At 41.4% G+C, this 144,179-nt stretch overlaps 1 protein-coding gene across 1 annotated transcript; it reads right to left on the bottom strand.

Annotated features, from left to right (window-relative positions):
* Nucleotides 1–4,779: 4,779 nt before the first annotated feature.
* fzd8a (frizzled class receptor 8a) lies at nt 4,780–7,441 on the bottom strand. Its single transcript, XM_074694008.1, has one exon. The coding sequence runs from the start codon at nt 7,051–7,053 to the stop codon at nt 5,308–5,310; it is 1,746 nt and encodes a 581-aa protein (XP_074550109.1). The 5' UTR covers nt 7,054–7,441; the 3' UTR covers nt 4,780–5,307.
* Between the last annotated feature and the right edge of the window lie 136,738 nt (nt 7,442–144,179).

The raw sequence follows: 144,179 nt of genomic DNA, 5'->3' as shown, positions 1-144,179 counted from the left end.
AACTGAGGAAAGTAAAAATAATAAAGACAAAAGGTGATTATTTTCTTTTTTCTTTCTTTCTTTCTTTCGTTCTTTTTTTTTTTTTTTTTTTTTTTTTTTCATTTTAAACAACTCTCAGTACTCCAGTCCTTTGCCCAGTCTCTATAATCAACAGTAAACAGAGGAAAAGGGTGTATGGCCTATTAACATGTAAGCAGTATGATGGAAGAATAAAGGACATGGCTCCATCTAGTGGACATAGTTTAGTACTGCATGTGATAAAGTTTTATTTCTGAATATGAAGACATGCATTTGTCCCGGGAAATTATACATTAGGTAAATATTGAAGAAAAATAAGTCTGAGAGTGACTAAAAGCCGATATGTGACTAATGGATTGACTGTGGTATGGACAGATGATACATAATGTGAGACATTCATCTTCCTCCACAGTGAGAAAATACATTATAGAACCTAAACATGAAAACTTACAAGATAACTTAAAATTGGAAATCTTAACAGACATTTTTTATTCTGAAAATGCTGTTTTTCTGTTTAAACTAATAAATGATTAAATGGTGCTAAGTTTTGCATTTTAATCAAATTAGTGATTACAAAACCTATGAAATGTATACAAAAACATGTGCAAAATCTGAAATTTGATTCCTTTGTGCATTTTCTTCTGAGCACAACGTCAGTCAGATCAAATCCAGCCTTTTATTTGAAACCTTCAGATCTAAATTTTAGATTAAAAAAACAAAACAGTGTTTACTACATAAAAATGAATTTGTGCTTCAATCTTATCCATTAAATAAAATAAAGAGGATGGGTTACCTTATTGTCATACATTATGACATTCATTGGGCTCAAAGAAACATGATGCAATAAGTCTCCGTGCATTTCTAGAGTCACCAACAGTTTGTATAAATGTAGACATCCTGGAAAAGTACAGCACATACACTCTGAATGCTGATCAAAGAAGAACACGTCCAACACTTGGTTGAAAATCAGAGTTCTTTATTTCAGTTTCCACTGAGCTACAAGCTTCTGCATCCATTCACTGGTTCAGAAATGATCACAAAGGTTTCAAACCAGAGTGACGTCATAAAGGCTTCATATATACTTCTTTCACAGATCTTTGCATCTCGACTATTTTTCATCCTGGGTGGGAGCTGATGTGCTGCGTGATGGCCTCACCTCATGAGACCGAACACAGAGAGGATCAGGGGAAAAGCATTCAGGGCTCCAGATGAAAGGAGTTTTCCTTTTGTGTACATGTCAGTCAGTGAAGAACTGAGAGGACACAGTGTTCTGATGCAGTGTGTGTGTGTTTGTGTGTGTGTGTGTGTGTGTGTGTGTGTGTGTGTGTGTGTGTGTGTGTGTGTGTGTGTGTAAGGAGGTGGGGGTTCCTTGGATTGGAGGAGGCAGCAGGGGTGCACTGTAAGGACTACTAAACCACTGAGGTATTGTTACTCCGCCAACAGGGGGCAGCCATCTTTGTTAAGCTCAGTCTAAAGTGAAGCTTTTCCTGATTTATACATGACATTTTTGTGTGTATCTCGCCTAAAACATCTTCCCAGATTCCCTTTTTTAAATGCATAAACCAAACTGTAACAGCTTCATGATGTCCTCGTCCCTCAGAAACTATAACCTTCAGCTTGAGCGATGAACTCGTCTATTTTCCAACATCTGTGTCTGTACGGGCCTGCTGGGAGTAATGTGGCTGAGCTGGAGGTCAGGAGCTGCAACATTAATCTAAAATGGGTCACAGAAAGTGGAGGTCACTGTTATGCTTTATGCAAGGAGGAATACACCCATGGAAACTCTGGTTTTATTATTCATCGTCCTCTGACTGATACAACCTGCAGAGTAAGAAGCCTGAGCAGAGGCCTTCTAACACGCATGTTTGAGCTTTTAAACTTCAGTTTGGATTAAAACCTTCAGGTAAGAGTCGACAAGTATTAACAAAATGACTCAAACTAAACATGTGTGTGTGTTTATGCTCATTTAATTCATCATTTATTTGTTTTAAAGCTCTCATCAAAAATATCTCTCCCTTCATCTTTATTACAAAACACGCCCTGCTGTCCACATCTGCTACATCTCCTCTCTTGCATTAAGATGTAGACAGAATAAAAACCTTTTCCCAGGTGAATCCAGAGGATCAATAGTATTAAGAAGCATGACCTGCCCCTCACCTCTCCTCTCTCCTCTTCGTCTGCCTCTCATCAAACACCGACATCAATATTTTATAGACATCCATGTCAGAATGATCCTCCTACACCTGAGTGCAGAGAGGGAGCTGAGACAATTCAATCAGAGGAGACGAGGAAAGGTTCTGGATGCGTGAGTGAGTGGGTGACTTCTTGATTATTGGATGAGTTTACCTCTCCATCCCGCTGAAACACCTGAACATTCATTTTCTTGTGGAAACAGAACAAGCTCCGACAGGATCAGTGGAGCAGCACGTCCATAAAACACTTCCTAATAAAACTGAACCTGGACTAAAAGCACCGTGAGAGCCGAGCCCTTTCTGTGTGAAGCTGCTCTTAATGACTCTCTCAGACTTTCTCCTTCGTGTTAATCACAGTGTGTGTGCTCCAGGTCCAGGCTGGGACATGCTGCTTTAATGGCGTGGACAGTTGGTTTAAGGAGCCACATCAGTGGGTTCAGTCAGAGCGGTTCAGTCAGGTCTTTATAATCCAGGTGAACATCTTTAAATATGACTTGTTTTATACACAATAATCACCAAAGGAAGTGTAGAAGCCAAGAATTTCTGTTAAGTGGGTCAATTCTTTGAGATGTATATATTAGACTACAGGTTTTACATAATACTTTAATGAATCTCCATCATGCAGCCACTTTTAGTTCAGATATTATTCACAAAATATTATCATAGAGGCTTAAATAACGTGAATCTCTAGAGGCTAAATAACCACTCTTTGAAAACCGATTCTGTATTGATTATTCCAAATTACGGTTTTATGGCAGAGTCAAAGGTATGGAGGCAAAGGAGATTAGTTTTTGGTGCATTTTGAAAGAAAAAAGTAAAAATATTCAGATTCAACTGGAGTAGTCCAAACTTCACATATTTTTCTTTTTGTTCCCTTTTAACTGATCCTTGAATATCAACTTTATTCTTGTTCCCTTAACTTTGTTCTGAAAGTGCCAAATGATAATCACATCTCTCCTCTCATTTTGCTCAAACTATCTTGGACTAAATGAAAAAAGAGAGATGAAATGTTAATAAAAATGTCTTTAAACCTTACTGACAAGTATCTGGTTAACTTTAAAGATGAAAAGCTGAAACATAAGAGTGGAAACAACAATAATTTTCCCATCAGCACCTCAACTGGTGTAAAAAATAGTTCACATTTCCCCTCACACTGTAGACTTTTTCATTCCCTTAGGGACCACTAAAAAGTCCTGTGAGATTTATATTGATTTAAATATTCTAATTTTTAATATTTGTGCAAATGTTGAATTGAGGTGTGCAATGCTGCTTCTACCACTAGGTGGGGCTGTGTGTTAATGTCTGTAGACTGTTCAGGCTGGCAGTGAGCTGAAGCTGCACACTGACAGACTGACTGACTGAGGTTTCTGAGGTAAACACCAGAAAAACAAACTTCATGCCTGAGAGCAACAGAGGCTACTGATGGAAAATAAATCAGAGCATTAACATGTGTGCAACATCTTTCCCAAACAGACAGACGAGCAACAGTTTTGACTCACAAACTTGTTCTGAACTTTTACAAATCTGTAAAACTTCTCAGAGGTGTAGATGAGCTCCATGGAAGCAACATGCTGTTGAAGAAAAGTAGATTTTATTATTTCAATCTGAGCTGCTGATGCTTCTGTCTGTAGGTCTAAGATTGGTGTGTCCGATTTACTCTCACAACAGATGCATGCCTTCTCCGCACTAAAAAAAAAAAAAAACAACACATTTAGGGTTGACGTCTTCAGAATGAGCGTGAAGCAGGAACAAAGCCATCAGAACAAAGCTCTCTGTCAGCATTGAGCAGTAAATCAAAGACATTTCTACCCTGGGTTACACTGTATCATCCCCTGCCAGAGCTCTGGGTTAATTGGGACTAAAGCAGATACATTTGTAGCAAAAAACCCTCCTCGATTAGGGCCCCTAAGATGTGAGATCATGTGAACAGACCACCTGTGGGGCTTTCATTGCTTTTTCAATATCATTCATGTCAAGGCCCCTGCACTCGCTGACACAGCTTGAGCTGAGGGAGAAGATGTTTCAATTCAGGCAGCGAGCAAAAAAACTCAAACACAAGACGCAGGGGGCTCTGGCAGGTTTCAGCTCTGACAAACCCCAGAAAAGAGAGCTCCAAAACGCTCTGTGAATAGCAGGACGTCCATCAAAGCATCCAAATGGGGACATTTAGGGGGAACCTTGGCACATCAGACAGACACTCCTAATACACACCACCTTTCTTCTGGGCTGCTAAAAAAGAGAGATCAAAGTTTGTGCAGATGAAAAGGGTCTGTTCCCTGCATTTATACCTCCCCATTCAAACACTCCCTCTTTTTACTAAATTAAGAAAGCGGGCTTCGGCAGGCATGTGAAGAGGACTTTAACAATTATGGAGATGCTCCAACTCAACCCCTGCCTCTAATTACCGGTCTCTGATGGTTAAAAGGGCTTCCTCTGTGGAGCCGGGACTCTTAAAAAGCTGTTTCTGCCGTCCTGAACACCACAAAAATCTGAGCCCTGCACAGGGAAAACACTGCACCAGAAGAGAGTTCAGATTTATCAAATGTTTTATTGTCAAAATAAAGGTCGTATTTGCTTTCTCTCACAAAAAAGAGACATCTACACTTTGTACAAATTTACAGTTTAGCTTATAAAGTTTTCTTTTATACACAAATGTACACGTTTTTACATAACTTTTGTATAAATACATTTGAAATTACAAAAAAGTGAAGACCCGTAAAATAGTTGGGCGCTTTTAAGGCTTAATTTAAACCATCTTTGATGTGATTGAATTGTACAATGTTGTCTGACACTGAGTCAGACTTTAAAACTCTTGGTATGAAGCCAGCAGGAGTCACAGTCTCTCTGCCTAAAACAGGTAATGCCCAGATTGTGTGTGTGTGTGTGTACCTCTAACACATCTACTCAGAGAGGTGTGTGTAAGTGTGATCACCAGGTACATTGTTTCAGCCAGCTCTCCCTGCAGAGGTGAGTTTTGGGGGAGTAAAGGGGGGGACACCTCAGCAGCAGTTCATTACAATGCAAATTGCTTCAGACAGGGAGTGATGGGTTATCTCCCAAACAATTAGCAGTCCTCATAAGCTGCTTTTTCTCTTATTCAAACCTGGGACAATGGCATCTGCTTGGGGCAGGACACGGAGCTGGCCGTGCCTGACCTCCACGTCAGTCCGGTGCTCACGTCACTGTACATGGAGCCGCTCGTGCCTTTGCTCCCCCAGCAGCAGCGCGTGCAGAAAGTCCTCCATGAGTCCAAAGTTTTGCCGGACCAGATCCACACTCCGGACGTGATGCCCACCAGAAGGCACATAAAGTACTTCAACATAAAAACTGCATAGTCCGGACTCCTGCGGTCCCTCTCCAGCAGACAGTTGGAGCAGTTGTGTGTGATCTCCCAACTCTGCCTGTTGTGCTGCTCGTAAAAGTAACACGCCACAATAATAGTGGCTGGCACAGTGTAGAGCACCGTGAAGATGCCGATTCTGATCATAAGTTTCTCCAGTTTGTCTGTTTTTGTGCCCCCTTGTTTGATGACGCTGCGGATCCGAAACAGAGACACAAATCCGGCCAAGAGGAACATAGTGCCTATGAATAAATAAATCACCAAGGGAGCCAAAACAAAGCCCCGCAAGTTGTCCAAGTTTTGGTTCCCCACGTAGCAGATCCCAGCCACAGAGTCTCCGTCCACGGAGCTCAGCGCCAGCACCGCGATGGACTTCATGCTGGGGATGAGCCAGGCAGCCAGGTGGAAGTACTGTGAGTAACTAGCGATAGCCTCGTTGCCCCACTTCATCCCGGCCGCAAGGAACCAGGTCAGGGATAAAATGACCCACCAGATGGAGCTGGCCATGCCGAAGAAGTAGATGAGGAGGAAGACCACCGTGCAGAGCGCGGGGCCGGTGGTCTCATAGTGGATGTGCTCCAGGTCGAACTCCCGGTTGCAGGCAACTTTCTCATGTCCGGCGATCAGCCTGACAATGTAGCCGATAGACACGAACATGTAGCAGGCAGACAGGAAGATGATGGGTCTCTCTGGGTACTTGAAGCGCTCCATGTCGATGAGGAAAGTAGCAACAGTAGCAAAAGTTGACACAAAGCACAACACAGACCAAAGTCCGATCCAGAAAGCGGTGAAAGCTCGCTCGTCATGCGTAAAGTAAGGGTTATGGCACGGCATGGCACAGTTCGATATCTGACCCGTCTTGACGCGGTTGTACAGCGGGTGTCTGTCGGTGTTCACAGGCACCATGGGCTCCAAACACTTGCAGCCCGGCTCACACGGCGCACCAGGCGGCTTGTATTTCCCAGGCGCGCCGGGGCGACTCGGCTTATTTTTAGGGGGACTGAACCCCTTCCCGGGGTGGTTGGTGGGTTTGGAGAGAACAGGGGACACTGTTGTGGAGTCAGTTCTGTTGTAGTCCATACAAAGGGTGTCGGGGTTCCCCTGCACAGGCAGCAGGTCACACTTCATCCTGTCCGGCCAGGGGAAGCCGTACTGCCTCATGAGAGGCGCACAGCCGGCCCGGGCTCGCTCACACACGCTCCGGCACGGGGGGAGAGGTTTCTTATAGTCCTCCAGGCAGATCGGAGTGTACATGCTGCACAGGAAGAACTTCAGGTCTGGGGAACACTGGATCTCAACCAGAGGCCAGAACTGGTGCACCTCCAGTCCCGCCTCGTCCTGCGTGTCGTGATTGAACTGGTTGGGCATGTAGGTGTAGTTGTAGCCGATCCCCTTACACAGCGGCACGGCGATCTCCTGGCAGGTGATCTCCTTAGCTGTAGTGCAGCTGGATCGGGGCAAAAGAGCCAGAGAGAGAAGCAGGTAAATCCCAAACAGGTCCATCGCTCCGGCGCGGCGCGTCCTCCTCTTCTGATATCAAACAGAAATAGATCCTCTGCGTTCTCCTCCGCTCCGCTCAGACGTCGCACCGCGAGCCCATCTCGCTTCTCTCGGGGTCTTGCACGGAGTTGCAAGCAATGTGCAAGCCGTGTTTACTTTCAGCTGAGGAGGAGGAGAGAAAGCAGCCTTCAGGGCGGCGAGCAGCAGGCAAGATGGCTGAGAGGAGAGTCCACCTCCTTCTGGAAAAGCTCCTAGTATCCTCTCAGAGATGGAGCAGAAATAACAAAAATAAAAGATGCAGTCCACTGGTACAAAACAGAGAATATGGGCCTCTTTCTGTCTCTGAAACACAGCGGCTACATTCAGTCGGTTCGTCCCACCTCGGTCCCGGTTCCCATACAAATCAACGGCTGGGAGACGACGCGGAGACAATATATACAAGAGCCATGCAGGCGACACCCCCGGCGTCTCTCCTCCAATCACAGAGCAGCGGGGGCGGTGCTTTGCAGCTGTCCATCAAGTTTTTTACCTACATGTTTTGTTATATAGCTTATGATCATACTGGTCTTGCCAGTGTCAGTGGCACAGGGGTGCAGGGAGGATGAGGATTCCACTTTCCACCTGCTGTCACACAGACTGGAAAGAGTCACAGTGACGCAGGTAGAAGCTCAGGTGATAGTCTAGACTGAAATAAACAGTAGGAAACACATAATAAAACCTCCCCAAAAGCATTTAAGGAGAGCAAACCACCATTTAAAGCGTAATAATCATAATCAAGTAATTATAGCGCAGGTTTGAAGCCCTGACGCGCAGTTTGCAGGAGTAACAACCTCTCCTTCACTGAATGAACTCTGTGGCTCCTCTTTACACACCATCTCTGATAGTGTAACAACAACAATAGTTAGAGGCAGGATGTGTCTACATCTCCAGATGATTGTTTCTGTTTCTGAGAGTGACTCAGTGAATGTGTGTGAGCGAGAGGCCAGTTTGGTAAATTGGCTAATTTGCGCATGATAAGACTTCCCGGGGAGCTGTCTGTCCTTGTGAAAAGCTGTTTTATTTTTTAAATGAGGTGCTAATGTTTCGTTTAACGCTTGCATAGAGCTCCGCGGGAGGCGTAATTGCGCGAGGCAAAGAGCGAGCAGCAGCAGCAGAGACAGGGCTGCTATCAGTGAGTGTGTCCGAGGAGCCCTGTGGTCGTCTGACAGTAATCTTATGCTGCTAAATTGTATTTTTCATGTCTGATATTGTCCTCATACTTCTGTTTAAAGACCTGATGGAGCGTGTCTTTGTCAAGCTCTGAGTATTCTTATCTCTCCTGCTGTTACAGTACTCAGTGTTTCACTGGGTGCTTCAGATGACTGTGAGACACTGAGAGGAAAAAGGGAAATACACTATATGAGTTCTCTACTTTACAATTACTACACCCCCCTCTGGGAAAAAATACTCATACTGCTGCTATTTATACTTTTGACCCACTACACATGTCTTTTTACACTGCTATTACTTTCTATTATTACACACTAGGGTTTCAACACCATATCAAAACAAAGCAAACAACAAAAAAAGAAGTTTTAACTTGTTTCATGTGCTTTTTTTATCCGGAGCTGTATAAAATCAACCTTGAATCCTGTGACTTATGACATGTGAAACAACATGTTATTGGAACTGGAAGATGAAAAGTACCCGTGTGTCATTCAGCAGCAATGACTGTAAAAACAAATGTTTTTAGAACCTGCACAGAAACTGAGCTTTTTCATCCACAGATCTTCTGCACATGCATTGAATATAATCACTGACTTCTTCACACACATGCAGCATCTATGGTTACTGATCTTTGCTTTTATTGAAAAAATATTAAATAATCTATGCAAATTATTTGACTTGAGCTAAGCTAACTGTGTGATCTTGCTTCGTGTTTTCATCTCCTCATGGAGTCTGCAGGTGTGGTATATGTTTTTATTCCCAAACTTCTTACTTTCTGGAAAGTTTGTAAGAGCCACACAGAGAAGTGTTTTCACTCTTTGTAATCAATAGAACAAATAGCTGGTGTATTGCTCTCCTGTGAAATAATATGTTATAGTTGATCATCCCATTAACGCAGTCTGTTTGATCTTTTCTTTGAATTAAAGACATTGTGATGTCTTTGTTTGTGGAGCAGCTGTGAAACTGACATTTCCTCCTCAGGTAGTTTCACTAAAGTCTCCTTCTCTTGTCCAGTGAGACTATCCCGTGATGAGTTTTTTTCTTAAATTATTATTAAAATTATTGAAGGGCAACAGCATTGGATCACTTATATCTTAAAGCAGTTGATATTTCTCTGTTTAGAAAACACATTTTTGACATGTTTTTATTCCAAGATCTAAATCCAAAATCTGGCTTAAAGTCACGCAGAGTTTGCCTCTATGCTTTGGTGCAGGCCTGCATCATAAGAATCAGATATAAATTGAAGGAGATGAAAAAAGGCATTTCAAACCTTTTGTGGAACAAGAAAAACTTTGGTATGAGAGCTAAAACTTCCTAAAAGTTACAGCTATCAGAGTTTGTAGAAAACAAATCATCTGAAAAATTGTTTCAAAGCTTCTAAGCTGAAGCTCATACAGAGTCAAACACCAGTCCCTCAGTTGTCTCATAACTCCTAATTGTCTCCTCCTAAGATCTCCTCACAGACCTAACAGCTCAGTAAACATATTACATGTTGTATAATAGAGACTTTAAGGACACACAATCTTGCAGCTTCTGGTAAAATGAGGCCACAGAGGCCAGCCATGTGATCACGCATCTGTTCGAAACTTGATATTCATTTTACAACAAAAGGGATGTTTGTGAATAGACATTTTGTCCTCCTCTCACACGCTCTCACGCACAGTTTCTGCAGTTTGGAAGTTAGAAAGCCATCATGTGGTCTCACAATGAAACAGACTGAAATAATCTTTACCCTACACTCACATTTGATGCATAGTGTCACTTTGTGTGCAGTCGCCGGGGTGTGGTGCTGCTTTTATTGTGTTTGGATTGAGGCCAGGTCTTCAGACAGAGCTTTGACCCTCAGACGAGTAAAATAACCCGGTCTGAGCCGAGCAACAGGAGGTTGATGAAGTGATTCACGTCTGTGAGATAAGAAGGACAGAGCTCCTAAATGGATGTTTGCTGACACATGAGTGTCGTCTCTTGTTTCTGGATTTTAAGGAGTGCAGCGCATGCATGAAGGGGGCTCTGTGCACACATTATATGTTGTGATGTTTTCTTTATATGAAACCCTGTTGTGGGAAATGGAACCAGCAGAGAAAAGAAATGAGGGTTCAGTCAGCAGTCACAGTGTGGGAGAGTGATGGAGGGAGCGGAGAGGACATCCAGTCGAAGGAAATCCACTCGACTCTGAGCTGCACACTGAGAGAAAATATCTCAGAGCCTTAAAGAAACACTCAGCCACCAATGAATAAAATCATGTTACATCAGGACCCGAAGTTAAAGTCTTCAGTTTTAAGCCCCTTTCTGTCGGTCAGAATCAAGTGCTCCTGCTGAAGAAAAGGAAGCCCCGTCGAGTGTGACTCTCTGCCAGATCCTGGACTTACCTCTGAGATGGCGAGACTGAGATATGCTAATGCAACTTTATCTTGTAAAGGAAAGCTTGGAGGAGATTTAGCCAATCTGCTGGACACAATTCCAAGAGCCTCGGTGGCATTTAGCGGGCTCGCGCTAACCCGGGGCTGCTTGTTAAGACTTCATTAGCTGTGTTTGCTCAGGCCTCCTCTCTCCAAAGAGGTGGAGGAGGGCTCCCGGGGCTCCAGCCTCAGCCCCACTATCCACTCTCCATATGGGGCTTGTTTGCTCATGGCTGGCCTGGTAATCACTTTCAGGTGGAGCTGGAGGAGAAGGAGCAGGGCTGAGGGGATTTTAAGGAGTGCTACAAACCTCCCTCCCTTCCCCTCAAGCCCCGACCCCCACTGATCACCTCCTCCTCCTCCGGTGGGGTGCTCCTGAGGTGACAGAGCATGGAGCGTGTACCCTGTGAATTAGCTCACCTAGGGCCCATTACCTTAACAAACACAGCCAGCCCCTCCAATCAGCCTACTGCTGGGAGGACAGGCAGCCCCCGTAAATCCTCACAGCCTCCGCCCCTCTTTGTCAGGCTGGGAAGGGGGACCTGTTTGTGTGTTTCTGTGTGTTTGATTAGAGACATGAAGCAAAAAAACTATTGTCAATGTGGGAGAAAAAAATCGTGAATCTGCACAAGTCTGCTCTCATGCCAAGAAGCAGATCAGTGTGTGATTCCAGAAACGAAGGGGACAGGAAGTGCTCAAGGCTCAAACCTGAATATCCACACAACCCTGTCCGGTCCTGTCTGTTGTCATTTTGAATATGTCTTATCTAGTTTTTAGACTTCTTTTAACTGAAATAGAGCCAGCAACTGCATCAAGACTTATTTCCCTGCCGTGAAAATAAGATCCATCTTAGCATATCGTATCACATCATATTCTATCATATTGTCTTTTATCATCATAAACTGTATAGTTAATAGATGTAGTCTCCCGACATCACCTGTCTGTTTCTGAAACAGACTTTTGAACCAAATTGGCTATCGCAGCCATATTGGAAGTGACAAGGGCTTTGAGGAAAGCTACACTCTAAACTCCAAAGGTCAAATTACTCCATTGGGTTAAGCTATGAAAACTTAAAATCTGTTTGTATGTTCAATTTACTCAAATGTCAGAGTTAAAAATTGTGATTTCTGAGTAGATTTAACTTTTGTTACTGTTAAAGTAAGCACAACTTCAAATCCTTTGTTTGTTACTGTGTTTTGTAACCGTGAGTGAGGTGGGGACACCGTTGATATGAGACCCTGCTGTACATCTAGGTGTGTAGCAGTGGCACAAGTTCTCTGTGCTTTACATCATACACACTGTTTGTCTGTGCGTCGCAGCGTGGACCAGTCTGTACTCCACATGGTGTGAACTGACTGTGGAAAAAATGAATAAATATATGTTTTTACACTTAATTTCAAAATTGGCCAAAATAGCATGGTCGTCCGGTCATACAATTTATCTATAAATATATAAACCATTGGAAACACACTGCAAAGTCAACAGGTAGAAGACACTGTGCCATGGAGCACAGACCACCAGTTGGTGCCGCGGGAGATCTCAGACAACCTGTGCCCCTTGAAGAACAATATTTCAGTGAACAGCAGGTTTTCATATTATAGAATGATTTTCTATAATAATTATAACTACTAAAGATGTTGAGTTAAATTAACTTATTTCATTACTTAGTTTGTTAAAGTACAATCATTTTTCAAGTAAACTCAACCTATCCTGTGTATGGGGGCCCGTCAGTCATGTAAGCTGAGCTGTGCCTCTGATTGGGCAATCAAATCTTATTAAATCATATCCTGTATTATCATATGGCAGTGAATAGGAACTAAATATCATATTGAATCGTAACATATTGTATTATATCACATCACATTATCTCATTGTAGTGAATGGCATGCCAATTATCCAAAGGACAGTGTTTTCAAACTGACCTTCTTTCCATCTCCCATGCAGATTTTGAGACATCCACAAACTGAGAGTTGAAACAACAACAAAAAATCATCCTAGATGAAAACAAATACCTATTGGAGTAGAATTTGCACTGCTTAGGGGATATTAATGTTGAGTTTCTAAACAAAAACTCAATTAACCTAAAGAAAATTGGATACCGCTTTAGGATCAGGCAGTATTCATATAGGTTGTAGTTTGATACTTTGGTAATGGTGAATAAATAACTGCAGTAGGCTGCCACTGTCCTTGGTTTCCTAGCTATGAAATATTTAGGGGCTATGTTTGTGATAAAGATGCATCTTTGTGACTATTGTTTCTCAAAGCTGAATGGCTTGTAGGAAAGCAATGCAAATCCTCTGCATTTATCAACCTTTTCAAAACATTTTGTCACACTCCCAAAGCAAACCATGTCTCTAAATTTAAGGAAATCTTTGGAAAAAGAAATGTGTTCAGGAATTGTGTTGTTTTGGGTTAAATAAACTTTTCAAAAATATCATTGGATCTGAAAAGAAGGCAAAAGTTTCTCAGACCGTGCTTTGAGACAGTTTTAAGAAATCTTTCACTGTAGAGGTCTTGCTGCATGTCATGTCCCTCCTTCGCTGCCATCTTTGAGCCCTTAAAGAAGATACTCTACCAATGATGCTGACCAGGTTTCAGGTTGACATCTCTGGGGTTGTGTTGTAGAAACTCAGACCTTTGGAAACACACGTGCCTTTGTTTGCTGATCCAGTTATATCAGCCATAAGTCGTCCTTCTCTGATTACTCATTTATCTCAGGATCTTTGACCGGTTGAAAATGATCAGCTCAGATGAATGGGTCTTGGTACCCTGGTTGGTTTAAGAACTCACAACCACAGCAACCAGCATTCTCCAATAAAAATAAAGCAAAGAAAAGGAAATATCTGCTACTTTGTAACCTGTGTAACAAATTCTGCCCCTGATAAAAACTTAGACCTGATTGTTCAAGTAAATGCCATTTTTAAAGATAAATCCTGAGTTTCAAACTGACCACTAGCCCTTATTGAAACTGAATATAAGCAGCTAATCCTAAAGTGTCGCTTACATCTGCACAGGGGGGTTCAATGTGAAGAGAAGCAGATCCACTTTTCTCTCACACAGCTAATTAAAAACCAACTTCATGAGGAGAATCTGTACCGTTCTCCTGCAGCCAAAGAACTGACTGCTGTTGGCTGCCTTCCCTGAGCTAAGCGAGTGTGTGTGAGTGTGTGAGTGTGTGTTTTTGTGTGTTATGGTGTAATTGTTTGGAGTTTTCAGCTATCCGATGCCACAAGAATCTGGCTAGCCAGCAGAGGTCTGCTCTTGGCTGCGACGACGCCTGCTACTTGACACTCCTGTCAGATTTATCTCCTCTCTTGTAAAACAGCATGCAACTTGTTCTCTCTGTGCAGAAAGGTAAGTGAGCCCACAGAGAATCCAGTGACTCAGGAAACACACACACTCACACACGTACACACTCACAGGCCTGTATAATAGCAGGAGCAGATTTTTTAACCCCTGTGTGTAACCGGAGATGAGGCCTGCGTGCCTGGAACGACACATGGACGGCACTTCAGCAGGTAGACTTACCATCTGGTCTCCACACACAAGGAGGAACACTTGTCTTTGGATCCTGAAGGTTGCAGTGATTTAATTTTCATACTGAGTCCTGTCGCTGTTTCAGCACAGCAGTGGGATCCTGAGAAAGAGGTTGGCCTGTTTCTGACCAGACAGTGGAGGGGTCACGCTCATTTCTACAGGGAGGGAAGGAGAAGGTAGAGTCCTGCTAATTAACTCGTCTCATCACTATTCATGCCGTCTTTGAATGCATCCTTTTCCACCTCTACCTGTGCACCTTTAACCTCATGCCTCTCTGTGTCAACTGCTGTAAGCTAAAAACCTGGGTTCACATCTCGCCCTGTCAGCAGGAACTCTTGGGGTATGTTTTGCTTTCCTTTAATTGCTTTTTAACAAAGTGATGGAAAAATAGGTTCAGAGCTCACTGAGCTCATAATCCACGGGTTTCCTGAAAAGTCTCTCTTTCAGTGTTTGAAGATTCTGCTCAAACTTCGCTGTGAAACGATTTAATATCTAGTTTTCATTCAGGTGACACTATAATCAGATCTATAAAGGGAACAAGGTTTCTATAATAAGGAATTATTGTAAATAGTGAAGGCGTTTTCCAGGCTTGCAGCAGAGTACACTGTTTGATGACATGAACTAACATCCTATTGTCTCTTGACAAAAATTTGTAGAAAAATCTTCTTTAAAGCATTTTGAAACAAAAGTCTGAAGTTTTTCCACAAAATGTTTTTGTGTTTTCCCAGAAACAGCTAAAAAACCTGATCAAAACCATCCCTGAAAACATGTAATCTTCCATAGGATCTGGCTCACGGGGCAGCAGTGCCATCAGCGAAGACCAGTGGCCCCTGTCCTCGGCCACTTCTACCAGCTTCTCTGAGGGGATACCAAGGTGTTCCCAGGCCAGCTGAGAGATACAACGTCTTCACTGTGGAAGTCCGAATCACCTCCCCAGGGAGGCTTCTGGTAGGCATCCCCACAAGATGCCTGAACCACCTCAAATGGCTCCTCTTGATATGGAGTAGCAGTGGCTCTACGCTGAGATTCTCATGGATGTCCGAGCCCTGAACCCTGTCTCTAAGGCTGAGGCCAGACAACCTGCGGAGGAAGCTCATTTCAGCCGCTTGTATTTGCGGTCTTGTTCTTTTGGTCACTATCACCAGCTCGTGGCTATAGGTCTGAGGTTCTAATAAATGTACTATCATTTTCTTTTCTGGTCTGAGGTCATAGAAGTGTTTTGCGAGTGAGCACCAACTGTATGATCGCACAGTCTTAGGGATTGGGATGGGTTCTGGGGTCACAAATACAGTAAACAAGACAAAAGTGATGCTGATGTGTATGAGCTTTTGGCTGATGAGTAGTCCTTATAGTATTTTTTGTACTGAAGAAGCGTCTTATAGCAAAAAATTAAAAGCATGAAAAAGATTCTCTGAAAATATACTATCAGTATATCATGTTATGGTTTTACGAGACAACCCCTCAAACCAAATATAATCTAACCTTGTTTCTGTAACAGTTGTCAGGCATCAAACGGATTGAGAAGGCCCTGATTACAGAAAAGCTAATGATTATATTGAGCAAAAAATCTCAAAACACAAATAAAACTCAGGAAAACAAGCAACAAAAAAAAAAAAGCTAACTAACTAGCTAAGGAGTTACACATACCCAGAGGTAAACGGGCTACGAGACACAGGTGTGTCAAAGAGTTACAGGTGAAACTAATGAGCAAAATCAAAAAGTAAGGACAGACAAGAAGTTAAACTACACCATTCACACAGGGAGCAAAAACTACAAGATAAAACAGGAAACAGGTGAAAACACACAAGACACGGATAGCTAACAATAGCTAACAATAGGACATAAATAGTACCTATTAACACAAGAAACACAATAAATCCACAGAATACAGATAAACACAAGGAAAACACAACAAAAACAGCAACACATGACAATGTCCTTTATTTTTAACCATCAGCTCCCACTGTCATGGTCATCACTGTCATTGCTTTCACCTGAACCAATCCTTCACCTCCTCCTTTAGTTCCCAGCAGTTCTTCTCTATTAGCTCCAACAAGAGGAAAACAGAACTAGGTGTTACAAGTTGCAACCTTCTATGGGAAAAATACACAAGTGTATGTAACTGCAGTTCCTTGAGTGACCACTTGAGGCTGATCTCAAAAGCTAAGGAGCTCTCATCAAAATCAATAACAATATGCCCATTTATAACTTATCATTAAATAAGCTAACAGCTACTAAGGAAAATCAAACAGTTTTGGTCTAAAAAGATTTTTTCTCCATATTGCTTTAGTTTGGGTAATTAAATAAAACGACGTTTCATCCAAAAATGCAGCCACTTTTACTAGCTCTCCACCGAAGTAGAGTTGAGCTGATTATCTGGTGTATTGTTAAATACTAAGTGCAGAAGTGGAGCAATAGATCCACATTTTGGTCTGTGTCAGCAGATACAGCAGATTCAGCAGGTTGAGATACACAAGCACAACACGGTAATCTGACAATCCCAACAATGGTACTGTTGTACTGTTGTATGTGCTTGCGTGAAGCAGTGCGTGAAGCAGTGCATGACATCAGTGTTGCCACTTTTATATGGCAACAGTGGCAGCAGCGTTTCAGAAAAAATTCCACTCTGGAGGCTGTTTTCAAAAGTTTGCGTTTTAGGTTGGCTGACATACCTATTCGTAAATGCGAGGCTGAAATGTAACAAAACTTTTGCGTTTCACCCTAAAACAGATGTCGAGTTAACAGCCCCTTGATTGTGTGGCTGGGTTTACACTGGTTAGTTAGCTGAAATTAAAAGTCTTTCTGTAATTTTTTTATAATCTGCTTATGAAAACATGATGAATATGAAAAATCAAAACCTAAACTTAAAATAATAAAAAAACAACAACAAAAAAAAAACATATAAAATGTTTTTCTACCTCTATCAGTGACCAAAGTGGGACTTTTCCTTGATGCTCTAAATTTTGCTCATAGTAATGAATTGGTTTTTGTAGCAAAAAACCTTTGGCTGTGATCTGACACTTTAATTTGTCCAGAATTAACTGCCTGAGCAGTTCAAAATGGCCTTAGAGGAGGGGAGAAGGAGCCAGTTTTCTACAGCAGATAAAGTCAGATTTCAGTGATCGTCAGATGATATTTATCTGTGTAAAAATAGCTCCACAAAATGACCCCAGTGATTTCCAAAAAAGTCACTGTAAGCAAGTACAGTTTCCTTCATGTTTTCCTTCTTCACTTATCCTCTCTTCAGCACCGTCTCTCTCCTCCCCCGTCTCTGTGTGTGGCGTACTGTGAAACAGATGGCGAGGGCAAGGATGACCGCCAGACAGAAGGCGAGGCAGAAAACGACAAGGTAGGGAAGTGGGAAACCGTATCCAGAGGGCGAGAGACGGAGAAGCAGAGAGGTAGCAGATGTGTAAAACACAAACGACCTTGTGGATTCCACGTCTCGTTCTTGGCGGGCTCCGATCAAACCTTCGATGGCTCGGACTGTAGTCATCAGAGGCGGAGAGTCGTCCCTCGTGAGGTACCCAGAGCATTGTTATGATGCTCATTAGCAGTCTGATTAAGACGTGATTATTTACATAAACAGAGATTATATACAGTAATAATAATTGAGTTAAAACAAATGACTCTGACAGTTTGAGACAGAGAGATATTAGTTTGAGATCTTTGTCAAACATCCGTAACAAGCCAAAAAGACACCTGGGTGGGTGGTGCAGAAGTTAGTGACCGTGATTGAGATGAAAATTATTGTTTCTGGGTAGATTTAACTTTTGTTATTGTTTAAGTAAGCACAACTTAAAATCATTAGTTTGTGACTGTGTTTTGTAACCTCAAGTGAGGAGGGGATGCAGTCGATATGAGACCCTGATGTACATCTAGGTGTGTAGCAGTTGCATGGATTCACTGTGCTCCACATTATACAGGCTGTTTGTCTGTGTGCCATAGCATGGACCAGCTGTCTGTGCTTCTTGTGGCATTGATCACACTGTAAACCCAGATAGGCTGAGTTTTCTTAAAAAAAGGCTTGTACACCAGTTACCTTAAAAAAATCAAGTTATGAAATAACTTTCTTGATCATTATAGAAAAATGTTCCAATTTCTTTAATCAAATAAACCTGATGCCTATTTGTTACAAATGAAAATATTGAGTATTGTGAAAAAAAATGTTGCATATCACTGTAAAACATCACAAGTTCACCTTCCTCAAAAATGAAAGATATGATATCAATAAATTTGCCTTATGAATTAAGTAAATGTAATAATAAATAATTGAAGCCAATCTGAAAAACTAAACTAAATCACATTTCAAATAATTACATTTCATATCCACAGTGTTCCCTCCCCACTTATGGTTACAAACGCTGTCGCAACAAAAATCAGCTCCAGTTTCATAACTTTGGGAACCGTGAGTGATGAGGGAAGGCAGCAGATACGAGACCCAGCTGTACATCAAAATATTGTTCTTCGGGGGGCACAGGTTGTCTGAGCACCACGGCACTGACTGGTGGTCTGTGCTCCATGGCACAGGGTCAATCCTTTTTAAGTAAATTCAACCTGTCCGGGTTTACAGTGTATCTTTAAATAGTTACACCAGAAACGACTCCATGAATGACCAGATTTGATCACCAGGTTGTCCTTTTTTTGTGTGAAATCTTGAATATCGGTGTGAATCAACCCTCTTGCTCCACTTGATCCACATTAGATCAGGGGTTCCCAAACTTTTCAGCCCTCGAACCCGAAAATAGCGGTGCTAAAGACCGGGACCCCTGCTGTGGGAATACACTAATACAGCACACAAAAACAAAAAGCTGAAGATACTTAATTTAGCTGGTGGGTAGATAAATAGATTGCCTACATACACAAACTGATATGTTCCCGTAATGAATCTGTCACCACTGATGCTGCTGTTATCCTGGTTTAGTCACCTCTGGGGTTTTCAACAAAGAAATGAGGAAAACGGAGCAAACAATTTATGTTTGTATGGATTTATATCCATACAATATCCCCCCCCCCCCCCCCCCCCCACCCCCCCCCCCACACACACACACACACACATTTGTTTACATTTTTACAAAAATAGATGAAATATGTAAATGCAAATAGTTCTTGATTTTTGAAGGCATTTGAAGAGCTCCTTATCAGTGTTTGTTGTTAAGTTTGCTCGACTAAAGCAGCAGAAAAAAAAAAACACGTCTCCCTTTATTTAAAGCTTAATGAGACACTGTAAAAGTTTGTCAGAGAAAGATGGTAAAAGGTCACTTCTTTTTTTAAAGATAAGGAGAGGAATTATCAATTAAACGGTGTTGTATGGATGAGTAAATTCACAATGTGCTCATGTGAATGTGTGATTGATACTATATTTTCCCTCAAACTGAACAGTGATGAAGTTGAAAGAAACTTACAGCACTCTGAGTTTCAGGAGAGACGGGGAGGACTCTGCTGCTCGTGCTGGATTTATAGATGGAAACAAACATTGACACAGCAATTAAAACAAACATGCCATCTTTACTACTCAGGATGTGATGAGGTGTGACATATGCACTATAATAAGTAGTACAACATAAAGTCAAATGTCAAGAACCAGTAGCTCCACATAAAAGGATACACACAAATGTATGTATGTATATATATATATATATATATATATATATATATATATATATATATATGGAAGACAGACCATAGGAGAAGATAGTGACATCTAGGGTGACCAGGTGTCCCGCTTTGAGCGGGACTGCACAGCATTTTAACCTCTTTTCCCACGTCCCGCAAATTGAGACGATGTCCCGCATTTGATCGGCTCTTGCTCGAGTCTCCAAAGTGCGGCAGTCTCTTTTCTGAAATCATGATTTTCATCCAATAGCTGAAAGAGGACTATTGCCTTTACATTTGTCCTCTGTACATGTGTTGCAGGAGTTTATCGACCTTTCACCTGTGTCCTCTTTACCTCCGCTCACTGACAAGAAAACAAAGGTAGAAGCTACTAATGTGCAGATTTTTGGTTGAGATACAAGATTTCCTAGGAGAAAAAGGAGCTAGTAACATGTTTGTTTAAGGTTGAAACCAGTGCAGGGTGATTCACAGCGAGTGTTTAAGGATCTTGATTAGTTAGTAGTAGTTGAGGTGAGTATGATGTGAAGCGACACACGTTGTGATGTAAAACCTACAGAAACGGCCTGTTCTTTTATTGCACACAGACTAGTTGACCTTTGAGAGCTGCGAAAAGTTGATTTATTAATATTTTTTACGAGTATCATTTTCCTGTGACAAATGCATTTCCTTGTCTTTTGAAAAGGAAAAAAATCTTTTAAGGGAGAGAAAAAAACAAAACAAAAAAAACACAAATGTGCATACAGTGTGCAACCAAATCAAATTGTTGATATTTGTATCATATTTGTAAGCTTGATCTCATTAGAAATATTAATGTTTCAGGGTTAGATGGGCATTAATTAAAATTTTAGTCTATGTTTTTGAGTAGTAGCAACATGTCCCACATTGTCCTGCATTGTCCCCCACAAACACACTCCTTGTCCCACATGTGGCTTATAAGCACCTGGTCACCCTAGTGACATCCAGAGGGTCAAAGAATGGATACTGAAACAAAGACAGATGGTTAACTGTGTGACACAGAGTCTTTGTGCTGTAAATGCTGCTGTATGAATCTCTTCCCCGTCTTTAGGTCAATAACGTTTTAAATCAACGTTATGAGTATCCTCTCACTTCTTGTTGTGTTGTGCCTGCCCGATCAGAAAGCTGCGGCTCTTCATCCACTCCTGACTTAACTGCAAAAACACTGCCAGATAAAAGCTACCTCCTGACACTCTCCTCCACCTCTAACATCGCGGGGCGTCCACTCCAGCACACGGTAATTGGATCAATTGAAATAATCTAGTTGCTGAAATGAGGTTAGCGGGCTCGACTGAGCTCCTTTGAGGGCACTTTGTTTTATTTTCCCTGATTGCATCAGGCAGGTAAGGCTGGGTGTAATAATAATGCTTCCACTCTCACGCTGCTGATGTTATCTGGCACTCGTATAGACTGCCGACGTCTTTATCAGCTAGTGACACCATTAAGATTGGCATCTCCAGACAATGCAAGCGTGCTCAGTCGGCTGCTGCACTAATTGTGCAATCAGAGGGGATAAACACGAAGGCTGTGACTGCATTCCTGTTTTTAAAATGCTGCTAAGAGCTCAGGTTTAATGATTATAGGTTGTCTAGTCTCTGCTGTTATGTGTCATGTTTTGTTGTTGCACATCATCCTAACATGCTTAACTGTTGTCACAGGCCCTAAAACACACAGGACATTCTGGTATAACACTTTAAATGTTTGTGAGCAGGCTGCACAGCTCCATGAAAAATGATGAAAGATCAATTATGAATAAGAAGAAGAACTCTGAGTGTTTTTAATTCCCCACAAAAGACATTTATAGGTGGACAGAGCAGCTGAGGTTGAGGAAGGGGGGCAGTGAAGTGGAAGAGAGACCCTCCCCTGAGCTCAGCTGTATGATGTCTGATTGACAGGCTACACGCTAAGCTCACCTGAGCCTCTGACCTCTCTTTTTACATCTCCCTGTTGCCCCCCGCCCTCCCTCTCTTCTTCTTTTCCATTTTTCTGAGAGGCTGGAAACTTGAGGAGGGTCGCATCCAGGGTAGAATAGCTTCAGGCTGCGACCTGCTCTAAGGGGGGGTCACCGCAAAACAAAGGCCATTCAGGTAAACCTCTCTGAGCAGAGACAGGCTCCCAGCGCTGATAACACTGAGGCTAATGTACCTGCGTTTGCACAGTCAACGGCAGCAGACTGAGTGAGTGTGTGTGTGTTGTTTCAATCAGCAGGAGAAAAGAGAAAACAGACTGACAGGTGAGTAAACACTGCACTCGGAAAGCTCCGCTGAACATTCCTGAAATGACTACGCTAGTGTTGAAAATATCCCGTACAAAAGTCCTAATCCTCTTTATGGAGGCTAATCTTTTGCAAATTCAGAACTTACAAACCAACATAAGAGGACTTGAAAAGCTCTCCACACACTCACTCACTTCAAGCCGCATTTGTGGACCACACGACTCGGTGTGTGCGAGCAATCAATACGCTTTGTGTTTGATTAGCTCCTCGTCTGCAAAGAGCTGCAGACAGAATGTTGATGAGTGACGGAGACGCCCGATTTAATTGTAGCAGGAGAAAAGAACTGGTCCACTCCTGTTCACAACACTCAACAGCAGCTGAGACTGAAGGAGAATATTTACAGAGGCAGTGATAACAGACACGTCTGTGCCAAAGTCAGAACGTCCTGAGCCTCAGCAACACCAGGGGCATCTGATGTCTTTGGGTCTTCAGTCAGCATGTGGTCATTGCAGAGCAAAAACAGGAAACATTATCACCTACAAGTCACCATGCCATACTTCCATATTCTACTACGGCATCTTACAGACAGTTGGACAAGCGGCTATTATACGCCTAGGCAAGAGCAAGGCAGACCAGCTGCATCTTTTTTTTTTTTTTTTTTTTTTTTTAGTTAGATTTTTTGGGTCCTTTTCAGTTTTTATTGACAATTGAAGAGAGACATGAACAAGAAAGCATGAAGCAAATGTTCCTCACGGCACTACTTTTGATAGCTTCCCTCACTTTTCAAGTCATAACTCTGCAATTATGGTGTAAGGAAGCTGTCAAAAAGGACGTATGCGTAATTAATGATTCGTCAAAAAAGACGTATGCATAATTAATGATTCCTATTTTTAATTTCAAAAAATTCTGTGTCAATGAAGTTATTTCACACAAAAATCTGCTGTCATATACGTAAGTCTGTGAAACTGGGTTCAGGTTACAGTTGTTTTTATACGAGTGCAAAGTCTTATGAATACAACTCAACTTTCTACGACTACGAATTCTTCCCTACGAATACAAATCCAAGATTACAAGTACGAATCGAAAATGTGCTGAAATTACGTCACTGAGGTCACAGGTCACACGAAAAGCAATCGATCTCCAACCGCGCATGCCCAAGCCACAGAGGTAAACATGGAGCGGAATACGGACGGAGACAGCCTCCTGGGTGCCTCCAGCTCCAGAGAAACACAACAGGTAACGTTAATCATAAAGTTTAGATTGTATATAATATGTTACATAAAATATAAGTATCTTAGAGTCACAAACTTATTGCTTTAACGAGCAAGCTAAAGACTCGTCTTGTCTGCAAGAGATTGCGGGGCGGGGGACGTGGATCATTCAGCCCAGAGAGGTAACTGTGGAGAAAAGGGAGTTTGTACTCTCCATGTAACAACTAAAAAGTAATTTATCGCATATCCCAGCTGGTTAAATAAGGCAAAAATTATACCAGCATAGACCTCTTCGACAAACAAAAGCAGCGGTTTAGCAGTTAGAACAGAGATTTGGAGCTGGAGGCACCCAGGAGGCTAACTCCATCCGTATTCCGCTCCATGTTTACCTCTGCGGCTTGGGCATGCGCGGTTGGAGATCGATTGCTTTTCGTGTGACCTGTGACCTCAGTGATGTCATTTCAGCACTTTTTCGATTCATACTCTTAATCTTGGATTTGTAGGGAAGAATTTGTAGTCGTAGAAAGTTGAGTTGTATTCATAAGACTTTGCACTCGTATAGAAACAACTGTAACCTGAACCCAGTTTCACAGACGTACGTATATGACAGCAGATTTTTGTGTGAAATAACTTTATTGACACAGAATTTTTTGAAATTAAAAATACAAATCATTAATTATGCATACCTCTTTTTAAACTAATCATTAACTATGCATATGTCTTTTTTGACAACTTCCTTACACCATATGCAATTAGGTTAAATTTTGGGTTTAATTTTAAAACCCCTGTGAGGAGTTTCTGAAGCCCTGTTTCCAACATACAGTCCAGTTCAGGTCAGTATGGTTTGGTACCCTACCAGTTTTGTTTCCACAGCCAACCGTGCTCCCTCGTGGCGGGCGGCGTATAAGGTGGATGCTGACATAGGCATGTAGTGTGATGCCATAGCATCGCGACACAGTGTATGTGCTAATAAATCCAACAAAGAAGAAAAACGTGACACAGTAAACAAAGAGCAATGATGGAAGACATCCAGCATTTCGTTCTCTGTGATTGGCATATAGCTCTTTGTTATAAAGCCCAATCAACCTTTGTTTTAGAGGAGGCTGTGTGTCGTCAGGAGAAATGCAGTGACGATTCTACTGACCAATCAATGGTTTGCAGTGTTGTTGCTCCACCTACCGAGAGCGGATCGGTTCAGTCTGGCACCCATATGAAGGTGTCCCAAAAAGTGGGGTGGCTGGTCTCGGTTATTTGGGGATCTGTCCCGGTATAAGTCAGTGGAAATGCCACAAAATGCGCACCGTACCGGGAAGAACCAGACTGGACTGCAAGGTGAAAACGCAGCTTAAGTGATCTTGAAAAAGTCTCCCTTCAAGATATATGCCAGATAGTAATCCACACTTTAAAATGAGATTATTGGCGCCAAAATTGGTTATTATTAAATGCTATTTCTCAGCTTCCTAGTTGTGTTGGCAGGACCAGATTGATGTCTGGCTCGTAGAAGTCTCAATGACAACACCTAGCCACCTAACAAAGTTTAAGAGAAGAAATCAAAACAGGAGAGTGATAGGGCACGGGATAAAACATGGGCTTAGCTGTTGGTGATGATGTTCATTTCAACCCACAGTCAGCAGTTATTCTGCAGTGGTCTGTTCAAACTTGAGAGACTATCAATAAAATGAAGAGTGAGGTGAGTTGGTTGAGGGTTCACTAATGTTACAGGCTTAGGACATGTCTCAGTTTATAGAGTCTGATTATTGTCACCGTTTAAACAATAGCTCAAAGAAAAGTAGTTTCTAAAAGAAGATTTGATCTCCATATGTTTTCTCTAGACTGTAAAATGAATGGATATATTCTTGATGATGTCACCCATCTGATCATCACTACTGGCCATATTGGAAATGAGGTGGGCTTTGGGCCTCCTCGCTAACAGGTAAAGGATGCGTGCCTGTTAATCAGATGAGCTGTGGCACTGATCCGCCAAACTTGAGATCTTAATATCTCCTAAACTGATGATTTAGAATAAAAAATACCCATGTACTGTGTGTTCTGTTGGAGAAATTAGCTATTGAGAAGGGAGACATTTTTTTGTACCAAACATGTTTAGCTTTTTTGGCTTAGTGTGTGGTTTCAGGCTCTTCTGGAGCCTCAAGTGGACGCTGGATGAACAACAGTTTTGAGAACTTGACTCGCCTCATGTTTTTAGGCCACATCCTAAAAATAGTGCTTGTGCTCATGGGAAATGGAGTCTTTAACCTGGGTAAAAGGTAGCTTTCCTAATGTTCCTCAAGCACTTTTGACTTCTCAGCCTGACAGGAGAATCTCCACCAATTTATACTGCTTCAGAATTGCTGCATTTTAAAAGAATGAAGTGCTAAATCTTAAGAGTTAATCACAAAGGTAGGATGGTATACCCACAGCTTTGAATAAAGCCTGGAATCTGTACAAACAGGGTTTCTTTATTATACCGTTCATGTTAAAGAACACAACAGGACAGCATGTTCAGCATCTTCCATGAGTGTGACGTCAAAGGGGAAAAAAAGCCAACATTTGTCCTGTCACTTTCTCTTTACTCAGACACGCTGCTCTGTGTCTCAGTGTCTCTGAAGGTTATGAAACGTGAAGAGACTCCAGATCTGCTTCTTCTCTCTGAGACACCACAACCCGTGTTGGCCCCGGGCAATAACAATCTGCTCCCATGTGGATGAGACTCAGGAACCCACTGTCCTGTCCTGAAGCATCACCGCACAGCCTCAGCTTCAGACTGGGCGGCAAACCGATCCACACTGATCCACACTGATCCACTATGAGGTTTATCTGAAGCTAAACTTAAGGTTTGAATCTGACTCTCCTCTGCTCCCCTCCCCCACTCTCTCCCATCTTCCTCCTCATTTCTCCAAGCAGGTTTTACTCTTGCGCCTGTCATTCTTGCCCCTTTTGTATCTGTGGGCCTTTTTGCTATTGAATGCTGCTTTCTCTCCTTCCCCCTCCCCCTCTTTTCCTCCCTGCCCTCCCTCACTCACTCATTCACTCCAGGGCCTAATTATGAGATAGCTTCGAATAAATACATGTATTTTTTTCTCCTGTGAGGGGGGAAACCTTGTGTTCCACTTTTTTTGACAGTAGGGTGAATTCTAGTCTCAGGGAGCTTTTATTCAGCGGGTGCCCCTGCAGATCGGAGTGGTCGCTGGGACAGGAGATTTCCTGGGTGCAGTAATTGTGTCTCATTAATTCTTACAGTAATGCTGGGTAGCAAAACAGGCTACGCAATTAGGGGGCTGAGCCCTGAATAGGTTGGCTAATCAGGGGACAAAAGCTGTGGCTCAGAGGCCATTAGGCCTGGAGGAAGTGCTTCCATTGTGAGGAGTGGTCTGTGATGCCTTTATCTCCCTCCAAACCGGCTGGGGGAGAAACCTGGAGGAGTGAGTGTGCATGTGTTTGGTGGGGAGGGGGTTTGTCCACTTCTACATCTTGACTACTTATTCATAATAATGTGCCTGAAATACTTTCTACTTGAAGCACCAGGGTTGCATCACCAAGTTCAAACATGACCAACAGCAGATTTCTTGACAGCAGCTAAACAAAACTCTGATATACTGTAGGACCCAGAGTGTGTGCTTTTGGTGTCCTAACAAGAAAAAGATCAAAGTGTGATGCTTGGTCAAGAATTCTATTTTGCTCAGCAATTTGCAGTTTCTAAGCAGCTGTGAAGCTAATTCCAGGTACAGGATACGAGCTCAGGCTATGAAAGCATTGATGGATCCACTGTCTAATCTCTTCAGTTCATCCTGTACTTTCAAATACTGGACCCAAGGTTCTTAACTTTGTCAAGGCACAGCTCAGTCATCCCCTCGAAGCCTTGGCTTCTGAGATGGTCACAAATCTGACCAAACACCTCAGAACTCTTGTGGGTACTGTCCAATTGACTCTGGATATTTGAGTCTGCCCAAATTTCCAGGAGTGACTCCAGCTCTTCATGGCTCCAACGTGATCCTTTTGCTGCCATTGTTTGCAATGATTGTGGGGAAGAGCAGCCGTTTATACGTCACAGATCTTACATAATGTCCGCTTTGTGTCCGCGTGCTTGTACTTGTGCATGAAGGGAGCCAGGCTGATGCCTACTTCCCCAAAGCGTGCCAAAGCAGAGAACTCAATCATACTCAAGCACGGTACAGTTGCGGTCACACTGGCCTTTCTAAACATGCCTCAGGCCCGAAGTGTGCTTCAGCTCAGCATGGTTTGTCAGGGTGACTGTGTCCTTAGACACTGTTTTCACCAGATCAGAATCAGATTGGTTTCCAAGAATTTTTTTTTTTTTTTACATTACAAGGAATTTGTCTTGGTCTGTTTAAGTAAATAGTTTAAAACCAAATAAAAGAGCATAAATAAGGTAGTATTAACAATGTTAAAAAAACAAAAGTGATTGCATTCAAAAAGTGAAAAATGAAAATCAAAATATATACAAATATAAACAGTAAGAGAAATTTACATTAAAATTTGTAAAGTATGTAAATTTGCAAGATGTTTCACCTGAAAATGCAAGAAAGCTAGTGAATAAAATCTGTTCACACAGAAAGGCCGGCAAACTGAAAACTGTAGCATGCATGCATGTAGTTGACAATAGGCCATAAGTGGTAGCCCTTCTCTGTTGTAAAGGTGGGCTGATCATCTGGCGTATAAATTCAATGTGTCTTCACTGATTGCATAAGTGGTGCATCAGGTGCACATTTTGTTGGGTTCCCCGGGACCCAGTGGAGAGCAAGGTACGAGTGGGGTCAGTTCCCAGGAAGCAAGCAGTGATCCAGTGTGGGTTCAGGAGGTGCAGCAGTTTGGTTTTAAGGCGTCGGGAGGAGAACTCTATGGATTTGAAGGTTGAGAAGGTTTAGAGTGTAAGACACAGTCAGCAGATTCAGCATCACAAGCACAACACAGTAGTCTGCTCCTGTGATTGTTGTTCATGCATAGAAATTGTAGATGCCACCATGAAAGTGTAATGAGCAAAGCCCTCCACTGAAAACTCCAGCTTGCTGTTTACACTACAACGGTGGGCGCAGTGTTTCAAAATATTCCACCCTGGAGGCTGCTTCTAAAAGTTTCCCTAAAACACTGTTTTTCTGTGTAAACAAGAGGCCGAAACGCAGCAAGACCTTTGCATTTCATCCTAAAACTTGTTGTGTAAACAGACCCTAAAACTCATGCCAACCCCTCTGCTGGTCACTTCTTGTCTCAGATTTAAGATTTTTAAGCTAACAGAGCTTCTGTTTTCTTTGAGTGCACTATTATGACCTAGGATCTCTGTCTTTGAACAAAACTTTTTCATGAATCTTTTTCCAGAATCAGCCATGAGTATAAAACATTATGTCCAAAGAAAATCAGCCAAAGAAAAAAAATACTCTGCTTGATAAATTAGTTTTCACTGCCAAAACTTACTAGCAGAGCTCTGAACAGAGACTCTTCAGGGTGACAAATGCTGACTCAGCTTTTAATATGGAAAATCCATCCTGGACACAAGATGTAATGTGTAGGTCATGGTGGGGTTTCCATATTAGAGGGAAACTATTTCAAAATTAGATAAAATCTCCTCACATCGCTGATGAAAAGGCTAGAGTTTGGTTCCCTTTACAGGTTTGTGTTTGTGTCTAAACACTACAATCCAATAAGGAAAGATAGAACATTAAGTGTAAACATGTCTGTTTTCTATAAGGATGCTTTACTAACTGGTGCTCTCAGGGACGTCAAGTGCATCCAGACACACCCTCTCCCTCATTGTCCCTCCTCCACCTTCACTTCCTCCTCCTCCTCCTCCTCCTCCTCCTGCTTGGTATGTGCCCTGGCAGCCCACACGCTCCTCCAAACTGTCGACTCAGGAGTCTGTGAGACCTTTCTGCCATCTGGAGAGGGCGCAGAAAAGAAGAGACTAGAGGAATCCTTACATTATCTATCTCCTCTCCTTCTTTTTTTTCCATCCCCCCACCTCTCCCCCCGTCTCTCCCCTCAGCTTTATCTTTCATCCCTATTAATCACATCGTCAGGCTGCCTAGACGGAGAATAAATGAACTCTCCTGGTCATTAAAATTAAGCATTGAATTATTGACATGCAATTAGCCTGGCTTTTTTTTGTGCGGAGACACTGAAAACTTTCTCCTCGCGGCGGGAGGGAGAAATAATATGACTGCTGGAGTCATCAGAACTTAAAAAAAAAGGAAAAAGTGGAAGAAATGCCAGAAAATTCTAACTTGGAAAATCCTATTTATGGTATAATAAGAGCACTAAGCCTGGTTCCGTCTCATTTAGCTGAGGTTTATTCCCATAAGGAGTGCTGTCTCGTTATCTGCCTCGTTATGGAGAGGCCTCTGCTGCTGCCTCTGGATTATAATGTGGATTATGTTAATGTTGCACAGACACGTGGACACACTAACTTACATTTAGGTGATCTTACCCTTCTGTGTGTTTAACCTCTCATTTAAATATAATTATTACAAGTGAACAGACTAATCGACTGCTCTTAATCCTCCATCACTCAAAAATCACCAATTTAAAAAGGAAAAACACAACATTTCAGGGAGATTGGTTCGACATATTCTCACTTTTCAGTCACTTCCAATTATGGTGACAATTGGCTGGGTAATTTTCTGAAAAGTGGGAAACACTTGTGTTCGTGCTTGTTAGTCAAATACACATTCTGCAGCCTTTCAGAGCAGCAGAGCAGGAATTTGACAAGCTGTTTACGCTAAGCCTGAGTAAATCAAATTCGGAGTTTGCCTTCCCTCCCCAGTAATCTCATTTTGTTTACCGCTAACGCTAAGTACATTAGCATCTGCAAGGCCTGTCTGTATTTACTCTATTTACCCCTACTGTACTGGCTCTAAGCCAAACACACACCAATGTTACGAAATGAGGCTAACCAGCTGTATATTCATGAACAACTCGCTGTTAATCTGACACTGAGGCATGGATTGGGAGCTGCAGTCGAGAGCACAAACTGACAGGAGATGTAGTTTTTGCTTAAGTGAATGAATATTAACTGCTTTTAAAGCTGTAATGTTTTGGTCCCCTCCTCCTGGGTGTTTATACGGGGAAAGTGAGGCATGACAGGAAGGGAAATAGCAAGCCTCCCTTGCAGGAAACCAAAAGATACACAGAAGGAAGTGATGGTTTAGGTTAGATCATTCCTGAGGAGCTGAGGTTTACAGAGGATGGAAAGGTAATTTGAACTTTTAAGTTAAGTGACATCGGGGTCAGAGTCTGTCAGGTTTCCATGCCTCTGTAGCGTCCTCCTGAATGAGGCCAGTATCAGATCTCACCTGTTCTATGCGTCCTCCTATTTGTCCACAGTTCCAGGGTTTGACCACGGCCCCGGTTCCCATAACCTACAACCTGGCCTCCAAGGCTCATTAGGCAGCCGCGTCATGGGTGAACACTGGGCTGGGTCGCAATCAGATGCTGCATTTACTCAGAGGCCTAATGAGAAACCCAACATGAGACCTGGGTTCCAAAATTCTGACTGTATTTCTCACTACGATGAAACCAGACAGTGTCAGCTGAAAGACTATGGATAGGATGGCTGTTTGATAAAGAGGACATCTGTTTTCTCCTTTAATTTTATTAACAGTTAGGCTGACACTAGTTGGCAGGAGTATTTAGATGAATTTTGTGAGGTTGAGCCATCTTTAGTCAGAGATATAGACTCAAGTTTGCGACTAATTCAAGTCATGCACACAGAGACTTTAGACTTGACTTGGACTTATGCTCAAAAGACTTGAGACTATACTCTAAATCATGTTTTGGGACTCATGAATAAAAATGTTTTTCTTTTGGGGGAAACTCTGACGGGCTTAATGTAATCCCTCCCTTTCTTTCATGGAAACCATGGTAACCACTTCAAGCATTAGGTGTGTGCCTCGCAGCATCAAGTGGTATCACTTGTACAACAGATTATGACAATGGTGCCCAGTGGCAGACCTGTAGCTTTTTAAAGACCTGAGACTTGACTTCGACTCGTAAGCTAAGACTTGGCACTTGACTTGGACTTGCAAAAACAGACATGTGAACATCTCTGTCTTAAACTCAACAAAGGACCACAATGTCATGTTAATATCTAGTGACCTCTGTCTAAAATACACCAGTTAAATGGGACAAACAGAGAATAATAATACACAGAGGCAAAATCAGCACCCAAGAATGCGTGTAGCTTTTATACTTTTTAACACTCTGTGCAGCATCTGTTCCCAAACTGCAGAAAATGGAGCTCACCTACCCGATTACTGAACTGGGGTAGAAGTCTGCATTTACCATTTACAATATTCTTCTCGCACATTCCTCTTCAATGCTGAGTGTGGCTGCAAGGAGCTGCTCATCACGTGGTTATCACGGTGATCTTTGGGTGATGAATCATATAAATGCCTTTATTTCTTTACTCAAGACACTAGGGACCCTTGTTTGGCCGTGTGTGTCTGTCTGGCTGTTAGAAATTTTCGGATGTGCAAGATGCAGAAATTTTCCTCATGAAGAGGGCTGTGTGAGGGTGTGAGACTGCTGAAATGATGTCATTCGTGGCATGGAGCTGTGTCAACCTCACTAGACACACACTGCAAAACACTGAAATCTTATCAAATGTTTTTGTCTTATTTTTAATAGAAAATGAATTTTAAGACTTAATATGAGCCACATTCAGCTGACCAGCCCATATAATGTCTTATTTCAAGTAATTTAAAAACAAAAGTGAGATCTGAGTTGGTTAATCTGCCAATGAAGAAGAGTGAAGTTAACTGTTTAAAGTCTTCATTGGAGTTGGCAGATTTTTTGAAATTGTTCCAAGCAATTCAGACCTAATTTTTCTCTTTAAATTGTTTGAAATAAAACATTTTTTCTGGACTTTTTTGGTTGAATGTGGCTCATAACAAGTACAACAAGACCAGTGTTGGAAAGTAATGATTATTTTTCGTTACGTTACCTAACAAAACTACTTTTCTCTGTAACTTCTAATGTAACGCTTTACTTTTGTCATTCTGTAGTGTCGTTATAGTTCTTTTGAATTAAATAGGTGCGTTAGTCGCGTTATAATGAAGCACTCCCCGTTCCTCCTCCTCCTCTTACAAACGCATGGACGAGGAGTGGTGAGCTCTCACACTAACATGAACCTTGCTGCTGAGAAAGCGAGTGATAGTGATGATTGGTTAACACAGGGGAACTGCTGACGGTAAGCCAATCAGAAACAGAGTTGGGTGGGCCTATGCTGCTGCACACACACAGACATGAGTATGATGAAGCGCACACACAGTAAACAAACACGACAAGATGAGCAGCAGCAAGCTGACGAGTACCTCACAACCATCTACCATGGAAGGCAGCAGCGCCAGCTTTGCAGGATGGAAGTACAACCATTATTCTGAATTCGTGGAGGTAAAGGCAGACGACAAAAACATTGTTGTGAAATACAAACTCTGCCCAGGGCAGAAACGTTTATCCACGTCGAAACCCAGTAATGCCAATCTTTTAAAGCGCCTGGCCACGAAACACACGACAAAGAAAGTAGTCACTGTTACACAGCCAAATGAGAGCAATTCTGGTTTACAAAAATAAATATTCCCGTCAATATTTCTTAATCTATTGGTTGTGTTTTTTTGTTCCGCTACATGTCATAAAAATAGTAGCTATAATGATAAAGTTGACCTCTCTGTTACTGAGCCACCAACGTTTTTTTTCTTTTAAGTAAAGTAAAGTAACTAGTTACTTTTATAATTTAGGAACTAGTAAAGTAACTAATTACATTTTCTCAGCGCTAACTATAACTATAACTAGTTACTTTTTAAAAGTAACTTTCCCAACACTGAACAAGACAACTTTTACTTAAAATAAGACTTAAACAATTATTAACATTTTAGTTTTTCCTCAGTGCATCAACAATAAACCAAGCTTTAGGGAGCTAATAAATGTTAGCCCTTTTTTTTAAGTGGTTACTAAAGCCAAATCCACTGATTTAAAAGCCCAGAACATCTCAACACTAAAATCTGTGAAGTACAGCTTCAGTTAGAAGAGTGAAAACTGCTCAAGACGTCAGATACATTTATAAGCTATTTTTAGTTCCACAGGGCAGAAATAAAACCACAATCCAGTCGACTGCTGACATTTGAGTTTGATTTTAGAACAACAGGGTCAAGATAAGTTGATTTCAATAATTGCCTTAACCTCTGAGACAAGCAGCTTCAGCTCATCAGTTGTTGATTGTTTGACTTGTAATGCAAACAGATGATTAGCAGGAGCGCTAACGAAGTGCTTTATTTGACACTGCAGACATGAGCTATTGTCTTGCTAATGCAGCAGCCCAGTAAGAACACATCATTGTATTACAACTAACACAGGCTATACTGGTTGTTGACTATAGGAGTTACCCAGTTTTTTTAAATACCTTCTCTGTTTTTGAAGAGTTCATCATTTTCTCATAAGCCATGGGTCTCCTCATTCTCAGGGGTTTCGGTGGTTTTATATTAGCTCTGAGTTGAATTAAAGCAGGGTCCCTCCATGCTTTGGTATGTACACATGTTCCTCCAGCGTAAAAAGCTTGAATGGATTTCAACACTTCATGGCTCGGCTTGATTTTCTCCCATTTCATGAGGATCAAACACAGTCAGACTGTAGCCGCCGCACCAGGCTCATCGAGCTGCTGGAGCACTGAGAAGTTTCAGCGATGGGAGTATTTCCACCCCTTGGCAATGCAATCTCTATATCCCAATGTAATTATCAGGATAAGACATTCTCCCTCCGTGGTGGAGGCCAAAGTTTCCTGCTAGGGTGCATGGAGATTTGATTTGATTGAAAAGCCAGTCCTGCATGCTTCGTCCTCCCTGTAGAGCTCCAGGGGGCTTCTGCAGCTCATGCATAAAGCCACCGTGTCCACATACAATGGTTGTTAAATGCATGACTATTTCCTCTTTCTCTGAACTGCTATTGCAAAGGATTCAGAGAGGGAGTGGAGAGAAAAGTTTCATACAATTGCTGAAGAAGTGTCTTGAAAAATGTCCAATAAATCAAATGCACTGAATTGGATGGAAAGGAATAACTCTGACATTTATTGTGGAGCTTTTTATCTTACTACAGCCAGCCTGGATTACCTGCAGCTGCCTCCAATGACAACTTACTGAGGAGAGGCTCTTTGTGTGTGCTACAGGTATTTTACAATTAATGAATGTGGATTGTAGATGAGACAAACCATAGGCTGTATATGAGGCATTAGTGTAGTCACTGTTAGCAAGAGGTTTATTTCTTATTTAAGCAGATTTTTTTGTTTGTTATAACAATGCTTCTTGTCAATGTCAATGTAGAAAAGCCTGGTTATTTTCTTTTAGATGGACCCACATTTGTGAGGGACATGCATTTGTGGGACGAGCAGCAAAGCTGAGTAAGTAGGATGGGCCTACAAAAAATTAGCCTAAACTTTTTTTTAGACATCTCACAAGGAACTTAAACTGTAATTATGTAGTTACGCGTGCAGTTTTTCTTAATGGTGTAACTACAGTGACTCTGCATTTGTAGCACATTTGAACATCTTTCAGGTCGAGCCATGCAGAGGTGATAATAGCTCTGGAATATAATTCTATATAATACGTTTTTTAAATAAAGTATAAATATTTCATCTTGAACGCTTACTCAGTTTACCGCTTATCAACTTCATCCAGGCACCAATAATTTACTGTCCAGTCTTAGAAAGCCTGTTGAGAAAAGGAGTTTAACATTTATTTACTTTTTTAAGACTTGTTTTATATCCACACTTGGACTTTAGTAATGAAGCTGTGTACTTAATCCACCACTAGTCTTCAATCTGACTGTGCTTTAACATCTATTTAACTGTAAATGGAAACATGATTCAGGACATGGTCACTGGTCATCAGCACTGTGCCCAAGTATGCTTGAACCCCAAAGTCCAGAGACATGTGCTTAGGCATAGTACACTTAGTGCATGAGCACAGGCATGCACACCCAACTAGGAATTGACGTATAATGCCTCAAATACACCAGATAAGTCTGCAGACTGTCTCTCTTCCATTGCATATTATAAGCATTTTTAAACTCACCTGGTTGTGTGTTCAGTCCAACAAGCTGTATGACTAACAGAAAGCTGGAGTCACAGACTGAGAAGTTTCCCCACTTCCCACTCCATTGATAAGTCTCTCTTCATTCATGTTGGGCTGGACAACCTGTTGACCCTTGGTCTAACTTATTATGCCCATATGTCCTCATTGTCAAATAAAAATGAACTGATTTTAACACGGTTTGATTTATTTTGAAAGTCACTGGGTGTTTTTAGGTAGTTTCCTGTCAGGACTAACTGTCCCACATGATCTTACTCACGCTGAATTTATGCTTCACAGCTCTGTGTCTGGCAGAAATAGGGCAGCCGCGTATTGCCTGCAACATGACAGAGCAGCCACGCAGATGGACTGCAGTCGGGATGCACTGATCCAACATTTCTGGTTCTGATACCGATAATTGGGCTTTGGGTATCGACAGATACGGCTCCCATACCAGTGTTTAATAATAACCTGCACTGCCCACTGTGGGATAAGACTGGTAAAGTTTTGGGTAAAAGGCAAAAGATGAGTAGATGGAATCACTAAAGTGAATTTTTATTTACAGTATAAAACATTGAAATATTTCCCAGCAATTTGGTAAAAAAGACTGGTAATGCAGCAAAAAACATAGAAAGTGCTTCAAGGGTAACATTTCAAAGCAAGTATTCAATAGTGCCGCTAGAAAAAAAGGCATAGAGCTGGTTGCCTGGTTCAGCACCATGGATTGGCTGACACATCCCTAGACCTCAACGGACAGATCCAGAGTAAATTGACAGATTGACTTGAATGGAAACCTATCTGATCTGTTGCTGTGTAGAACTGCAGACTCATCTGGTGCATTTCAGCCATAATCCATAACATATAACCGCTGCCACTGCTCCTCTCAGCAACCCCTCAAAGGGGGGTGTTAGAGGGCTGGGTTGCACTATAATGACTTAAAGCCAAAAAGCAACTAAAGTTCTAGCCATTCTCTATTGTGCTGACTCTGCTTTGAAAAAGACACCTCATGAGAATGTAAGGGTCATGCGTGTGTAGTATTATGATGTAAGTCTGGTTCTCATTGGAGCGGTGTGACCGCGGGCTGTACTGGCCAGCAGGGTTATGGCACTGCGGAGGGTCTAATGTTGCTTGAGTACAGCATGGTATGCATGTGTGACCGTGCCCTTACTGTTGTTGCAATCGGTGGAGTTGCCACTGCTGGCCATGAAAAAGAAAGCAGCATTACCACCCTGGCACAGGCTACATTCACACCTTTTTCTGCCTGTCTTACAATCTGCTACAAGTGGGATGTAGTCACTGGGGTCTCTCTCTCACACACACACACACACGGCTCAGACAAACAAAAATCAGCACATGCTTTTGCCAAGTGTTGTGGTGATGCACTTTCTGCACACAGATCAGCTGCATTGTGCATCATGTCCACACTGACGTGTGATTAATTTTTAAACTCTCTGCTCTCACGCAGCATCCTCATTCTATATGCAAAACTGTTTCAGAAAACATCAGCAAACAGTCTGCTCAGCTGGTTAAAAATTAATGAGTGTGTCGATGCCTGAGCATTGTGTTACTTTTTAACTGTGTGCTTTGTTAAATGTTCACTCTCAGGAAGGCAGATATTACATTCCTTTACCTTTACTTGTGTCTTGTTGCTTCCCAGCTTCCCTCTCTTCTTCTTTGTCTCTTTCTCTCCTGTCGACTCTGATGCCCAGGCTTCCAATTAATTGATATTTCTGTTGAGCTTTTCTGAGTGAGAAACAACAGAGCCTCACACCTCAAATACAGTATTTATTCATTATTTTGCACACAGTTGTCTGACAGCAGGAAACCTTGTTAGCCAAGCTAATTTAAAAGGAGACTAGCAATCCAATTAGGTGTAATTGGAGGCTGATAGAACAGCCTTCAGAGGTAACCTGCACTGACTCTGACCACTGCTGCATCTTCACACCCTCCTCACATCTTCTGTCTCCCTGCAGGCTGCCTTCATGCAGAGCTCCAGGTCTTAAGTCGAAGTCCTGCGATCAAGTTATAATGAAATTGTCACATTATGCAAAATAACAATGAAGATCCATTCGTGGTGGTGTGGGGGAGCAGGGATGGTAGAGGCTAATTCAGTGAGGTCTCCTCACAAAGACCTGAACTATGTCCTGGTGGAGAGCTGTTGTCTCAGGGCTGAGACCACCCTTATGGACCCCTACCCCCCATACACTCGCTGGACACTGGTAGCCACTTTGGAAATCTGGATCAGATTTTCCTACAATGCCCCACTCACTGTATACATATTGTTTTAGTTAACAGACATCATTAAATGACATGCGCCTGTCTATTAGTGATTCCAGGAGCTCAGCACTAGCATGTAAACCTCTTTGAACTCGTAAAACTCACTTGTTTAAAGCGCTGCAGCGACAAACTGCTGCTTTAACATTGAACAGCCAGAGGTGACTGTTAGTTTTAACTGGCGAGCGAACATGTATTGTACTTCTAACTCGACTCCTCTGACAGTTTAAGTAAGCGCCAAACACATTCAGGCAGACGTTTGATTTATGACGGCTGTGTCGAACAGCTGTTCAGGATTCTGGCTCCTCTCCTCTATAATGTGTCATTGTTTTTCCAGTTTGTGCTAATTGGAAGCAGGGGAACTCCGCTCCCATCTGTTAGGGTTACTGTAACCTTTTTTTATGTCTTGTTATTTTATATTTTTTAATTGACTATTTTATCATTTCACCAAAGGCAGGCGTGTTGTTAGCACCACTGGAGCTGTTTCTGATGAAGAGCGCTGTTTTAAACTCCTGGAGTGGGGAAGCATGAGAGCATGAGAACTCCATGAGATCATGCGGGGGAATCAACTGAAGATCAGGCAAGAACAGGGAGAACACCATAGTTTTTTTTTCAGTTTTAAGCATGTAATGATTTAAGTAATGTTTTATTTGTTGAGCACATAAAGTTTACGGCTTACATTCCTGCTGTGATTGATGTAGATCAGATATTTGCAGCTGTGTTGTGGTTATTATCATTACAGCTGTCATCACAAAGCAAAAACTGAAATTGAAGCAAGATGTTATGACATGTCTTTAATAGAATTGTCGTTTTAGACTTGATATGGGCCATATTCATCTGAAAAGTCCAGAAAAAATCTTATTCCAAGACATTTAAAGAGGCTGTAAGGAATATTGTTTTAAAGTGGATTGCAGCGACATCTTTGGCTCGAGTTCTTCGCACACTGTGGCGTGTCTGTTTCAGAAATGAATAAAGATAGGATTTTTTTTTAAATCTACTTTTTTTTGTTCAAGACATATTTTTTTTTTTACCAAATTCAACACGACAAGGTAAGGTATTCATCAACAGTCACATAGTATTGTTGTTCAAAACGTGAGAACAAGAAAACTTTGTAAGTTTGTACCGCAGAGCTAACGTAACCTCACACTCAAGTGATCTGTGTTTTAGCCTTTAGATGGTGTTTTAGCTTGGGCTGTATCTCTCTCCTGTTTATCTTTCTTCTGCTCTTCAGTTTGGCTCCTGTGTCCACCATCACTACAAAATTAATCACAGAAGTTGTTTTCAGAGAAAAACACAGATCTTTCTTCGCATTACTACACTTCATTGGCAGGCGTGATGTTGTCATAGAAATTTAGACGTGCTGTCAGGTTCAATTTCTTAACGCAGCTTATGATAGCTGGAGACGATGAGTTTCATTCAGTATTTTGTTCGTACCTGTTTTGAGCATTGACTGGAAAAAAATGGATGTCCGCTTGCTCAGCTCGAAGTGAGGTCACCACAAAAACTGCTCCCCCTGGTGACTGACTGTAGTATAGGTCAAACTATCCAGCTCCCCAGTCATTCCAATTGGACTGTGATCAAACTTTAGAAAATGAATACACATCGTAGATGTGTTTCCCACGTCCGATTGATGTGGTGATTTGAAGATGTTATTTGGCTGTCTTGTATTCAAGTCTTCTTTTTCTAAAAAATTTCTTTTTCATTAGTTATGTGGGGTTAAAAACGAGGCTTTACATAACGTTTAACGATAATTGACAGCTGTCGTTCTTGTGTATTTTTTTCGGGGGCTGTAAAATATGTTTGGAGGTAGAGTCAAGAAGGGATTAGACTCTCGAAAGAAGAAATATAATTATTACTTTTGTCGCCCAGCAGCACTCAAATTCTCTTAGAATCCCTCATCGTCTCTACACTGCAGACTCTGGCTGCAAAACTGCTACAATTGGTGCGGCTGTGACTGAGGAATTTTGGCTTCAAAACTACAATGGTGAATGGCGGAGCCACACTGTCCACTCTATATAAAGTTTATGGTTTTGAGTTGGCGTGATCACGGCTGACAGTTTGACCAGTGAATATGGACATGAATCGGCATCATCATGAGTGCAGCGTCTGGATGGACATTATGTTTTACTTTACTCAAGTTGTGCGCAATTCTAGTTGTTATGGAAACACTGGCAAGGCGAATTTGTTCTTTATTAAAACTTCAGAAATATTGCTTTTATTTTGCGAAAAAGTGTAACGTAAACGCAACTAATGACACTTCAAAGTGCCGTAAATCAATCCGGTCCTGTCTGACCAGATGGGGAAGCTTAGAAATCGCTTTAAGAAATAACCTTTATTGGCACAGATAATGTCATTTGAAGTAATGGATTGAGATCAGGCATATGTCACTGAGAAACTCCTTAAGCCCCTTCACAGACAAATTCAATGCTTTGATCGTATGTAAAAGTCTGATTATGGGAAAGAAAATGCTTTCTTGAAATGAAGAGGATTTCTTATAAAGTAAACTAAAAAAGTACAATTTTTTTTTAGCCCCTGAATAGATTTTTTTTCTTTAAATATCTTGAAAAAGACTCACACTGTGGCTCCTGTTGAGTCTAATAAGACAAATTCTGTTGCATTGCTTTAACTTAATCTTATCTTCTTATTCTGATTTATGATCAGGGTCTACACATGCTGCTTTAATCTGAAACTGAATATAACTATGCCGTTGCTAGCTCATATTAAAAATGAATAATTCTTTCACAACATTACAGAGCAGTGAAACAAAACACCATGAGGACACGTTTAGAGGTTCCACTCATCCATACATTGCAGGAACAAAAGCAGATAAAAGCAGCTTTCTATACGAGACAGCATCAGCTCCCCAGGAAAATAAACATGTTTGAGTTCTTTACTGTCTCCACTGCTGGGGGATCCAATGAGTGCATGTGTGTGTGAGATCAAGAGGTTAATGAGAGGGGGTATCCCTTAATCTGATTGGCTGCAGGCTTGGTTTGGAACGTGATGCAAGTAAACAGAATCAGCCTTTGAAATACATAATGCTCCATTTGCAATTTACATTTAAGTTCTATCATTGTGTCCTGCAGGTTGTGTGTGTTTGCGTGTGTGTATTAGGTGGAGTGAAATCTATGAAAGCTTCACAATCAGGAACATGTATCTTACGCAGACCTGTCTGTTGTGTCGGGAAGAGAGAAGAGATGAGAAAGACAGACGCAGGATCTTTGCAGAAACGTGCTGCTTCAGGAGCTGTCATCATGATTCATCTCAGAGTATGAATTGACGGGAAGCTGTAGCACGTCGGATAATTCCCATGAATCAAAAGAGCCGTTGTAGTGAGTGCTCGCTGGATTTTACGACACAGAGGGTGGACACCTGTCATTCTCTAAGTATAGCTTTAACAGAGGAGGATTTCACCCGTGGCAACCTTACAGAATGATATAATGGAGAACAGGAATGTGGAAAGATGGATTTCCCATTCGTCACTCTCAGTTTAATTTTCAGATCCTAACTCAATCTGAGTTTGGGAACAATGAACCTCTGCCCAGATAGGACATCATCTGATTATGATTAGTGGAATGGGAATAGTTTGAGCTGTTTAGATTCATTAAGATGCCTTCTGGGGATGCAATTACCAATGCAAGCAGTCGTTGGACCAGGCTCATTGGAATTCCTGCCGTACAGACAACAAGCAGCTCCTTCTCACTTCAGCGGGCTTATAGCAGACAGACAAGCTGTCAGAATCGTTATCGTCGGGACTTCATCTCGTTAATTTGGAAGATGGGAGCGCGGGTATTTGCCCTGTGGAAAACTAAACACACTCACAGGGTTCCTCTCAAACCTCCCTCCTCTCCCTCACTCCTCCCCCACCCCCCACCCCCCCTTGCTTGTCCACGGTGAAGGCAGCCGTGCAGCCGGGCCCACACATAGCCTGCAGTCATATCAGACCCAACAGCCTGGCTGGAGTCAATATGACCGCGGGCGAAAAAGTGGTGAAGGAGCTGGTTCCCCCCTCAAACCGAGACATGGCTCAGTTTGCAAACAGCGAGCAGGGAGCTCATTCAATATGAGTGAGCCTCTCCTCACACCTCCTCACCTCCAAACCTCAGCTGTTCTCAGCCGCTTCCCCAACTCCAACTCTCCAGCTCTCTCAACCTCTGCAAGTTTTTTTTCTCGAAGTTTGAAACATGTTTTTTTATTTTGTGTGGCCGTGAGGTGTGTGTGTATGTGAGAGTGAGAGGTAGTGTGTGTGTGTTCTGACAACAGGGTTTGATTTGACAGCAGAAGGCTCCGTCTCCCCTCTCTGCTGACCCTGCAGGTCCGGCATGTGGAAAGGTTTGGAGCCGTGGTGGATTGAGGCTAAAAGTACCTTTTTTATTGACTGGAGTTTGGTTGGTGTTATTCACCTTGCTCCAAAGTTTACTTCTCTGTCTCTAGCTCTCAGTTTTTCTCTGTTTTAGAGCTGATCACACACACACCTTTTCTTTTCTCAACATAACAGGAGAAAACACAATCACCGTCTCATGCTTGTAAATTCCAGGGAGCAGATGAGTCATAGGTGACATAACAAAAAACTAACTGGCACAAACCCTGAATATTAAACCTGGCGCTCAATAATGAAACATACCAACCTTTATTTTGAAAAGGTCATCCTCAGGGTCAGACATCCTGTTTTCACATCTCTCTCTATTATTATTCAATTTGTCAGCTGAATATTTATGATCGAAACACACGTTTCAGGCAAAAGCGTGTGTATGCAAAAGCTCCCCACGTCGAGCTGTGCCTCGACATCTCAAAGAGAATACGCGAACACACGGAGCTTTATTGTGGTGTGTGTGAACAGCCCTGTCAAACGTCTGTTTACCGTATCACGTTCCCAGAGGCACAAACCTCTCGACAGAGGCTACATGTATTTTTCCTGCTGAAAGATGTCTTTAAACAGCAGCGATTTGCAGTTTGGAGGCAGGAACAATGTCAGTGTTGCAACCTCCGAGGACAAATTATCGTCAAAGAAACACGCCACGCAGGGGTTCTGTATATTTTATTTATTTGCAGAACTACAGCCGACCCCTTTAGGAAGCGAAGTAGAGCTGAGTTTAAATATTAAGATGTTTCCTGCAGAGTGTTTAGATTTGTTAAAAGAACACTTTGACCTTGGGGAAATACTCTTGAGCAAAACTATTCCAATCTCATATTTTCTCTTCAAAATAAAACTGTGTAGAAGAAAAGCGGCAACCTCCGATCAAAGAAAATGAGACAATGCAGAAGTGCTCAAATCTGCTGTTTCACGACTGTCCGCTTGAGGCAGACTCTGAAAGTACCGGAAGTCACATACACACCAAGCCAATAAAAGCCATTTTCAAAGCAGAAATTAACCTATTTACAGCCTGGTTTAAAAAAAAGTCTCCTGTCTGAATCGCTAATTTCATTATTGGCAACACTGTACAGGGTGATCTTTTTTTTTTTTCTAACTCTGCCGTTGAGGATATTAAGATCGTGAGCTCGCCCAATCAGAGGCACAGCTCAGCTCACATGACTGACAGGTGTCCTATAGCTCTACTCAAAGCAGCTGTCACTTCCAATTTGGCTGCTGTAGCCGATTTGTATCTTTTACTTTGTAGTAAAAACAAGTTATGATAAATGAAGGGTTGAATGTTGAACATAAACTATCAATGAAACAACAAATTGTGTTTTATTCCATTTGATAATCTGGAAAGTGTTTCTTCCTGAACTCTAAGTGAACACTGTGCTCATTATACGGTGTTTCAGTCTGCAGGTTGGTGACTGAAACCCATGCAGAAATATCTCTCCGTATTTACTGAAAAATCAAAGTGACTGTACATTATTTGAGTTTTTATTTCCAATTATTGACAGACTGATGTCTTAGTTTTGGGTAAGCAGCTTGTCAATTGATCCTTGATCAAACTCTCAACAGCTGTGGGTAATGAGATCAGACACAGGAGCAAAAGGTGACGTCAGAAGATGAAGGCCACCATGGGAATACAGGAGATAATTACACAGGATTAGTGTGATCTGAGCACTTTTAATTATTATTATTTTTTTTATATTTTTATGATTTTAGGTCACAAAATGTATTCCTAAAAAGTTAGTTGCCTTTCCTTTTTGTTTTTGGAAACAAATATTGAAAACAATTTTTATTTATTTATTTATTTTTTTTAGTTATTATTATTATTACTATTATTATTATTATTATTATTATTATTATTATTATTATTATTATTATTATTATTATTATTATTAATATTATTATTATTATTATTATTATTTATTTAATCTTAATCTTACTCAAATTGAGATTGGAATGAATTAATTATTCACAAATTATCTTTTCTTTGTCCACATAGGGGACAAAACTGACCGCCTCAAAGTTCCTCACTTGAGCTTTATATCAGTGATAGCTTCCCCCTTTCTCTTTAACAGTGACATGCTATCTTTTTCTCAAGCCTGATTCATTGGTCGAAACTGTCATGGCGCCTTCTCGACTCTATGGGAAGGTTTTAAATAACATAGAAAAATTAAACTGTTTCCTCATTTCCTTTGTTGCACATTTAATGGGAGGTAAAGTGCAGGTAACAGTGATTTAGTAGGTTGACATTCTTGGCTTGGATAGCTGTTTGTTGTCCCCTTTAGGAGCAGAGTAAACACAAGCAGATCACTGTTTCATAGCCCGGCGTCATAAATATAGATTTCACTGTCATCTTAAAGTATGAAAACGATCTGTCGGTGTGTCTGTAGATGGACGGCTCTTGGCTGCATTCCAGTCTCTCTTATTTTAATACCCAAACTGACGTTCTGCTCCGTCGTGCCTTTGTTACGGCTCCGCGCTGAGCCTCTCACCGGCCAGGAAAACAAAAAAGTCACTTAAACAGCAGCAATTGATGCGACAGGCATTTAGCAAGGCGATTTCTATGGTAACAATCCTCAGGAACATTTTCATTTCAGCATCAAATGGGTAAAAACGTGGCCGTGATAATTAGCACTGTGTGTACGGCTTATTGTGTGTGTGTGTGTGTAGCTGCATTAAAGGACTTCAAAAAGCCTGGAGGAAAACACAGTTTGGTGTTTTACCACATCTCAACACTCTCTCTGCTGTCACTCAGCATTAGGAGCTTTTTTCGCCTGTTGTATTTTTCTTTTGTAATCTAAAGCACCGTGCTTTTAAAACGACTTTGCTAATTACTTTGTTTAATCGGGTGCTGGCCAAGGAATTATTTTTGTGGCCGGAAGCTACTTTTGAACCTGTAACAATAGCTTTTGGAATATCAGTTTTAGATAAAAAGCTTTGGCAGTTAATCCCGCAGGCTGGTATATCTACATATTTTTGAGTCGCACTTTCATTTGAACTCTTAAAGATCATGAGAGCTCTGATTTAGTCGTATTGCACCTGAGGATAATCTGAAAAACCAATGCAATTAGTTTTACCGTGCAAAAAAACAAGAATGGTTTTATATTTCAGAAAACAAGAAGTATTTCGTCCTTTTGGATGAATTTTCATCTCTCTTTTCTGATCCACACCTGTTCCTTTTCTTGCAGCCCCTACCCTTTCTTTTTCCGTTTTGGACGAGAGAAACGAGCACAGGGCAGCAAATGGTGTTTGAAAGAGTGAAAAAAAAGACGACAGGGCGAGGGGGGCGTGGGTGGTGATGGAGGGGTTGGAGAAGAAAAAAATCAAAGCGAAATCGGCAGAATGCAAACTTTCAGAGGCTGCGGCACAGTTGAACTGAGCAGGCCCAAGACTTGTGAAAAGAAATGGAGACAGCCTGAATGCAAATTAAATCCCCCTCATTCCTGCAAATATTGTCTTAGCCATTAGTGCGGGCTTGACTAGAAAGGAGTGGTCCCACTCATTGTCGCTCGGCCAGGGAGAAGTCAGGGGAAGAATTCTATTCAGTGGCTGTCTTGGGGGCTCGGTGCACTTGGGCGCTTGTTTGGTACCATTCAAACGCCACAGACCGTGGCAACAAAGAGAGCTTTCAGCGTACCTCACTGTAAAAGCATGTGAAAAAGAAGAAAGGAGGAGAGAGAAGAAGGGTGGAAGGGGGGTGAAAGGGGGGAAGGCAGCGCTGGAAAAGTTTAGGTGAAGGTCCTGAGTGGAACCCGGTCTGTATGTTGTTTTTTAATCGCCCGGTTTATTTTGCTAGGTGGGATGTTAGAGCGCTTCATGAAGCTTGGCTCCACTGGGTGAGGAGATGTGGATCTTGCACACAAACACTCACATGCACACTCACACGCACACACACATGCACTGCCTTTGAGCAGCCTGCTTGGCTTGACGTCAAGTGGCACCCATGAGAGACAAGAAGAGCCATTTCAGCACAAAACCATACCTGTCCTGTCTCCTCTGGAGCTGTTTGTGTATATTTATGTATTTACAGACATTTTTACAGCTGCTCTCTGCTTTCTGCATCATCTCTTGTTGCATTTTTGCTCCAAACTTCATCATCAGGCACGTCTGAAGCGCTCTGTTGACCTGCAGTGGCTTTCATACTCGCAGCAGACAGGTAATTCTTTACGGCGGAGCACATTTATCAGAATGGAGAAATTCCTTAGCCCTCTGCTGTTTCCATCAGAGCTCAAACCAAACATGACTGTTCATGAACAGATTATTTGTGTTTGGATCCTCTCGAGAAAGTTCAATCTGCAGCGAGGAGGTTGATGAACACTCCATCATTCACCAAGGCTGGACTGTGCCACAGGCCTCACACACTTCAACAGGAGCATGCACACCAGAGGAGAAGAGGAAGAAGAAGAAGAAGAAGTGGGCAAAGAAATACCGCAGGTTTGTGTTTGTGTGCATAGGTGGAGCCGGGTGTGTGCAGAAAGCAGAATAGCCCTTGGCATCCCAGGTTTGTTTTGACTGGTGCGTTTACAGCTGCTGCGTAGCATGGGTGAGGAAGGGCCTGGCCGAAGTTAAACAACCAAATTCTAACTTTTCTTCATCTTCTTCCCCTCTCACTCCTCTCCTGTCTTTGGAGAGATGGCTCCTGGCCAGCCAGCTGTATAATCAAGCCCTTCACTTTCCTGCTTTATTGACAGATGCTACTTCCAGCCTCAGTTAAAGGGAATACGTTTGTTTTTCAAACCTCTGGGAAAGATTGAATTCCATGGCAGGGTGATATATGCCTCGGAAGGCTTTGTTAATGTTGGACTGCAGCAGCACGGTACGAGTGCTGGAATGCTTTCCTGCATTTCATCGAGGAGGGGGCTCAAACTTGGACTGAGGGGAGAATGGTATAGAAAGTAATGCAGACTTGGCAGTCAAAGGGCTGTTTCAACTTCACACCAGCACATACTGTACTGTTTCACTTCCAAAGACACCAGACGGCAAATTATAAGTTCATTAAGTCCATAACTCATTAGGCAAATATTTATTATTATTAATTCAGTCAAATAAGAAAACAAAGTTCTGCAAATCCTGACACAGTTACCACCAGAGCACATGTTCAATAGAGATGCTTCTGTTCTTTTTTTTTTTTTTTTTTTTTTTCTGAGGTACACCTGTCATTGACCTTACAAATAACATGTAAAATTTGCAGAACTAGCTGCTGGCTCCAAAACACTTATGTATTAACAACCATCACTGGTTAAAAAAATAAAAATAAAAATAAATAGAAAATAAAAAAAATGGGCTTTTAGCATTGATGCATTAATTGTGATAAAATCAAGGTGCATACATGCAACTATACTTATATACTATACTACTTTACTATATTTATTTATTTGTAAATTATGGTGGAAAATAAGTATGTGGTCACCCACAAACATACAAGATTTCTGGCTCTCCTTCTCCTTTAAGAAGCTCTCCTGTCCCCCACTTGTTACCTGCATTTATGACACTTGTTTGAACTGGTTATCTGGATAAATCACGCCTGTTCACAGCCTCAAACAGTCAGACTCCAAACTCAACCATGGACAAGACCAAAGAGCTGTCAAAAGACACCAGGAAGAAAACTGTAGACCTGCACCAGGCTGGAAAGAGTGAATCTACAATAGGCGCGCAGGTTGGTGTGAAGAAATCAACTGTGGGAACCATTGTAAGAAAATGGAAGAAATACTAGACCATTGATAATCTCCCTCCATCTGGGGCGCCACGCAGGATCTCATAGACAGACAGACAGATAGATAGATAGATAGATAGATAGATAGATAGATAGATAGATAGATAGATAGATAGATAGATAGATAGATAGATATAGATACTTTATTTATCCATGAGGGAAATTCAATTCAAGTTTTTTTTTTTCTTTTTTGTAGATAGATCATCCCATGTGGTCAAAATGATCATTAGAAAGGTGAGCAAAAATCCCGGAACTACACGGAAGGGCCTGGTAAGTGACCTGCAGAGAGCTGGTTCCAAAGTAACAAAGGCTACCATCTGTAACACACTACACTAAGGCCCCGTTTACATGACAATGTTTCATTTGAAAACACTAAAACGCTGTGAAAAAAATCTGCGTTTACATGAAAACGCTGATGGACTGAAAAACGATGTAGTAAGCATGCCAGGCCTGTAGGTGGCGCTATAACTGTCTTGTCCAGAAGCCGCTTTTTGGGAGATCTCCACCGAAGTAGAGTTGAGCTGATCATCTGGTGTACTGGGGAATACTAAGTTAAAAAGTGGAGCAAAAGATGCACATTTTATGGAAAGACAGTCAGCAGATTCAGTATATTGAGCAGCACAAGCACAACATGGTAGTTCACGAGGATCGTAACAACGGTACTGTTGTCCTGTTGTATGCGCCCGCGCGAGGCAGAGTGTGACGTCAGCGTTTCCACTGAAAATGCTGGCTTACTGTTTACACAGCAACGGTGTCGGGAGCGTTTCAGAAAAATCCAGCGGTCACACTACCCTGATATGAACCAGACTTTAGCAGGTATCACACTCGCGCAGGGCCCAACTCCGTCATTGTGAAGCGCCTGTTTACATGTAGCGTGATCTCATCAAAGTCAACACAATGAGACACAGAGAGCACTGCTACAACTTTAGAGACTTTTGGACCTTTGGTAAGTCATTTTGGTGTGACACAGCCTTCTAACAACCCTGCTTTGTTTTACATGACTGTTGAGAGATGCGCTCGCGGTGATCATACCTCATGGATAGCACGTGCTGTCCCCATGCTTGTGCTCGTGCATGAAGTAAACCGTGCTCAAGCATGGCACAGTTGCGGTCACAGCGGTCATTCAATCGTGCTTAACTTGGTGCTGAAGCATGCTTAAGCATGGCACAGTTTGCCAGTGTGACCGCGTCTTCAGCCAGTGCATGTCCAGGCCCGTCTCAAGTTTGCCATGATCAGAAGAGGACTGGAGAGAAAATCATGTGGTCAGATTAAACCAAAATATCACTTTTTGGTAAAAACTCAACACTTCTCTCTTCTCAAAAGCCAGCAAAGCTCTATTCATGACTTATGGAACCAGTGCAGACCTGCTGATGAAACCAAATTTAACTGCAATAAATTCTTTCTAATTACTGGCCAGTGTTATTCTTTAAAATAAAATAAGTATACAGTTTAACAGGAAAATTATACTCTGAAGCTGTAGTCATGATATCTGATCACAGTTGTGAAGCATAGCAGCATTGATAAGATAATAGATGTCATGTTGTCATGTTTTGTTTTATGCATTTGATTCCTGATTTAAGGCACTGGCAAAAAGTCACTCTAAGATGTTAATGTGTACTTAAATAACTGATTTGCAATGATTGATTAATATAAAAAAGCATTTAGAAAGCCCTTATGATTAATAGATGTTAGGTATGGTTTTCCAAAATATGTCTTCCAAGTTGCTTGTTATGTGTTTTTTTTTTTTTTCTAATCCCTGGACATTCAAAGGATGGCAAGATTTATTTCCCCTAACATAATCATGTTTAAGTTAAACATCAAAATAAGGCATGGACTGATGCAGAGCATGCAATTTCACAAACGTATGTATACATTTTAAAATATCAGTGAAACAGATTACACATTTTTTTCTGCCCTTTGAGCTCTTAATGTGTTTTCAGGGTTTGTATTAATTTTTTCCTCTTCAGTAAACACGACGTCATTAAATAATAATGAACAAGATTACACCTAAACCAGACAAATCATTTCTTCATCGTTTCAGCATAAAGTTGTATCAGTGTTTTTCCAGTTCATGATGTGTTTTCAGAAGGCAAAAATAAAAACGCTAACAAAACACCTTTTCCCTCTACAGAACAGGACACACATCTTTGTTTACTTTTTTTGTTCAGTGCTTATTTCATTATGTCACCAGACATTTTTTTCAAATTAAAAAAATGTATAGACATCCACTTTCAGAATTCACAAGTAATAAAAACAAACTCCCTTCCTCTTAAAAAGTGTATTGTCTTTCTTAGTCACAGCCTGTGTGAAATATCTCTATGTGCTGCCTCACTTTAAAAATCAAGGAGCACAGTCTGTCTCACTTCATGCGCTCTTTAGATTATTCTAACGTGTGCCAGCCCAGAATCCCTCGCTCTCACGCACAGAGGAAAGCAGAGGGTGCCAACACAATCTGAGGTGGAGGAGCCGGCAGGTTGGTGTCGGTGACAGATGGGACGGAGAGGCTGAAGTCTTTATTTTCAGGACGCTATCGTCTATCTCTTCCTGCCAGCCCGTCGGTTCCCTGAGCTATCAGAACCTCTGAGCGGCTCGGGCTGGGAAAATCTTTGACTCTGTGCAGACCCTGAAAGGACTGACACATGAGAACAACTCACACAGTGACAATACATTCAGAATGCAAACACAGTCATACGCACAGGGCTGCAATCTGTCATAAGGCTGTAAAGTCATTTGAGGTATAAAACCCCACAGTTCTGTTTCCTTTCACTTTTCACATCATGTCATTGAGTTGTTGAGACATGCCTTGAGTGTTTTTAACTGCATTTCCAGGCATTACCCTGTTCAGTGAGTTGCATAATTGGATCTTTTTATAGTTTTGAAAATGTCAGCAGTTTCAGGTATTAATGTGCCAGGTGAGTTTTGTTGTGTGTAATCCACAATTAATGTAAAATGACAGTCAGTTCATCAAATTAGTCCATTTGTTTCACTTGCTTTTGTTTTTGTCTTTCTTGAAGTAACAGTGTTAAACTTGTATCTTCCGCCTGTGTCTAAGGTTTCTGAGGGGCCGTTTCCATGACAGCGGTTTCAGGGTCAAACGCAAAAGTATCCTTGTGTTTCACTCTCGTGTTCACACAGAAACAATGTTTTAGTCGACCTAAAACGCAAGCTTTCATTGTGGACTACCATGTTGTGCTTGTGCTGCTCAATGCTGAATCTGCTGACTGTCTTTCAACAAAATGTGAATCTGTTGCTCCACTTCTCCACTTCGTATTCCCCGATACACCAGATGATCGGCCCAACCCTACTTCAGTGGAGATCTCCCTAAGGCGGCTTCTGGGCAAGACAGTTATAGCGCCAACTACAGGCCTAGCATGCTTACTACAGCGTTTTTAGTCCCTCATGATTCCGTGAAAACGCAGATTCTTTGTATCTGTGTTTTAGCGTTTATAGATGAAACATTGACGTGTAAACAGGGCCTGAGATGAAAAATGACTGTTGTGCTCAGTTTACCATGCAAAAACTTCATCATAGCCAACAGAAATTTACTGTGTAGCATGAGATAACATGTAGCAGTCTGTGGCTTAATATCTGTTTCAGTCCAGATGAAAACTTGACCTTCATATGTAAATGACCCACCGCTGATACCGCCCCGCTCTACTGTGTCACTGAGAGCGGCGCCACGAGCTCCGAGTGCACAATGTTTAGAAAACAGCAAAGCTCATTTACCGTAACATTACAGGCTAAAACAACAGGCTAACCGCAGCTAAAGTTAGCATCCTGAAGCTAACACAGAGACGGGGGGACACTGAGGGAAAGCTCTTACATCTGCTCCACAGCACACAGCATTTAAAATACTCACATTTCCAGGGTCTGAGGTTTGTTGGCGGATGGTTAGTAATGCCCCTAGACTCAGGACCAGTCTATTCGCTAGCCCTCTGTTGTACTGTCCAAAGTTGGAAAAGCAGTCGGCCATGAAGTGACCAGCACACACATGCACAGTTTTACTGAGTGAAGCTGGCACATTTCTTTGATAAATGAACTCTAGCCACTTAGTCTTGTCTTTTTCCAAGATGGGAAGCTTGTGCATGGAACTATGTGGCTGCTTACAGCCAAAAACAGAGCAGTGGTGGCTCTTCAACTTTGACACCCCCCCCCCACTCCTGGAGAGATTTCTCACCAGCAGCAGGTAGGGGGTTCGGGGGTATCTGCTCCGATGGACCAATCACGTCAGACTTGCTCCTGATTGGTCAAAAAGGGACTCGCCGAGGTAAATCTCCTAAATCCAAACAGCCTGTTTTAGGTCAGGATTTCACATTCACAAGCACTACTAAGTACAGGTTTTGTCATTAACTGTCACATTTTGTGGGCTGGGAGGAAAGCCGAAGACCCACAAATTTTACTAAAAGACTTAATAAAGTGATTTTTGCTCAACATAGGACCTTTAACACTGAAGTATTTCTACAAGTAAGTAACCGCAATCAAGTGATGGTTTGTTTGAGCGTCTTTCACCTGATTTGGAGAAATATCGGACCAGACGGATCAATACTTTGACTCAAGTCATGATGATGTGTTCTATGTCCAACACTGCTGTGCCCAAACATCAGGAATTGAATCACTCCACCAAAGGTCTCTTACATTGATGCTAACTGGAAGCTAAATAAAACACATATTACAAGAGGTAATGCAATTTTATGGTGGGCAGGTTTTTGTCAGTTATATGAACTCATAGTTTTCCTGAGCCCTGAGGGATTATTCCTGATACACAGGTGCAATAACTTTCTGTTTACCTCCAAACAAAGTGCATTATATAACCTGCTGGCATCTTTCCAACATCTCCTGTTATGTGGATACGCAACCAGTTCTCAGCTATGAATTAACTCTATCACCACTGAGAGAAATAATGTCCCAAACTAGCAGACTGTGATAGACGGACTGCTCCTTTAACTGCAGACCTGACGTGACTACACGAGTCTGGGTTTAAAATTAAAACCAAGGTTAGTGCGAAAAAAGGAATGAGGTGCAAGATTCCAGAAACAGCTTGTTGACATCTGTGTTTTTCCACTTAGTGGGAAACTCTGCCAAAACACAGGAACACCTCAAACCCACATCCACTATCCACTGCTACTGTGGCTTTGTGTTTTTAAAATACAGCTATAATTGCTCCATAAATGCTAGCTTTGGAGAGGATAATTCTGCTTATGTCTAAATCTGTCTGTAGCACAGGTGTGCTGGTGGAAACAACCACACCTGGACTTCTAACCTGTACTATTTATCCTCTTCTTACTGCTCTCTTCTCGCTCTGTCTCTCAGGCTTGCTCGCCAGCCGGCCTCGACTATTTCCCCTCCAGCAATGACAGGATTATGTCTGACATGTTTAAGGAAGTGGCTTTGGCAGGAGGTGCAGAGGAGGCAGGCAATGAAACACACGCATGTAAGCACACACACTCACACACACATGCAGGTGCACGCACATTCCTGATGCCAGCATTGACTCAGTAACCTTGTACAGCGGGGCAGGTTTCGACGATGTGTCTGTCTGTCAAGCTGAAGCTGAAATTAATCTGTGTGTAGAGGACAGGGAGATGAGGCAGGGAGGCTTTAGCATGAGCGCTGTTATCATTACAGATGTCAGGCAGGATGACAGCAGAGGGCTGACGCTGTTGGTAAACCGATAGCTGCTGCTTGATTCGAGTGGAGAATTATCCTCACTTCATTAACGGAAGTGTTGGGACAGGTGAGATATTTATTTACACCACTGCTCCCTTGACAAGGCCTTCACTTGTCTCCCATGGTGCTGCGTTTGTCTGCCAAGAACATGAAAAATGACACTTAGGAGGCAGAGGAGAGTAAAATACAGCCCAGCTCTGGCTCAGCGCAGCCCAACCAGACCGGCTCCACAACCACGCAGCCAAATTCCTGGAAAATGACTTAATTGCGGGGTAGGTTTCCAAATGATGATTTGAGGGTGAAATGACATAAAGAAAGGGAAAGGAGAAGCTGAGGGAGGCTGGGAGTCTCGTATGACTCTGCTCGATTTTCACTTCAGGTGGATTCACTGAGGACCAAGGCTGTAAGGGCTTAGGAAAGGGGAGATTGTGAGGAAGTCTTCACAGGTTCCCCACGCAAAAACTCAAGACGATAATTGTAGACAAACGCGTCCAAGACTGGCGTAGCCGTCTGCATCCGGCATCCTGTTCTTTCAGCTGGGTTTTTATCCCAGAGACGGAGAACAAATGGCAGGAACTGGAGTGCCAGGACGTGCTGAGGGGCTCCTTCTACCTGCTTTTAAGTCAACAAGTCTGAACTCGCCGTCCCTCCGTCACCCCGGAGGTTTGCTTTTTTCCACTGTTGGTGCAGACAGGACGCTCTCTATCTCCCTGTACCCATAACCCCTCCATTCATCAAGTTTTATATGAACTCACAGGCTGTAAATCAATGATCTGAGAGGGAGGAGACGCAGAGAAAGAGGGAGACGTTCAAAGAAGTTCAGAGGGTCTTTGAAAATCCTGCATCGTCACTAACAGGTGTTTTGATTCATGGTGTTTGTATTTAATTGAGGCGTTGCTCAGATTTGGATGAAAGGGAAGGTGAATTGATATTTTCAGGCTGGAGTCGGCTCAGTTTGGGCAAAGTGAAGACACAGTCGATGTTTTCTTGAAGATGCACCACCCCCACCCCCCACTGAGGACCTGGGCGAAAACATACTAAATGTTCCCTTGTGGTGTTTCAGGAGTTCAATCAATAGTGGCTTTACAAATAATGTCTGAGGGAGGAATTCAGCAAGGAGCCGAAGTTACCCTCAAGCTTTTTCTTCTCCGGGTGTTTTATTTACACAATGAGTGGGTCCACGAGACTGACCCCTTTTCTACAGATGCTAAACGCCTGTCACTAAATGGAAAACCCTTCACATTAATGATATTACAAAGTTAAATTTTCAACTTTCAATCTCTGTGAGCAAACAAACTATGACATGCTGTCTCTGGTTGGACATGATGAAGTTTGAGACGGTAGAGTAAAATGGTAAAAAATATTCCTTGTGTTAAAAACCTCAAACATGGGCTGAAGATACAACCTTGAGTGCCATCATCACTGTCATCTTCCTCTGTTGTAGACGCCATCATCATTAGTAAATGAATGCACTGGTCTGAGCGATATTTTCTCTGTGTTCAGACTGGGAGACATGTGACACTCAGGTACGGTAACATCAGTTTCACAAACTAAATGCAGAACTACTGACAGACTTTACTGTTTTTCAGGTTGGAGTTTAGAGACATGAAAATTCATCAGCTGACTTCAGTGGAAAGAAAGAAATGAGAACATTTATTGAAACATAGAGAGGTTAAAGGAATGGTATCTGTCCATCAGTGGAGAAAAATCATACACTTCAAATTAGTTTAGGTACAAACACCTAAAAACTTCGTAACTACCACACTTAACTAAACTTATGTATTGTATACTACACTGTCCACTGCTGGTTAAAGTTTTTAAATGATAGGGTCCATTCTCTAATATGACCTCACTCATAGTCCTGGACTGTGTAAATAGGGTAACCCAGCATAATTATTTTCATTAGAAACAGGACTAGTTTACTTGTTTGCATGAAATAAAACCCATCTCCACTTGTGTTTGAAAAGTATAAATTTTTCATTTATTCTCTGTCAACTTTTCTTCCCATTTCTGCTGACATAGTTCTGAGAAGAGACCTGAATATTTCAGTTAAAAGGTTTATGAATGTATGAATTAGGCATCCTGTGACTGAGGTAGATGATAACTTCAGACCACTTAGCCCAAGAGCTAGTATGGCTGCCTTCTTTACATTTCATTTGGCCTATGAAAAAATAAAATAAAATAAAAAAATTACTACCTTACACTGAAACAGACACCCCCCAATCTTGACAGTATTTCACTGAAATATCTGCAGTAACTTACTGGGAAAGATCTTTTCAGTATGTTGTACATTATGTGCTCTATTGTGGTTTAGATCCTACGTGTCTGATAGATGTTTCTCTGTCAGCCTTTGCGAGTCCTTTTCCTCCCATGCATCTCTCTCATTTGGAGTCCCTCAAGGTTCTGTTCTTGGGCCTATTCTCTTTGTGCCATTTCCTTCCATTTGGTGCTATTATTAAAGATATGGCATCTTGTTTCACTTTTATGCAGAGGACTCCCAAATATACCTCCTATTGAAACAAAATGCCCCCAACTCTCTTCATCCACTGTTGAAGTGTCGGGATGATTTCAAAGCTTGGGTGTCTTTGAACTTTTTACATTTTAATGACCATGGAACTGAGGTCATAATTTTTCAACCCGGTAGTGTCTGTCACACCACACTGGACCTCGGCTTCCTTGATCCGTATATCAACCCCACAGAAAGTAATCTAGGTGTGAAAATGGACAATGGTTTTAAAGGTGGGTAAACAAGTAAACTGCAGCAAAGTCAGGGTTCTTCCATCGGAGGCAACTGTGTAGAGCCTTAACTTACTTCTTCTTTAAACAGCAAAAGATTATGGGAAAAATATGATATTATAAATAAAGATACAGTTGTGGCACCAGGAATACTTTTACAGTAACTCAATGGTGCTTTGCTGCCAGTAATGTAAAATTTGCAGCGACCTTTTTTACAGTGTACTTTTTTCCACTGAACAACTAGAGATAATCATACTTAGGATATGTGTTGGTTACTGCAGGGGATTCATGGACAAGAGTCAATTATTTAGCACAAACATCCAACAAGCAATATGTCTCTTTTGTTGAATTCTTGTGACTTTAAAGTGATCCTCCGGGATGGAACAAGTTGGGTCCTATCACAAGGTTTAGGGCAGAAATGACCCCTACAGCAGTGTTTGAGTGCAGCAGAAGCCCAGGGCGCATGCACCAAACACCCCCTCCCTGCTCCTCTGTCGGTCTCCTCTGCAGTCAGACGGAGCCATTTTTTACTGGACCAACACAAAAACACAAATAAACAGACTCCCACCGAAAAAATCTGATATCAGTCTGCATTCACGCTTTATTTAGAGAATTTTCAGCGCGTTACTTTCACACAAAAACACCGCTAAATAAGGCTCTAGCTCTCATCGTGTCGTAAAATGGCGCTACCTCCGCTGCAGAGCCACAGCTGGCTATGAGACGATCGCCGCTTGGTGTATCAATCCGTGCACGCGTGGCGTGCCACATACAAACAAACACAGGTAGTATGCCAGGACGAAGAGACATGATGAGAACTAGAGCCTTATTTAGCGGTGTTTTTGTGTGAACGTAACGCGCTAAAAATTCTCTAAATAAAGCGTGAATGCAGACCGATATCAGATTTTTTCGGTGGGAGTCCGTTTATTTGTGGGTCGAGTAAAATATGGCCCCGTCTGAGTGCAGAGGAAACCGGCAGAGGAGCAGGGAGGGGGTGTTTGGTGCGAGCGCTCTGGGCTTCTGCTGCACAAAAACACTGCTGTAGGGGTAATTTCTGCCCTAAACCTTGTGATAGGACCAAACTTGTTCCATCCGGGAGTATCACTTTAATAGCCCGACTTTTCCAATCACAACATCAGTATTGGTTGGATCATCATAACATTTGCTCGAGTCATTCATGTTCCCCACAGAAGGAACCCGGTCCCTTCCAGTCAAGTAGTTCTTTCTCAACTCTGGACTCTTGTGACATCACAGCACAGTAACTTGAACCTTATCTATTCATTGCGGTCATTGCAGATTTCTCTTAAGACCAAAGGAGGTGGTGTAGAAGAAATTTCTGAACACTTGAGGTGGAGTTTCTTGCAATAAATGGATCAAGTGAGTCAGGCAAAGTTCAAGCCCTTCTCTGAGCTAGAAAAGCTTCAAACTCACTCTGTCATGTTTTGTTTCACCCAGAACTTTTTCTACTCAAACTGAAAGTTAGGAAAAAACAGATCTGTATCTACAACCGTCTGGTGCATTTGCGTGACATGAAAAATAGGGACTGTGACGGATTATTCAACAAGTTGGGGTGAGAGCAGGACATTTGTTGGTCATGCAGGAAAAAGTGAGTGTGACTCTGTGATGTCATACATCCTTTACACTGTACGGTGAATGATGAGCAGAAGGTGCCAGAAGAACTCCCCAAGGATGGCCTTGTTACTGTGACACATGTAAAACAGGACCTCACTGCCTCATACCGTCACACCACAGCAGCTCATACACTCAGGTCTCAGGGGACGATGACTCAGATGGAGGGACAGGTCAGTATGTCCAAAAATGTATGAATGTATGGCTGTAAGATGAGATCTAAATGAATAAGAAGCAACCTCAGACGTCCCACATGAGCGGTCTGCCCTGCCTGAGTTGCTTTTGAAAGTTTTCCCTCTCTGGCTCTGGTGAACGAACAGCACGCCATGTAAAATAAAACTAATGCATGCTCTCCAAGCACTCGGTGTTGTAACGGGTGATCTTTTTCTATTTTACGGCTGTTATTCTTGGCTTTGTCTTTTATTTTTGATTTATTGTCTAATGGTAATAGATTGTGGTTCTGGTAAATACCGCAGCTGTCCGCTCAGTGGAGTGTGTCCTCTCGACCGCTCACCAGCGAGGCTAAAATAAGTCTTGGTTTGTTATGCTTGTTTGAACAGAAGCTGTGGCCTCTTCATTTTGTGGTTTCCAGCAGAGCTCCCCCTTTTTCTCTCTCTAAATATAACCCTAAACACCACTACCTCATCTCACTCTCCTTGAGCCATTGTAAAGACTGACCAAACCAGACCCAGCCATTTTTACATTTTAATTCACTGTAAGGGGAAAAAGACCTCGGAAACTTCGACAGGACATTAGTAATTCTATTTTCTTAAAGCCAGACGCCAAGGAGCAAGTGGTGCAATTCATCATAAAAACGCACTCCTGCCAGGTTTTCACAAATGAGAGAATTGTCGAGTGTGTCAGCAATGTGTCACTAGCTCCGTGGCTGAGGTCATGAACATGGGGGAGACCTTTGGATGTGGCCAGAAACAACACGCATTGTTTTATTCCAGCACAGTTATGCAAGTCCTGCACGTGTTGAGATCGAGGAAACAGAGTGGAAAAAATCTGTCTCCTTAATGTTGAAATCCAGCAGCAGCTTCAGATGATATCTATCATCAAACATTGGAGTCAGTGTTGTATTTACTGACCTGAGGTGTGAGGTGTGTATAAGAAAGAAGAAAAAAAAAGCGAATCAGAAGCACCTGGTCTGTTTTCCACTCACACCCAGAAAGACAGATCTTCAGATTCATGTGTCTGTCGGTGCAGATTAAACTTGGCGGATGTGTGCGGTTGGGCCCCTGGAGGACCAAATAATGATTCCTAGTCGCCCCCTTACCCGCTCGGTGTGGGAGCGCAGCGCAGGAGGAGCCTGAATGGAAAATCTTCTGTCCGGCCTGCTGCTGTCTCCACCGCGCGCGCTCAGCGTCTGTCATCAGCCGTCCACATTGTTTTTGAACAATTGGCGCTAATTTGCCATCTGGTTGAGGGAGCCTTTGTTGAAGGGAAGGAAGCATTGTGTGGTTATCAATGGCAGGTCCACTTAGGGAGCCACCGGTGGACAGAGACAAATGAGGAGACAATGCTCTTTATCTCGGCTCCGCTCTGGTTCACTTTATAAGCATGACTGTGTATCAGACACATGGACCCAAAAAGAGTGTGTGTATTTTATCCAGAACAGACGATTTTACAAGCCTGTAAAATACTAAACCTTACATTATATTTAATTTGTAACTCATGGAGAAGAAAATACATGCAAACAAACAAAACACAGTCTGTCATAAATTGACTAAAACAGGAAGAAGCAGAAACATGGAAACACGACCTAAACTGGAATAATGCAAGAAAACAAGCTTTTTTGTTCACGTTTCCACAACGGGAACAAAAAAGTTTCAGGGGAAATAAAAAATGATCCAACTGATATCATCACGATCGTTTGTGTCTGGTGTAACTTGGTCAAAGATCACTATAAATTTTTTTGCAATTTCACAAATTTTGCAACTGAATGAATTTGATATTGAAATCAACATGTAAGTTTATTAATATGTGCAAAAAGATAAATAGGTTTTGAAATTCCTCTTCTGCTGTCAGATGTAAATTTGGCTTCAAGGGCTCAACGTAATGTTTCAGGGCAATGAGAGTAGTGACAGGAAAGAGCTTCATGTTTATGTCAGTTTATTCATTTTTGACGGATGCATTTCTCTCCACAACCTTCAGCGTCTGTTGTCCAAAACTGGATTATCACATTCACAAACTCCAAAAACTTTCAGAAATGCTCTGGGGGACTATGATAGTTGAAGAAAAAGCTAAAATGTTATTTCTCAGGTTGTAATCAAGCATTTTTTCAAGCCTCGGTGGAAAATTTCCAAATGTGTTTGGGTTGAGCTAATGTGAAAATGCTGCTGGATATTTTTAGAGAAGTTCCCAGAGGGCAGAAGGGCAGGGGTGATGGTATGTATATCAGAAAAGTAGTGCAAATTAGGGTCATCATATTGCATGATGAAGAAGAAAATCAAAAGCTGAACATGGGGCACCATTTTTAAGATGTGAATAGCAGAGATATCTGCACATCTGTTTGCTAACTTACAGCTTACACAGATATTACTGTGCTCTTGATACCATATCCTGCCTGAGTCTTGATTTTCCACCTCCTTTCAGAGACGTGTGAACCATCAAGTCTGGAATTTTTTTTTTTATTTCATTCATGAAAGAGTCTTCAAACTGTATTTTTAACCTTGTGAAACATGGGAGTTGCTGATTTTCCTTGTGACAAGCCTGATTAGATCAGAATGCATTGAACATATGTGTTAGAATCAGAAAAATCATTTGGACTCCCAAGTTTCATAATGACCTGCACTGTAAACCCAGATGAGTTGAGTTTACTTGAAAAATGCTTTTAAACTGGTTACCTTAAAAAAAAAAAAAAAAGAGTAATGAAATAATTTTATTTAATTCAACATCTTTAGTAGTTACAATAATTATGGAAAATCATTCTACTTTATACTATTCCCTTTAATCAAATAAACCTGATGCCTATTTGTTACAAATTAAAAAATTAAGTAATGTTAACAAAGTGTTGCATACCACTGTAAAACATATTGAGTTGACTTTCAGTTACTCAAAACTGAAAGATGTGATATTGATACATTTGCCTTATGACTCAAGTCAATGTAATAGTAAAAAATTAAAGCAGATCTGACCAACTAAATTAAATAACATTTTAAAGTACAGCTGGGTCTCGTATCCACAGCGTTCCCTCCTCACTCATGGTTACAAACGCTGTCACAACAAAAATCAGCTCCAGTTTCATAACTTTGGTAACCGTGAGTGATGAGGGAAGGCAGTAGATATGAGACCCTGCTATACATTGAAATATTGTTCTTCAGGGGGCACAGGTTGTCTGACCCCCACGGCACTGACAGGTTGTCTGTGCACCATGGCACAGGGTCTTCTACCTACTGACTTTTGCAGTGTGTACCTAATGGTTAATATATTTATAAATGAAGTGTTTGACTGGACAATCATGCTATTTACACCAATTTATTTATTTTTGACACAGTCAGTCCACAGACTGCGTCCCCTCCTCACTCACGGTTACAAAACGCAGTCACAAACCTATGATTTCCAGATGTGCTTACTTAAACAGTATTAAAAGTTAAATTTCCTCATAAATCATCATTTTCAACACCAAAAACTCAGACATTTGAGTAAATTAAACTTCAAAACAAATTTTAAGTTTATCTAGCTCAATCCAATGGAGTAACTGCAACTATGGGGTTTACATTGTAACCATTAGGGCACCCAGCAGCTCTCATAGCCAGAATGTCAGTTTTTGTGCAGTGAGCATTAAAAATGAGGAAAGTGCTGTTCTGCCTAAAAATACAAGTCAGTTTCTGCAGAGATCTTTAATGGGATGCTTTAACGAGGAAACAATTTGTGTATTTTGGTGGCTCAATCAATAACTTGTTATACCTGTGTTGTCATTTGTATTGAGAAGTTTTGACAGGCTTTAAAAGTTGTTCCTGTCACATAAGTTTTCTTACACTCCATAGCACTGAGCTCTCAGGGCCACCTGAGGTTGTCGTCAGGGAACATGTCGAGTAAGGAGAAAGAGTTTCTCTTTGGCTGAAGTTAGAATCTGCACTCTCTGGCTTATGTAGCACTATATTACAGAAATCATGGGTTAAACCTCCCTGTGACAGAATGCCCAAGAGGTTAAGAAGACCACGAAAGTTGCTTCTTAGAGCAACAGCCACTTCTGTCCTCGCCTCAGCTTTTCTATTTTTCTTCCCTCCCCTCTGCTCCATCCTCAGGGAAGCTGCGCAGTGATGTCACTGTGGCTGAAAGAGTAACAAAGCACCGATGTCTCTCTTGTTTTTCCAGTTTGTTTCCCCCACCCCCCTCCCCATATCGCCCCTCACTCTGCCCTCTCCATCTCCTCTTGTTTTGTTGTGTGCATCCCCCCTACCCCCCCTTCACCACTACCATCATCCTCCTCTTCCAAGAAAACAAGAAGTGCTGCTTTCTGTCCACAAATCAATAGACCTTACACACCTATGAGTAAGGCTGCAGAGGCATCATCATCATCATCATCATCATCATCATCATCATCATCATCATCATCACTGTATTTGGCTGTACAGTATGTGTAGGAAGGAGTGGGGGAGGGAGAGAAAGAGGGGGACCCAGGGGTGCTCGCCTGCCTGTCTAATGCATTATTGAGAAGTGCATCTCAGCCATCGGTTGCAGGTAGAGGGCTGAAATAGTCTTATTAGCTGCTGCAGACTGAAGTGTGCTGAAAAACACAGCTGACCGCAGCTGAAATCCAGAGTCTGTGAGGCAGAGGCTGATGTTTCTTTATGTGGGGAGATGTCTGGTGGGACTCCTGAAAACTTGACTTGCATTGAAATATTGCCTGTGAGTTATTTTGACTGACAAAAACAACCAGCTCTCATTAGGCTGCTACAGCTGATGAGGAGATACATCTTTGTCTAGCTGTCTTCTACTTTTACTGGAGAAAATCAGTCAATAAGATCTCCATTGTCTCACTGCGTATGGATCCATGTTTTATGAAGTGTAACAGTAGGTTCATATTAGAGTCTACTTAATTCATAATGTGTTGGAGGCTGTTTTGACTGTACGCACTGGACCTTTTCATTGAATTTTCAATAAACATCACACCCTGAGGTTGTGCTCTTGGAAAAAAATAATCTCTTCAGGCCCTGTCAGCAAGGAGATCCAACAGCATACTTAAATATTCCCAACCAAAAAAACCCAGAAAGCAAGTTTGATTTAAGTGAACTTGCACCCCAGTGGGTCTGTAAATGGTGTGATGAACCAATGAGCACTGACACGCCATAAAAAATGTATGTCCCCAACAGGAGCATTTGATTCAGACATCCAGGAGTGAAGTACAGACACTTTACTGCATGTCTGACTCATAAAACAGGGCGTCATTTTGCTCGGCTCGAAGTGAGATCGCCACAAAACTGCTCCCCCTGGTGGCTGCCTGCAGTGGAGGTCAAAAAGTCCATCTCCCCAGTCATTCCAGATGGGCTGTGGTCAAACTTAAAAAAAGTAATACGCCTTGTAGAAATGTTTCTCACGTCTGATTGTTGTGGTGATTTGAAGATATCATTTGGCTGCCTTGTAGTCAAGTCCTCTTTTGTTTCTGAAAACTTTCATTTTCATCAGTTATAAGAAGTTAATAACAAGGTTTTATGTCACGTTTAACATGATTGACAGCTGCAGGTTTTTTTTTTTTTTTTTTATATTTTTATTTTTCACGGATTGTAAAATATGTCAGAAGGTAGAGTCAAGAAGTGATCAGACTCCCCGGCTCCACTCAGATTCTCCCAGAATCCCTCACAGTCTCTACTGCGCAGACTCTGGCTGCACAACTGCTACAATGGCTGCACCTGTGACAGGAGAATTTTGGCTTCAAAACCGTACAATGATAAATGGCTGAACCACACTGTCCACTCTATATACAGTCTGTGGTCTGACTACTTCATGTTGTGAAGAGCAGAATCATGCTATCTCATGCTAATTTTTGCTAACATTGCAATGTAATATAATTTCAATTAAAAAAAAAAGAAATATCTGAGTGTAAGTTACAAGAAGCATTTGGTGGAGTACGAAAATGTAAACTCAAAGTTATAAGTGTCTTCCTGCTTCTCTCCTGAGTGTTACAGAAAACTAAATACAGCAAATATTTGACTCTACAGCCTTCTCCTCCATATTAATGGCTTACACTAGAAAAGCAAACACAGACACACTTTCTTTGGTAAAGTAATCCCATGCAAGAGTGTCTATGTGTGAGGGGGGGGGAAACTGACAAATCAGACCGGTTTGAACAATCCTGTCAATTTGGTTTAATTGGTTTGTGGAGTGTGTTGGAGCGTGTGTTGGAGCGTGTGTTGGAGCGTGTGACAGCGAATGGCAATCACAGATCTGAATCCTGACATTCCTCCATAGATAATGAACAGAGCTGCATGTGTTCGTACGAGCAGGTCCCCATTCGTCAAGGTGGGATGTGGTCCCTCTTTGTTAAAATTTGAGTGTGCAGTTTTGATCAGTAATAAAGGCGCAGGTGTTGCACTGTCTTCCTCGTCTACCTTATAGAGTATACAGTACAGTGAATGTTCAAAATCTTCACGCTGTGTGTATGTGTGTGTGTGTGTGTGTGTGTGTGTGTGTGTGTGTGTGTCCGTGGAGGAGCCTTAGTAATATGCAGCTGATACAGGAGGGAGCTGTTTTTGTCTAATTAGGAAGAGCAGAGAGGGAACTTAAACTGGGGCAAAGAGAAACCAGGCCAAACCCCATTATATTTAAAATACCTGATGCTGTGAGACAGCAGTGTGATTGCACCAGCTAGCGAGGTAGCCTCAGGACGTGCAGCTCTCACACACCTATCGCACTATCATCCGGATAGGTTTGGGGAGAGCAGGAGCACAGTGTTGTTTAATTACATCTCCAAGACTAACTTAATTAAACCTCCTCTGCCTCTCTTATATGTGGTGGTGGGGTATGGGAGATGAAGATCCAGGTCCAGGAAAGTGAGCACAACCCTCAGTAAATGGTACAAGACTGATATTTTCATCTCATTTCACAACTGGGATGGAGGGTATTTAAAACATCCTTTTTTTCATGATGAAGCAGAAATTGGCTCATACACTCTTCTCCCATTTAGCTCAAGTTAATCCTGCACACGTTAAAATACTTTAAATTGAAATGGTTGTCCACGACTGCAGTTAAACTGGCATAAGTCATGGACAAGCGAAGGAGGAAAGCAACGAGAATGGATCAAATACAGAAGTATTGAGCTTATAAATGATTAGATGGCTAAATGAATTATTAAATGATAAACACATGCAGTGAATGATTCATAATGTTAGCGAATAAACAGCTGGAATTGCTAAAAGTACCAGGTTAAAAGTTTAAAAGTTTAAAAGTTATAGCTGTTATAATTCTTAGCTCAAATTAATAGATACATCTTCCTCTACTACTTTTACACCATGTTAAACTCTTAAGCAAATAATTAAAAAAGGATGCTTTACCTATCTCTGCAACTAAGGTATAATGTATAGAGAGCAGGTGGTTATGCAAATTAGACTCTCAATAAGTGAAGTAGAACCCTGACGTGGTTCAGCAGCTCAGAGATAATCTCACCAGCTGTTGTGTCTGGATTACAGGACAGGATGTTACCCTACTTTTCTCTATCAGAGATGTTTAGGGTCCAGCAGTTCCTCAGGCTGCTTCCTCATCTGTGCCAACTACTGACTGTCATTATTTGTCTCCACTCTGAGACCATCTTGAGTTGACACTAATCTTTTTACCACAGTGTCAACAGGCAGAGTGGAAATTCGCAAGGTTGTCACTTTCATACAGATAGGTGAAAAAATAAACACTTCAAATCTTTCTTACAGATAACCTGATCTCAAACCATAGACAGTACATTATTAAGACAAAGTATGTATGATGTCATCCACATGTTTCTGAGTTTTGAAGCCCATCATTAATGAGGGTCAAGCTGAACTCAACCTTACTTTGTTAGACTTAGGATTAAGCAAAAAAGTGGACATTTAGCCTTTTTGCAGCTCTTTGCAGCCACAGGGTGTATGCCTGTCAGTCCAGTCAGCCATGCCCTTTTATATTGGCAAAACTTATAAATGTAATAACTTCAAAATAACAAGTAATTTAAAAAAAATAAATAACTAAAAATCACCCACTGTTCAGTTTTTGCTGATAGAGAAATAAACTATTCAGACCCCCCCCCCTTTTTTTTTCAAACCAGGGCATAACCGTAATTACTTAAACAGTAATTTTTGGCTTGGTGTTAATGGGGTTTCTGGTGCCACTGCAGCCAGCCCCAAGTGGACACTTGAGGAACTGCAGATTTTAGCACTCTCGCATAGACTTCATATCTTGAGACCAGTGCCTGCTGCTTGACTCATAATAATAAATAATTAAACTTACTGAGAATACTACGCATTTAAGCCTAAGGGTTAGTTTTTTTAAAGGCTTGCTAGCTTAGATTAATATCTACCCCGTATAATCAGAGGAACAAATTACCCAGCCAATTTTTAGCTGAGACTAATAAATAAAAACAAATGCTGTAATAATCAGCCTACGGATATAAAGTAAAGGATACATCTAATATGACAAACTGTTAATATAAAGACAAAACTGGCTTTGACTTAATTCACAGTATAAATATTTAACCATGTAATAGGTAACATAAAGCTGGAGACAGAGCTCCAATTTTAACCAAAAGAACAAAGGTAAACATTTAAAGGTAAAGGATAAATACTTTTAATAGTTTTGTAAAAGTTTGCCGTCCATACAGTTAGCTTAAAATCCAAGACAAAATAAAAGTAGGAAAAACTAAAATAATCTTTATGAAACAAAGCAAAGAGCTGGAAACAGGGCTGATTTAAATAGAATTTCTTGATGATTACTTCAGAAAAATAACAAATGTATGACATGTAGACATGGGGAAGGAGGTGCGTTTATATTAAGCTAGCTAACAACATGAGGGGATATATATTTGATTTATTTATGTGATTTTTAAACTAGTTTAAGCAGAATGTCTACGGGCTGCAACTTGACTGCGTGGCGTCGGCTCACGCTGACAAGTCCGACTGCATAGCTGCTCACATTAGCTTTGTCGTCAGCAGCCTCACAGACATGTCACATTCAATCAGCCTGAAGTGAACTTCACAGATATGCATCTGGAGCAACTGCCGTCTTACAGCTACACTACATCATAATTTATGAATTGATTCACTGGACCGTCAGCAAATCTCTTATTCACGTGTTCACACGCAGGCAGATGCATGTATCTCTGTCTTTCTCTCACACCACTCACACATTTAAAGCTGCTGCTGCTCCACTGAACTGTGCATCCCCATTCAAAGTGGAGACTCCTCCAAACACTCCTGTGTTTTGAGCTGCAGCTCATAGTGACATAACTGAACACAAAGGAGCTTTTGTCAGCTTCCAGTGATACTGAAACTGCCTTTGTAATGCCTTCTATACATGCTGGGCTTACCATGATACTGCAGCAGATTACTGTCAATAGCTGCAGTGTTTTATACGTCCAGTCAGAGGCCTCACATGTAACGTTAGAGGGAGGATAACCTGCTAAAGCCTGAGTAAGAAACCAGCAGATAACACCAGCTATATCACTGCTGTCCCACTTCCAGCCAGACAGTAGTCTTATTTTTTCACAGCACACAGGCCTGTGCTAAATTCCTCTGGACTCCTCTAACACTGTAGGTTACATGCAGACAAGCAGCGAGCCCCGCCCTGACGCTGAACCCGCTGTGACCTGATAACCGGCTGCCAGGTCAGGGGAGACTCTTCTCCAGGAAATGGATAGTTTTCCTCTGCCCCTCTGACCTGTGGCCCTGTTTACACACTGTTTACACAACACAGAGCTCAGCTGCATGTCCTCAAAAATGTGGAGCAACTAATACAAACTTACAGGAATATGGAGAAATTACCCACAATACTGCAGGTGTTTGAATGATCCTGAAGCACATTACAGTAAATATATTTCTAATTACTTCTGAACATTTTCAGGGAAGCAGTAGCTTGATAAAAGCAGAATGGATACTCCTGTAAGCCTCAAAAATGCAAACCCTCTAATTGGTGACAGGGTTTATATCTGAAAACGCTGCCATGCAGTGCACTTCAGAAACAGCCTCTACTTTTTTTTTTTTTTTTTTTTTTTGGGGGGGGGGGGGGGGGGGTGGGGGGTAAAATTACAAGTTTAGCTTTTAATGAAGAGCAACCAGAAACGTTTTGATTTCCCCCTTATTTAGACAAGAATATAGACAACAAAGTCAGGAGGGACATACAGGATTTTTTATATGGGTGGCACCAAAATTAACACCAACCAGAAGTTCCACACGAGTTTAACTCAGTATTTTTACATTAGATGACATTACAACTAAGGATGCAGACACTTGTCAAGCCTCCCCAAATTATCTTTTAAATTTCTTCTTTTGAATTTCTGAATTATTTTGAAAAAAGTTATGAAGACAAAACAAATGAAAAACAACAAATAAATAGATAATAAATCAAAGTTGTTCTTAATTGATACTGACAGATAAAAAGACAACTGAAATTTCAAAAGAGTTTGGTTTCTGGGTTAAATGAGAGAGACAGAAAAAAGAACAAAACAAAAAGGAACACACAAAAGAAATTCACAAATTATCCAGAAATGACAACCCCCCCCCCCCCCCCCCCCCCCCCCCCCCCATAAAAAAACAAAAAAAACAACAACAAACAAACAAAAAACAAACAAACAAAAAAACTAACTAAACTGTACTGACAACAAATGAATGCTCTATGCACATATACACTCTATACACAGAAGAAAGTGGAGGCCATCATCCGTCACTCTGATCACCCACTTCACAACATCATAGTCCAGAGGATCAGCAGCAGGGGACGCCTTACATCTGTGCGCTGCAGGACCGAGAGGTTCCGAAGATCATTCCTCCCTGCAGCCATCAGAGTGTACAATTCTCTGCTTGGAAGAGTGCCCAAACAACTTGAATTTCCCTCCGGGGATTAATAAAGTATGACTTATCTTATCTTATCTTTTATGCTTTAAATGATACGCAAACCATTAAAATGTATGTATTTATTAATTTTGTGAAATTTTACACATTTTAAAAGTGTATTATTTCTTTTTGTTCCAATAAAACTTGAGTCAAATTTCCAACTTACTATGATTAAATGCAAAAACAGTGTAATGATCCACATTGTACATGTCATGCATGTCACAGGATGTAAGCAAAATAACAAAGCAAGCCAACAAAATTTAGTTTATGTAAGAAATTTACAGGAAACTGACACCAAAGTCAAGCAGCATGCAGATTTTTTTTGTCGTTGTACTTACATCAGAAAGTTACGAACAACCTCCATTTGACAACAAAATTTTAAAAACATTTTCCTGTTAGATTTTGAACATTACAAAGTAATGTTCATGTGGCTGAAATTTAAGCCCTCGTATCCCAGCTAACAGGTCACTGGACTGAGCACAGGTCAGCATCAAGTTACTGGAAGCAGCAGCAAAGTTCAACCCGATAGAGTAACTGGAGGAGGAATATACGGTCCAGCTTCAACTGACACAAATAAACAAACATGGATGACCACAATTGTGCTTGCGATTACAGCCAAGTTGAAAACCAAACAAACAAACAAACAAAAAAAAAAACATAAGAAAAGTTTAACCCTCTGTCTGACAGCCAGTGCCCCTCAATACCTTCCTTAATTTTAACCTAACAACACATGCAGAGACATCATCGTGATTTTCCCAACTTTATGTTCTGCAGGTCATGAATGAAATTTGATGTATGACAAAGCAAAAGGACCAGCATCCTCAGTCTGTGTGAGATCCAGAGTAAGAAGGTGTAGTGATTTAAGGAGCAGAAGTTGTGGACCTTCCCCTCTCTGCACGGTGGTCTCTGGTTTGAACACTAAACAGGCCTGTGGAGGTACTATCCCAAAAGGGGCCCGTTCAATCAATCTGAGACGTCTAAATATAAATAAACGTGTATGACGGCAGCGCTGGGCGGCTGGGGAGCGTTCTCTGCATGGGGAACGGTGAGACTCAGGGAAATAGAGCAAGAAAAAGCAAGCAAACCGTGACCCAGAGTGATTTGTACCTCTGGAGTAACTTCATTGGGACCCTCAGGGTGCCACACAATGCAGCGTATATTGGATTTGTTTACACCTCACTTGGCCTCAAAGGCCACCACGACGGGTGGTGGTAGAGGGAGGGTCAGAGCCGGGGATCATGGCTCCATTTGCAGATTGAGGGCATGGAGAGAGAGCTCTGCCGCTCCTTTGAATGCAGACGTGAGGTCAGGGGACTCAGATCCTGATTCTATATGCTCCTGATGGGAGGACAGGCTAATAACTGTTTCAGGATCAGAGGGAGATGAACACCCGTCTAGAGGCAGACAGGACACACGCAGAGGCTGTAGACAGGACTTGACTTGTGGATCACATTAATCCCATTGGTGCAGCTTAACTCCTAAATTGATGTCAGTCTTCCTAACCACAATCTTTATGTAAATGGAGAGGACAGAGACGGACAGGGAGGTGGTGGTTAGAGAAAAAAATGACAGAATGTGTGCCGATGTGTTGCTGTAAGAAATATGAGGAACAGATACAGGATAAAAAAGGAACTTAAGTACAGAAAAACAAGAGTTTAAGAATTTGAGGGGTAAACATAGTTGCTAATAATCAGGGGGACTATTGCAATCAATTAATTTTGCATTCATTACTTAAAGAACAAACTTAAGTACATTGTATTATTTTGTCTGTTATTTTGCACATACATGTTTTTTCTCAAAAATAAAACTTTCATTCCTGTTTGTTGTGGATGATTTATAAGCATCAGCGATGATGTCATATGTTATTTGATCATTTCTAAACATATTTCTAGAGCTTTAAGAGCTCACAACATGACGGGCAGTCTGCAGAGTAATGACTGAGCTGTCTGACAATGTGAGCAGTGTAGAGCCGGGGTCTCAGGCTCAAGCCGTTGTGTAGTTAAGGGGATCTGTGTGTGAGCGCACAGGGCCAGGGAGGCAGGGAGCTGCCTGCCAGCAGAGATGCAGCTGCAGGGCTTAAGGAGCCAGAGGCCCGGCTGTACAAATGCATCAAGTAGATGTTAATTGGCGGCCCCGCTTTCTGCCACTAGTTGAACTCCTCCCCCTCCCTCCTCCTCCTCCTCCCACTCTCCCTCTTTTTAAGAACAAATGCCACATTCCTGCCATCAGTTATCTGCTCTGCTGACAGCCTCAGTGGCCCGTGGAGGACTCCCCCCTGCAACCTGTCCACTCCAGGAGGAGGCCTGTTTACACAACGCTGATTGGGAGCGCCCTGCACTGCCCTCATGACCTCCCCCCCTCCCACACCCCTTCTCTTTCTCTCCTCTCCTTCTTCTTTCTTTTCTACACTTCTATTCTCCTCTGGCCTCTCTCTGCTCCCCCCTCTGTGGCTCCTGCGCCCTAACAAACCCACCCCTCCGTGGCTCTCTGAAGCACCCACAGAGGGACGGGGGGCGGCACTGCTCTGCTGAAGCCCGGGCAGTGGAGATGTAAATCAGTCATGGATTTTACAGACTTTCCTTAAGTGAGCCCAAGGGCCACGGAGGGTCTCAGCGGTGGCTGGCCCAGATTTGCAGCTTATTCACGCTGAAGAAGTGACTTTTGTTCTGCTTGTAGATGTTCAGTTTCAACACTTCAAGCTGCCCTGATTAAAAGAGGTTCAGAAACTGAGAAGTGTTACACTTTATGAATCACATTAAACTTTAAACCTTTGGATTGGACTCAATAGAGAGAGTGAGGTAGAGAGAGTGAGGATCTAGAGTCATCCACATGAGGAAAAAAAATCATTTCACCGAATTGAATATTTGTACTTGTCAAACTTATGGTCAGATTAAGAAATATGATGTTGGAACTAAAGTCCATGCAAAGTGAATCTTTACATTATAGATTGAAGGTGCAAAAGTGTCTTATATACTTTCATTGAGGATTGATAATTGTCCCCTAAGTGTGTCATTATGTTCAGCTTTATTTCAACCAAGAATAACAAAAACAGAGTAGATCACATCAGAGGTTAAGACAGTTTGACGTTTATAGGTATTGCAAATTATACTAAAGCCTCTTTCACACATGCACCCCTTAAGTTTCCATTTCATTCCCACATATCTCTCAGCAGACATGACATCAGTAGCATAACATGAAAAGTTAGAGTGTCATATTTACAGGACATGGCAGGCCAACACTATGGAGACTGTTTTTATTTATTTCAATTCTAAATGGAAACAGATGAATGTGCGGACATCTTCACTGCTCTTTGAATATTTCTTCATCCTGCTGCATGTTGCTCATCTTTTTTTTTCTGGTTGTTTAACATCATCACCTCTGCCGGCCAACGCTTATGGTGAATTTTCTTGAATAATTCCTTCAAGTTTAGAGACTATGACATAAAAGCTGGAAAATATGCTTTGAATTCTTCTTCTTCTCAGATTCATAATTTGAGTGGTTGTCTCTGCCAAGAGTGGATTCACAGGCTGTGTATTACTATTTTCCCCTTCAGCCCCGTTTCCACCAAGCAGTTCAGTTCGGATTGTCTCGGCACAGCACGCATTAAATGGCGTCTCCACTGACTGAACCTGGGACAGATCCCCAAACAACCTAGACGAGCCGTCACACTTTTTGGCACCCTTCCATAGGGGTGCCAGACTGAACCAATCAGGTCTCGGAAGGTGGAGCTACAACACTGCAGACTATTGATTGGTCGAAAATATCGGCACTTCCTGTGTGACTGCGGCCTTTATTTTTTCCTGGCGGCACACAGTCTTCTGAAACAAAGCTTGATTGTGCTTTGTATCAAAGAGCTACATGCCAATCACAGAGAGGACGAAATGCTGCATGTCTTCCATTGTTGCTCTTTGTTAACTGTGTCGCGTTTTTCTTCTTTGTTGGATTTATTAGTGGGGTAAACTGTGTCGCGCTGCTATGGTATCATGCTATTGTTAAACAGATGTGGCTATCGTCATACAGCTTACACACTGCTTACCACGAGGGGGCACAGTTTGCTTTGGAAACAGGATCAGGCTTAACCGTACCAAACTGTGCTAAACCGTACCGAACCAAACCAGACTTCTTGGTGGAATTGTGGCTATTGTGTTCAGTCTCACATCTAATCAATCTGACTTGGTACAGAAATATTGCTTTTGAAGGCAGGTAGTGTTAAGTGGGGACAGCTGTTTGTGTTCGCACATGCAGCCAATCTCGAAAACGGAGCTTCTAAAAGTTTTCACTCATTTTTGAAAACAGCTGAACTGACATCATTTTGTCCCCTTTTTTTATGCTACATGTAGCGGGCTAACAGGCTAACACAGCAAGTTAAAAACTGTCAGCAAGCATTTACTTCCTATTGTGTTGCTTTTATGCTGGACTGATAAGCTTATAATTGTCTTGTGGTTGGGCTGAGCTTTGCCGCATCCAGCTGGTTTACATTTACACCCCAACCAGCAAGTCTTACCTCTCAAAAATGCTCTATACTCAAACATAAATTTGCTTACCTCTATGTGTGATAGTGAGTTGATGTTAGTGCAGATTGAAACGTCCTAACAAAATTTCATGGCAGTTCATTCAGAGGTGATAAGATAAATCTGACCAATAAATACTAACCAAGACTTTTCGCACTGTTTAAAATGGCTGTAACATCTTCACAGTCATTGTAAGAGCTGCAGTTTCATCAGACTAGGTGCATATGTCAGCAGCTTGAAGAGAAATATGATCAGAAAGAATACATGTGTCAGTTTTCAGATAACATCATCTGTTGGTTAAAAGTTCAACAGCCACAGAACAAAGAGCTCACTGCACAAACCAAATTCCTCCTGTATTTTCAATTCCATAAATTAAAGGCTGTAAAAACAGGCTTCAAATGAACTGCTAAAGACTTGAAGAGGGCGGGTGGGTCGAAGTGAAGCAGGGAAAAAAAAAAGCAGGAGACAGAGAGAGAAGGGAGGGGAAGAGGCAGATAAGGAGAGGAAAAGGGAGGGAGAGAGGAGGAACAAGACAAAACTACACCACGGTGGTTTGTTGTCGAGGGGCCGGGAGCACGCCTCTGAAGGCTGGGGCCCCTGGGCCTCCAGCTGTGTGAAGGGTTCCTCTGGAGCTTGTCATCACGTTGGGAGGAGGCTGCACAGAGGCGGCTAAAATCCTGCAACAGACGCCGCCCCGTAATCTGCAGACTAAACTACACTGCAGAAGAGCAACAAGAAGAAATGATAGAGCAGAAAGTCACCTCACTCCTAAATTAAATTTACTCTGAACAAAGAAGAGAGAGCAACAAAAATCTTTACCCTAAGCTTTTCAAAACCTTCGAAAATATGTTGTTGTTTTTTTCAATTCAACCCGTGTTTTCAGCTCACCTTTCACTTTGAAATGTAAAATAATTTTTCAGAGGGAGACTTGATACATAACGAGATTTTTTATATGACAGTGGTGCACAACGCATGACACCACACTGTAAAACCTGGTGCACAGGTGTGCCATCTGCTCGTTTATAGATATTAAAACAGGTGTGCCTCATTGCACCCTGGAGGCAATCAGTTTCCATTCTGTAAAGAAAAGGTGAAGCTCTTAGCAGTTAGGTGACTTAAAGTTCAAACATTTGCACGTATAGAACAGATTGAGTGACAGGACCTAACTGCAGATGATAAATTTACATTTATTTTTCACGTCATTATATTTAAAGCTTTTGTAGCATTTCTTTGAGTCACCCCTGCTTACCTGAGCAAATGGTACATCCCATAAAGCAGACGTTAGCCATTACAGTGCCAGTCTGTTGTTTGAGTGTTTGTTTTAAAGCTTTCTTTTGTTGATTTGTCACCGTCCCATCAGAAGAGTCGTAAATCATTCATTTTTTAACCTCTTTGTGCCAAAGTGTGATCTATTCTTGTTTTTTATTGGGTGCTGGAATTCCAGGACAACTTTTTCCACCTAAGAATCCACATTATTCAAACAATAAGATCTTTAGTTATCAAAAACAGTTATTTGTTCATTGTGAACCAGTGAATTGGCTGATTCTGTCACTTGCTTTTTTTTCATTGTGTGTACTTCTTGTATTTGTTGTCCTGTTGATTTATCATAATCTCTATGACTTATTATTAGAGATCCATGTCTTGTGTGTTGTCGCTCTTTTCTGTTTTATTATGTAGTTTTTGCTCCCTGTGTGTCCAGTTTAATTGTACCTCATGCCCTTATGTTATCCTTCTCCTGGGCTGTGCTCATTAGTTTCACCTGTGTCTTGTCTCACACATGGGTCTATTCAGTCTCTGGGTTCTTCACTTCTCCGTCAGTTTGTTGTATCAAATCTTCGTGCCATGTTTGCTTGTGCTCCAGTGTTTTTCCAGCACATTGTTTAATAACTTTTTCATTCTGCAGTTGGGTCCTCCCTCTTTGTTTGTTTCCTCAAGTGGTGACAGGAACTCCAGGGGGTTACACCTTGAAGAGAGTAAACTGGGTCTGTTGAATCCAAGTTGTAATTTTCCTGGCTGGCTTTCTTTTAACCACAGCAGCCTCCTCTAAACTTATATCCTGATCTAATACTGCTTAGTTTAATCTCTAGAATGGTTGCTAAGTGCCATTGTCTCATACACTAAAGCCTGCTAAAGTAGTTACAGACGTTATAGATCCTCTGCAGAAGTGACGTGTGATAGGAAACATTCAGAGGTGAAATGTCACGTTAACAAAGCCCAGAATGAAGCTCTTCAGCTAAACTTGACACATTCCGCACTCATCACATCAAAATCTCTTCTGCTAATCTAAATTTAACTTCAAACTTTCAAGATCCTCTGTACAATAAAAGAGTTACCAGGGGAACATTTTCAGTGCTTTCTCCTGATCCTGCAAAGTTCATTATCTTAAAGCTCTCTGATTCTATAGCAATGAAAACATCAAGACTGATGGATTTAATTTGTGTTTTGAACAAGTTATGCCTACACATTTTTCACAATTCAGCTGTTTGGCATTAGCAGAGAAGATCTGGCAAATGTTTTAAAGGTGCAACCCACATACTCAGCTCTGCTGCTCATCCTACAAATGCATGTTTTTCTTACAAATGAGGCTCCATTAAAAAGACAAATAAATACGATTTTTTAGTGGTATAAGACCTAGTGCCAAGAGGCATCGGAAGGACAAAGAAATAATCTCTGTGACACAGATTTTCTTACTTTTTGTGCTGTGTTAAAATCTCTACTTCCTGTTAAATCAGTCTGACTGATAAGAAGGTTCACTGATCATCCCATGACTACACAAGAAGTGTCAAGATGTGACCCAAACACCCTCTTTTATCACACTCAATGTCTGCAGCAGAAAGTTTGTGGGGCCGTTTACATGACAACGATTTGAGGGTGAAACACAAACGTTTTGTTGCATTTCAGCTTCACTTTAACATGGACAAAGAATTTTAGCTGACCTTAAACAGAAACTTTTCAGAACGGTCTCCGGAGTGGAATTTTTCTCAAATGCTGCCGCCACTGTAAGCTGGTGTTTTCAGTGGAAACGCTAACGTCACTCTCCGCTTCAAGCAAGTGCGTACAACAGTACAACAGTATTGTTGTTACAGTCATTCGACATTGACTGTCTTTCAACAAGATATGCATCTGTTGCTCCACTTCTGCTCTCAGTATTCCCCAATACACCAGATGATCGGCTCAACTCTACTTTGGTGGAGGTCTACCAAAAGCTGCTTCTGGACAAGACAGTTATAGCGCCAACTACAGGCCTGGCATGCTTACTAAAGCGTTTTCAGTCTCTCAATGTTTCAGCGTTGACGCAGATTTTTTTTCACTGCGTTTTAGAGTTTTCGGATAATATGTTGTCATGTAAGCGAGGCCTGAGTTAACAGAAACAGGGCATGATATCTACAAACAGAACCAATAGGCTCATAAAGCTACATTTGAGATCATTTGAGAATACACTTAAGTAAACCTGTACCAAAGTCCATTGAGGACAACTGAGTCTGATAAAAAAATGTCCAGTGGAAGTTCTTCTTGTTCCTGACAGCCTCAGATTGATATTTCCCATAATGTTTAAAAACATCACCGCCGCATATAAAGAGCTCTGTAAAAGGATGAGATTGTTTTAAAAATCAAAAAAGTTCCCTTTTTCCAGAACAACCAAAACATATTCACAAAAGCTGTTTCTAATGATCCAGCTCAGTTCAAAAGTTTGTCGGTTAGAAACCAAATTATTGAAACACATGGCCGAGATTTAGAGCTATACAAATTCTTCTCCTGTGTGAATGACTCGTAATACCATAACAAATCTAAAAGACAGATTTGCATCTGAAACAAATGATACAAACTCAGCCCACGGGTGGTGTTTTTGTTGGATATAATCAGATTTCACTGCTCTATACCAGATTAGATGACTTGTTAAGAAGCATGGGTGGATTCATTTTCAGTGTCGAGGAATATTGTTGCTCATGGCATATTGTAGGTTGAATGGGGACACAAAAGGGAGGGACGGGGGCTGACCTCAGAATCAGTGACCCAGAGTGAGTCCCGAGTCCCCCCGGTGGCCCTGCCCCACTCAGCCCCAAATTCCTGAGCGTCTCCAGCCTGCGGACGGCCTCCTCCGCAGACAAACTGCAGGGTCCACGTTCCACTTAGCGGGTTTCTTGGAAAAACCTCTTTTATCTCATTCAGCGCTCGCTGCCCTGTGCTGGCACAGAACCAGCACACTCATGCGATCACAGGCGCACACAGGAACATGTGGGTGAATGCAAACACACAGACTGAGGTTTAGGTTACTGATTCACAAAGTGTTTTCTAAAGCTGTCATTTACCCCCATTGGTCTGTCATTAAATGCATTTGAATGAGATCAGAGCAATTATAATTTATAGAGCTTGATGGTAAAAGGGAAAAGACGAGAAAAGAAAGCAGTTAGAGGAATAATGAGACGCTGCCTTCATGTGGTTGTGCTTTTGAAAACCCCCGTGAACCAGAGGGGTGCGCGGCTCTTTCTGCGCTGAGCTTGACAGTATCTCCGGGGCTTGAATAATTATCTCATATGTATTTTTCCCAGTGGTCACTGGAATTTCTGGAATATCATGGAATTTAGGGAGGTGTACACAAGACAGAGGATATCAGAGATTTGGATTACATTTGACATATTGCGTGGGCGCGTCAGGGAATTCTACAGATTTGTTACAACGTTGTTTAAAGTGGAAGTTTAAAACTAACTCAAGCTAAGGTATGGGATCACAACCTTTCAAAGTGGATGAATCTACCTGATTCTATGTCTGTCTTGCAAAGCTTCAAGCTGATTTGTTCCTGGTTCATTCAGCATCATGTGAGGGTTGTCAGACAGTAGCTACAGGTGTAAATTTCTGTGGTGGAAAGCAGAGGCTGCAGGTCTGTGCAGATAAGATGAAGTTAAGATGTACTTTTATCATTCCCTGTGCGGGAATTTTATTTTTTTTTTTTTTTGGGGGGGGGGGGGGGGGGGGGGGGGGGGGGGGTTGTTGGTTCATGCTACACACACATGCACAAACCGGACTTTATAAACATGAGAGTGAAGGCACATTTATGCTAACATTACAAACGGATACAAACGGAGCTTTCTGTCTGTACTCTGTGATCATTTTGTCCATATTTTTGCATGTTTTTATGAAGCTTACGGATACAGACCAAACAGAGCATTACCACTGGAAACCATGGAGGTGTTACTACCGGATATAAAGCTTTAGTGAGACATGAAGAAGAAATAACAATGGAGGACCTTTCGCGACCACTGCCAGCTACAACATTGCGTCCATTTTTGTCTTTTACACAAGCTGTACATTTTTAATACTTCCCCCACAGTCGCCATGTTTGTTTTTAAGTTTTGTTGTCGTAAACTTTTGACTCTGGGCTACTCCCCCTGGTGGATGTGTTGGTTAACTTTAATACTAACGCAAAGGATGTATGGAAGTGTTTGAGAAATGATGGTAACATCGTTTGAAAAGGCCGGATACATTTTCATATGTAAAGGGAGGATAAATGGGCCTTAAAGAGTGAGGGCACCCCAGGGTTTGGTGCCTTGCTCAAGGGTACATTGGCAGGGCTCAGGAGATGTACCAGCATCTCTCCAGCTACACACTAAATTCTCAAACTTTGTCTGTACCTGTGACCCTGTGGTTGCGAAGTCCCAAAGGACTGAGCCCCATATGATGCGCTGCATTTGTGCTCAGAAGTCAAAATTCACAAGTTCTGAGTGTCAAACTTCAGCTGGAACACCCCCTTAAGTCGGAATTTCCTACTTGAAAGTCAGGGGATCAACACCACCCCTGAGTTTACAATAAAAGATGGCTGCCCAGAGTGTAAACAGTAATTAAGCTCTTGTTATATTCTGTTTACTTTAGAATTTCTGACTGGTGTTTGTCGCAATAAATCAGCAGTATATATAATATTATTCAATGTTTATACATAGAAATATTGCTGTCATGACAATTTTTTCCAACTTGGCACCTGGGATGCTTTTAATTCAGAGATGACATCATTCCCACTCCCCACTTCCCAGTTCTGATGTAAGTGGAACGCAGCATTAAACAATGGTGGCCCTTTAATTAGCACAGGGATTAGCATGGATGTGGCTCTTGTAGTGGTCTGATGGGCTCTTTTCAGAAGTTGCTGTTAAAACCCATTGGTGGTTGTGTTGATGGTGTTCTGGTTTCCTAGGAATAGCTACGACGCTATCTGTTAACACAGTCAGGCTCCTGATTCTGCAAACTTATGCAAAACTCAAGAAAACATCTTAGATGTAGAAATGTACAAACATGGGTCCAGATGGGAATTCCTCTGCTTTGTAGTCTGCTTCAAGTGGCCTCTTCAGGAACTGCACTTCTTTACATTTCCACAGTGGCTACATTTCATCACATTTCATGTAGATCAGCTGAGTTAAAGCTGAGCTCAAGCAAAACCAATGGATGCGTGTTTGTTCATTTGCTGCTGTGGAGCGTTTAAAATAAAATCACACAGATCCAAACAAAAGTTAAATAACAGCGATTCGTCCTGGAGCACAGAGGACACACTGATGTCATGGTGGGAATAAAAAGGCGTGTGATTGGGGATCAGGGCTCTGACTTTGCCCCGTTGTTGTCTGGCTAATGTTAAGGGGTCAGGGGGAGATAAAGCTCTGACTGACAGTAAGGACAGGCCTGGTGTTGCAGGGGTCAGGGGTCAGGCCTCCGCTGAACCACCCCGATTTATGGCTCTTTGGACCGCTGGGTCAGGAACTCTGCATTGTTCTGGGATGTGATCATTTCCATAACACTGCGTGTGTGTGCTTCTGTGTCCATGTGAGGGAGAAAGAAGCTCTCTCTGCACAGTTTGTGGAATCCTTAAGGAGATCTGGATGGATGTGTGTATGACAGAGAAAGAGGCTGGTGTGTGTGTGTGTGTGCTTGAGACAGAGACGTGGTGTCTGGAAATAGCAGCGAGGAGGCTTGCTCTGCTGTTTGCCTTCCCAAGTTTGATTTGACATCCTAATTGCCACATGGAGGAACAAAATACTCTGAGGTTCCTCAAATTGAAGTCGATGTTGAACCAGGCGGGCTATGTTTAGCGGCCTGGGCTATCTGTGGAGGGCCTACATTTACTGTCGCTCACTCTTCCTCCTTCTGTATTTTTTCCCTCTCTTCCTCTGTGTGTCTTTCCTGAAGGAGGAAGACAGAAACAGAGGAGAGAAGATTGACTGGAGGGTGCCGGCACAGGAGGAAAGTCTGTAGAAAGAGAGTTAAAGATAGAGGACGAGCAGCAGAGACAAATTGGAAGATCACTGCTTTTTATGCACCCCTCCAGTGAAACTCCCTAGCTAGGCCGCGCACACACGCATACACACACATTGACACACTTTTTTCCTTGTCTCTTTCTCTATCCATCCCCTTATCTCCCCCTCCCTTGCTTTCTGTCTCGGCACACCCTCCAGCAGCAGCAGCAGGCAGCCCAGGCAGGTAGCTGACAGGCAAACTGAAGCCTGGCAGACTGGAATAATTACATGTGGCTGTCTGCGTGGAACATGACAGCTCTACCTTCAATTAAGCCCCCAGAATGCATTTTCATCACCCGCCGAGACTCCCCCGGCCTCGCCCACCAGACTGCCAGCCCGCCGTCCACCTCGGCGTGGCACTGAGCTGCAGCGTGGAGCCGAATAAGCGTAGGAATCAGCATCGGCCTCCCTCCGATTCTGACTATTAATGAGCGCCGAACACATGCCTTTCCTCACCATTCAAAAGGTGAAGGGGGAATCAAAGTGGATGGAAGCTACACGTGGAGTAACAAACCAAAATACTAACAATTAACCTCTGAACCCAGCTTGATGCTCCCCGACTCCTGCAGCCCCCCCTTCTACCACCAAAACTGAGCCATCAAAGGGTGACATGGCTGTGATGCTGATGAGCGGTAACAACAGAAGCAAAACGTTGGGACAGGAGTCGCTGCCTGCTAATCGAGAGCCCAGAGAGGAAAGAAACTGATGAGAAAAGTAGTTGTGTGAGGAATTTGGATGCAGTTTTCAATCAGTTTTTGCTCAAGTAAGTAATAAAGTAATAAGAAAAACAGCCCGCCTGCAATAAAGTACATTAGCAGTTGACGCTGGCTGTCTGGTCCCTTCCCTTAAAAAGTGTAAGGGGTTAATTATGAATCTGACCTCCACATTCCTGCCATATTTGCAGACGGGACGCGCAAGATCCTGGGGAGTTTTTACCTCACAAAGAACCCAGAATGGAACATCACTTACATTTAGCAAATCTTAATTTACATTTAGAGTGATTACTTTCCCTCCTCTGAGCAGTTTGAAGAAGTGTCCTCCACTCGCCTCTGCAATAAATGCTAAGTTAGAAAATAAAAATCACAAGAAAACTGACAGTTTTATTATGCTGCAGCCATCATCGCCTCTGGATAGGAAAATACTGATGCCAGAGTAAAGAAAGATAAATGTTTCAAACATGTTTGTCAAATACTTACACACGGGATACTGGAGTATAAAATGAATGCACAACTTCTATAAAGTTTTGTCTAAACAAATCTAAGTATAAAAGTAAACAGTACAATAATAGATGCTAAACATCTGGCAGTTGTGTCATAAATGCAGTCTTTAAAACTGTTGCAACATACAGTATGGAAAGAGAAATGGTGCAAATGATGCACTAACAGCCAAAGATGCAAGAAAAGAAAAAAAAAATAACAGTAAAGTTAAGGCTGGTGCCATTTTACAAGAATGGATTAATTTTAAGCTTCTTGTGGGGAGTGTTGAGTTCATTATGATAAGTATAAGAACTGAAACCAAAACTGATTCCTTTACATGACCTAAGCAAACAAGCCCATTACAGAGAAGAATGATTATTCAGATGATGACTTCAGTGCCTTTAGCTGTCGTTGTTGGGTTCGGCAGTGGAATGCAAACCAAAACTACCTTCAAATCAATCAAATTTTATTTATAACGCACTTTTCATACATTAAAAATGTAGCACAAAGTGCTTTACAGGATTAAAAGCCCTTGCCCATTCCCACCCCCCAACCCACCCAGGCCCCAAACCCATAAAAAAAAAGAAAGAAAAAAAAGCTGTATTCACAGAATCTCTAAAACCTCCAAATTTCCAGGATGAGCTGCATGTGTGATCCAAACAGCTGACAGTTTTCCCTTGACTTTGCATGAATTGTTTCCTGCTAACTGTTCAGTAAGATGTCTGCCTAAAGTTGAGGTTTGATGATGTAAGAACACATTAAATACTTAACTATATTCACCAAAAATACGTTGGTGGGTTTGTTGACTGAAGCAGGACTTCATTTTCAGGATGTAAACAGTATAAGTGTTTGCACATCTCTTTTCATAAAGCACTGATATAAAGTTTTGACAGACAAAATACTTTGCTAATTTGCTGTTGACATATTGTCACATTAAACTCTGGGTTTGCTTTCAAGGACTGTTTACACGGCAATGGTTTTAGGATGAAACGCAAAAGTATTGTTGCGTTTCGGCCTCTCATTTACAGGGAAATGGTGTTTTGACCGACCTACAAGGAAAATGTTTTTAAAAAGGCCCCCAGAGAGGAATCTTTCTTAAATGCCGCAGCCACTGTTGACATGAAAACAGCAAGCTGGAGTTTTCAGTGGAAACGCTGATGTCACGCTCAACTTTCTGCATACAACAGTAGAACAGTACTGTTGTTAAGACTATCGCAGACTTCCGAGTTGTGCTTGTGCTGCTGAATCTGCTGACTGTCTTTCAACCAAATATACACTCCACTCTTGAACTTCGTATTCCCCAATACACCAGATGATCGGCCTAACTTTACTTTGGTGCAGATCTACCAAAAGCAGCTTCTGAACAAGACAGTTATAGCTCCAACTACAGGCCTGGCATGCTTAACACAGCATTGTCATTACCTCAACGTTGTGAATGCAGATTTTTCTTTTTTAATTTATGTGTTTTTTGGTGAAATGTTGTGGTATAAATGAGGCCTTGATGTCACATCCTGCCTACAGAGACTCATCCTCTCCTTCACCATCCAACAACGGAGAGACTTTGTGCTGTGAGGGACATGTGTGAACAAGAGCTCCTGAAAATTTCCCGAGAGCATGTCTGAGAGTTGTGTAAGTTAGTGAAGAAGGGGAGATTTTAATTCTACTTTCAAAGCAGTAACACAAGATCAGCTTTGTCCACTGGGGTCACCAAAACCTTACCAAACTGATACTCCAAGGAGCTTCGTATGAACCTGTGGCTCCTTTTTATCTACAAGGCCCCTGTCTCAACTCAGCCTTCTGTGCTTTGATTGGATAAGACTTGTTGCCTCAAAGTTTGTCTTCATGCTTAAAAGCTCTTACCAGATACCAGAGCCACATTTGTTTTACCCAGGAGCATTAAACACAGCTGTTCACGCCACAAGTAAAAGTCCATGATGGTCCTCGCCAAAACCATGAACTTTTCTTAAACTTAACCAAGAAGCTTTGATGGCGAAAAACCTGGCTGAGCTCTTACAGTCTCACAGCGTTAACGATTATGGTTTAGGATATGATGTCAAGAGGATGTTTGTTTCCATGAAGGACATAAACAGTGGCCCTCTAACCAATAACAGCACATGAAGGCAAGGACAAGGTGGAGCTCTTATGGGAGAAGCTTAATGCTAAACCCTGCTGTTCTGTTTTTCTTTTTTTTTTAATCAAGAGAAATTATCCAACAGGTGTACAAAATGAGAACATCTCATACACGTCTTTGGTATGTTTTTATTTTGGGCTGAATAACTATTTTGAAATAGACCAATGTGTATGAAAAAAAATGAAGGAACCACTGTTTGAAAAATGGAGAAAAGGAGAGAAAAAACAGCAGCATCAGATCTCTGGCGCGTGTCAGCTCTGGATTAGGATGTATGAACCCGGCCTTCTCTGCTGCGCCACTTGAGACCAGCAGTGGAGTATAGATTGAGCAGCGAGGTCAAGAAGGTGTGAATTAATGGTACAAATAATCAGCAGGTTTACCGAGGCAGCCCTTGACAGGCTTTCCCCCCCTGCTGCGTAACCCCGACAGCCCCCCCAGCTTACTCCAGGCTCCCATGGCAGCCTGGGTAAACATGTGTGTAAATACGGTTTTGCTTTTTGCGCTCACGCATGCATGAATGCACCCGTGCACAAACACACTAAGGACTCATAAAAACGTACCAACACACAGTGGGTTTGTACACAAAGCTCACAGCTGCACACACAAATAATGGAAGAATCTGAGAGGAGGACTGACAAAATTGCCTGAGGTGAAATGAATTGAATGCAATGAGATGTATTGGGAGGATAGATATGTAAAGGGCTGCTGCTGACAGCTGCTATTGCTCCCTCGGTGGCTGGTGCCAAATGACAGGCCTGTGGAGAAAGGTGCGTTTGATAATACAGCCACTACAATCCACCAGATCCTGACTCCCTTCGGTCTATTTATATTTCCGTTTTTGCATTGTTGTCGGCACTGATCTCAAGTCAAAGCGTCTAGGGCTGTTTTACAAGCTTGCATGTGAAATGCACTTTGTTTTCTTTTTGTGCTGCTACGAATTTCTGCCTTAAAAATAGCACATGAACAACTTTTGGCACATTCAGATAGCAGTCAGACACGCACAAATACACAAATCTCACTTCTTTCCTCCTCCTCCTCCACACCATGGATAAATATTCAGGCAGGAGTGGGTGGAGGGGCTTTTTGCAGCTCGTTGGGGCTAACATGTTGCATTGGGCTCCTTGAGTAGTGAGGACAATGACTGGGTCCACAGTGCCTCTATTAAAGCAGCAGCCTCCAGGCTAGCGGATTAGCCTGAATAGACTGTGCTCCCCAGGTACAGGATTTGGTTTACATTAGCCAGCTTTGCCCTTGGCTGCTGCTGCTAACTCCTGTTCAGGTCACTTAGCTCTGGCTCACCACGCAGGACACCTTTTTATTTTGCTAGCACAATTAGAGGAGCTTAATTGACATTGTTCTGAGGCACAAATATGTTTGCTGTTGTTTGAGGAAGGACTCGCTGTGCGATTGTTAAAGCTCAGAGGGAGAGCTGCTGCAGGAGAAGAAAACGTCTCACTTTCCAACAATCTCGTGTGCATGACAGTGAGAGGGCTTGTAGCTCGGGGCAATGGGACCACTTTAAATTTTAAACACAATTTCAGCTTTGCCTCATTTCAATGCAGTACGGCTGGAGGTGGAATCAGAATGCATAAAATTGACTGCATGAAAAGATAATGTATAATAAATGTATTCCGCGTTGGGCGCCGGTGGATCGAATCATTGATTAGCAGTGGTTCCTACCGCTGCTAAACATCCTTGTTTCATACATATTTCATTATGGCTCTGACAGCGCCTGGGTCTGCTGTCCTGGGACTGTGACAGATGTCCATTAGCTGGACCCAGGACCAGCAGAGGGGAGGTCCTGGTAACCTGTGCCACCCCAGGTCTGGTGTCCCCATCTGGCTGGCTTCATGGTGACTGGGTGGCCTTTCTTAAAGACTACACTCCCTGTCCAAGTGTCAGGCCTGACTAAGAGACAATAAGTTGCCCTCATGGCCCCAGTGTACTTCTCCACCTTCATTGTTTCTTCCCTTAAAACAGGTCAGGTCAAAGGTTGCTTGAGTTGACAGGTATTTTCAGAGGTATTTATTTTTTGAAGCACAGAGATAAAAACATGTACTCCCACTAAACACTGAAGATTCAGCAGCTCATAACACAACAGTATTGATACCCATGAAGCGGTCAGCACAGCTAAAGTGAAAAGCAACACCTGATTGGACTTTCAAAATAAAGCTTATGCATCCATTTTTGCCAGTCTAATTGTTCATCAATCATAAAGACAAAGTTGAAGCTATATTTGTGTGTCAGGCTCTGCAATGATCCATCATAATTAACTGGTAATTTGAGTGCAGGGATACATTGGTTTCATTAAAATTGGGTTGTATGAAAAAGTATGCGACAGCACGTGTGTTAGCCAAAGGAGGCACATCATTGTGTCACAAGCAGACTCAGCTTTTGGCTTTTCTTGAGTTTCTGATCAGCTGTTTTACTCTTGTTGCTCAAAGGCTTCGTAAATTGTTCCGATCTACAGCTGGAATATTTAAATATATGGATTGTATTTTCTGTGCCTCCACACATTGCATTAAGGTCCACTGCTCAACAAATTCATTTAGCCACCAGTCATAAAAATGAGAAGACCATCCAGCATTATGACGTGCTTTAACTGTGACTCTTTGTTTTTTTTTTAGAGATTTTCTTTTGCTTCACCATCTTAATCAGGAGTAAGGAGTTTCCAACCTAGTTTTTGTTGTTCTATCGAAATTTGAGCCAGCAAGTCGAAAACTGATCAAGAATAATGTACAACCGACTAAAACACTTTTTTTCGGTTCAGAAATGAAAGTAAAGAACTCTAATTTGGCAACCATAAACAATAATGAGCTCCAGTTTTCCTGCTCTTTTATTAAACAGTACATTTGAAATTTCATGTGTAACAACAATGTAACATCTGAAAATAAACGTATCATTTTTATTATACAGATCAATTACTACAAAAAATGGTAATCAACAATTTACGATTCATTTAGGGCCGCTTTTGCAAACTCTTTAAATGACTTAATCTGTACATGTCAAAAAGGAAGTCCAGCAGATGGATTCTGGTTTTGAAATGAGGCTAACAACTGCTGCACCTAGTGTCAACTGAACAATGTAATTTAGCAAATTTCAAGGAACTACGTCCGTTTCATCCCCCAAGGTGAATGCCAACAGAATAATATTTCTGCAGAGGTCAATAACCCTTATTCGCATTTCGCAAAAGTTTTTTTTTTTTTTACAAACAAGTTGACTTGACCAAGGCATCTGCAACTGCAAAGTTAACCGTACTTTATGTAAAAAGGTTAAAATATCCCTGAAGTACTTATAGTTTTAGCAACGTACAAATTAAGCAGACAGGTGCAGCATACCAGACTAATGACAGCAGGCAGCCATGAAGACTCAGGTCTAAAGGAAGTCTAAGGTTGGCATACTGACATCGATATGCCGTTACTTTCATTCAGTAGTTTCACACACGCTCACATAGAACCTGAATAAAACACAGAAAGCAACCAAACTGAAACTCCTGAAAAATGCAAATGGTTTTTGTGATCACGGATTTCTGGACATCAGTGGGTAACAAATGTTTTTTATCAATGTAAACAACTGCTCAACATTTTTAAAATGGACAAAAACATATAAACTATTCAAAAGTGAAAGACAAAGCAGTTACTTGCTATTTAACATTGATTAATAATGAATACATGCAATAATGATTTAAAGGCCCTAGTATTTAACTTAAATTTTAAATGGGTGATACTTCCATTTCATCAAACTGGCCTGAGATATCACCAAACCTTCATTTAGTACAACAAACCGTTCAAAGCATTGAAAGCCTTGACCAAATAAACAAAAGGTTCAAGTTTATTTGGTCCTGTTTGACCCCAAGAAATGAAATGTTGAAATGAGATTTCTCAGCCGAGGTCTTGATTGATAGAATTCCCCATGGAGGACTCACCATGGTGGTCCTGACACTGAGGGCAGCAGGCGGATAACAACACGGCCTGCAAACACAAATATCCTGAAATCATAGACCCATGTGGGGCCTTGTGCTGTCTGCATGAAGAGCCCAGTACCACTTTACCAATCAGTTCACCATCTGCCAAACACAGCAGCTCTCAAATATGCAGCTCAGAGGGTTCTTCATACCAAGACGCTCACCCTGCTGCTTTTACGGCTCTCCAAAACCCAATCATAGTTCCTCTTTTCTGTTTTGATCCTGCCGACCAACAAAGAAACTGGATGAACCAGTCCTCCAGTTTGACAATCAGAGCTGCCCATAAGCTGCAGTAAGTTATGATTAGCCGTACCATCCAAACCCAGCATGGATGTTAATGTGCACCTTCACAGAACTATAATTTCAGCCTTAGTTGAAATGCTGTCACTCAAATGCTGGGATTGGAGGTTTCACCCTCTTCAATGAACTCAACCTGACAGTTTGACTCTTGACTGATATGCATATGTCTATTTCTGAGGCACAGGCAGCGATTCAGGAAGTAATCTGGCACGCACTGACCTTTGACAGTGCTCATGCTCAAACAACTGGTAAATACTACAGACCAAACTGTTGACTTGAGAAACTTTGTAAGCTAAACATTTGTTAATATTGTCAGTTAGAGCAGTTCACCGTTTTCTTCATGGAGCATGTTTCATGTCAGAGAAACAATGATGCATGTCTTCCTAACATTCCCAGTTCAAAGAGAGGCTGAAGACGCATGTATTCCCTCTAGGTGTCTGTGTTTTTTACAGTGTGAGTGCAATTTGTCAGGTGAAGATGTGAAGAAATGAGGCCAGCATATGGGCCTCCTGAGTGTGTGTGTGTATGTGTGTCTAAAAGAGAGAGAGTTTTTCGTCTCTTTATTTTGGGGAACTAGAGCGTCGTCTCAGCGCTTCCCTATTCCCCACTAATCAGGTGCTGCCAACCTGCCAGCCAAGGCGGGACGCGAGGCCTTTCAAAACACTCTGCTAATTAACAAGCCCCCAATGCATCCCTTCCGCTTTTACAGCGCTAGCACATCTGCCATAGAAACCCCGGAGAAGAAAAACTACATTATCGTCAGCCTGAGTGGATCCCTTCACCGTGCACACAGCCCTGAATAGATGTGTGTGTTGTGTTGTGTGTATGCGTGTCAATCGCAAAGGTGCGCACAAAGTTCTTCACACAAGCTCCCAATTTTTTTTTTTCTTGAAAGTGTCGTCTTTGCATCGCAGCGCTCGCTTGTGTAGACATTGGCAAGGCGTCCCGCATCTATCAGGCAGCTGAAAAGCCTGAATAGCGTTCCCAGCGTCTTAATGACTGTTTACATGTCCCCTGTGCAGATTAAAAGATGTTTCTGGTGTCGCCTGGGGTCCTGCTGAAACACATCTTTGACAAGCCTCTTGCATGATTAACTTCAAAAGTGTTTTATTTTCTCCGCTTTTCAGTTTGATTCCTTTATGTCTCCCTGCACCTGAAATACATGAAAATAAAGAGGTGATCTCAGAGAAAGAAGGGGGGGTTATAAAATTAACCCCTCATGCAGGGTGATATTTGAGGCTATGTTGAACACTTTATGCTCTTACAATCACAAAGCTTTGTCTATGAAAGTGTTGCTCAAATGTGGGTAAGCACAACCTTAGGGGTTCTTTTACTTAGTGCTACAGCTGCTTGAGGATAAGAAACATATCGCCGGACAGAATGACACCTGGTAAGTCCAGAGAAAAGTCTCATTCTAATATCTTACATAGTGGTAAGTCATAAAAGCAATAATAACATCGAAACAAGTAATTTCCAAAGACTTCCAGGCTATTTATTAGAAGCAACTTGTGACTTATTTTAAATTCCTAAAATCTTGAAGTAAAATTTTGTCCAATCAGTGTGAATAATAATGAGAATATTGATGCATATCAGACAAAAGCCATGTTAAGCTTTGAGGTTTTGAAGTTCTGGCATGAATTCTGGGCAAATACGGTATGATCACTGAAAAATAAACTGCAATTTGAACCAGGAATTTCAGCCACATCATTTAATCAGAATTAGTTTTTTGGGCGGCTCTCAGGGGCAAAATGGTCTCAACTGTGCTACACTCAAGTTTTCCTAAGTGCTCAGTAATGTGCAGTTTGGATGCACATATGTAGCTTTTTCTGTTGTTGCCACTTGTAGTGGAATCCATCAATAATCCTGACACTTAAAACTATTTCAACATGAGAAATGTCAGTCTATCGAGTCATCAGTGTCTGTGTAGAACTTGAAATCTCTAAAACTAAAACAAAGATGCAGCTATGCCCAGCCTGAAGATGTAAAGTCGTAGAAACAAACAGGTTTGATCAAAATCTGGGAGAAAGACCTAGATAACTCATAGCAACCTCATGTTACTTATTATTGTGCTGACACTGGGAGATTATACTTGAACCAAAGTTGGTGGGAAGTTACTCTGCTCCTGAAGAGGCCTTTAGTGTAATCTAACAACATTAAAAACACAGACTGAATCAAGGACTCACATGTGTAAAACGTGCATGCATTAATGGTAATGCAATATTCCTATCAACCTGTTAGCTACATAATATAACATATATGAGCACAGCTTAGAGTATCACTCATTGTTGTGAGAAATGGACAGATCCTCTTCCTCAAATTTTGTCTTAAATTGAGCCTTTTGACTCAAACTGGCACTCCACGTTTTTTTTTTTTTTTTTTTTTACTTTATAGTTTACGATTGTTTACTGACCTGATAAGAGAAAAACATAAGTGATGCGGCAGGACTGAATGGACGCCACACTTTGTGATCAGTTTGTGCTTCCTTGAGCAAATTCTTCTGTGTAAAGCACAATAAAATACCTCTCTGCATTTTTTTTCTGGCAAATCATAAACAGAATTTCTTTTTGATTCTTCCCATTTTAATGCAATTTTAAGTAATGTAACTTATATTTGATCACAGTATTTGGCTAACTCTGAATGTGAGGCTAGTTAAGCTATCAAAACACAAATTAAACAAAATGAGTTTGGGGTTGAAAGTATCAGAAATAAAGCTGGAAACAGGAACAAAAGTCAAGAAATATAAAAGAAAAAGAAAAAGAACAAAATGAACAGATACTGTGATTGAGAGGAAAAATAGTTCAAAAGTGGAGATTGACCAATAGTTGCATGAATTTACCTCATGACTTTAGTTTTTTGAGGCTGCTGTTTAGTAAATCAGACATTCATGATGCAATACTGTGATCTTTATTACACTGACTGATTTATCCACAAAGAAAAGATGTACATAATTAAAATATCTTGTAGATTTAAGAGATTGAAACTCTACAAAAAAAAAAAAAATAAAAAAAAAAAATAAAAAAAAAAACAGCAACGAGTTATTAGGTTTTGTATGGTTCAGTGCATTCAGTGTGTATTTATATTAAAAAACAGAAGATATGGTGAAATTTAAAATTTCAAGAACTTGGTGCATAAAGGGTTAAAATAAAAAAAATCAGCTGCAGCTGTAAAATAATAATCTTAATACATGTTAATGTTAAACATATCTGATTTGAAGTGAAAGAGCTTGTGACAAAGTGCCCGGAGCGTAATGTCAGATCTCATTTTATGATCCTAATGTTGACTGAGATCATCTCCTGGTGATGGAGCAGATTTACAGTCACACAGGTAGAAACGACTTTAATGTAAAATCAACACTTCTCATGTTTAATGTGAAAAGAAAAATCTGTTTCATGATGAAGGTTAATTCAAACAGGACGTCGCTCATTGAAACCTCCTGTAAAACTGGACAAAGCTGCCACAGTGACCTTGTTTACTTTGGAGAAGTCTGCTGGGCTCTGAGGGATCCATACATTCACAGCCGCTCTGGAGTTATGAGTTTTTCCAGGCCTGGAATTCCATCTCTTTTACGTTTGTGCCGACCAAAGAGCCGACCGTGGCCCAGGAGATCTCCTCAGCTCATTTCCTCTCTGACAGAAAGCCACGGCGTGCTGCCTCTCTGCCTCTGATGGAGCCTCATGCTAATTTACTGCTACTCAACATCCGCCCCCCTCCCAGCACCTCATGAGATTGTCAGTGAGCTGCTCCACAGTTCTGGAAACCTGTAAAAAGTACATTTTTGGAGGTTAAATGTCTCATGTTTGGGTGGAGGTCTGACGGAAACTTCTCAATGAACAGACTGTTTTTACAGTCTGACAGTCCAATGTGGGGGTTTTATATTGTTGACAGAGATAATTATATACTTGTTTACTGAAATTAACCTCTGCCCTCAGAGCTAAAAATGAATACAACAGTGGAAAATACTGGGACCATGTGCAAAACACTGAAGGGGCTGTTCAAATGGAAATGTTCTTGATAACTTGATGGTTAACTGTAACTTCAAATAGAGTGGAGGAAAATAATGATTGACTAATGGGCTGATTTTCTTTTTTGCTGCTGACTTCTCTCCGGTTTTATATTCTTAATAATAAGTTTTAAGGTGCAACAAACAGGTGAGTCGTGTTTCTTTACAAACAACCGACAATTGGCCTGGTGTGAAAACTCCAGTGTTTTCACTTCATTTAGTGGATTCATGAGTACACTGATAGTTTTTTCACAGCACCATATCAAGACTGAAGACTATTTTCAAGCTCAAAGGAAAGACTTTTCTGTTTGCATTAGGTCTGATGTCAACTAAGCATGGCCTAAGATATTTTTTTCTAGCCTAACTTAACATTAGTATTTTCTAAACATAGTTTTTTTGAAGAAGCTTTATGAAGCCTAAAGACCAGGGGTGTCAAACGCATTTCAGTTCAGGGGCCACACACAGCCCAATTTGATCTCAAGGGGGCCAGACCAGTAAAATCATAGCATTATTACCCGTAAATAATAAGTTCAAGTTTTTCTCTCTGTTTTAGTGCAAATAAAGACACGTTTGCTATAACCCTCTTGATATTTAAAGATGCTATGAGGAGGATCTGTTTTAACTGGGTTCCCTTGCCACCTTGTGGCCTGGAGTCTCCGCACATTGTCGTAAATTACTTTCAGTGAGGTGTGTGTTTGTTTTTGAATTAAATGGAGATCAGATCGAAAAAAAAAAAAAAAAAGTCTTTGTTCAAGACAACTTTTTACTGGATACAACACATCGAGATAAGGTATCTTTCAGTACAGTTATGTAGCGCTACAGTTTGAAACATGACATCAAACAAACGTAGCAGCCAGCTATATGTAAGCCTGGTGCTCTGACGTATCTATAGGCTAACATGACAACAAGTAAACACTGTCAGTTTGTAAGTAGTTCAGTAGCTGTTTATAGTTCATGCAGCTGGGAGCATGGTGCTTTAAAACATGTCTGCAATGTGTAAGGTTAGTCAATCCTGGTTAGCTATGTCCTGCCAGTCATCTACCAGTCAGAGCTAACGTAACCTCACTCTTCATTTTATTGATAGACTCTCAAGTTTGAACAAATCACTGCAGAATAACTGCTGACTGTTGGTTGAAATGAACATCATCACAAACAGTTTAGCTCCTGTGTTAGCCTTTAGCTCGGGCTGTTTCACTCTCCTATTTATCTTTCTTCTGCTCTTCTGTACTTTTTTCTGTCTGACAGTTTGGCTCCAGTGTCCACCATCACTACAAAATTAATCACAGTAATCGTTTTCAGCAAAAAAAAAAACCCACAGATTTTTCTACTGCTACTTAACTTAGACAGCCGGCGTAGTGTTGTCATAGAGACCTAGATTTGCCATGGTTCAGTCTGGTCTTGCTCGACCCAATCAAGAAGCTAAGAAGGAGCAGTTTAAATTAACCCGTTACCAGTTATATTGGTGCTGATAATCTCATTTTAAACTGTGGAAAACAATCAAGCATAAATCTAGAGGGGAGGCTTTTTCAAGATCACTGTCAAACTCCTCACAACCTCTTTAATGAATCTCTTCTTCAAAACATGTCATGTCTTAACTGTCAGGCTACAAAGTACCCTGATCTGTCAGGTAAATCCTCCATGCCTCTAATAATGCCTGATTATGCTAAACTCTTTGTTTTACCAAGAATCTGAGTTGCACAATTACAGTAACAGTCCAACAAAGTTCTTTAACTATATTTTAAGGGGACTGACCTTGGTTTTAAAGTCTTTAAGTCTTTTTACCTGCTTCCCTTTATCCCTATTGTTGATTTCTACCTCTATGGATGTCCTGTTACTCCATTATAATATTACATGAATTTTGTTTCACACTGCAAATGAAACCAATCCTTTGTATCTTGAGAAAGAAGAAGAAAGTTGGGCACTGAAACAGTTCAAAAAGCCATACAGTGATTATAACCACAGCAGCACAGCAGAGGAGGCTGTTTTAGTGGAGTCCTGGGCTTAAACACTGCAGACAAAAATGTACTTTTCGGGGGAAACTTGTTATTCTCCCCATCGACGATGAGGCCCTGGCAGAAAAATGCCAATCAGGAGGTAAGTGGGATTCCCATCATCCCTCTCCTGCCTCGAACACCTTCACTTTCCATTTGCTTCAGTATGCAAACCAAGCTGTTTAGGGAAGAGGAGAAAGGCAGCTAATGAGCTGCCTGCATCAACCCTGCAGAAAAAGACAGACCCCTCATCGTAGCTGCTCAAGAGAACGCCTCCTCTGGGCATGCTCAGAAACAGCAAAACAACAACAACAACAACCATACAGCCAAGGCAACACAAATTGATGTGATTAAGCAGTGGGAATGACAGTTATTGTGCGAGGGGCTGGTTGCAGAGCAAGCAGATTCTCAATGCTTGAGATGGCACGCAGGCAGAGAGCGTACAGCTGCAGATACAGCGTGGAAAAGTTTACATGGTGAGATGTCAGCTGTTGATGAGACGTGCTTGACCTCAGAGCTGCTCAGTTTTCTTTCTTTTCTTGTTTTCCTCTCCATGATAGTTTCCCTCTAATGTTTTTCAGTGCAGTGTGACACCCTGGGCTGGAGAATAAATGACATCAGGGCCAGTTGGCTCTCGTTTTCAGAAGATTGGCTGACATCCTAGACTGTAAATCAATCTCTGTGAGAATAATGATCCATTACTTGGTCTGACAGTCTCTGCTGGTTGTTCTTCTGCCAGAAAATACCATATAGATTATCCCATGTCTCACACATATTGCAAGATAGGAAATCCTATGACCTACTGTCCAATAAATGAGCAAAGTGTTTAATTTACCATAAAACTGAGAGAATAAAATTGTTTAATAACTTTTCTTTTAGACCTCAAAAGCTCACTATATCCTATCCACTTGTGTGACTAATGTACCAGTGTAATATGTAGAGGAGTAAATCGTAAATACAGCATTTTTATGATACTTTTTTTCAGTCCTTTGACCACTTAAAGTGCTTTACATAGTCACATCGCATTATTCAAAATCTACACAGGGTATTAACTACTTTTTAACAAGGATGCTTTTTCTTTTGCATTGTCAGAAGCAGACATTCAAATTGCTTTGACAAGATGTTGCTGTCAGAGTGATGTTGTGGTGTGATGGTACTGCTCAATCTTTGATGGATGTTTCCTCAGCAGAGAGGACATCCATCAGTACAATACTTCATCAAGTCTCTGCTATAAGCACTGAAAGAAAACACGTTTTTAATAACTTATTCAACCAGGAGCTCACTTTTGATTGTTCGGCATTCTATGAATGAGTTGTCAAACTGTTTTAACTTTGCTGCTGTATTAAGTCACAAGTGTAAACAAATTTTGGACCACCACAAAATAATTTGTATTATAAGTATTGGAAAAAAAAAAAAAAAGAAAAGAAAAGTAAAACAAGATCATGCATGAACACAAGTGCCCATGCATTTTTTTTTCCTCTAGAAAAACAATATTGGTAGTGTTGCAGAAAAATAAAGTCATAATTTGTGACCCCATCACTTTTTGCATGATGCTCCAATGATGTGGGTTTGAGAGTTTGACAGCTAGGTACAATGAGAATACTCCCATTCACTTTGTAACTAACTTTGATGTATGATCGTTGCGACCGCTACTTTGGACTATCATTTCAAACATTCATGAGGGCTGTGTTGGACCAAAATGATTTAACTCATGTAAAAAAGTCAATGTGTTCCCCTTTGTTCTGACTCTGTTGAGACCATGCTTCTTGTTAACAGACACTTCAGGATGATGCAGGCAGCCATGCGTATAGTATTATCAGTCTGTTTGGTTCATAATGGAGTAGTGTGACTGAGGGCCATACTGCCCAGTGGGGTGAAAGGCACTGTGGGGCCAAGCGTGAGTACGGCACAGTGCCAGTGTGATAATGCCTTAAATCTAAAATTATTAAAAAGAACAGTTGTTAATTTTGTGAATTATAGACATACACATACACACGCGGCCATTTTATTAGGCACACCTGTCCAACTGCTCGTTAACACAAATCTCTAATCAGCCAATCACATGGCAGCAGCTCAATGCATTAAGACATGTAGACATGGTCAAGACAATCTGCTGCAGTTAAAACCAAGCATCAGAATGGGGAAGAAAGGTGATTTAAGGGACTTTGAACATGGCATGGTTGTTGGTCTGAGTATTTCAGAAACTGCTGATCTACTGGGATTTTCACCCTCAACCATCTCTAGGGTTTACAGAGAATGGTCCCAAAAAGAGAAAATATCCAGTGAGCGGCAGTTCTGTGGGCCAAAATGCCTTGTTGATACCAGAGGTCAGAGGAGAATGGACAGACTGGTTGGAGCTGATAGAAAGGCAACAGTAACTGAAATAACCACTGGTTACAACCGAGGTTTGCAGAAGAGCATCTCTGAACACACAACACGTCCAACCTTGAGGCAGTTGGGCTACAGCAGCAGAAGACCACACCGGGTGACCCTCCTGTCAGCTAAGAACAGGAAACTGAGGCTACAATTCACACAGGCTCACCAAAACTGGACAATAGAAGATTGGAAAAACTTTGCCTGGTCTGATGAGTCTGGATTTCTGCTCCACAATCGGATGGTAGGGTCAGAATTTGACATCAACAACATGAAAGCATGGATCCTGCCTTGTATCAACAGTTCAGGCTGCTGCTGGTGGTGGTGTTATGGTGTGGGGGATATTTTTTGGCTCACTTTGGACCCCTTGGTACCACCTGAGCATGGTTTAAAAGCCACAGCCTACCTGAGTATTACTGCTGACCATGTCCATCCCTTTATGAGCACAGTGTACCCATCTTCTGATGGCTACTTCCAGCAGGATAACGCTCCATGTCATAAAGCTGGAATCATCTCAGACTGGTTTCTTCAACATGACAATGAGTTCACTGTACTCAAATGTCCTCCACAGTCCCCAGATCTCAGTCCAACAGAGCACCTTTGGGATGTGGTGGAACGGGAGATTCTCATCATGGATGTTCAGACGACAAATCTGCAGCAACTGTGTGATGCCATCATGTCAATATGGACCAAACTCTCTGAGGAATGTTTCCAGTACCTTGTTGAATCTATGCCAAGAAGGATTAAGGCAGTTCTGAAGGCAAAAGGGGGTCCAACCCAGTACTAGCAAGGTGTAACTAATAAAGTGGCCGGTGAGTGTAAATAAACACTGTGTTCATCTCCACTTCTTTGTGTGGAGCTGTCCCCTGGGTATCTCCTTCAGTCCATACATATGTTTGTAAGCTGAAGTTATGACTGACTTGAATATGACTGTGAGAGTTAATGTTTTTTGTCTTAATGTCAGCCTCGAGGTATCCTTTTATCCAATCCCATTAATGTTGTTACAATTTGAAGTAACCTTTAGATCCTGCAGAAAAATTGAAAATCATGGAAAAAAGAAAAAAAAAAAAAAAAAAAAAAACTAAAACAGAGTCCAGACCAGAAAGTATTCTATCCATAAATTATAGCTGAATTTTCCTAATTTAGTTGCTCATGTTCTGTTCCTGCAAAGTAATAAGTTAGGTCCAGCCTCCAGCTACAATCTAATGGAGCTGAACTCTGACCTAGATCAATCTGCCACATCAGGTCATGATGGTGAACCCCCGCAGGCTTGAAGGAACACATACTGTATGACTTAAAGCAGTAAAACTTCATCAGTCTGCTCTTGCATCAGATTAAATTCAGCTACTCAGAGTAATAAAGTTAAAGTTATGTCAGAGAACATTAGCCTAACTATGCAGCTAATTGACTTTGCCAGAGAATGTGTGAAAAGTGATATGTAATACCATCAAAATGTCAAAATGCATGAAAGCAGGGCTCAAGTTCCCTACAAAAAAAAAGGTTTATAGACACTCACTCTGCAGGATGGGTCTGTGTTGTTTTGCATGAGAAACGTCTGCTCAGTCTCTGACTCTCACACTGTTGAGTGTGTAACTATCAATGTACCCAGCCCAGCGCAATCCTTCGTCCAATGCACTGAACTTTTGCACTTTTTTCGAGCCGACCAGCATTTAACTCCACCACAAACCATCACAAACAAAACACGAGGGCTGTCTCGTTTCACATAATTGCTCAGCCAGAAAATGTCCATTACGCTCTTGTTTTGCTTGGCGCACGGAGCAGAACTTTAAACCTTAAAAGAAAAAAGCAGTGTGGGAAGTTCAAATGGTATTGTCATTAACGCCTCAACACAGTGATCATTCACAGGGGGGGCTTGTATGTACAGACAATGCAGGCCTTTCTTGCTACGGCGCAGATGGCATCGTAAAAAAAAAGAGAGGCCTTCTCTGCAAACACCAAAAGCAAACACACAAACAGTGGTGACCCTCTGAGTCCCCAATCCATCTTTTCTCCTGTTGGGTGCTTGTTGTCCCAGAGAGATCAAGGCGTCTTCATTGAGCTGATGTTTTCATGCTGTTCTGCACGCTCATTTGAGATACTCTTGAAATGTAAATGAAAACTTTACAAAATAGCATATTTCATCCTGCTTTTTGTTTCATTTACAACTTGTGTAGATTTTCGGGACTTTCGCATCAAAGCTTTAATGTACAGTAATTTATTGCTGCTCATTAATCTTTGTCAGGGCTACACAAGCTAATTAGCATGCATTTTCTCTTTTCTTTGTACCTACTGAGCTCTTTTCTATTTCAGTCAGAGGAATTTGTTTGCACAACCAATCACCGCAGTGTTTGCAGAATACACAGTGCAGCGTGAGACCGTGGACTCCATTTGGTTTAAGGCAAATTGGCTAACCTTTTCAAATGGCTAGCACTGGACCTCATCTCTCCTGCAGGACTGGTGGGTATCTGGTGGATTGCCCTTCACAAACACAGATGTTCTGTCTCCAAAGTAATTCAGCCTTCCTTCACTTAATCCCTGGATGCTGGCACTGCTGCAGCAGAAATATTTCCAAACAGAGCCGCAGCACTTCTGTGTGCAGCTGTGCCTCAACATTTGTCAAATCTTGTCATCAAGTGGCGGAAACAAGGCTGAAGAATTTACTTGTGATTACATTGCACACAAGTAGTGACTTATATCTGCCAGAACACATGCATGCCCACATGTTTACATCAGCACACATGTATCCAGATTGTCAGAGACAGTACGTGGCAACAAATTGCAACATTTTAAAGAATGGCAGAATATGACTCATTTCATACTGGAGCTCATGTTTGCATTTCAATCTGTGAATTTATCACTTCACTCCAGCTGACTTGTGCAGATAAACACAAAGACATTTTAAGTCAAATGTGTCCCAGTCCACAAACTGTGTAAAGCAAGGACCCTGTTTCATTGATGTCACCCACTGGTTTATGAAAAGGTGTCAACGATGGTGGCTGCCTTACAGGAAATACTGACTCCACCTAACTTAAATTCAACAAAAACACAGAGGTGAGGTAACACTTTGGCTGAAACTGCTGGAACTCTCTGACAAGTCAGTCAGCCTAGCTGCAACCCTAGCAATGTAAATTCATGTATTAATCCTTTAGATTATCATAATAGGTGTATTACAAAGAAATTCATCCCCAAGTCAGTGTGAGTGAACAAAGAAATGAGCTACATTGACAGAAATTGTTCTGAAACAGCATGTTTTTTGTTATAGAGTTTAAGATTTTAATATGGGTCCTAATCAAGGGGCAACATCCAGTTAGTAAAAATGACGCCTATGAGGAAGTGCTAAAAGTTGCATGACCAGAGGAAGTTGCTAGGCGCCGCCCTGTTGGCTATGGCTGCCTTTTGCAGCAGCTCTCTCTTCTTTGTCCGTTTCTTGTAACTTTTTTTTGTCTCTTTTTCGTAATCTTTGTATTTGGAGTGGATCATTACTTTGTATGGCTCATTTGTTGGTCATGGACACCAAACTTTTTGTGGCTTCAGCAATATTTTTACTGCTTTTTCTCCTGTGTTTGTTTGTATGATCCCACATGTAACCATGGCTGCATTGTTTACATGTGAACCCAGTTGTTAGCAGCCTGTAGCATGTCAATGCTAACTGGTGTAAGGCCTGATGTCTTCCCACAAGGTGAGGAGAAGGAGATGAGGATGACGTGCTGGTTCTCAGGTGTGAGCTAAGAAGTGATGACATGGACCTGTCCTTTCATCCATCGTTATTGGGAATGTAAGATCTATCTCCAATAAGATGGACAAGCTAGCTGTGCTAACCCAGCAACAGAGGGAATACTAGAGGGCAGAGTAGCATCATGCTATTCACAGACATGGTGAACGGAGCTAACACCAGACACCAACGCTGCATTGGAAGAGCTTCACCTGCTGTGAGCAGACAGGATCCAGGAGACAGAGACTGAACAGACTGCTGAAGAAGCTCAGTCCTGGACCCTGTGGAGGTGGAGACTGGCTGAACTGGAGAATGGTGGACAAGCTGTCATCATCTATTTTCTTATGGACCTTTTTACACTTTCTATACACTTTCTTACTTTTGTTTTCTTGATTGCTGTTGTGACTTGGATTTCATTGTACTTGTTACAATGGAAATAAAGTTCTATTCTATTCTATTCTATTCTATTCTATTCTATTCTATTCTATTCTATTCTATTCTTTAAAAAAGTGCTAAAAGTTGCTATTAAATCCACTTGAGGCTGGCTGCAGAAAGACCAAAAGTCATGTACACACCCAGCCAAGAAAAACAGACTTTTATGGCATTAAAAGGCATATTTACAGCCTGGTTAAAAAAAAAAAAAGGTTGGGTCTGAAACGCTGATTCCCCTCTTAATTATGTAATTATACACAATACACAATACTTTTTTGATAATATCCATCTACAACTCTCTAAAAGCCGTCAGTATAACTCTGCCGAGGTTTGCGAACTTCCAGCTCTTGCAGATACACTGTCTCACTTCTGGGTCCCCAAACTTCATGATATTCCTGTTGAATTCAAGAAAAGAAAAAATTTAGTTGCCTTGCTCCCAGTTTATTTATTTATTTATCTTTTATAAGATTAACTCTGTTGTGTATTTAGGCCAAGTGTTAAAAGTCCCTGAAGTCTAAATTCCTCCAGCATGACTCAGACTCATGAGGAAACTTGTCTGTGTCACTCCAAACACTGACGTGAGCTGTCAGTGAAGAAGCCGATTTATTGAGTGTTTGCCGGTTTCCTAATGGAGACTAATTGAGTGGGTTTATGAGTTTATGATCTTCACACTGTTCAAACTGACCCCAGAGAGCTTAGCTGACCCCACCATGCACACACAAATCTCACTCTCACACTCAGGCACAAATGGTCGTCTGCAGCAGCGCCTCCATTAGCCAGTAAACGCTGACCTGCTCTGTCCTCCTCTCTTTCATAAGAAAAATTCCAAAAATATTTCCAGACTGTTGCTCTGAGGTCAAGCACATTAGTTTATAAACCGAGCACATTATTTCCTGTTAATCAAGTTATTATTTTCTCCGGTCCACGTTCAATATCTGTCTCCTCTGGGCCCAGTGCTATGAATGTCAACAATTTTAATTTGAACTTTTCAACTCTGTGATTTACTACACTTATATTCCAGCCAGTCAGAGGACTTATACTAACCTCCAGGGAACATTTCAATTTATTTGGCCTTCCCCCTCTGTAATTTGTTTTCACTTATTAATGAGAACGGAGTTTGGGAACTATGTGTTTTTTTATTAGAGATAACCTCTGCTCTGGGTGTAATGGGATGTGTAACTGGATGGGATACCTCGAAGGTGAAAACAACAGCAGGTCAAGCCGAACAGATAATAATTGGAGGTTGAAGTATTAATAATATGAGGTTACACGGCTCAGAAATCACTGACAAACCTCATGAGCTTATTAACTGTGGTAATCCTAGATTGTTGTTGCCTGATAACGGGTTGAAACTGATCAAAAATGGAATTTCAAACCATTTTTTTTATGACACGTGTTGAACATTTGACCCTGGCTGATCAGTGCCTTTAAGCAACAGTCTGATGGCTTCAGATAGACCTTCAACAGATGACCACAGCAGACCAGCCCATGTCAGTCTGCTGAAAGGAGTCTGATTAAAGTGGTCTAGAGCCCACAAACTGTAGGTAATGAAACAGGATTCTACTAGAAATTCTAAACAAAAGTTGATACATTTGATTTGAGCATGTAGCATACAGAGCATACTAAGTTAGAGGACTGATAAATGACAAACAAAGTGATTCAGACTCTGAGGCTGAGGAATTCAGTTAAGAGCTGCTTTTAATCATTACGTCTTGTTTACCTTGTTTCAATTCACCGTTAATGAGACTAACAACTAGAAATGCACAAAACTTTATTTATTTATGTATTTACGTATGTATTTTGTCAGTTTGGACAGTAGAGCTTCCTCCGCAGGGTGTCAGGGCTCAGCCTTAGAGATAGGGTTCTTAGCTCGGACATCCAGGAGAGGCTCGGACTAGAGCCGCTGCTCCTTCGCATTGAGGTGGTTCGGGCATCTTGGTCTTTGCTGATGGCACTGCTGCCCTCACAATCCGGACCCAGCTAAGCGGAGGAAAGTTAGATGAGATGAGATGAGTTTGGACAGTAACCTGTTCCTGTTAGATGATACAGACAATATTTCTTTTGCATTCCTAATTTTTTTAATGTTCACTTTAAACCTGGTTTGTTCCTTGTCACATTTCCTGCATCCAAGACATCTCTAGAAATGTGAAACATCAGCTGGCCACTACAGCGGCTACTTGAAGGACACTAAAAAACGTATAAACCAGGGTTTACGCAGAAGCCCATTTGTCGTGATTGATGTCGTGGATCAGACTGTGAATGTGTGCACACCATAAGCTGCTGAAATATTCAGTATCCTTTAAAAACTTAGCTTATCTAGTGCTGCTAATTCAACATTTGTTTCAACTTTACAAGTTTCAAATCTGCATGAGGGTTCGACATAGAGCACCTACTCAAAAATTTTCCAGTTTTCTTTGTGCTAATGTAACTGCAGGTACAGCTGCTTTATATTTCTTTGGCACGTATTTTCATGGTGTCAACTTTTAAGGTGAGATGTTTTCTATTCTCTGAATACTGACTGCTTTTTTTTTCCCCAACAACATTTATGTTATCTATCTCTGACAAAGTGAACTTTCACACGAGGCGCCATATTTAAATCATCAACTTGTGGTGGCTGCACTTGTTTTTCTTATCTGTATATGAGGTTGGATCACAACTTCAAAGCAACTTATATAGGTAATTTTCATGCAACAAACTCTAAATAAGCATGATAACTAAACAATTGTGATAGAATATTAACTCAAATGGGCACATGACCTAATAGTATGATATTGTACATTAAGTAACAGTTAAATTGGTGTCAAAGAAACCATAACAGCTTGTGTAAGACTTGTATAACATTCAGTACATGTTTAAGAGGTATGAGGCTTTAAAAAAACTCCAAGAAAAAAAAGAAAAAGAAGATTTGGATTGGATTTTCTCCTTCTTCTCCTTGCCATCTATTTTCATTTTAATCTCAAGGCAAAATGTTTGATTTCCTTACGCTGTGCCTGTGTGTGTGTGTGTTTGTGTGTGGGTGTGTGTGGGGTAGGATTTGGGGGATGGGGAGTGGGGTTAAGGATGCAGCATGGTGTTGACTTCTTTTCGGCCTGTCGAAGTTTCATGAATGATTAACAACGCTGGGCCCAGACCTGCTCATAAATAAACAGCAGGCAACAGGACTGAACAGGCTCCTGGTGGACTGGCAGAACTGACAGATTGGATTCCAAATCATACCATTCACTGCGAGCTAATGCACTCTATAGCATTTTAACGCAGGAGCAGGACAGTCAGGAATTGTGCATAAGCTCTTCAGGATGAGGAGTATATGCAAAGGTAGAAGAAAAAGTGCAGCCAGGAAATTTACAACGGCTGCTCTGGTTTTTGTCCAAATCTAAAAGAGTGTGTGTGCTAAGAAGGAAAAGCTTTCCAGAAAATAATCTGACATTCACGCAACCAAAACAGAACAACAAACACAAATTGCTCTCAGCTCTCTCATTACCTCAGGGCAGTATTATGATTTAAACTCTTTAGTCGATCCCTGAGCGGGTTTCAGGGTCACTGCATCCGTATGTGTTCTCACAATAAGAGCCAAGATGCCACAGGACGACCCTCCATCTCGGTCTCGCAGCATAATGAATATTGTGAGGCCAGCCGCCCTGAACATGCTGAACTTTTGGCTACAGAGTCCCATCTCGGCCAATTTACTCCCCCAGTGGTATTCTGCTCTGCTCACCCCTGAGGTCAAGGGCTCTGAAGCCACTTCAATCCAGATCACTAATGGTTAGAAATAGCTGGGATGGTTGCCATATGAATTCAGGTTTTGTTAATTGTATGTATCTCCATGTGCTGGGCCAGAACAGCTGAGTGATAGTAAGCTGCGTTTAATGCCAGGCTTCTTTGCATTTCCAAGCATAAGGCAATAAACAGGGCTATGAAGAATCCATCCATCCATTTTCGATACTGCTTGTCCTGTTCAGGGTCGTGGGTGGCTGGAGCCTATCCCAGCTGTCATTGGGCGAGAGGCGGGGTACACCCTGGACTGGTCGCCAGCCAATCACAGGGCTGACACAGACAGACAACCATTCACGCACACACTCACACCTATGGACAATTTAGAGTGATCATTTAACCTGGTGAGTATGTTTTTGGACTGTGGGAGGAAGCCGGAGAACCTGGAGAGAACCCACCCATGCACGGGAGAACATGCAAACTCCACACAGAAAGGCCCACTGGCCGAGGTGGGGATTTGGACCGGTGACCTTCTTGCTGTGAGGCTGCAGTGCTAACGGTTGCGCCACCATGCAGCCCGGACTATGAAGAATATAGAACAAAATGTGATTACATACAAAAAGCAAAACCTGGGTTTCTTCTAGTTGGACTTACATTGTTTTATGTCGGTTTTTGTTACATTTATATTACATGAGGTTTGATGTCTGGGCTCTTTTAGGTTAAGGCAGAAAAAAGTGTCACTGATCATTTTTTACCTTTAAATTTAGTTTATTATGAAGTAGATTTGTTTTGGTAGATTTTTTTTCCCTGCTGTTTCTATTGTTTTTGATACTTAGTGATACAAGAAGTAACCAAATAGAAAAAAGAAAATGAATATTTTCAGCCTTTTTTGGATTTGGAGTAGTTGCATAAAAGTTTAATGCCACTCATACTTTTTTTTTAAATGTTTTATTTTAAAATGGGAAGTGTACCTGGGATGCATCAAGGGCTGCACCCCCCCCCCCCCCCCCCCCCCCCCCCCCCAATAATCTGGCCCCCCATAATCTGATTGGCCAAGTAAAGGGCTGTTTACACAACAATGCTTTTAAAGCGAAATGCAAAACTACTGTTGCGTACTGTTTGGCCTCACTTTTATGCGGAAATGGTGTATAAGCTGACCTAAAACGCAAACTTTTGAAAATGCCCTCCATAGTGGAATTTTTCTGAAATGCTGCCAACACCGTTTCTGTGTAAACAGTAAGGCTTGTGTATGTTTGTGTATGTTTACACTGTCCCTCTGGTGTTAACATAGTAGCATTACATGATTCACAGCACAGAAACTCAGTTTTTTCACACTGGTGTTTTAGAAAACCCTTCGTCTGAAACTATTTAAGTTGCTGTCTCTTTAAGGCTTCATGCTCTTCAAACCCCCTTTCCCCTGATTGGCCAGCCCTCTGGAAGTCTGTCAGGAGCTATGAGCAGACCTTGGTGTTTAAGGCCCGCCTTTCCATCGTGTCGTGAACCAGTCAGAAAATCCTTTTATGATGGCCTCATCATTTCAGCAAATCTCATGAAGATCTTGTGGTGTTTGGGTAGTCTGCAGACAGATTCAAGGATTTCTACAACATGAATGAACATGTCAGTGTTTGAAAATCTGCACACGTTTAGCACGAACATCCAGCATTATTACTTAATACAACCTCTGCATGAGTGAGTCTGGACAGACCCCTGCTGGACACAGTCACTGACATCACACAGGTTTAGATTCATGATGTAATGCCTGATTTTTTTGAAGACACAAACACAGAGTGACCATGTCCTTATACTTGATCCAGTTCCCTGTTGTGGATGGAGAATGAAAAAAAAATGTCAAGATACTTGTCCCGCTTCAGATGAAATAAGAGTATAAGGGCACTTAAGCTGAGATGTTTCTCAAAAAGCTAGATATATTGCTTCGCTACTCTCCTGACAGGTGCAGCAGGTCAGGACATCTTCCTAGGAAAGAAGCAGAGCTGTGTTATTAGAAATCAGAGTTTGGAAATCATCACTTTCATCTCAGGCATCCTCACAGCGCTGAGTCAAAGCATTAATACATCACATCGAGCGGGATGAAATGATTTGATTGGCTCATGCTGTGAAGCAATCAGAAATAATGTTAGTATACTGGCCTATCTCGCCTGAATGATTTGTAATCAACTCTGCAAATTGAAAAGCATCTTTCCAGGGGGATAATCAGCAACACTCGCATGAATATTTCTGAGGTGTTCCATCAGAAGAGAAACATCTTTGTGATGTTATCTCTCGTCAAGGATTAAAGACACAGTGTATGTTCTGATTTGCTAATTGGTGTGTTTAATTATCAGGTTGATGTTGGACCATTAGAAGCTTCATGTAAAAATAATGAGCAGGTTTGTCTGTTCTGAGCTGCTCAGGTGTGATGAGGGATTTCAAACGTCCTCCTTTGTGGCTGAGCTGTGTCACCTGACACTCTCTCCTTTCTCTCACTGATTCACCGTGTCGCTCTAACCAGATTTGTGACACAAATTGGGATATTATGACAATGACCACAAGGGTTAAATGTTGCCTTGGCCAAACACTGACTGGTCCCCCCGCTCCCCACCCTCCCCCGTCTCACTCTTTTCTCTTTTCAGTCCTTTATATCGAGGCCCCAAACCTGCTAAACACATTTCTAAATGACAGTTACTGCGTCTGTCTTCAAAGGGGAAGGAGTTGTAGATTTTCCTCGCCTAATGTGGCATCTTTGGAGCGAAAAAGGTGGGGCCCTCAGGGGACAATGGAGGTTTGTCTGGGAAGGGGTCAAGAATCAGAATGTGGAGGACATTAGCAGTCAGCAGATTGATACGGGACCATTGATTCCCGGCTTCTTTTTTCCTTCTTCCTGAACATGATCTGCATTGCAAATGGCAGTTCTGTCGCATTGGCCTTTTTCTGGAGTCAGAAAAGATTGGGGTGGGTGGGGGGGGGGTTGAGTGGGGTGATCAGGGGTTCCCACAACACACAGGCCCTCTAGACTCCATAACCTAAACCCCCACTCCCCCTTAAAAGAAAAAACCCTCCCTCTGCTGCACTCCTCCTTCCCGAGTCCTCGCCCTTGTCCTGGGATCCCTCCACAGCTGCCTCCTCCGTCTCTCAGGACTTCTCCTCTCTGCTGAGGAGGAGACAACAGGCGCATTGTTCTGCAGGGAGGAGGCCAGAACAACTCTGCTGCTCCTCCGTGTATTGTCTCTGCTAACAAGACCCATAAAATCTGAGAGGGTGTGCCAAAAGAGAGAGCAGAAAGTTAGTGCTCCAGCTCTAAATTGACCAGTAATGTTAAGACTTAATTGTTGATAAACCATGATTTTTTCAAACATTAAAAGGAGACCGTACCCATTTTTATGCACTGCTTACTGATCTAGCAAGTCATGTCCTAAAACAGGCAAGTTTTATTTTAAAAAGTCTGGGGTTGTGTTTTCGTGCCAAGGACAAAAAAATAAAGGACTTTATCAAACTCTGATTCAGACATTATCCTTTTCTTGCTAATTGGGTTTTCAAATCAGGTTTGGGTTTAACAGAAGAAAACTGATGTGAAAACCTCAGTGACAAAGTTTTTGTTGGATTGATTCAGTAGTTCAATGCATTTTTCTAAAGGAGTTCATCTCTTCTTGTGGTTTTTGGAAATTATGATCTTATTTAGAGCCAAATAAATGATGGAGCAAGGTTAGTTTAAGAGCTCGCACTGATAAAAGTCAAATGTGGCTACAAGAAAACAAAACAAAACAAACCACTTCTCTGGTTTGTTAAACAGAATATCAGGGGCTGTGTACACAACTATGGTGAAACGCACAAGTAGTGTTGCATTTTGGCCTTGTGTTTACACAGAAAGGATGTATGGATGACCATGTGTAGGCAGGGCCTCAGTAGTGTTGTTATTGTAGGCTCACAATGTGTTGTGTCAAATCTGTGGTGCAGCTGCCTGCCATGGTTATAACAGTAAAAAACTGTGCTACCTGGATGTAAATATGATATGACATCTGCCAGTGTGGCGTGGTTTGTCACCATGTCAAGTTAATGTAGATAAAGCTCTGTGTAGGCCGTGTCTGTTTAAACTGACGTATAACCATTCAACCAGAACCATGAGGGACCAGCACAGACAAAAGCTGCGTTTCAAGCAGTCCAGTTCGGTTCAGTACAGTTTGGCATGGTTTGGTACAGTAAAGCCTGATCCTGTTTGCGTTTCCACAGCAAACTGTGCCCTCTCGTGGTAGGCGGCGAGTAAGCTGGATGCCGAAAGCAGCAGCTGTTTAACAATAGCGTGATGCCATAGCAGCGCAACACAGTGTACCCCGCTCATAAATCCAACGAAGAAAAAAAATGCATCACAGTAAACAAAGAGCATAGATGGAAGACATCCAGCATTTCATCCTCTTTGTGTTTGGCATGTGGCTCATTGATACAAAGTGCAATAAAGCGTTGTTTCAGAGAAGTCTGTGTGTCACCAAGAGAAACGCAGCAGCTGTCGCGGGGTAAGTGATGATTCTTTTGACCAATCAACAGTCTGCAGTGTGTTGCTCCACCTTCCGAGAGCGGATCGGTTCAGTCTGGCAGCCATACGTAAGAGTCCCAAAAAGTAGGCCGGCTTGTCTCGGTTATTTGGGGATCTGTCCCAAGATAAGTCAGTGGAAACGCTACAAAATGTGTGCCGTACTGAGACGAACCGAACCAAGATGAACTGAACCGGTCTGCTTGGTGGAAACGCGGCTTTAAGCCTGATTTTTTCTTCTGTGCTGACCTTACACCCTAATGCTGTCACGGACACGAGCACAAAATACTTCAGTTTCTGTGTTGCTCTGCAATACTACTCCAAAACACATGAGGGCACTGTCACCTCTATGATCCTTAAATCATCTGTTTTCAGTCTTGCTACGCTTCATTTTCTTCCTTTTCACAGCAGTGTTATTATGTAAAATTGAAGCTGTTACATGATGAAGCTTATCCTTTAACAAGTATTACAAGGAAAGATAGGGGCAAAATGTTCTGTGGATGTGCAGTAACTCTGGAAATGTAAATACAGGAAGCAGAATATTGCTAAGCTGGAAAATCACAGGGCATGGTCCAAGACTTAAGTGTCTGGTACTTAAGTTTCTACCAGGTTATGATCTGCAAAGAGGACTGAGGACTAGGGGTGCTAACTATGCTAATGCTAGCCAAACTCATAAAATTATGTCAACACTTTTTATTCAGCAACTCTATGGTCCTGTGTTTGGATAAGTTTCTTAAATTGTGCTCAGTCTTGGCTGTTTTCCTAACTAAAGGCTTATTCGGTAGTTGAATGTTTAATTTTGCTTAAAACCACAAAGAAATAAACGGCCTCAGAACATCTCTACACCATGATATGAAGCAGGGATGTTTTTAATTCATACAGTCTTTGTTCAAAAAACTGTGTGAATTACGTCAAGGCACAAGCTGACCCCACCTCTTTCCAGTGAGGACAAAAGTCCAGCTTTAAATCGACCATCCAGCAAAAGAGCACAGGTGGTCGAGTCCCTGGAGTCCAGTGTGATGTGGAGCAAAACCTTGCTCCTTATCAGACATGATTTACACCCTCGTCCACTCCTGTTTTTAAATGCAGAAAGAGAGGACTCTGGTTTAATTTCAGGGTGAAGTTTTTTCTTCAAAGAACTTCTGGGATTGAAATTTGGTATAAACAGAATTTATGTGTAAAAGTCTATGCAAAACAGCCAAATCATTACCATCATCTTCAGACTCAGTTTGTCTTCAGCAGGTTTCTTAATACAACTTTAAAGAGAGCAACATGCAGAGAAGAGTTTGACAGGGACAGACAGACAGATGTAGAAAATGTGAGGTAAAAATAAATGAATGCAGAAAGTGCCTACCGTGGACGCCGAGAGTGTTCCAGCTAATAATGTTCCATCACCTCACAGAGACAGAGGAAGTGATATGCAAATGGTGCTTCACACACACTGAGCGTGTCCTCCAATTATGGGCTCTCATGTTGCTACCGGCCACCTCTGCGCAATTAGCCCCCTCCGTATCCGGCTGTTGAGCCATGTTAGCGTGGTCTGCAGGCCAGTTAGCATTGCAAATGAAATGAGAAGCAGCGTTTCCAGGGGTGTCATTATAAATTAGTGTTGCATGATGGGCACAAATTGCCATCCCTGCTCAAACTTGCATCTCCAATAAGAGCCTGCTCACTCCCCAGGAAATGTTATTTATCCCAGTTTAAATGTGCAGTGAATCTGCTCTCAGCCTCTGCATGACAAGTAAGTCTCAGAGTTACAGAGAGGAATCTGGGAGGGGAGGAAACGCTGGTGTTTCTGGTCCCAAAACAGTCATGTTTGTAGTTAAGATTTATCACTTTTGGTCGTCTTTATTAACTGATACATTTCAAACCCTCAGCGAAGACTAAATATCTCCACCCGGACGCCCAGCTGTGAAATTCAAGCTGTCAGCAATGGCTTCCAACTTTGCAATGTGTTTCAAATAACTGGCCGAGCTTGCAGTATCTAGACATCATTCACTATCTTATATGAATGTATTTCTGAGTGTGTAAAAATACAGTCCAGGCTAAAGCCAGAGAGGACGTGTGAAACAGGAAACAGGAAACTGTGAAACATACAAAGCATATGGAAGAATGTTTGATAGTTTATTTTTAAAACCAGCACTCAAAGCCGGTCAAAAATATTCATAAAAAGGAACCGAAAAATAAAACTTTGAGCAATCAAAACATTACAAAAAGTACAGGTATGTTAAAATAGATAACATTTCACCTTTGTTTAATTGGGAGGTATTTAGTAAAGATCTCTTCTTAATATAAACCTAACACTTTATTTCTTTGAAGATTAAAAAAGTCAAACTCTGACCTTTGCTCAATGATGTTTTGTATCTCTTACTTAAACAAGGTGAGAACTCGAGCACCTCTCAGCTCTACATCTTGGATCTATTGATTTCTCTGCTCTTGCTCTCCATCTCTGCCCCTTGTTATAACGTCTAACAGCCGTCTCCGTGAGCTGCTGGCGACCGTTTGTCCTGTGCTTGTCGAGATACAGCGTCGGGCTCTGGAAACAAACCTTGGGAAAATGTTTGTGGGAGGGTTAATGAATTTAGATCAGTGTTTGCAGCAAACACAGCCTCGCTATATCCATCACAGCGGCCTTGAAGTCAGCAGGCTCGAGGTTAGAGTTGAGTCGTCTCCGAGACAATGCAGCTGATTAGGAAGGCAAACACCAGACACTGTGGAGCAGTGTCTCGCAGCCAGGGACTGGCTAAATGCTTCGCCAAGGTCCACAACAACAAAGCCAAGAAGCCTGGGTGCAACACAGGAGTAAGGATAAAGACTTGAAGGCATATTGAGACCCATATGGTTTACAGAGCCAGAGAAAGAATAGATCCAGTGTTAGAGCGGCAATGGGGTCTATCAGACATGGAGCAGGTGACGCTTTAAAACTTTTAAAAACATAAAACTGAAGTTGAAAAATGATTTGCGCTCTGGACCACAGTTTGGGTTTGGAGACATCAGCGATATCACAACATAGTAGCTCACATTTTATCTCACACTCTGGTCAAGAGATCTTGAGTCTTATGAATATACACTGCCCTGAACTGTGACTAACTTTAGAGAGGTGATTTGATTTGTTTACATCAGCATGTCGGTGAAGGAGAGGAAACTTCATGGCTCTCGAAAAATAACACAGAGATAACTAAGATCCATGAATCCAGACTTTTTAAGTGCACTGCCTTCAAACAAACTAAACTGCACAACACCAGTTTACTCACATGTCAGTTTGTGCAGGTAAGGAGAAAAATATGTGAGGGCATGCTTCCGATTTGGTGTGGTTACAGAAAACCCAAACTTCAGTTGAATGGCTTCTCAAGCATTTAAATAAATGAAAACTTGAGGTATTGCTCTTACTTTAGTCTTAAAACTGCCCCCTGGAAACCTCTGAAGTGGTTTTCCATGATTTACAACTTAAAAAAAAGGGTTAGAAAAAAAATCTCTATTTTTCTCACACTGGTGTTAGATAAAACCCTTATTTCAACCTCTGTCTTGTTGTAATTTCCTGCTCCACAAACCCACTTCCCTCTGACTGGTCAGGCCCTCTTGAGGCCTATGGGGGGCGGAGCTTGGTGGTTTGACACCCATCCCTCTAACTTGTTATAATCCACTTAGGAGATCCTCATGTGATGACCACAACATTTCAGCAAGTCTTGTGAAGATCCTGTAAAGATCCCCTGATATTTAAGAACTGACTGTTTTGAGCAGTTTACAGACAGATTTATGAGTTCCTGTAACATTTGAGCATGGAGCAGCTTGAAAATGCACAAGTGTAGTATGAGCATCCAGCATTGCAATGTTATGTCTGTATTTAAAGTGTGGAAAGCACAAAAACCAAGGGGCAACATCCAGTCAGCAAAAATGAAGCCTATGTGAAAGTGTTAAAAGTTGCTGTTCTTAGAGAATCCGCTCAAGGCTGGCTGCAGAAAAACTGGAAGTCACTTACACACCCAGCCGCAAACACAGACTTTTTTGGCATTAAAAACATATTTACAGCCTGGTTAAAAAAACGGCTTGAGGCTAAAATGCTGATTTCACGATAGGCACACACTGTATGATGAGCAGATTTTTTTGCTATCTCAGCAGTTTAGAAGTTATTAGGATTTTTTGATTTTCCAATCAGAGGCACAGCTCAGGTCACATGACCTGGTGCCCTGTAGCTGTTCGAAGAAAAACTTACAGCTGGCGTCATAGCGAATGTGGCTGCGTCCTCAGATTGGCTTCATTTCACAGTTTCAGGAACAGACAGGTGACGTTGCAGATGCTTCATCCATGTTTTATATAGTCTATGGCAAAAACCCTGTCTTTAGGATGACACAACTGTCAAAGTTTGAAATAGACTTAACATAACTTTTCAACCACAGTTTTATACCTGATACACTTCCTGGAATCAGAGGGGATGATTTTACAAAATGAACCCCCAAATAAAAGAGGAGCAAAGTGGGTCTTTTTAAAATAGCCTGGTACTAAATCAGTCTCAATCAATCAATCAATCAATCAATCAATCAATCAATCAATCAATCAATCAATCAATCAATCAATCAATCAATCAATCAATCAATCAATCAATCAATCAATCAAGCAATCAATCAATCAATCAAAGGGCTCAGTGTCAAGTGAAAAGAACTACTGCATATTGCAACTACAACCAATAGGGGTGACTCTCATTTTTCCCCAGAGAAGTTTGATTTTATTTTTGACAGAACAAGCAACTTCTCACTCAGTTTAACTTCTTAGTCAAGATTTTCCAAAGAAGAGGTTTATTTAATAACAGGAAAGGATTTAGCAGAGGATTTCAACACACGCTTTTCCTTTCTTATTTATCAAGTCTTCTCTTTGTGTTCACTTGTTCTATCATTTTATTAGTATTTGGTGTATTTTGCTTGTGTAGTGATTAGTTTTATTGTTGTTTTTATTATTATTTGGCAGTGTGTAAATAAAATAATTGATGACTCATGTAAGGTGAAGGGGTGGGACTAGATAAGTTATGACTTCCTCTCACTCCTTTTGAACATGCAAATGACAATTTTATTTGGCTACTTGATTGTTGTAGGAGTTTTTTGTCTGTTTACTTTTGTCTATGCATTGGTTTTGTTCTGTTTAAATATTTGCTCATGTTCAGAGAAAGAAAGAAAGAAAGAAAGAAAGAAAGAAAGAAAGAAAGAAAGAAAGAAAGAAAGAAAGAAAGAAAGAAAGAAAGAAATATGTGGACAACTAAGAAAGCAAAAGGGAATAGAAAAGGTCAAGTTTGAGGCTCAAAACTATTGTGTGTCATTATTTTTCCACTGGAGCTGCTTTAGTAGTAAATCTGTGAGTACACAGTAAAATTGTATCTCCCAAAAGACGTGCAGACTTTCTCTGATCTATTTCACTTTTGATCTTCTCTATATCCCTTAAGTTTTAAATCACATGACTCATACATTTTCTCCTTATACTTGTACAATGTGCTGAGTCAAAACGCTGTGCCGTGCATGAGAAACCTGAGATTAAGACCCAGATCAGAGATGGATCCTGAATTTCTGAGCAAGGCAGAGGGAACTTGTGGCTCCATGACCGTGTTTTAAGACTGAGACTGAAGGAGAGGCTGAAACGGACCCAAGGAGACTGATGGGAGCAGACAAACCAGGCAGAATGGGCAGGAGGGAGGGAACATGCATTGATGACACGGCTGGGGTGAGAAAGAAAAGGCGAGATGGAGGGAGACATAGTGTGTAGTGGCATGCGTGGCGTCTAAGCCTGGAGTCACATTATGCCAGCTCACTAGGGCACTGCTTTCTTCACGGCCCCCAATGAAAAGGCCTCGTCTCCCCATCCTCTGGGGATGATATCTGGGGGAGCCGGAGCAGCGCTGCTCTCCCTTTAAGGCCTGTCAGAGGCTTTGACGGCAGCCGTAAATTTAATCCTCGGACCTGCTGGGATGCAGAGGAGCCGAACAGCAGGAAAGCCGTTCCCACTTCAAGGACTACGGCTGGCTCCAGGATAGCCTGCCAAAAGAGCTTTAAACCTGATGACAAATTCATTTTGTGCTGCTGAACCGCAGAAATGTGGGTAAATGATACCTCTGCAAACAAGTCTGGGAAATAATTATGCAGACATCTCTAAGGGGAGTATCTAAGATTTGTTATTTATTCAACCTGAGCACTCAGAAGAAAACTGAAATCATCACTCTCCTCTTTCTTCCTCATTAGATAAACAGTAAATATATTCTCCCTGTACCAGAGGTTTGGTGTTTTTTTATTTTTGATCCGCCGTGTCACCAAGCCCCTGATTGAGTCTGTGGCCGGTGGCGCTGTGGGGGTCCGTCTAGCTGGAGAGCCATTTTGATATGAGTTGATTATGTGCAGAAACAGTCGCTAAGATGCCAAAGAGGCAGAGGAAACTGATTTCCACAGCCATGTGAAAAGTGGATAGCAGAAGTAAATGTGTGGCTGCAGGCCTGCAGGCAGAGAGGTTTATTAATATGTTTGTACCCGAGTCTCCCCCTCCCCTTAATGTCAACGCCATGCTAATCGCTCGGTGCTCTGACATCTGGAAGCTTCCCAGTGGAGGGCAAATTGCACACGTTTTCTTCACTGAGATTTCCTGATTTTTTGAAGTGGTCACACCAAGTCTTTAAAGATGAAAACCTTTAAAATGAAGGGAGGTGGATTTCTCTGTACAGCCATAACATGGTGAGCTTGTAAGGAGTGTGTCGCGGTCAAAGAGTAGACATCAGATCAGTTCGTCCGATTTTCATTTCCCCTGAAGTTAATGAATCTAACACAGCGTTTAATTCTTTTATTTCCCTCCACCCGTGACAGGAAACATCACCTGTGAAATCCTTAAATAACAACTCATTCCTGGCTGGTTTTTGTGTTGACAGAGCAGAATGTAATCTGAATAATATATGTATTCTCTATTGCATTCTTTATAAGAGTTAGGCACTCAGTCCTTCCTTGTGAGCTTTCAATCACTTGGCCCCAGGGGGCTGTGGATACCTGCTCTTTGAAGCACTCACAGAGACAGCAGGGGAGAGTCAGGATGTGGGAAAAATCCGCCTCCAAATAAAAAACCAGGTCCACAGAAAAATCAGGGACCCTGCTTTAAAGATAGTGCGAGTTAAATGTGTGAGATAAAAGAACTTTTGACAGAAAATCAGTATACATGAGCGCAGGGCAACGTTAAATACCTGCCAGTGTTGAAATGAGCAGAAATGAGTTTGACACTGTGTGAAAAATGACTTTATTTACTTCATGAATTTGAAATTTACCTCCAACTTCAACAAGAAAACACCGCCTCTGGCCAAAAGTTCTTTTCATGGACCCTTTTAAAACTGGAACTTTTCATTCTTGGGAAATGAAACGCAATTCTGGAGGAAGATTATTTGAACTCAAGAGCCGAAAAATCCAGCGCTGCCTTCAGAGGTTTCATTCAAGTAGAATTTCCACCATTGCTGTTTGTTTGAACGTTTACTAAATATATTTCCCAATGCTGGGTTGTATTTCACAGTGTGTTTGAGGTGTCTTTTTGACGGGGTCTCATGAAAGGGGAAGACCATTTGTTTTGGTCAGATATTTGTGCGCCACTAGTTGATTTATTTGTTGAATTTTGCAAATAACTCATGAATCATGAAACAAGCAAAGTGAAAAGTTTTAGCATTTTGAGAAGCTGGAATATTTCCTCCTTCATGGTAAAAAATACAAGGACTGCAGTTGGTGCAAAGCCTTCTCACTGCTTATTGCATTTCCTCCATTGTGCACAGAAACATCTGATTCTTTTATGCTCATGTTATAAAATAAAAACAACTTTAACATCCACTGCAATACCTGGAAGCTTCAAATGACATCAGAAAAAAAACGAAATGCAGAACTTTTACTCACTGCCATGAAGCCAGACACTTACTGCAGTTGACACTTGTAGAAATTTTATGTTCTTTTCTATCAAATAAAGTGAGCATCATGCAACACCTCGAAAATGACACTGTTGTGCCACATAGTGCATCATGGGTAGTGCATTTCTGGATTGACTAAACAGTGTCCGGATTGGCCAAAAGACTCTTGGTGTGCCAAAGGGTTAAATTTAGAAGTGGCTGAATGGTTTCTCAATGTGTCAATTGTGACATGTTTAAAAGGTTTATCAAGAGTATTTCACTGATTATGTAAGGGAAATGTTTGAACTTTCATTTAATTTTCAAGAGTTCTTGATTGCAGACTTACAAAATATAATCTCACATCCAAGAAGATTCTCCCTGGTTTCAGCTTGTGTCACATGCACAGCAACGTAGAAGTTGCTCCCTGTTAGCTTCTGCAAAAGGAGAACTCTTTCCATGTGTAAAGTCCTGTTTCCACCAAGCAATTCAATTTAGAGCATGGTCACGCTGGCCATCCAAACCGTGCCGAACTTAAGCACAATTGCCCCCCCCCGTAGCGGTGTTCCCCAGCTTGAGAGTACAGCCAGTGGTCACACTACCCCTGCGTGAACCTGACTTTAGTGGGTATCACACACACGCACGGCCCGCCTACATCATCGTGAAGCATCTGTTTACATGAAGCACGATCTCATCAGAGTCAGCACAATGAGACACAGAGAGCACTGCAACAACTTTAGAGACTTTTGGACTTATGGTAAGTCGTTTTTGCCCGACACAACCCTCTAACACCCCCGCTTTGTTTAAAATGATTGTCGAGAGATGCGCTCGCGGCGATCATGTAATGGATCGCACACGCTGTCCGCGTGCTTGTGCTCGTGCACAAGTAAACCGTGCTGAAGCCCACCTCTTCGAAGCGTACCGCAGCACGGAAGCGAATCGTGCTCAAGCACGGCACAGTTGCGGTCACACTGGCCATTCCAAAAGTGCTCTTGGGCTGAAGTGTGCTTAGGCACGGCACGATTGGCCAGTGTGACCGCGCCCTAAGATCAGTACGGTTTGGTACGGGTTGGCTCAGTTAAGCCTGGTCCTGTTTGCTTTTCCACAGTAAATCGTGCCCCCATGTGGTAGGTGGCGTGTAAGCTGGATGCCAATCGCCGCATCAGTTAAATGACAGCGTGACGCCATAGCAGCACAACACAGTGTACCCTGCTAATGAATCCAACGGAGAAGGTAAACCTGACACAGTAAACAAAGAGCGATGATGGGAAACATCCAGCAATTTGCCTTCTTCATGATTGCAATGTGGCTCTTATTGTGGCAATCAAGTTTTGTTTAATAGAAGGCCGTGCGCCGCCAGGAGAAATACAGCTGATGTTGCACGGTAATTGATGATTCTTTTGACCAATCGATGGTCTGCAGTGTTGTAGCTCCACCTTTAGGGACCAGATTGGTTAAGTGTGGCACCCCTTTGGAAAGGTCCTAAAAAATGGGACGGCTCGTCTCTGATATTTGGGGGTCTGTCCCAGGATTAGTAAGTGGAAACGCCGTAAAATGCGCACCATGCCAAGACGAACTGAAGTGAACCACTTGGTGGAAACAGGGCTTAAGTAATGCAACAGAAACAGATACACAGGCAGTGTCTCAGGAATGCTGAAAAGTAAACTGGGACTGGACATAAAGATGGAAGTTTCCACATAGGATTCAAAAAGAAAAGTCCCTCTGATGGTAGTTTTTGCCTTCGTAATAAGGATGTTAAAGTTCATACAAACTTCTAAGACTGCCTCCAAAATCACACTCCCTGAAGTATTTCAGGCCTCATAATTCCCGGTTTGGTTGGAGGTTTGTCTCATATATTCAAATCAAACACCAGCTCTATATTATTAATTTATTCCATTCATATTTTTTTTTTGCAAATTGTAAGTAATAAACAAAGTGTCCTTGGTGTGTGTAACTTAAGAGCTTCCTCTTTGAAATAGACGGGGTCTCTCCTGTTCCCCTCCAGTTAACAGCAGAAATTCAGCACATCCTGTGCAGAGCAGAACAGAGCGATGTTAGAGTTAACATATCTACCAGTCCCTACATGCTGAGACCAAGCCTGTGTGAAATCTAGACATGACATCTGTTCATCGGCCACGCTCCGTGCACAGGAGAGAGAAAGATGGTTAATCCTCTCAACATTATGCACTTAAGGTATGAACATATTTACCTGTTCTTACTGTTTTTGTTTAATCAGATGTCTGCAGATGATCTGTCTTGTGCAAAAGGGTTGATGTGCATTTTTACAACGATTCTGCTGTGTTGAGGGATGCAATGCAAAGATTTTCACTTGATTGTGGAGGCTGTGGATGAATATGTAGCTTCTATTTAAAACAGCATTTTTGTGGCGCAAGTAATAAAACCCTTTTCAAGAGAAGCAGCCGAGGTGCAGCAGGTGGTTGATTGCACCAATAAAATAAAGTTTTTCTGTTACAATACTTCCAGGTGCAGGTGATTGCACCACTTTATACAGTCTGCTATGGTCAATCCTACAAACACTTTGCTTTCTCAGTCTTTTTCTACAGTTTAAGCTTTGCATCTAATTTCTGCACGAGTATGTTTTTGTATGATACTGTTTTCCGCCCTGTAAATAGCAATTGATCAGAACATATCTGTGCTTTCCTGCACTGCCCTCATACTTCAAACAGCAGCACCCTGTTGGAGAAGCTAAGGTGTTACTCTTTATTCCCCCGGCATCAAACACATCCTCGATCAAACGTCAAACTCTTCAAACAAGGTGTCATCTGCAGCTGTCCAGCCTGGTTTGATGTGAAGAGGTGTAATGATACAAAGGATGTGCAGGAGCTCTACAAGATTCAACGCGATTGCCCGCCACCTCCTCTGATATCTGAGTACAGTATGCGGTGGAAAAGCAAATGAAACCTGACAGTGCACACGGCCACGCTCTGACTTCTCATTCGGGTTTAATTTGTGTGTCTGTTTCAAACTGAAGCAACAACTCTTTGCCTGCCAGTCGTAAAGTCAGGAATCAATACTTCACATTGTTATTTTAGCACTCGCAGATGTAGGCACACTTCCTACTTGGCTGGCATACCTGTGGGCCGGAGTGAAGGAAACCACTAATACAGCTGGAGCGTGGTCACAAATCAAAACCAACCCTCTAATGGCCAACCTGTTTACACAGGAAATCAATCCATTTGAAGTATGTACAATTTGCTACACCACTTTACTTGTGGGTTGCTGTTATTTTTTTCAACAAAAATGGATTCGGTCTTCTCAAGTTTCACTGCGGGGCCCAGCAGAGGAAGCCTGCAGCCTCACGCAGGTCCGAGAGACAGAAAACTCAGCTCAAGTCCAATTTGCTTCTGGTCTCCCCGAGGAGAGGAGCGGTGTTGATTTTGGCACTCGTCTGCAGTCCCTACCAACAAATCCTGCCTTTTTTCCAGACATGTTGGCTCAGGATCTCACTGGAGAGCTGGGGAAGAAGGAGAAGAAAGAGAGGGGGAAAAACAGCCCCAGGGCTGGAGGAAGATATTGTATGCATGTGCACTCAAGCACAAGGTTTGTGGCCAGCTGCTTAAGGATTTTTCTGGGGAGTCAAGATTATCCACACAGTCAATAGAGAGCGGGAGGGAGAGAGGCAGAGTGGTGTCTGCTGCCAGTGCAACTCAATTCTACAGGGGGAACAGAGAGACACTGTCAGCCCTGTTTTTTTTTTTTTTTTAATTCTGCTTTTTTTTTTTTTTTTTTCTCAGACCCAGCCAGTAAGAGAGCAGCTCCACGTTTCTCAATTCCCATTACAACCGTCCGTACCAAAGATCTGTGATTCACACAGGCTTTCCAGTGGGTTGCACAAGTGTATTTTAACTCTTTGGAGCCTGGAGCTTATATTCATTCTCTGCTGGATACATGAAGCCTTCACTTCTACAGTTTCAAATTAAATGTTGTTAAAACCTTTTTAAAATTAAAAAGAAAATCCCTCTTTTGTAAAGATGTAACACATTTGGTTGAGACTAACATAGCTCAAAATCTGTCTTCGAAAAATAAACTTGTATTTTACAGACTGGTTTGAGACTGTTTGTATGTTTTCAAATAAGAAGGAAAAGTGGCGGTAACAACCCTTTAACTTCCACTCGTTTTAACCCTTTAACTGTCTCTTTTTTAAATGCAAGGGTTATGAAGTCTGTTTACTTTTTAATTGGTTGTCCTCATATTTTCACTTGAAAGCATTCCTTAAGCTTGGTCAGCTCTTTCTGACTTTAAATAGATTTTTATTGAACACAGACCTCAAAACGCCACATAACAGGCTGCATGATCTGTGTCTGACATATCGGGCAGCAAACATGAACTATCATGTGTGTAGGGTATCAGATGGTCATATAGATCATTAAAGCAGTGTGACAATATTCTGGAAAGATTCTGCCGTGTCACAGCTGACAGCACCTCTTATCTTTAAAGTGAATGTAAAGTCATGTCATGGAAGAGGCTAGCTGTCATTTCATTGCTAAGATGCCAAGGGAATGAAATCTGCAGTTGTACAGTTTCAACTTCATTTAGCAGACGCTTTCGTCCAAAGCGGTGTACAACACAAGCAAGAATTTCGAAAGAAGGTAAACCTTAGTTAGCGCTGCCATTAAGTGGAAGAGTTTGTTTTTGTTTTTGTTATTTGGAGCTGGAGATCAAGAAACACTGGGAACAAAAATGCACAGAAGTCAGATAAGTTAAGCAAAACCTTAGGTTGGGTAATGATGATTTTTTAAGTTATAAGTGCAGCAGGAAATGCCCACTGCATTAATGCCCACTGAACTTTGAATTGCACTGCTCCTCGTATCCTCTGTCTCTCATCATAATTATTATTATTTATTTTTTTTGAAAATATTTACTTTAATTTATTTATTTTATTTTATTTCATGTTATTTTATTTTATTTTATTTTATTTTATTTTATCTTAATGTATGGATTTTTCTCTAAATATTTTTGTATATTTTATATTTTAACTTTTTTATATTATATCTTGCATTTTCATTATTGCTTGTTAACTGTTCAAACCAACACACCCAGACAAATTCCTTGTATGTGCAAATGAACTTGGTAATAAAACTTGATTCTGGTTCTGAAAAACAATGTCATAGAGCTTGATCTAAAAAAGAAGAAGAAGAAGAATCCAAAGAGACTGATTTTAAATGTTTTTAAAATCTTTTGTTTGTCTGAAACTATTTCTGGAAAAATGGATGAGAGTTACACACATACGCAGATCTGTTATCCATCAAATCCACACTAGGTTGTTTTAATTTATTTATATATTTTTAGATAGTTTTTAAAAATTATGACTGAAGTGCTTTATTCCCACACAAGTTATATTCAATATTGCTGATTAATATTGTTTATATTTATGAAAACAAGGTTTTGTCCTTTTTTTCAAATTAGGCCACAATTTCCCACTTTCTGTTTTATGCCACTTCAAATAGATTTATAAAAACAAGCAGACATAGTTAATGAATTAGGTTTTCATGATATATTAATTATTGTTATTCAAAATCGTATGAATTTGTAACACAAAGTGTAAGTCTTGAAATTGTCAACTCCTTGTTGAGCTCTGCAGGAGATCTGATGGTGCTGGTGCACAGAAATGTTGGTCTGGATACTTTAATTGCAGGCGTAACATGGAAAAGGTATGGACATATTCACATTTCGACTTGCCATAAGTTCCTCTGCTGCTTCAACACTCCTGCCTGGTCTTGTCTCCTTTGTCCCAGCTGTCACTTCCACTCAATGTTCATGCAGCTTAGAAATAAGTAGCACTTGGTAAAACTCCTGACAGCACTCACTGACCAGTTTTCTTATCTCCTCTTTACTTCTCATTCAGACAACGAGCTCTTATGTGGATTTTTTTTTTCTACCTGTACACCTCTGAAGCTTAAATTGAGGTATCAAAGTGAGAGTGAGAGCACACACACACATTAGCAGAGATCAGGAACAACATCCCCTCCTCCTGCGGTTTAAAAAAACTGAGCGGGATAAGAGATGCTGCCAAGGTCACAGCTCAGCATTTGCACAGCCATGCTTGTCAAAGGCTGAAAGGGCTCGGGCCCCTGAAACACCTTCTGGCTAGCTCCTCCATCCTGCATGTGGTAAAACTGCTGAAGGCGAGAGAGCGGCTGGGAGGATGTGAGAGGGGACAAGAGTCTGCATTTCACTGATACCAAACCCTGCCCACAGCCACACTCTGAATAAACGTGAGGGACAGACTGTGGGCACCTCTGAGGCAGATGCAGGCCAGAATAAAACCCCACCTCAGGGCTTTTTCTGGCACCCAGCGCCATGCAAAGCCAGTTAGCAAAGCCAGTTAGCTACCTACGCCATCTTTAGCCTGCAGTTCATTTAGAAACTTAAACCAGAGCTCCACCTTTTCCTAAAGAAACAACACATTCCAAAATGTCTCAATTGAAGCCTCGCTGGCTGAATAGTCTTTTCTGGGGCTGCATTGAGGACGGACAGCCTTTTCACGCAGCTTTTTAAGGGTTTTGTCAGACAGGAATTTAGATTGGAGTCTAACATGACCTCTCCCAGGGGTCACTGCTTGGATCGGCTGCAGCTTTTGTTGGCACACCTGTGTGATGACGACCTGACAAGCTACAAGCTCTTGTTACAGGTTTCCTCCTGGTCTCTGAGAGATGGAAAAACACCACAGTCCAAGACCCACAAGCTGATTTTACCAGACCCATAACTGTCTATTTTTTTTAATCTACATTTTTAAAACAAATAAAGAAAATTTGAATTGATTTAAGCATTATTTTAACAGCTTAATTTTACAGAACAGACAATGAAATCAGCTTTTGCTCATGTGTTTGTGGCTGATGGTTTTCCTTACCTGACAAACTTATATCCTGTGCTTTCTTTTTTCTTTGCACATTAGCATTTATTAGCTAAAATTTGGATCTTTTCTGCAGCATTTTCAGCGTAAGTCAAAAACGAGAGTACAGTTCCACAGTTTACAAAAGAAAGAGTCTGATCAGATTTGGGACCTGCTGATAGATTCATGGACAGAAATAGATTAGTGTTGGTATATTTATTTTCACTCTCCCATTTAAATAACTTCTGTTACGTATTATCTCCTCAAATAAAACTTTTAGGAAGTGACAGCACTCAGCCTTATGACTGTATCAATATGGACGGCGTGCCTCCCTTTGTAAAGGAAGTGAAGCCACAATATCTCCTCAATAGATGGTTGTCTAAGAGCAATCAGGCTGATGGAGCTGCGGGACTGATACTCCTTCCTTAAGCTAAGACGCTCATTTCCCTAAAAGATAAAGTCGATGCTCCCTCAGGTGGGTCAAGCTCGTGGAAGTTCAAGCTAGAATCTCGCTACAGAGGCTGTTTTCACTTCTTGGGAGCTGTTACATTGTCATAGTGGCCACTTGTGGTACTGCAGCAAAAAATTCTGAAATTAAAATGCATCTTTCCATCACAACACAGAGGGCTATCTGTAAAAGTGTTCCATCCACTGATCCATTGATGTCTCTCCTTTGTGAAATTCTTACTGAAAGAGAGTGACACCTTTGAACAGGACTGGTTGTGTGTTCTGGGACAGACTCTGGCTGTCTCTGAAAGTATGTCCTTATGTAGGTGCACTGATTTGAAGAGCACTGTGTACACTACGCACTTACTCGAACATGGCACCAGTGTCTATCTTTATGTCACTGAGAACGCACTTATATACACAAAATAGTAAGTGTAAATGTAGAAGTATGTGGTGTGGGAAAGTCCTTGTTTACCATGAGCACCATCACCCATTGCTGTAAAGACGTGTCCATCAAGACGTGCATTTGTTTTAAAGCAAATGAATGGAGATCTGATGTTCTTTCTAAGGAGCTGCTTGCATATAAACAGTGTTTCAGCTGGCTTAAAACAGAAACTTTTGAAAATGGCCTCCAGAGTGGATTTTTCATGAGACGCTGCAGCCACCATTGGCGTGTAAACAGCAAGCCAGTGTTATCATTGAAAATGCTGATGTCATGTACTGTTGTACTTTCATTACAATCATTGTGGAGTCCCGTGTCGTGCTTGTGCCGCCAAATCTGCTGACCGTCTTTCAACAGAATATGCATCTGTTGACACTTCTGCAAATAGCATTTGCCAATAAACCAGATGATCATTCAAACTCTACTTCAGTGGAGATCTACCAAAAGCTGCTTCTGGACATTACAGTTATTGCGCCAACTACAGGCCTAGCATGCTTACTGCAGTGTTTTTAGTCCCCCAGTGTTTCCATGTAAACACAGATTTTTTTCTTTTTCTTTCACTGTGTTTTTTTAGTCGTGAAACGCTGTAGTGTAAACAGGGCCTAACACTACCTGTCTTTGTCCAAGGCAAATTTTCCCAGGATGCAAAGAAACTCAGTAATGTATTTTTTATAGTTATGTAGAACAAATCTTTGAAACGTTACAAAAGTCAAACTTGTGAACTCAGTTTGTACTTTAGAGTCTAGAATGTGAGCAAACTATCAGTTTAGTGTTACTCACAGCCCAGTGCTCTGAGACGTATTTGTAACATGTAACGTCAGTAAATCCTGGTTGGATCCTACCAGAGCTCATCTACCAACTCCAACCTCACCAAGCAGAGCTAACGTAACCTCACTCTTCATTTTATTGATAGACTCTCAAGTTTGAACAGACCACTACAGAATAACTGCTGACTGTGGATTGGAATGAACATTATCACAAACAGTTTCACCTGTGTTTTGGTGCATACTCTGTCACTCTACGGTTTAACTTAATTCTGGTCTGACGTCTTCTTATTTTTTTTTTCTTTTTTTCTTTGATAGTCTAGTTTCAGTGTCTGCCACTATTATGAAATAACTCCAATAAATCATTTTATTCAATGTTCAATTGTAACCATACAGTTGTAAACACAAGACAGGACAGAAAGGAAAAACAGGATCAGTGTGTGTTCTGCTCTCCTGTCAGCAGTCACTCATCTGCAGCTTCTCGTTCAGTAAGTTTCAGTTTGTTTCTCTTGTCCAGAAACAGAAAACTGCAGTGGGTAAAAACTACAAATTTTCTTTATGTTCCATATCTAATCTTAGCTATCAGACACCAAACTCAGTGCAGATGTTACCTGCACAAACAAACACAGCTGAGCAGAAAGACTGTTCTCAACCACTAAGTGTTGTATCCCTGCAAGGAAATCTGGGAAGTCTGGAAATAGCCTCGAGGCTCCCGGTGTTATTGTAGGGATCGAGGTGGATGATGCAGAAACCGTGGAGAAGCCGCAGAGGGATGGTGTTGGACCAGGCTTTGTTTGGATGAATACGCTCTGAGATTACGTGGTTTGCCAAAGTACAGCCGCTTGTTTTTGCTTGTTCAAACACTGGAGCTGCTTTTCTTTGAAACTGAAAAAAAGGGGAAAATGAACTCTGCTTCCATGTGTTGAAAATGTCCAACTTGAAGAGTGATTTATGCTCAGAGTTGTTTTTTTTTTTTTTTTTTTCACGAGTGGGGAGCTCCAAAAATGAGGATGAAATGACCAAAGCCACTAATAACTGAGAGCAAACAAAAATTACTCACCGGATTGACAGTTTGTGGTCACAAATAAATTTCCACAGTTTTAGAAATTCACAAAAAGTTTTGTTGAAGTTAGTTGTGATCTTTTGTGTTTGGTGTAAGATGGTCATAAAACTCAAGTCATCTTTGGAGAACATCAGAGGCCGCGTGTTGGTTGCGCTGCTCATACCAGAGAAAATGTATAAAAATTAGGATAAAAGGATGTCTTTGTCTCCTTCCGCTCACCCTTGTCCCTAAACAACTGTTTTTTTTGAGTAGGTATTACATACTCCTGCTGACAATGACTCTTAAATATGAGCTCCATTAGCTGGTATTGAAACTTTCCTCTTACTTTAAAGAGGGATATTGGACTTTTTCAGTCTTTATTTTGTCCTGGTATCTCCATAATAGCGTTAAATGCTTTACAGCTCAAAATAAAAAAAGTATAATTTTATCACACTGGTGTTTTCCAAAACACTTTGTTTGATTGTGCTTCAGTTTAGCTGCTGTCTCTTTAAGTCTCCCTACTCCACAAACCCCCTTCATTCTGATTGGCCACCCTCTGAATGCCTGGAAACTACATGCGGACTTCAATGTTTAAGGCCCATCCTTCCAATGTGTCAAGAACTGGTTAAGAGATCTTTATGAGATTACTTCAACAATTCAAAAAATTTCAGCAACTACATATATTTCCAAACCCTCACAACTTCTGCAAGACTCTCCTTTAACAAAAAAAAAAAAAATCCAGTCTCCCACTTTGTAACCCTGTCTCCTGTTGTACTCCTGATTTGTAATTTCTCTCGATTGTTTCCAAATTTATCACACTGTTTCCAATAAAAGACTTGTTAATAAGTGCTATGTAGGATAAACATCATCAGACCTGGCAACCCAACTTGGCAGCGACAATTTTGCACAAATCCCTACTGGGCACACCGAACACTCACTGAAGCAGCTTTCTACTCAGCATCACCCAGCATCACTCTCTTAAGGTTGCTGTCAAAATTGTCAGAGTCAGGTCCAAAAAGTAAGAGATAAGCCTTAAAATTCAATGAAACTTGGTGCGAGCCCTGTAGATAGTAAACACATACTTTGTAAGGTTTACAGGTCAGATTTCAGCATAAAACACAGAGGTGAAAATTATGTTGGCAGCCGTTTTAACTGTACAGGGCCAAGACAAAATGTTGGCAGGTGTGCAAATCTTGTGAAGATTTTGCACTGTTTTCAAAACACATCATTTTGATCTGTATGCAGACAGATTCAGGGATTTCAACAACATGGTATGTTAAGGTTTGAAAATCGACACATTTCAATCATTGTTTACATATATGTATAGCCATGTTTCCACTAAGCAGTCCAGTTTGGATCAGTGCAGTTTGAGATGGGTTTGATATGTTAGGCTTGGTCCTGTTTGTGTTTCCACACAACCGTGCCCCCGCTTGGTAGACAGTGTGTAAGCTGGATGCTGATAGCCTTGTTTGTTATGTAATAGTATGACGCCATAGCAGCACGGCACTGTGTACCTTGCTAACAACCTCCAACAAAGAAGAAAAACATGACACAGTAGATAAACTTCTTTGAGATTGTCGTGTGGCTCTTTGTCACGCACAATCAAGCTGTGTTTCTGAGAAGGCTGTGTGCCAGGAAAGATACAGCCGCTGCCGTCGCATGGTAAGTGACAATTCTTTTGACCAATCAACAGACAGCAGTGTTGTAACTTTACATTTTAGGGTAGAAATGGTATGTCTTGCACCCCAACAGAAGGGTCCCAAAAAGTGGGACAAATCTGCTTGGTTATTTGAGGATCTGTCTTGGGATTAGTCAGTGGAAATGTCACAAGACACGTGCCGTACTGAGCTGAACCGAGCTGAACCACTTGGTGGAAACAGGGCTCATACATGGGAAAGCATCTAATTTTTGTGAGGGGTTGAAAACATTTTTTTTTTAAATCTAACATGAAGCAGCTTGTTTCTCCTTCTTGAAAATGTGCAACCTTTACTCCTGGAGTGCTGTAATTTTGCATGTTTAAAGCAGAAATCATCCAACAGAGCGATACAATTATAGAGTTACAAAAACTTGAAGCAACTAAAGGTTGAATGGGCGTCTGTGATCCTTTGTAGAGGAAAATTTGCTTTACAGAGAAAAAAGAGAGCTTACTTAGTTTATTGCATACCTCAGCTGAACTACTTATGGTGACAACCTCTCAATATGGTCGGCTGTTTGAATCAGGACGTTATTATGAAAACTAACCTGTGAGCTTCCGACAGCAGCAGACTGACAGGCCCTTCAAAGAGCTCACCCCCATCGGCTCGCTGTGAGCGCCGCCATCATAAAGGAGACTTTCTGGAGCTTTTCATAAAGACAGAGTTCAGCGAGGTCATCTCCAGAGCGTCATGTCCATATCGCTCAGGCTTTCTGAACACCTGGCACCTGCTTTTCTCCTCCCCGAGCGGAAGCCAGGTTGGAAGAGCAGATAAAGTGCTGATTGTCCCTTCCCTTGCTTTCTTTTTCTAACGGAAGTCGGGGGCATTGAAGTGAAACCGCTCTGCCTTTGAAGACGCCTCCCTGGTTACTCTTTAGTGCCGGGGAGTCTCCTCACGAGTCTGCGCTGATTAATCAAAGTGCTCCATCATCAAACAATGATGCACACACGAATCACCGGCGCCGCAGCCGAGCGTGTAATGTCTAGATATCATCACACCCTCACGATGGTAATTGAAGGGCAATTGCGCATGCCATGTAAAGATAGGGGATCTACTGCAACCAGTGTGCAAGATGCAAACATGCAGCCTGTTTTTGAGGTCTTTATGTACGGCTTCAGTCACACATCCTCAAAACAAGCCTCTGAGACCACATCTGACAGAGCTGCTCTCAGATGTCAGGAAGTACATGATGAAGGAGCTTGTATAAACCTGCACAGGACACCCCTTCATTCACTCTAACTTGTGAGGATATTTGTGTGATTTGAAGTTCAGTTTCTCAGCTTCATATTGCTATAAATCTGGAGCGTTGTAAATAAAAAAGTGCATTGTTTGAGAGGAGGTCCAAATGTAGTCTACAGACCTCACTAATCAGCAGATATTAGGATCACCTGTGATGTTCTCCTCAGCTGGTGGCAATCAACTGACAGAGGTTATATAAGGAGGCTGAAGTCTTTCTGCTCACAGAAAGTCAACACCATGAGTTGGCTTTCTTGTCCACATTTGAAGAAAGATTGAGCCTGGATGCCTGCGTTTGGTTAAGAGTTCATTTGTTTGACTGTTGTTTGATAGATTCAGGCCTTGTACACACATGGCCGCACATTTTTAAAAACAAATATCCCCCCTCATTTGATGTTAAAAATAGTCTGTTTTCCAAACCGCCTACTACACTAGCAGTACCTACTATTTTGGCTGAAATTCAGTATGTAGTAGATTGCAAAATCTGCGGTATACTAAAAATCCCCTGATGTCCTACTGATCCAGGAAAATTTCTCAGTATGCAATAGACGAGTCTATCTGGCATACGGTTTCCCACAATGCATGGCGCTGGTTCTCTATGCTGGTGGCAGGTTTTGGTGAATTACCGCCATCTACTGGAATGAGTTGGCATTATAACTACAATACAACAACACTAGCGTTGGACGGTCTGTGAGATAAGAGTGAAATAATGTGAAGAAACACCAGTAAATCTTGTCACTTCCAGTCTTAAATGACGCGTTTACTTCTACAAATTCATTAGCCCATATAAACCACTAATTCACTTTTTAAACCATACGTGGATTACATAGAAGTGTTTTTCTTCCATCAGCTGTAAAAATAAAATTCTTTCCAGATTTATTTTCAGTAAATGGTATAACTTTTGGTGTAACATTAGAAATCAAGTATGATGATTCTGTGTGATATGTTTAACAAAATAAGTAAAAGGCTAAGCTCTGCCCATACATTGACTTGTACATTTATATTAAAGGCAAAAAAACCAAAACAAAACATAATCCGTAGCTCTGTTTCTGAAACCGGAAACCAGAGAAGTATACTACAAAACAGACCTAACAGAACATTCATACTACATACTACAAGCAAAAGCAGTAGGCAGTATAGTGCCTACTACATACTACAATCACATGTGGTATGTAGTAGGTGGTTTGGAAAACACCCGTACTTTCATCCACACCCAGCATTTTTTCGGCGTAGAACCTGTGCCATCCAATCAGAATGAGCCCTTGTCATTGAGCTCTGATGTTTGAGAACCACACTAAACCAGAGTTTTGCAAAATCTTCACTTTTACCCGGATTTTTCAGAAAACCTTCTTTTCAGTGATGTGAAACTGCGATTTCATGTGGATGACGGGCATAAATGTAAAAAAATATATGTGATTTCCCAGATACCCGGCTATGTGTGGACATGGCCTTAGGCCTTGTACTCCCAAACATTTGAGAACCAAAAACTCTGGAGTTTTCCAAAATCTTCACTTTAGCTGGAGTTTTCAGAAAACATAATTTTTAGTGATTTATAGCTTTGTTTCTTTGTGGGTGACATGCACAAACATATAAAAATATATGCGGTTTCCCAGATACCTGGCTTTGTGTAGACATGGCCTCTATGATTCTGTCTTCTTAAAGCACATTTCTGAAAACGCGAGGTCCACACTTCTTTAAAATTGGGAGAAACATATCAATATATAAAATGAATAAAGTATGAGCAGTGGCTAAAGAAACATTACCATGTGTGCAGACAACATGCAAACTGTGTCATATGCAAATATCAAATTTGATTTAAATAGATTATGGAAGCCAAATCAGATCTGATTAATATTTGAGATGTTTGGGTTCAACTTGATTCCATCCGTGTGAAATTAGAGAAGCACCGCTCAGCTGAGCAGAGAACTCAGATGTAAGGGATTCACATATACTGGCCCTTATTTGAGATGTTCTGTCTTGAACCAGAAAAGGTTAGTTTCCTGTGTCTTCCAATATTTTCTTCATCCGTTACATCTACCTTAAAAAGCAGTTGGAAATTTCTTAAAAACCCCAAGTTAAGGCTCATAAATGCAACTTTTTTGATAGTCTCAAACAATTACAAAACTGGTGCCTTGAGAATCAGTTTTTCCAGTATGAGCTGTGTGATTGGAGTGCTTTTCTGACATGTTTTGCTTCAGTGAAGAAGATCAGTTGCCAGAAATTGTACCCAAGTTTCAGATTTGTTTCCTAAATTTACCTCCTCATTAAAAGTTGTTGCTTTTCAATCTAAACAACACTCCTGCGTGCATTGTTTCCTTCTGTCTCTGTGTTCTGTGCCAGACATACCTAAAACAAAAGAAAAAGATTCAAGTGCAACAAATGTGGAAACAGCTTCAGAGACTTGAGATGCTCCCTGAGTCTCTCTGACAGCTCCATGGCTCTGCAGGGTTCCTGTGTGCTCCTCGCTGATGGCTGTTTTGGTGTTCTGGTTGAGTACAATGACATTAGAACTTTGGTTTTGGCCTTTAAAAATAACTCGCCTGTGGTAGGTGCTTGGAAACATGTTCCTGTAATTTAGCTGGGAGCTCTCCATGTTATACCATCTGCAGAGCGCGAGGGAGAAAGAGACTCATGATGGTTAAAAAGCAAAGTGTGTGGCCTCTCTCACCTAACCAGCACCACCCTGATGAAACCAAACACCAACATGCAGCAGGAAAAAGCTCCTCATGCTCCACCAGGAGTTTCGGGGAAGGAGAGGAAAGTTGGCCTCCTGTTGATTCTCCACAAGTTCACTTGATGTTTTTCCGAATGCTGACACCTACAAACCGCTGACATAATGTGCTGCCTCATTTCCTGTTTTGCATTAAATGTTAAAAACGCTGACTCCCCACAGAATGAATTACCTAACAGCATCTGCTTTAGCACTCCTTTAAATCCACTCTGGGTGAGAAGACAAGACTGGAGCGACACAAGTATTTAGAAAATAAAAGGTGATGTTAAATAAGTGAGGGGTGATAATTGAATATAACAAATGTGGGGATAACGAGTTGGGGAAAAGAAGGCTCATATAAACTTAAAAACATAAATTCAAACAACGAGGCACTAAGGGGCATCAAAAGTGTTTTTTTTTTTTTTTTTAATACACATTTTTAAAAGTATAGAAATAAGAGAAAAACATGTAGCTGAATGTATCAATAGTAGTGAAATAATACATCAATAAATAAGAAAGGAAATATTTTATACAAAATAATTTTAAGGGTAAAATCAAAAATTAAAGGAAAGGAGCTTAATTTTTTTTTTTTTTTTAATTTATTCTGCCGTTTATCTGCACTATTATCCACCATCCTCACTCTCCTTATGAATGCCACAACTCACCTGAACAAGCTCCCAGGTGGCTCATGTTGAAAGTCAAAAGTACTTTGCTCTTTGTGACTTAAAACATCACTGAAGTACTATTTTTTTGAGTGAACCAGATTGAGCTAAGCATACAGGTGCAACTAATCAGACTGAAGTTAAATGTGGAACCAGATCACAAACGCTGTCAGAACAAAATTTAGGGAAAGAGAATTAAAACAGACTGGATAAATTCTAAAGATGTTCACAGTAGCCCTGCTTTGTGGTTGGCAAATGACAGGATATTCAACAAAGTGGGGGAACTTGGGTCTAATGGACGTCCTCAGATAACTTGACATTCAGGGGAGCAATAGTGCCATGCAAGCAAAACCTACATGAAGTACATCAGTTCAGATTATCCATACACCATATTGACACTGTAAAAATAAAGCATACTCTTCACAGAATAAACACTTAAGCTGCCCCCCCCCAAAAAAAACATAGTTTCAGACCACACTTATGTAGCTTTTATTTTATAGGTAAGAGGCCATTTACACGACAGCAGTTTTGGCCTTGCATGTGGACGGAAACGGTGCTTTAGTCGACCTAAAACGCAAACTTTTTAAAACGGCCTACAGAGTGGATGTTTTCTGAAATGCTGCAGACACCGTGGTGTAAACATTAATCCAGTGTTTTCAGTGGAAATGATGACGTCACGCTCCACTTCGCCCGATCACATGCAACAGTACGACAATACAATTGTTACGATTGTTGTGGTCCACCATATTGTGCTTGTGCTGCTCAGTCTGCTGAATCTGCTGACAGTCTTTCAACAAAATGAGCATCTGTTGCTCCACTTCTGCACTTAGCATTCACCAATACACCAGATGATTGGCTCAACTCTACTTCGGTGGAGATCTCGCTAAAGTGGCTTCTGGACAAGACAGTTATAATACCACCTACAGGCATGGCATGCATACTACAGGGTTTTTAGTCCCTCTGCATTACGTATAAGCGCAGATTTTTTTCACTGTGTTTTTACTATATTTTCGGATGAAACCTCGTTTCAACAGGGCCTTAATTATGAAGCCAAGACATGAATGAATGACATTTCATTGCATTCTTTAGATTCACAAATGAAGACACTGCTGAGAACTGCTTTACTCTGTGAATGTTGACTTCAAGGCTGCTGAAATGAAAATCACTTTCAGAATCAGAATCAGAATACTTTATTGATCCCCAAGGGTAAATTTCATTTCAGTAACAACCCTTTCAAGACATATAAGAAAACAAACATGGAGAAAAATACAGAAATGAGATGTACCTAGGAGCTGCCAGGTACCCAGCGTCCCTTTGCAATAGCTAAGAAATGACAACATTGGGAGAGGAGAGGGGGAAAAAAAGGTCAATTTCAGGCTATGTTCCAGAGGGGGCGTCGTTTGAGACATGCAACATGAAACATGCAATTTAAAAGGCAAAGTTTTACTGAAATACCAGTAAACATGACATAAAAATGTTTGTTCAAGAGCTCCTATTTGTCTTTTATCTTTAGAATTTCATTTTGGACAAAAACTTTTATATTAAAGGTTTTTCTGCCTTAATGTTTGTTTTATTTTTGCTTTGACTTTTCTCCCACATTTACAACAAGATTCTGAAATTGTTAAACTGAGTTCAATTTTCACTTCAGCTTTTCCTCCATGTGCATCGTTCGTCTAGGTACACTTATCTTTCAGCATGTCCAACATCAGGGCACCACCATCAACTGGATGATTTATCTTTGGAGGCTGTTGACAAGTTTAAATAAGGAAATCTGTAACAAGAGGAGACGATGCTGCTGGAGGGGAAATGGAAAGGACAGATGAGTGAACAAGTTTTACCTCCATGTTCATCCGTACACTCTGTCTCTTACTGTTTGGCATTCATGTTCTTGAATCGTTACATTTTTGCGCTGCAGACTTCACTATTGTTGGTACTGGTACAAAAATATAAGTGGTCAATATGTCTGATGTGAGCTCTGGCTGTAAAATTAGAGAGTAAATGCACCAGGGTTCAAACTGAGGTGGAAAGGAGCCAAAAAAAGAGGAGAGAAAAAAAAATATCAAGAAAACAGCAGCACCTATGAATTGTATGAGCTCCCCTGTAGTTGAATTATAGATCTGCTTCTGTGTGTTTGCCGGGATGATTGACAGGAGGGGTAGGCACATCTTCACACCCAATGCCCCTGCCATGAAAGTGAAATGAAATCTCAAAATGTACCGCAAGAGCTCTGCAACTCTCAGCATCTCTGCCTCTGACTCAATGCCAGCGATAGGCGATGAAATCTCCTTATTTGACCACAGTGGCTTCATGCAGTAATAATCCTATTCCCTTATGAACCACAGCACTCGTGGGAAAAGGTCCGACTGTACTCTCCAATGTGCATAACTTGTCATTCATTGCATTTTTGTACGTTGTATTTATAATTCTTATGCACTCCTAAATCTTCCTGTGCTGGGTAAAAACATTCAGTTTGCTCCATATATTTCAGACTGGAGGTAACGTTTTGACAGACACCACTACATTTTAAAGTCGTATTACTGCTTCAGATGATGAATGATGACAAATACGAGTATTTGGCTTAAGAAAATCTTACTTCTAGATTCCATATGAATAATAAACCACAAAATACATTAAAACAAAATGATATATGAAACTTACACTATGATTTTATGACAACTTTGCACTGAGTTGCTGAAGGACTCCACAAAGACAATCTTAACTTTCAAGGCAGCTATTCAAAAGCTGATACCGATCTCTGAACTATTTGAGTTTTGTCATCACTAAGTGTGAAAGAGGGGGTTGGTTGTCAAATTAGAAATTGGGTGAGAGTCAGCTGAGGACCTGACATTGTCATGAAATAAATGTGATATAAATGTTACTAAACGTGAGTTTTTGCTGCACAAGGAAGTGAAAGTGTTGATGTGCACCGCTGAGGAGGCAGGGAGGACACAGATGGCTGAAGTTAGGAAGTGCCCACAGATTATATATGTTACGAATGAATGTGGCAACATCCACAGTTGGTTTCTCAACAGCAAGCACGCTTCAAGTTCACTTCAACAGCTGCCGACATATTGGTTTCCTGGAGCCAGAAGTCTGCAAACCCCTCTTCTCTTGAGAGAAGCTTACATTTCTGTTGTGTTGAATCTCGGGCTGAATCTCTGACAAATCCTTGTTAAAGGGGACATATCATGCTGATCCCTGATTTAATACTCACATATAATATAATAAATTTGAAAACAAGACCTTACACCCCCTGAATTTAAAAAAAAAATAGATATTGTGTTTTTTCTGATATCTTAAAACGAGATTTGATGCCTCTGAAAATAGGTCATTGACATTTGGCTTCGAGATTTCGACCTTCATGACGACACGAGGATCCTTTCTTTTTATTGGAGTAATCTGATAAAGCAGCTCCTCCTCTGTGATGTCAGTTAGTCACACAACCGCCACCGAGGGATACACCCACCAAGAGCCGAGTTTCCCCCCTCAGATGCTGGATGCAGGGACTCTGCTCTGCTGAGCAGCTCGGCTTTACATGGTGAATTAGCAGTTAAAACACTGTAGTTTTAGCAGAAGTTGTAATACTTGTGAGACTGTGATATTTGCACGCTTGTTCTCGCATGCACTGTGAAGCTGGACCACAATAATGCTGCGGTAATAACATAGTGAGGAACTGACGGTAGAGGTGATCTTTAGACTACACTTTCAGCATGATGGATAAAACAGACAGAGAAAAGTGAAGGAGCAGGATGGAGCCCTGTTATAGAAATAGTTTATTGGTGAAGTCTGCCTGTATTTCCACGTATAAACTATACATGTTGCAGTACCGATTTGACTCACCACACTGAAGCGTCCTGAGATGATCTGTGTCTAGGTGGATTTTCTTCCTCCTGAGCTGCAGAACCGTCCGGGTCTGACTCGGGGTCCAATACAAAAGGACGTATCCTACACTCTGCCATTTTATTACTGCTATCAATGCCTTACGGTGAAGTTTTGGCAAACAGCAAACTTGCTCAGTCTGCTCCATTTAATATGGCGATTTTGTAAATACTGCCATGCTGCAAAAACCGCCCCTCTGATAGAACTGACCAATCAGAGCACAAAGGGCTGTGACGTTGCGAGGTTACTAGAGGTCATTCTCGAAACGGAGCGTTTCAACGAGATCTTCAGAATGGCCTAAAATGAGGATATTGAGAACGCTATTGTGGGGCAATGAAGGAACTAAATGACTTGTACTGAGGGCAGAAATGCTTTACAGGCACCCTAGTCTGGCATAGTGAAAAGGAGAAACAAGCATGATATGTCCCCTTTAACGTCTGCCTCTGGGAGCCGGGCTAGTGGTTTCTGCTGCTCCCGGAGAAGCTGCAGTTGTCTGACGGGACAGCAGTCGCGTCAGTTTCACCTCATCCTGAGCTCCATCCATAGACTTTATAAAACAGACTCCGTCATATCAATTTTCCTGTCCGAAAAATGTGCACCACATATAACTGCATTTTTTGTGACTTATTCAGAAATAAAGTCCCGTCATGTCAGCTGCATACAAAGAATCTGAGCACAAAGCTAACTCACGAGTCCAAAAAAGTGGACTTGATGTCCTGTTAGGCTAGTATTTCTGCATCCATCCATCCAAACACATCTGAATCATCTTAATGAATGGTCAAATTAAATAATAGTTTGGAAGAAACACAAGAAACACGACCTGAAATGCCTGATCTCACTAATGACAACCTGTTATTCACATTAGCTTAAAGCGGTAGGGGTGGGCGTATGGATCTAAATATCGATAGTATCTATGCCAAGATAAGTATTGATATTGGATTGATTCTAGCGTGATGAGATCAATACTGCAGTTTCTCTTGTGTCGTCCAGCAATTTACTTTACTTTCCTCCGTCTGCCACTTCTCTGTGCAAGTGGGAGGGAACTTTTTGTCATTTCGCACTTGTGATTCTTTTCCCTTAACAATTGTGGTGGTAGAATAATTATTTTATGACTTTTTAACAATTAAAATGTCGTTCTGTTGTTGTGGTTGTTTATATAAAAAAAGCATTTTTATTGCCTAAAATCTTTGTGCTGTGTTTCACCATAATCATAGTTAAAATCAAAATCAACCAACTAAAGGCAAAATCACAAAATTATTCAATAATCATTACATTTAATATAAAAAGTATCGGTATCGGTGCCGTATCAATGCTACTAGCCCAGTATTTACATGGTATCCGATCTTTACCAAAATTCCCGGTATCGTCCACCCTTTGCGGAGTAAGGGAATGCGAGTCCCTTTTGTTGCTTTAAATGACACAATGTTGAAAGAAGAGTGTTTTAAATAGCAATACTGAAGACAGCCACTTCCTCTAAATGTGTGCCTTTATTTGAAGAATAACATAAAATAAGTGATTGACTTATTCTACTGCCATTATCAGATCATTTTAAGTGTTATTTACCAAAAAAAAATTAACCTACAACGTGCCCTTTAAGTTTCTCAATGGGCAGTAGCTTCATCATCATACAGCTTTGCACTGGTGTGAAAACTCTGGATTGATTCTTCAAACATTGGGGCTGGTCTGGTCTGAGAAGGGTGCCAGGATAACGCATCTAATTTCATACTCATTATACACTTATTTAATTTCCTTACTGAGTAATCTACAATCGGTTTGTAGAATTATTATAATTTTTTCAACTTCATGCTCTTGTCTTCTTGAGTTTAGCTTTTGGGCCTCAACAGCTGTGTTGAGAATTTAAAAGTTGATTCAATCCTCGAGTCTGACGTCCTTTCTCACTCAGCCCATCACGGTTTCTGCAGGGTGTACAGTATTTAAATTAGCCCAATCTTCATATATCAGCAAAACCATTCTTCTTCTTAATGGAGAGGAAATGTGCATAGCATGTCAACTAGTGGTTAACCTCGCGGAAGTTTCCCAGCATTCATCTTGGAGGAAGAATCTGAGCTTTTTAATGGGAAAAAGCCAATTAAAAATCAGTTAACATATCTGAACACTGCCGTATACCTTTTCCCTTCATAAAAAAAGATACCTCAATACCCACACTGTTCCCATGACTGCACCTAATCCACAAATTATATAACACATGGTCCATTTCCCTATGTAATTCTGCAGGAAACAAAAGGACAGTTATTTAAGGGGAGCAGTAATTCTGCAGAGCGGGCAGGGCCATGGTGCCTGCTGGAGAACAGCCTCCCTCTCTCTCAGCACCATGAAATGAAAATTTACATTCGCTTAGCAGCGCCGTGGTGCTCGGTGGCAGACAGCTGTATTTTTAATGAGAGCGGGGAGATTTAATTACCTCTGTTTTAGCGGGCAGGACTTCTGCGGTGCAGTGACAGGGGAGATACAGTGCAGGGAAGAGGTGGCAGATGATTTCTCTGCTCCCATCCCAGCAGTCGCCGAGCTGAGCTGAGGCGAGCTGAGCAGAGCGAGCCTGCACCGAGGCTGCAATTAATCCAAATTTATTCCACTACTGTACAAGGCCGATCTGAAGGCGACGGTGCAAATAGTCAAGGTGGTGAGCCTGCAAAGAGAGGAAAACAAATACAACACCTTAAAAAACAGCTGCAATCTCTGCTCTTTGCTGACATTAAGCATTCATATTCTAATGTGATCGCTAATGTTGTGAATTTCCCCCCTAAGGCCTTGTTTTTATCACATCAGCAAACTTCTTCAAGGCTACATCTGACATCTCCATGCTTATTTCTCACAGTCAATTTAGAATTTCTGCAGAGGTGGGAAGACAACAGAGTATCTGATGCACTTATCAGCACCAAAACACTTCAACACAGGCCAGATAAACCCCCTCCTCCTCCTTCTTCTTCTGCACATTCATCACTCTTTGAACTCATATGTAGCATCACTTCAGACTTAATGTGTGCTCCAATCGATGAGCAGCACGCTCGTATTTCAGCGCTCAGTCACACATCATCAAAAAAAAGCTCAACTGGTGAGACAGAAAGATTATCAGCGTCTTCATTTCAGCACAAGATAAATCAATTGGCAGAAGAATCAATTTGAGCGGTATCTGGTATCTCCACCCACCCACACACTCTCACACACACACATCCACACACACACACACACACACACTGATCCATGATTTTTTATTTTATCATCATGGAGAATAATGAGAACCAGAGTCGTTTCTGAGAGCTGGTACAGAGACTTAATTCTATCTGAGGAGATAAAGTGGGTTGTTTTGACCATCATGCTAAATTGAATATTCACAAAGATATAATTGAAATGCTGATAGCCATCAGAGCAGTTGTATAAAAATGATAATGAGTCGAGGTCAAGGCAGGCACATACATTTTCTCTTGCTTTGGGCACCAGTACAAGGTCTTATTTAAACCACTGAACAATCTCACTGTAATTATTCAATCCTGATTAGCAGCTGGGGAAAAAGACATAATGAGTGGATGGATGCTCTGCAGTTTAAAACTCTAAGTTGGTGGTGGCTGACTAGCATTTAAAGATTTTACTTTCTAAGCAGCATGATTCCCCTTTTTGTTCATTTTAAACATTTTGATTGTACCCTATGTACTGCAAAGCATGTGATTACAATCTTATAACATCCATCAATCATAAAGTGTAAGCATTGTATCCATTACGCTCTATAGTACATTTACCAACTGTGCTAAATATGTAAAGGGTAATATATAGTGAAAATGGGTTTGTTACTTTTTTTCAGCATGAAAAAAGACCTTGTTGCTTACTCTGATTCCAACTAGAGGTGGGCGATTCTGGGAATTTTGGTATCGATCCAATACCAAGTAAATACAGGGCCAGTATCGCGGATACTGCTACAAATAACAATACAGATATTGACACTTTTTAATTTTAAGGGTTGATGTATCATCAAGCTGCTGACCTTTTGGTGTTTTTTGATTTTTTTTCTTTTCAAGTTTGAAGGTGACTACAAATTACTTTAGTGTCATGATAAACATTCATGTTCAGAAACATTACAACAGTTACAAAACAAATTTTGCCCAGGACATTGTTGTTGGTTTTTTTTTCAGAAAATAAATTGCAGAAAATTATCACTTTAAGTTAAAATTAAAACAAAATCTTTCTTAAGGTACAGAGTTGAAGACTACAATACAAAAAATAAATTAAAAAAAAAGTTTCCCCATTTTTGCACTCATTTTTTAAAAAAGTAAAGTATAAAGAAATACCACACCAGAACAAATGTTATAAAGAATTTCGAACAAACTCCTTTTTTTTTGAGTCTGCTTGCTTGTTTCCCTGGTGCGGCTGAGCCACCTGACGGTGCAACATCAAAAATCAGGAGAGGGTGGGGGGTTGGGGGTGGGGGGCTGTGACACAGACAAAGTCAGGTTTACACTTTTATAAAACCACAGCAGTCAGTGCATGCAAGGAAAAAAAAATAAACAACAGTATTGATCTTTTTACACTGGTATCTTTCAATATCAATAATGTTTGTATCGATATTATCGTCATTTGTATCGATCCACCCACCTCTAATTCCAACTTGGAAAAATCTCTGCTCACTTTACATGAATCTGCTTATTTCCTAGCTACCAAACAAAACACAAAGCACAAGTTGCTGATTAAAAAAAAAACAATAAAAAAAGATCTAGACAGCACTAATGCCTGTTCTTCTAATAGAATAACCATACGTCCTCCTTTTTGGTCGTAGAATTATGTTGGGGGGATTTTGCAGAATTTCCTAAAATGCAAAAGTTTCATTCAGCTTGTACTAAATACTATTAATATATTTAATAAGACACTGTAATAGGTCACTGGCAATATTCTGGGGTACCTACCTGTTAAGATGTTGAGCATGTACACCCCATGTGTCATGACGCAAAAGACCCAGGCCGCTCCTCTCAGGTCAAAACAGAAAACATGCTCTGACTTCCCGCTCTCATTTTCTTTTATAATATTGAGCCATTGTTTATATTTTTACATCAGTTGAAATAAAGCAAGAATGGATGACCTCACTTTTTCGTTTGTTCATTAGCCAACAGAAACTAGCATTTTGCTGCGGTGTAAACAGACAAGTAAAATGCTGAACTTCACAAAACAACAAGTGTGATGAGATGTCACCTTTGTTGTAGTGAAGCTCTGACTCATCAAGTATTTAACACAGCTGGGTGATCAATAAAAAAAATCTTAGTAACAGCTGATAATCTAACACTTCATTTACTCATTTACAATATACAGTGATGCCTGGACTAAAAAGTTCACTTTGTTCCCAGACAGAGCTTGTTATTAAAATAACATGTCAAAGTGTCAATTCAGTTTTTCCCATTGAAATGAACTGAAATGCCATTGACTTGTTCCAGACCCCCAGAAACACTACATTTTTTTTGTTCTTATAAATAATGAATATTGCAAAACACAAGACAATATAATGTGCTGCAAAAAACAGGTTGATTTAGTCTAATGTACAGCGTTTACCATTGAGACCAAATGACTTGAAGATACTGATGGAGGTGGAGGAGAAATATTTTCTGTTTTGTTTTGCTCACTTTCCTTACTTTTATCTAAAAAAAAAAAAAAAAAAAATGTCCAGTGAGGTCCATTCCATCCCTTATGCAAAGTTTTGCACAACAACTGCAAGCACAACTGCAAGCACAACACTGACACTTCCACTGCGGCTAATCTCTTAAAATGAGTCACAGGATGCTGAGTGGATGTTGTGCACTGTGGTGTTCGCTGCTCCAGTGGTTTATACACAAGTCAACGAAAGAAAATGATTCTTGATTATCCCAGTAGCTTCTTTTCAGAGTGTTTTGCAAAACTGTTACGGCAAAAAAATAATATATGGAGTATTTTATAGGGACGTAAATGTGAGGTAGACAGCAGTATGGGTACCTGCAGTTTTCCATCCAATCTCTAACACTTAGCAAGAGCCATGATTAAAACATCAAGTTTATTGAAGTTACCAACAAAACCACAGCTGCCTGGGGAGACTGCCTGTATAGATTCCTCAATTCTCAATCATTTTAATCCAGAGCCTCATTATTTATTCATTTGCCAGGTCTGGTGGTTCATAATTTAGATGCCAGAAAGTAAGAATTCAGCAATGGAGCAATTAAGTAGAGCAATGGAGCCTGAATTCACCTCCAGCTAATGTTTATAATATTCAAATACCGCCATGGATTCCACTCCTCTGTATCATTACGAGTCCTCACTGCACTACAACTCTGAGTCAAACATGAGAATAGTTGGAGGCAATGTGTTCCTTGGGGTTTAGTGGAAATTAAAGTTTTAGAAATTGGTTCATGCCAATCAATGTGGTGAGTAAAGGAGAGGAGAGAGGGAAAGGGAACATAAGGGGAGAGATGCAGGAAGAGAAAATAATGAGGCCAAGAGTGCAGGAAGGAAGCCGCCATGATGATTGGAGTGACAGTGACTGAGTGGAAGAGGAGGGGAGACAGACGGGGAAACCCAAACTCATTTAAGCTCCATGTACCCAAACTCCTCTGCAGCTCTCTTCTTTTTACAGACTGCCAATCCACCCAGAGCTTCTCCTCACCCCATCATCCTTCACCATCCTCGCCAGCACCACCATATTTCCCTTCATTCTCTCCTTCCTCTCTTTGACCCCTCCACCTCCTCCCCCTCTTCTGCTCTGTTTGGATTTGGGCAGACTTGAACTTCCCCCCTCCGTCCCCCAGCCAGCTATGAATCACACGACGGCCAGGGACCCAGAGGCTGCCAGGGCCTCCTGATGACTCCCAGCCCGGTTATAACAAGTGGCTGACAGCTCTATTTACATAAGACCAGCAGGCAGTGCAGACAACCAGCCTGGTCTAAGTGACACCCATACACATATACACAGAGCAAAAAGCAGATACGTCATAATAACACTTGGTGGGGGCATGAATGAAGCATCGCGCAAAATAAATGTGCAGTCAATAGGTTTTATGGCCTCAGGGCGACGATCCAAGTGTTTGTTTTTTGGAGTTTTTCCACATGAGTGCAAACGGTGGTGGGACCCAGGGGACGTGGGGGCCTTAAGACCTCTATATCCGCCCCCGTCATACATCTCTCATCACTCGATACCGCGGGGAGCAGAGTGAAGTATAGCCCTGTTGATTGATGTTTAGCTGTTGTATTGGGGCTAATGTGCCTCTTTGACCTTTCATGTGGCCAGGAGCGCAGACCTATTTGGCTGTTTTGAAACATCTTTGGCTGCATTTCAAATAAAGTAAATCATGATTTACTGCCTACAAAAATATTTATGCTACTGGAAACCCAAATCTGAAATAACATTAAACCTAATCACAAGTCTTTTGCTGGGAGGAGTTCTCAACTGGATATGCATATGTCTCATTTTACTCTGTCTCTGTTACCCACAAAAACGAACCATCAGAAAGACTGACTACCTCTGTTAAGCCATTTCAATGCTCATAACAACTCAACTGGGATAGACACAACAAAGCTAAGTCAAAAAACTGCAGTTCTTCCTTAGTCCATTTGAAGCTTAAAAGCCAAGGAAACTTGTCTAGGTCACACTGGCAAACCGTGCTTTAGCCCAGCTCATTTGGTCACTGTGACCGCAAGTGTGCTGTGTTTAAGCATGATTGACTTCTTGCTTCAAAGAGGTGGGATTCAGCACCGTTCACTTCATGCATGAGCACAAGC

The sequence above is a fragment of the Halichoeres trimaculatus genome, unplaced genomic scaffold (genome assembly GCF_033239565.1).
Source record: "Halichoeres trimaculatus isolate MK-OKI-2021-1 unplaced genomic scaffold, fHalTri1.1 fHalTri1_scaffold_18, whole genome shotgun sequence".
In the NCBI taxonomy this organism is placed as follows: Eukaryota; Metazoa; Chordata; class Actinopteri; order Labriformes; family Labridae; genus Halichoeres; species Halichoeres trimaculatus.
This window is presented reverse-complemented; position numbering and strand designations above follow the sequence as displayed.

Bases quoted from the DNA above. Each gene is read 5' to 3' on its own strand.
- fzd8a (XM_074694008.1), bottom strand. From the start codon at position 7,053: ATGGACCTGTTTGGGATTTACCTGCTTCTCTCTCTGGCTCTTTTGCCC.